At 44.7% G+C, this 139381-nt stretch overlaps 2 protein-coding genes across 7 annotated transcripts; one reads left to right on the forward strand and one right to left on the reverse strand.

Moving 5' to 3' along the window:
* Positions 1 to 14826: 14826 nt before the first annotated feature.
* On the reverse strand, positions 14827 to 93469 carry EVA1A (eva-1 homolog A, regulator of programmed cell death). 6 transcript variants are annotated; one of them, XM_081157018.1, is made up of 5 exons: positions 67943 to 68073; positions 67441 to 67692; positions 39534 to 39656; positions 33692 to 33858; positions 14829 to 18293 (listed from the first exon to the last, which is right to left on the reverse strand). In XM_081157018.1, exons 4-5 carry the CDS (start codon positions 33795 to 33797, stop codon positions 17914 to 17916), a joined length of 486 nt encoding a protein of 161 aa, XP_081013144.1. In that variant the 5' UTR covers positions 33798 to 33858; positions 39534 to 39656; positions 67441 to 67692; positions 67943 to 68073; the 3' UTR covers positions 14829 to 17913. The 6 variants fall into 6 exon arrangements, with proteins under 6 accessions (XP_081013149.1, XP_081013144.1, XP_081013145.1 ...); XM_081157019.1 differs by having other exon boundaries at positions 68012 to 68064; XM_081157020.1 differs by lacking the exons at positions 67441 to 67692; positions 67943 to 68073 and adding an exon at positions 93296 to 93469.
* A 30053-nt stretch (positions 93470 to 123522) lies between these two features.
* On the forward strand, positions 123523 to 132071 carry MRPL19 (mitochondrial ribosomal protein L19). Its single transcript, XM_081155844.1, has 7 exons — positions 123523 to 123691; positions 124152 to 124335; positions 124522 to 124639; positions 127408 to 127526; positions 127739 to 127873; positions 130248 to 130429; positions 130551 to 132071. The coding sequence occupies exons 2-7, from the start codon at positions 124233 to 124235 to the stop codon at positions 130770 to 130772; spliced, it is 879 nt and encodes a 292-aa protein (XP_081011970.1). The 5' UTR covers positions 123523 to 123691; positions 124152 to 124232; the 3' UTR covers positions 130773 to 132071.
* The last annotated feature ends 7310 nt before the right edge of the window (positions 132072 to 139381 follow it).

Here is a 139381-nt window from a genome sequence, read left to right on the forward strand (position 1 = left end):
GCCCAATAACAGTCTTGCCAATCACCCTAGACTAAGAGTTGGCAAACTGTTTTGGCAAATGGGCCAGTCAGAAAATATTTTAGGGCCATACAGGTTCTGTTGCAAGTACAGTAGTCATGCCTTATCTGCGGGGGAGCATTCTAAGACCCCTAGTGAATGCCTGAAACCACAGATAGTACTGAACCCCATATATACTAGGTTTTTTCCTTTACATACATACCTATGATAAGTTTTATTTATAAATCAGGCAATTTTATAGAGAGAAGATTCATTTTCCCTGTAGATCTTAGCAACCTCAGCATATACTTTTTTTGTTTCTTTACTAAGTTGGGAATTTTCATTTAAAGAAAGTAGTTATGGTTTCTCTTTGTCATATCTGAATTGCCAGTATCGGACTCTTGCACTCTGGGGCCATTATTAAGTAAAGTATGGGTTACTTGAACACAAGCACTGTGAGTAACAGGTGGATAGCATATACAGCGTGGAGACACTGGGCGATAAGATCATACACGTCCCAGGGGGACGGCAGCATGAGATTTCATCAGAACAGTATGCAATTTTAAATTATTCATAGTTCATGTCTGGAATCTTCCATTTAATATTTTCGAGTCGTGATTGACCACAAGTAACTGAAAGCGCAGAAAGCCCAGCGTGGGATAAGGGGCACTACTGTACTCAGCTCTGCCATTGTAGTGCAAAAGCTACCGCAGCTAATACATGCTTGAATGGGCTTGGCTGTATTCCAATAAAACCTTCTTTACGGGCGCTGAAATTTGAATTTCATGTAATTTTCATATCTTATAAAATATTTTCTTCTTTTGATTTGTTTCAACCATCTAAAGTTCATTTAAAAACCACTTGCAGTTCATAAGCCATACAAAGACAGGCGGGCAGAATTTGGCCCTGGGGTTATGGAGTGCTTAGCAAGTCCTATGTGAAAAATTGGTGGGGTGAAGTGGTAGATGGGGAAGGGAGAAGCCTGAGCGTCTCCTAGAGGCCAGAAAATCTAATTTTGCTCCTAGAATAATGACCCATTTTACTAAGTGAATGAGTACTGTGGTTCTCAAACCTGGAAGTTCAACAGAATTATGCAGGGCACTGTTTAAAGGACAACCTTTCAGGCTTCACCTCCAGAAATTCTGATTTAGTCCTATGAGGGGACCAGGAATCTATTATTTTAAAAGAATATAAATGAGCAATTCACAGAAGAGGAACCTTAGGTGGCTAACATATATGTGAAAAGGTGTTCAAAATCACTAGTAATTGGGAAATGCAATTTAAAGTAACAAGGCACCATTGCATATGCAAGAGTGATAAAATTAACATAGCTGATAATACTGTGTGTTGACAAGGATAGGGAGATAGGGGAACTTTTCTTTGCAGATCCTGGGAGTATAACCTGGTCCAGTCATTTTAGAGAGAAATTTAGCAATATCTGCTAAAGTCCAGGAGGGACATTAATCTTGACAAGAGTTTTTCAAATGGGGTTTGCAATCTTTGGGCATATAAGTATCCACTAAGCCATGGGAAGAAAATCGTCTAACTGCTTTCTATATAATCTTTATTCAAAAGAGAAATAATAAGATTAAGCTCTATAAATATTTACCACATGAATTGATGTTGGCTCCCTCGGTCTGTGTGTCGATGGTCATGTATCACCAGCAATGCATGAAGTTTCCTGAGGAAAAAGTGAAAATTCTACAATGTGAAGAAGCTGACAGAGGCAGCCTCACTCCTTGGCTCACTCTCAGGGGTTGCATGAAGAAGAGGTGGGACCGGGAACAGCTGAGACAATTATGAAAATGAAAAAACTAAGGGTAGCCCTGGCCAGTGTGGCTCAGTTGGTTAGGTGTCATCCATACACCAAAAGGTTGCCAGTTCAATTCCTGGTCAGGGCACGTGCCCAGGTTGCAGGCTCGATCCTAGTAGGGGGCGTGCAGGAGGCAGCCGATCGATGACCGTCTCTCATCACTGATGTTTCTGTCTCTCTCTCCCTCTCCCTTCCTCTCTCTGAAATCAATAAAAACATTAAAAGAAAAAAAAAGATTGTGGTAATGGTACAGGAATCAATAAATAGATCTATGGGATGAAATAAGAGTAAAAGGCATTCCCCGGTCTGTGCATCAGTGGGAGAAAGGATGGACTAGTCAATAAATGATAAAGTAGGACAGTTGCTTAACCCTAGGGATAAAATGAAGTTAGAGCGCTCTCTCTCTTCAGCCATGAAATCAATTCTAAGATAAGTAAGGTATGAAGAATAGCATTTTAAAACTTTCAGAAGAAAACATAAGAGAATATCATTTGGGTCTCAAGGTAGGGAAAGAGTTTTTAAACAAGACACAAAAAAGTACAAACTGTAACAAAGACTGAGAAATCTGAGTCCACTAAAATAAAAACTTATATTCAACAGGAACACGCAAACAAAATTAAAATTCAAGCCACGAGCTGGGAGATTTACAAAGCATGCAACCAACAAAGGGTTGTATCCAGAATTTGTAAAGAACTACCACAAACCAGCAAGAGCCAAATAACCCAGAGGGGGGAAAGGGCAGAGTATGAATGGGTTACTCACAGAACAGGAACCCTAAATGGCTAATAAATATGTGAAAAGATGTTCAAAATCACTAGTGATTGGGGAAATGCAATTTAAAAGAACAAGGCACCATTTCATATACCAGAGTGATAAAATCAATAGAGCTGATAACACCCTGTGTTAGCAAGGGTGGGGGGAAAGGAGACCTATTCAATGCAGATACCGGGAGTGTAAGCTCCTCCAGTCATTTTAGAGAGAAATTTAGCATTATCTATGTAGGCACAAACCTACCACCTCAAATTCAACTTCTAAGAATATACCCTAGAGAAACTCTCATACATGTTCCAAAGAAAGATATATAGTAGAATTTTTAGAGAGGCCTTATTTGTAAATGAGCAAAAATTTGGAGAAACATAAATGTACATGAATAGGAGAATGAATAGCTAAATTGTGATCTACCAGAATGGACTTCTTTGCAGTGTTTGAAATGAATGAGACTGACATGTATCAATATAAAGAAATCTCTTAAAAAACATGTTCGTGAGGAAAGACAAATTGCAGAATAACACATACCATTGTAAAACAGGGAGGACAATGCCAGACATTATTTATGGTTGATGCATGGGTGGTAAAACATACAAAGGACAGATAAATCCAGGAATGCTACTTTGGGGCGGGGGGTGGGGGTGGGGGTGTGATTCCCTGGTGAGGGAAGGAGGGATGGCAAGGGGAAGGGACTATGAGGAGTCCTACCTGGATCTGTTAGACGTCTGATAGGGTCAGAAGTGGTCATGTCATTCTATATACTTTTCTATAGGAGGGAAACATGTTGTAATAAAAGGGACTTAACAGAAGAGCAGAGTTAGACATAAGGCCACAAACCTTCAATCAAATGTCAGAATGTTCAAAGCTTGCATAATGGATGGGAGGGGAAGAAGTTTCAGACAGATTTTTGTCACTGACCAGCAGATTTAAGGAATAGGGGACGGCCAAGAGGTGGGGCTTAGTGAGAAATAATAGAATCAATATATATGAGGGTTTGCTCTAGACAGTCTCAGTTTATGCCTGCTGCCCAGCATGATTACTAGTGCCCCAGTTAGGAAGGTCCATGATATGGTCACCCTAATAGTAAAGCACCTTCAGCTCCTATGCCTGATGGAAAAAACATGGGGCACCCATCCAGGGCTTGCCTGGTGAGGCCAGAGGGGCTCATTAGGTGAATGAGAAGGCAGACATGGGAGAAATTTAAAAGAACAGTGATGGTAGCTACTCTTCAACAGATCTTGTGTCTGAAAACTGAAGACCCCAAGGTTCTCACTTTTTCTTTAGAATCGTGTCAGTTTAGAACATAGGTCTGTGGTCTTCTAACCTTCTCAGAGACACAGCTGATGGAGCGAAAAGGCCTACAGAGCACGCTCATAGGCCTGGCGTGTGCAAAAATCACCGGAGGAGTTTTCAAAATAGAGATTCCTGGGTCCCAGCGCCAGATTATTGATTGGAGATCTGTAGAGTTGTGGCCACAGAATCCATATATTTTCCATTCTCCAGGAAACTCTGATGCATGGAGCTGCAGAATTCTGTACTGAATACCAGTGCTCTAACAGTTACCCTATTTTAAATAGAAACTTATAACTAGCCTTATATATGAAATTGAAGTTTTCAGGTGTCTGTCATAACCTGCATTCCTCTCTTCCCTAATCTAATGATTTTCCAGGCTAACTATATACAGCTTGCTACCAGTCCCTTCTCGTAGCTGGGTTCAAAGTGGATGGGTCTCCACTATGAAGACGAAGAGAGGGTTGGGACCCAGGACCTGGGACATGCTTAGCTTGCTCCCCCCTGGCCCTGCTGAGGTATCCAGGAGTGCACAGAGGACAGTGCCCAGTCCAGGAACACTTCGTTACTGACCTGAGTCCAAATCCTCATGGAACATTCTAGCCCTGGTCTTTGGCTAGATCAGAAGCCAGCAGTCTCCTGCTGTCTGGAGAAGCAAACCAGAGTGAGCTCCTTTCCCACGGCCTCATGCTGGTTCCAGCTGGGTTTCTAAGACGTTGAGCTTAAAATCAGAGAAAATCCACCCAAGCTGCAGTAAAACTTATGGAGAAATACTAAAGAATTTTTTTTTTTCATTTTTTGGCTCTTAATTTTTTGTTTGCTTGGTTTTATTTGTTCTTTTGTTTGTTTCTTTTATTTGGTTTGGCATTTCTCTCCTTGGAAAGCATCCTTGGATTTTGCCAAGAGCTGCTGGAATTGTTTTGTATGTATTGAGGGATCTCTGAATACAAGGAGAATATGGGTCAGTGGCTGGGGTGCTGCTCTCAGCAGGGGAAGGTGCATACCCCTGGGGCATCATCAGCTGAGCCTGGTGATGGTCTTTTCACTTTGAATTTTTAATTCATTGGCATTGGATTCTTGAGAGACCAGGTGATACTGTGTAAGACACACGGTCTCCTAAAAATTGTTCACATCTCGTTATCTGTGCAATTATCTAAGTCAGATATATCACTATGTGACTTTAGATATTAGATTTCATTGGATTTTCTCATTTCTTTGTTTAGCTCTTTTTTTATCTTTTGAGGACTGGGAGAGTGTGAAACTGTAAGAACCTGTATTTCCCAAAGGCCTCTGAGAAATTGGGGTCAGGTGAGAAATCCATCAGAGGACACATCAAGTCCTAAGAGAATTCTTTTTTTCTCTGGCCTGGTGCAAGTTGCTTATCTCTTACAGGTGTGATCTTCAGCCTTCACTGAGCATCAGAACCCCCTACGGGGACTTTTAAACAATACTGATGCCCAGCCCCACTGCAGGCCAATTAAAAGGTAATGTCTGGACAGGAGCCCTGGACATCAGTGTTTTTTATAAAGTTCCCAGTTTTTTATAACTGTCCATGTATGCCTGAGACTGAGGGGATTAGGTCATGAAACCAGGAAAATCCTCAGCAAACTTTGGTCACCCCCGATGAAGCTGAAACTCCCATTGGGACCACTGTCCGGGGCTTCTCACCATCTGTCCCACTGCACCCAATGTACACCTTTCCAATCTCCCTTACTAATGTAATTCAGCGCTCCTGAGGATGGTGATACGGACCTGGAACCTTCTGACGCTGTTAACTGTTACCTAGCAAAAGGATGTGAACATGATACTGGAAGAGGCAATAAATTTGGCCTAAGGAGATGGGGGGGAGGAAAAGTGGATCTACACTGTCTGCGACCAGAGGGAGAGCAATGGCAAAATATTTGAGATGACATGGAAAGAAAAGTGGTAAATAGGGATTTTTAAAAATAACACTTTTTTCTTATTCTTATTTTTCCTTACTGCTTTAGATTAGGGTCTCCCTTTGCAGATCAGCTACTTTGGGTCCCGCCGGTGCTCCTCCTCTCGGGAGCGTCGCATTTGTTTCCTTTCGGGGGCTCTGTCCCGGTGTGTCGTGCGTGAGGCAGCCAGTGGGATCAGCCTGTGCGTGTGGTGGAGCCAGCACTGTGCCCGTATCTGGGCTCCATCCTTTGTGCCTCACTGTGGATCACTTTGGTCTTTCTTGAGGCCAAGCTGGACTGTTTGGAATTTATGGCACTGCAATGTACAATAGAAAAACTTTCCTACGGAAACAAAGTGTACCCATGTTAGGAAGATTTATAGAACTTGTCAGTGCACTTGAAGTGAAGGTGAGCTGGCCTAGGTACTCAATCCGAGAGCCAAAGCCCCCGTGGTCCATCTCTCACACCCGCCTGGGAGTGCCTCTCTCTGCCCTTTAGAACACCCTTCGTTTGCCCTGCACCATGATCTCCTCTTGCGACTTGGATACATTTTCCTAAGCATTTCCTGGGTATTGGGAAAGAATCTTCTTGGTACAGAGATGTTAGAATCCCCTGGATCCACCTGATGGGTTTCCCAGAGCTCATGGGCAGGTCCCATATGCCACAAAATGCCACAATTACACCCTGAGATGGGGCAGTTCTGAATCAAAAGACTGGCCCTGGCTGGTGTGGCTCAGTTGGTTGGAGCATTGTTCCATACACTGAAGGGTGGTGGTTTCCATTCCCGGTCAGGGCACAAACCCAGGTTGTGGGTTCAATCCCCAGTCAAGACAAGTTGGGAAGGCAACCGATCCATGTCTCTCTCTCTCTCTCTCTTCCTCCCTCTAACATGAGTTTTTTTAAAAAAAGGCTGCATGTGTAGATTTTTCCTAAAAACTTCTCTTATGCTTATTAAGAGACATGAGTTGTTAGAGTGATGGAAAGGGTTAAATTAGGAGGAGATGATGCAGTGGAGAGGGGTGTTATTAGCTACACAAACTTTTGTGCAAATTTCCTTTGACGTGGATTTGAGAGTCACATGGCCAGTTCATGACAATCACATGATTAGTGCCAGCATAGATCAAGCTTCCCGGTGTTTGGCAAACATGAGCCACCTCTGCCCTCCACCTTGAAGCTCCTGTACCTGGAAGGCCATGCTTTGGGGGGAAGAGGAGCCCCAGAACCTCTAAGAAGGTGACAAACAAGGTTGAGTTTAGGTCGTATTCCAGACTCTATTCTTATTTTCCTATGAATCAACTCATCTGACCCTCGTGATAGCCCTGCAAAATAAATGGTATCATCCCCATTTTATAGAAGGAAACTGAAGCACAGAGAAGCAAAAAAAAAAAAAGAAGAAGAAGAAAAAAAACAAAAAGAGAAAAAATTGCCCAGAGCTAAACAGCCAAGAAGTGGAGGGGCCCAGGCTCAACGCAGGTAGCTCCTACTTCTGGTCTCTACCTGCTCTTGCTAGGCTCCAGCCCCTACCTCATAGTAGAACATAAACTCATCTGCTGAGAGTAAAGTGAGGCAGGTGAGCAGGTTAACCAACCTGGGAAGTGTTTGAAATGAGATTTAAGAGGAGAGGGAGGGGGACTTAACTAGTGCCAGTTGCAAAGATTACGGGACACGCTGGAGAGTGGGAGTTTGCAGAAGCACCAGTCTGCATACTTGGTGATTTCTGTTTTTATCAGTGGTCTATATATTAGAAGAAAAATAATAAACAGTTGGGTTTCTCCAGACCGGTACACAACCAGATGGCACATATTTCAAAGAAGATGGAGCTTTGACACAAGAATGGAGAACGGTTTTAAAGAAGCAACAGGAGCTTGGAGAAGGCAGACCTCTCTGGGCCTGTGCTTCCTGACCACCCAGGGGCTGCAGGGAGAAGGGGGGCCAGAGGGAAGTTAGGTTTCCATTCCAACAAGGTGGCCAGGAAACCTCAGGAAAGAGGTTGATGATACAGGATAAATTGCTCTTACCTTATCATGGGGCCTCCATAGGGCATAGAGGAAAGATTTGGAAAGGAGAGGAGAAAGGAAGCTGGGACTGCATGGGATGAGAGGCCAGGCCAGGCCGGCCCACCGGAGGGCTCGAATCACAGGCATCGGAGGCATTTGGTGGGGCAGGGGGAGGTAGCTGCCCTCAGATGCCCTGGGTGTGTCCTGGCCAGTGCAGGCTGAGGTTCCAGAGTGCTGACCTCTGGTCCTCAGTAGCTGAGGTACAGCTGACTAGGGCCAAGTGGAAGGGGAAGGCGTCGGTGGGGGGCTCCTCTCCTTCATTTCCAATGTGTGTGTGTTCTTACCAAGAATCATGCGAAAGATTGAGGGAGAGACAGGAAAGCTGGGTAGGGTAGAGAAAGCCCCGGGGAAAACGGTGCCTTTGGGCCACCCCCCATGTGCTTCAAGTTCCAAATAACGTGAACAGCACAAAAACAGATCTGCTCTCTACCCACTGTCCTATATGGGGGAATGGAAAGCAAGAGGTCTGAGCCAGAAATTGGCAGGAGCCCCTGCCCTCTCCATAAAGCTTGGTGCAGCTCTGTCCGTGTCTCCCGAGAGCCTGCTGTGCTGCCTGGCTGTCACACCCGCAGAACTGGCCACGTGGCTCCGGGCCTCTGTTAATACCCGGGGCCGGGCCGGGGCGGGGCCGGGGCAGGGGCGGAGTTCCTGACCTGGTTTAGGGCAGAAGGCAGCCAGAGTCTTTCACTCGCGACCAAAGGCAACCTTACCTGATTTCATTATTGTTTTTAAACCATTTACAGCTCAGTGTGCTAACAAGAGTGTCAATTTTCACGTGAATTTGAAGCCTGACCCCATTCCTCCATAGCATCCTCTCCAGCGTCCCCCACCAGGAGGCCAGGCAAGATTCCTCCAAGTGTGGTCTGAGGACCACCCACAGCAGAGAGACCCTGCCCTCACCCTCCCGGCTGGGATGTTTATCAAGCCCCCCATGTGCTCTCCGGCACATTCCAGTTTGAGAGCCACTATTGGAACGTCCTGATTGCTGTCCTTTCTCCTTAATAGATGGTCCCTTATGTGCTCCATGACGTTTAGTCATTCACTTACCGAAAGCCATGAGAATGGAAGAAGATCTACAAGGAAAAGCAGATATGTAGATTTTGTTCACTGATGTATCCCAACTTCTTAGAAGAGTACTCACATAGTAGCTGCTTAATAAATATTTGTTAAATAAAATGGGTTTTGAATGCTCACTTTGTGCCAGGCACTGGCCTAAGTGCTGGGGATGCCCCACAAACCAGGGGGGCCCATCATGTGTGTGGCCTTGGGTGTTTGGGGAGCTTAGTAGGAGGCAGCAGACTTGACAGGCTAAACGAACAACTATAACAGAGTTTCAAGAGTATTACGATAAGAGTGGTGAGAATAATATTAGGGTTTGTGCATGTGAATCTGAAGGCCACTGAAGACACGAAAGGCCTGACACCCCCATATTTACCATTCTGGTGCAGGTGACCCCCACCTTACCCTGGTACAGACATGTGGGTGCTCACCCCTGTCAGGCCCAAGAAGGCTCGGAGGACAGGGAAGGTGGGAGGCAGACTGGGCACCCCGAATGGGAGTTACAGAGGGAAACAGCAGGGTGTGGAGAGCAGTGCACCATCCACAGGATGAGCGGGTCAGGACAGAAGTCTGGGACCATTTATGTTTCACTGTCAGTGGGAGGTGGCCCACATTCCCGGTCTCCATGGCATTCGAAGCCTCTTCCAGAATAACAAGCAGTAGAAGCCAGAAAGTAAAAACAGAGGTGGACTTGCTGGGAGCACAGCAGACAGGGGCTTGTAAGACATTTACATTCCCATGGGGCAGCCAGCGGCTAGAAAGTCTTACGGCCAGAAACAAGCACGTGTGGAGCCAGTGTCAGAGGGGGAAAGACGCCGGTGTGGTGTGGTCCTGTTCACGGCATGCCTCAGTTTCCCCTTGGCTTTTCATCTCGGTGCTCCACCTCTTCCCACTGGCAGGTCCCCTTCTCTGAATTTTGAATAATAATTTAAAAACAACTGGTATTTAATCCTTCTGCTTTCTTTTCTTTGACTGCCAGCTATGAAAATTATCCCCCCATTCGCCCCCCCCACACACACTTGGCTACTAGGAAATTCAGAGCTAAGGTCAATGTCCAGTTAAAATAACCAGATTTTTCTAGGCATTAAATTTGTTTCCTGTTTCTTCTCCTTGTTTTAAAACATATGTATTTTTGTTTCTATTTTAACAGCTGTACTGCAATCGTTTCTACTCTTGAAAGCTGCCTTACGTTTTGGGGGAGTTTTATGCTGATATGAATTATGAATAAATAGAACACATGTGTCCATTTTGCTCCCACCCAGCAATCCCTTAACTCTCCCGTGACTACAGTCACATTGCCATGTAAACATCGCCTCTTCCCTTGGCCTTTCTCCAACCTCCATAATAATCCTTTGTTACACTGCAGGCACCCACATACTCTGGGAACCTCTCATTCCCTTCATTTTCTCCTTGCTTTCCACTCGCTGGCCTTGCTGGGCTCCCAGCCCTGCCCTGGCCCCTACGTTTAGTGTCAGCATCCTTCCTGGCTCCTGTGCCTCACTCTGTCTCCCAGATCTTGGCCACCGTGACACCCGTTCCACTTGAATGGGATCAGAGTCACCTTTTTTTCCACAGAGGATTCCCCCAGGGGAATCAAGCATACGGTCAGGGGGAACCTAAGTGGGACTTCGTTCAGGGATTCATACACCCTGGCTCCCAACCCCAAGCAATGAAATAACTTAACCGAGGTCTCCCTCGGCCTGTTTCTGTCCTGCTGCTTGGGGTATGTGTGCTCGCTCATTTATAACTAAGGCTTTCAGGCCCAGTATCACTCATCCTGCTATTTGACAGTTGTGCCTCCCAAACCCTTTGAATCTTAAATTAGTGTCACTACAATGGTATGATTCATTGCTCTAACTCTCTCAAGAGTCTGGTGGTTGTTTTTTAAGCATCTCTTCCATTAAGGTGGAAGAGCCAGCGTAAAACACACACGTGTCAGCCCAAACCCCTGGCTCTGTGGGTGGCCCAGCCTTGTGCTCCAAAAGCAGCCTCTGAGAAGGGGAGGGAAAGGAAGTTATGCTTGCTTATCCTTTCCTAAAATTTAATTTTCAGTGGATGTCAGTACTTGTACACGTGGATTATAGAGATTCTACTCTCCTTTCACTAAAATACAGTAAAAAATTTTTTGACAAGAAGTGCAACTATCCATATGCTGTCCTGTCCTGTGACTTCTCTTGTCTCAAAGATAAATTTTATCTTAGCCCAGTTTGACTAATGAAAATGATTCATTCATGCAGCAAATGTTTGTTGAGGGGGTTCTGTTTTAGGAACTGGGAATATACCAGTGAACTCCTTGTGGACCTTATATTCCAGTGAAGAGAAGACAGACAATAAAACATGTATGCATAAGATAATATTGGATCAGGCTGGTTGTTATAAAGAAAACTGAGAAGATAATTTTAGATAGAATAATCAAGGAAGACCCCTGGAAGGAGGTGTCATTTGAGCAAAGATCTGAATGAAATGATCGATCCTTCCCCTTTCTCTAGTTCATGGCAGACATCAGTAATCAATCAGAGCCATCAATTCTTTTCCGTAAGCCATACAATCCTCTCAGCACTCCAGGCCATTGCAGCCATTTGGCTGGTGTCAACATGTATAATTCGGCCTATTTTCCATCCTGTCCTAAAAATGCCTTCCGTTCTAAAGCAAGGAGGAAACTGTAAAATAGAGAGTGATTTAGGGACCAACTTTTACTTGTCCTTATTCTAGAGCCTAATGATGCAGGATTGATGGCCTTCTTCCCGTCTTTTGTCACAAATACAATAGGTTTCCATCCCTTTGCAGTGTTTATTTTGTATGTTTGAGTTTATAACTCAACTCTCCGGTGTTTTTCACCTATTCCTATTCCCTGGGCTCTGCAGCTACCCAGGCTGATTAATCCTAACTACCAGCCTTAAATCATGGATGTGGTTATGCCAGAGGCATATTCTCAGATTTCAACCTGAAGCACATTGCAAATAGCATGTTTTCCCTAACAAAATCCATTTTCACAAGTAAAACATTCTGTACATACAACTGTGTTTTATTCATTCACTTATCAAACACCTACTGCATGCCATACACAAAATGTTACAAAGATTGATAGAATAATACTGTCTTACTCAAGTCTTATACAAATGCCAATGAAGGAGAAAGTAAAGTTTATTCTTTATATATAAAAGGGAAATCCGAATCTTATCCTCTTATAGTCATTTTTAAGACCATGACTGTACAAATCACCACCTCAATGATATCCAGTATGTCAAGGTTGATTCTTGGGGCTCTGTTTCATATCCAACCAGAAAAAAACACATTCTTGCAATCCTTCACACTTTCAGAGTTAGGCAAAGGGACAGCTTTGGGCATTCTGCGTGAGAAGGAGGCTTTTAGCAGCACCCCTGCCTTCCTGGTCCCTAGAGAAGTCTTGCCCATGATCCCTGTCACCTAGAAAGAACTGGTGATTGTGGGCTGCAGGCATCTGGGGAAAAGGGACATTGTGGGTCATTGCACCCATATACAAGTTGGTTCAGAAAGTTTAAAAACTACTCCGATACTTGGAGAGAACCTCCACAAGTAGCTTTGTATTTTTGTGCTTTTGTATTTTCATTCTGTTCATAAATAATTTGAATTGTAGGATCTGTTTGGGTATAGACCAACATTTCTGAAAAAGCCTCAGGCTTTCCATGTACCGGTATCTCTTCCAAGGTCTGGAACACAAGCAGAGGCTCACTCCAAATTTCAGTTTCAACCTATGTTTTGCATTCAGTTTTAATGATTTAAGGAGGTGCTTCCCCAATTGTGTTCTGCGAACTCTTGATTCCAAAGAATGGTAATGGGAGATCTGCAGGACATAATTTGAGAAATGTTGTCTTAAGAGATATTGGTCTGTTTCGTGAATAGTTTCTGGAATAAGGACATGATTTTGAACTCTAAGGGTTGTGTCTGCAACAAATGACTGGTTGCCAAGGATACCATTGTGTGCAAATTACAGAAAACACAATGAACAGATGGATTTTTAGTCAGTGGGAAGAAAATTCATCTGAGTTTAAGAGTCAGGCGGAAATAAATATTCTGATCGGAAGAGAGCTCACAGGGTTTATATGGCTGACAAAACCACACCCTTATCATTGTAAGGGCTTTCTTCCTTTCTCTTCTTCTCCAGTGCAGGCATCATTGGAGTTCAGGTAGATACCTGGGTGGAGTCCATTCCAAACTTGAGTCTAGTCCATCTTCACTACCCTACCCACCCCCCCTTGATCTCAGCCACATTCCCGTGGGCAGTTCTTCCTTCCCTAATGGGATGGAGCTCTTCCTTGGGCGCCTCTTCCAAACACTACCTAACGCATGGTTCTGCAGTTAGCTCCCTGTCCTGCACTCTAAACTGCCTCTCACATCTTGACCTCTCCCTCTTCCCTAGCTTACCTACAGGAACTCACTATGTTTTGTGAGACTCTATGGTGAAGCCTACGATTCTTCTACAACCCAAGGAGCACAAGACTGATAAATGTATAAGCTTCCTATGGTTGTTATAACAGATTAGTACAAACTTAGCGGCTTAAAACAACATAGATTTATTATCTTATAGTTCTGGAGTTCAGAAGTCCAAAGTGAGTCTTATACTGCTAAAATCAAGGTGTCCACAGGACTGCTTCCCTCTGGAGACTCCAGGGGACACTCTGTTTCCTTGCTTTTCCAGCTTCTAAAGACTTCTTGAGTTCCTCGCCTCATGGTTGCCTCTGTTTCTGTCATCACGTATGATGCCTGATTCTGACCCCTCTGCTTCCTTCTTCTAAGGACCCTTGTGATTGCACTGGGTTCTCTCAGATGATCCAAAATAATCTCATATCTCAAGATCCTTAATTTAATCACACCTGTAAAGTCCCTTTTGCCATGTAAGGTAAAATATTCACAGGTTTCAAGGATTTGGACGTGGACAGACATCTTTGGGGTCATTACTCAGTCTGCCACAGTTGGGGAAGGGACAGAATTCTGCAATAATCTTTTTCTCAATTGATATTTCCAGGCCATTACTCTGCAACAGGTATTAGCAAACTTTTTCCATAAAGGGCCAGAAAGAAAATATTTTAGGCTTTGTGGGCCCTGAAGCAAAATTGAGGCTATTATGTAGGTATTTGTATAACCATATTAAATGTAATTATTTTAAGATGAAAAACCATTCTTAGCTTGCAAGTGGTACATAAACAGGTGGTAGGATGGATTTAACCCATAGACTGTAGTTTGCCAAATTCTGCTCTCCAGTCTCTTACCAAATACTTTATTAAAAGCTCATACCATTCAAATCTCCTTTACTTTAACTTGCCTTTGTCACTTACAGATATGCTGGTGAGTGTCGTGCATATTGATCAACTACTCACTTGGAGAAGTATCCAAAAAAGCAGGAACTGTCTCTTGAGTCCTGAATATGCAAAACTTTAATTCTGCAAAGTAACAGTAACACCATAAAGGGAAAATATATTTCTGTTCATGTATTTCTCCTTTCTATCAAAAGTTCCCAATTCAGAAATGCATTCTTCCCATTCAAGGAATCCACTCGCAAATATACAGATATTGCACAAAGTGGTAACAGTTTTCCCATTCCGAAGACATATTAAGCCTTGGTGTCATAACTTGGTGATGCCAAGGCGTCAGATACTCTCCGTGAAAAGACCAGAGACTACAAAAACAATGCAAATTGGAAGGAGCACAAAGGAAATATTTTCGTTCATCACCACTTCTTTTTGACTATGTGGGGCTGGTTGTGCAATACTGACTCTGAATGGGCTCCCAGATATGGGGCCTGGCTTTGGGCCCAGAGAAATCTTTCTTCTTAGAGCCTCAGAGTTCCTTGTGTTTTTCAAATGGGAGTTGGAAGTGCAGGTCATTTTGTATTTTATTTGTTGCCACTGTTAGTCTCAGATCTCTCCCTACGGCTGAAAGAAAGGAAACAAAAAGGAACAGATGGCCAAGAAAGGAGGCTTTTGCCTGGTGGTTCCCCTCGCAGTGATTGGATGATAGTTAATGCATCTGAGGGTCAAGTGCCTCAGATCAAGCGAAACTAAGATGATCGTGAACTTCGGAATAATAGACATATGATGTGGCTGTTTTGGAATAGAAGAGGCACACTCCCAGTGAAGCTTTAAAACTTTCTCTTTATTTCTCCAAGCCTGAGGAACTAGAAAATTGATCACCAATGAGGTTAAGAACAGCCACTGTAATTTCAAGAAGGAACATCCATTCCTTAGAAACCTGTAAGAACTTTGTAAGACTCTCAGTGCTGAATTGAATTGAACTTGAAAAGTAGAGTGACAGTCGTACCACATGGTCACATATGAATTGATGTAGAAGAGGGTGGGAGACTCTAAAGTTGAAAGAGACAAGGAAATGATTAACGGTAGAGAAAACAATAAATGAAAGCAGATAAAGCGGACCTTCATAAACTTAAAATCATGTTTGTCACAAACAATTAAGACTTAGAGGCTCTGTAGGACAGCACGCTGCAACAGGCCTTATTTCCTATTCTCCTAGTCTTTATTAGTTTATTAATTCAAAACTTTAGCTCTGGCCTGCGTGGCTCAGTGGTTAGAGCATTGGCCTGTGCGCCTGAGGGTCGCAGGTTTGATTCCCCATCAAGGGCTTGTATCTGGGTTGCAGGTTCAATCCCCGGCCGGTGTGTGTCTCTCCCACATCAGTGTTGCCCTGGGGGTGTTGCTCAATGGTTGAGCATCAGCCCATGAACCAGGAGGTCAAGGTTCGATTCCCGGTCAGGGTACATGCCCTGGGTTTCAGGCTCGATTCCCAGTAAATGCTCTTAAGTTAGGTATCTTTCTGTTGCAAATTAAAGTGTCCTAATACAGAAACTGGAACCAGGAGTAAGTGACAGATCTAAACCGTGAAACTGCTTGAGTCAAGAACAGGAAGAACACAGTGGAGGTTTTTCTGTCTTTGGCTGACAAGCTGGAATTGCTGGTATATAGAAGTAAAGCAGTGAGCTGAACTATTGCCTAGTGCATTTTCCCTCAGACAAAGCCCCCACCACCCTAAAAATGGAAACTTTATGAACTTGGTAGAAAGGCATCTGGATACTGGAGAACTGGGAAAGCCAGATGCCCCAGAGCCTCCTCGAACACCTCCACCACTGCAGCCCCAGTAGCCCCTGCCTTACAAGGGCCATATCCCTCCCCATTGCCAGCTTTGGGTGTCTGCAGCGGAGGGAGGCAGCTCCCGTTGTTTCATTTTTCTAAGAGCCAGAGACCAAGATATGTTCATCTAAAGCCAAGGGGGAAAGGGATGGTTCCTGCATTGCTGTCCAGGAACTTGAAACCACGAAAGTGGGACCCCAGATTCAGAGATGCTGATTTAACAAGATTTTGGACAGTTGTTACTAGCCAATGAGGCCACCCAAAATGACATAATCTGGCCAGCCATTGAGAAGGTTTCAAGCAAACTGTATTGCTCCCTTGGCAAATAGAGGTATGTGATGGTTCACTTTGTAAGACAGCCCTACCAAGTGCCTATCTCAGAGAGTAGGTAACTAAAGCAGTAGACCCCCCAGTAGAAGATGTCTCTGGACCATCCGCTCAGCATGGCTATGAAGCCAACAGACAAAGGACGGCCTCCCAGTAGGAAAGCTCTGAAGCATCCAGACAGGCTATGGAACCCACTGCCTGTCAAGAGAAGGGAGCGGACAGACAGATAGAATTCACTGTCTCTATCAGGCTGGGGGGGGGGCTACTTTCCCCCCTGTAATCCATCTCTAATGTGGCACAGCTCTGCCCCTCTTCCTTCCCTACCAACGTCTCCTCTCCATAGGGGGCCACCGTCTTATTTCTAGCTTTAGGTAAGTCTTCTAGTTCTCTATCTGCTTGACCATTACTCAGCTGGACTGTAACCATAACACGCAACATACAGAAAATGAAAAGCCCCTGGTCACATGGGGGCCGCTGCTCCATTTCTCAGTTTCTCCATTTCTACCCATTCTCCGCTTATTTGAAGGGCCTGGCAAGAGACCAAACCCACCTGTACCAAAGAGCCGCCCTTTAAGATAACCACAGAGACAGACAGGCAACCAAAAAAGATTTTATGTAACATTTATTTTTTTTCCTTCCCATCCCGATCTCGGCGCTACTCCTCACCTCCCATGCCAATTCTTTTCTTGGAAATCCAGACTTGTTTTTGTTTTGTTTTTTTTAACAAAATGTTTAAAATCGTGATTATCTAGAGTCATAACAAAATTTTCTTCTCTCCAAAGGGGGGGGGGGGAGACACACACACAGCTTTTATTCTTATGCAGCATTTTCAAATATCCATGTTAATATATTTTTTTAATAAACTATTTAAAATAAAACCCTTCATCCTTTGAGGTTACTGACATCGTCTCGTTCACTGACACATCGCCCATAATCCATTAATTCTATTCATTTTCATGAAGTGGAAACTGTACTTAAAAAATAGGATTTTAATCCCTGAGGCGCCAGTTAAGACGGACGAGGTTGCCTTTGCAACACGCGATTTAAAAAAAAATCAGCCTTAAATAATGAGCGCGGCTCGCGCTTCGTGGACCAGAGTCCCCCCTCCGCCCCCCAGCGTGGCTCAGTGAGAAAACCGCGTTGGCCGGGTGGGGTCCGCCCGGCTGTCCCCAGCCCCACGCTGCCATCGCCTTTCCCGTGGTAAAGAAACAATGCGCAGCAGCGGGGTCCCCAGAAATCCAGGAGAACCCCATTTCTCTCCTCTCCGTCCGCGCTGTTGGAGAGGGGTTTTCAGCACCATTCCGAGCCCTGGAAAGGTTGATGATGAACCGACTTGGTGTTTCTACTTCTCCGGCCACTCAGTCAAAAGCAGGAAATCAGTCCTCGTGGCTAGAAAACTGGGGGGGCGGGGGGGCGTCCTGCGTCTCTCGGGCGCCCGCAGTGCCCGCGGAAGAACCGCGTTCTGCTCCTTGAGCGCCCCCTGCCTGCAGCCCTTCTCCTTCCCGGGGCGGGCGCGGGCGCGGGCGCGGGCGGGCAGCTTCCAGCGGTGCGGGCCGGCCGCCCTAGTAGTAGCGGTTGAGGCTGCGGGTGCCCGGCACCTCGGGCTGCCCGTTCATCCAGATCTCCCTGAGGATGCGCTCGCGCTCCTCCAGCCGCTGCGCGCGCTCCAGCTCCTCCGCCGACGTGAACACGTTCTTGTTCAAAGTCCGCTCGAAGCGCCGGTGTCTCCGGACCGAGAGGTCAGACGCCGTGTCCGAGCTGCCATCCTCGCTGTCGCTGCTGTCGCTGCTGCTCTCGGGGTCCTGCAGGAACCTCTTTCGGGGCCGCCGCCGCCGCCGGCAGTCCGTGCGGCAGGAGAGCCTGGTCACCAGCGCGGCCAGCGTGAGGACCAGGCCCACGCACACGCCCGACACGAAGTACAGGGCTGCTCGCTCGGGGTTCTCTGCGGGAGCAGAAAGCACGCATTTGAGAGATGACAGCTCCACCACCCACCCCCCTTACACCTCTCACCAGACCCCGAAGCTTTTTATATTGCAAATAGTGCCTTCCCCTGTGACCCACTGCACCATGCATTCAACACAGACTTACCACCCCCACCCCCAATGGTGAATCTGGGTAACGAGTGTCTGAGATTCCTTTACTCTTCTTGCAACTTTAAATAGGAAATTATTTCAAAATGAAAAGCTAAGAGAAAAATATTTAGCACCTACCATAAGGAAGCGACTGTGCTTAGGTGTCATTTGATTAAGAGATGTATCTGTCTGAAGCTCACTGGGGCCTCTACTAGAAAAACCTTTGCTTCTGACTTTCCTCCAGCGACCCCTTGAATAACCTATTAATCATATTTGTAGGCGGCGGCTTCTTCGTCGTCGCGGTCTTCCAATTCCTCCTCTTTTGATAATAAATTTAGAAATAAGGCCAAGGTGAAAGGGTCTCCTTTATTCTAAATACACCACGACAGGCCTGGTCAGCAAATGTAAGCAGCTTCTAAGACGCCCCTCCCCACTCACTTCTTGGTATTCACACTTCTATGCAAGGCCCTCCCTTTGAGGGCCAGACCTAGCCGGCTGGACCCAGTGACTGACTTCTAACAAACAGAACAGGGCAAAGGTGATGGGTGAGTCTAAGATTAGGTGACACAAGACTTTCAACTTGTTCATGCTCTTTCTCTGGCTCTTCGCAGTTGCTCAGCCTGATGAAACCAGCTGCCATGTTGCAAGCTGCCCCACAGAGAGGCCCACGTAACAAGGAACTAAGCATGGCCTCTGGCTAACAGCCTGCAAAGAACTTACATCATGTCAATAGCCAAGTGAGTGAGCTTGGAAGTGAATCCCCCTGGTGGAGCCTTGAGGTGGTGACCACAGCCCTGGCCTTGCAGAAGCCTTGTGGGAGACCTTGAATGAGAGAACCCAGCCAAGCCAAACCCAGATCCCTGACCCGCAGACACTGAGAGATAATAAATGTATGTTGCTTTAAGTCACTTAAGTTTGGAGGCAAGTTGCTATGCAGTCATAATTTATACAATCACGTATTGAAAGCCAGTGTAGGCATTATGGAATGACCTGGTCAGGTTAATTTGCAGAGGAGGAATCTGAGCTCTTCCTTGGTGAGAGAAGAAAATAATCATCTCATAGATAAGTAATATGCTTAGTGTGCCCCGTGATGATCGCTGTATGACGTGCTCAACAGAATGAGAGCCTTTGGGTGAACAGCTTTCCCGTTCTAGGTAAGTGTGAGAACATGGGACATGCCTGGCCTTGAGTCACAGAGCATGGTCAATCTCACAGGACCTACAACTGACACCAGCAATTTGGTCTTCCATAATCTATATTCACTGGTAAGTTTGAATTAGAATAGACATTGTTTTGTGGGGGTTTTGAGACTGTAAGTGAGGTCATATATGATTCACATTTGCTTTCTAAATTTAAGGATATCTCTTAAAGAGATTTCCAGACATGCCAACAGCATTCTTTTTTAAACTCTTTTTATCCTCACTTGAGGACAGATTTATTGATTTTAAAGAGAAAGGAAGGAAGAGAGAAAGAGAGAGAAACATCGATTGGTTGCCTCCCATATGTACCCTGACCAGGGATCGAACCCACAACCTTTTGTTGTATGGGAAGATGCTCCAACCAACTGAGCTACCCAGCCAGGGCAGCATTCTTTTTGCCCGCTGCACAGTATTCTGTAGTATAGACGTATCAAAGTTTATCTAACAATCTTTTTATTGATAGCATATAAATTGTTTCTAATTTTTCACCATTATGATCAATGCTAGAGTCAGTGTTCTTGTATACATCTCTTTATGCACAAGTAGAATTATTTCTACAGGTTAGTTATCTAGAAATGGCTGCATCAAAGGGCATAGGCATTTCAAACTTTTATGCATTCTAAATTGTACCCCAAAATGCTCTATCAGTCCAAACACAGCATATTGAACATACGTGTTTATGATCCCCCCTTCTCTCTAAAACCCCCACCAAAATGACAGGGATGTAAATAAATAAAAATTATAGGTACAAAGAGAAGAGTAGAGAAGAAAACAGAAAACAAGAATAGTCAATACAAGGATAGTCAACAAGCGATGCAAATGCAGGGAAAGGGCAGTGACATCAGCAAGTAAGCCATCTCTCCTTTTTGCTCCCTCCCCCTTTTTAACAACTAATTAGGCATCCATCAACAAACAAAAGTTTCTCTGTGGGAGTTGTGTGTTCAAACAACATGTGCCAAGGGACCCAGGAAGAATCTTGCCCATCTGTCATCTGGTCATAGGCTGAACCACCTCAGTTTCAGCTGCAGAACCAGCAGAGCTAGCAAGCTTGTCCTGAACCCTCCCAAAGAGGTTGAGGAAAACCTAGAGAGTGCTGACTTGGGCAAACATAGACAGAGAGAATGTGTAAATCCATCCTTCCACAGGGGAGATTATAGTACACCATCGGAGCAAACAAACAAAATGAGTTGGCATTCAGCAGAAAGGGGAAGAGAAACTTCCAGCACTGCCCCTCTCCTAAAGTGACAGAGCACAGGACTGACTATCCCATGGAGACCTTTCCATAGTGGGAAGAGATCAGTGTGTGAATGCCCAGCTACCCCAGCTGTGCTGGGTGCTGCAGAAAAAAACTATTTCTCTTCAACACCCAGAGTATTGATGCAGGATCTCCATGACTGGAAGGAGGGACGAGATCAGGAAAGGCAGGTAAAAATATCAAAGGGCATTAAAGTGACAGGTTTACTGTTGGCTACACTCAGGAGTTCAGCAGCAAGTCCACCCAGGAGCCTCTGGGAGACTTCAGCCAAGGATCTCTCCACCAGCTGGCAGGCACCCTCAATACCCCAAGTGCTAAACCCACATCTGCCCCACTCTGCGGTGGCTCCTTGCACACTCTCCAAGATTGGCAGCAAGTGAGTTTGGTAAATGGAGTGCTATCAGAAAAACAGAACAGGATCTGTGGGCAAGAGAGAAACCAGAAACTTGATCTATAGCACCACCTTCTGGAAACAAAAGAGAAGTTTCCAGCAACCAACCAGGTAAGTTGTAAAAACCAGAAAAGACATAAAAGCTTAAGAATTCTGCTAGAAGCAGCAGCAAGAAATGTGGAGCAGGTGTATAAATACAATGTCAAAGAGTACCCCAGATATAACAGGATCAATAAACAATATACCTCATGTGAAAGCAACTAGTGAAGATTTGAGGAGCTGTTCCCTACACAAAAGCAAAATCAGCAATACAAAACTAAGGAACATGAAGAATTAAATAATAAAGCCATCACCAAAAGATAATAACCTTTCAAATAACTGAGCTCAAAGGCACGGAATCTTGCAATCTAGTGGGAAAAAATTCAAAATAGCTCTTTTGAGGAAACAATGAAAGACAAACACCAAAGACAATACAACAAAATCAGGGAGGGAAAAAACAAACAAACGTGAACAAAATGAGAAGTTTAGCAAAGAGACAGAAACTATAAAAAAGAACCAAACACAAATTCTGGAGCTGAAAAATTCAATGAATGAAACAATTTCAGTACAGGGAAACTGCAGCAGGGCAGATCAAATGGAAGACAGAATGAGCAACCTAGATGATAGAAACCTTGAAATAACCCAATTAGAGGTGAACAAAGGAAAAAGAATGAAAAAAAGTAAAGAAAGCCTACATGATGATCTATGGGATTCAATCAAACATACAACTATTAGCATAATAGGTGTCCAGAGGAGAAAACAGGAGGGAGGGATCCGAAAGTTTATTTGAAGAATAGCTGAGAACTTCCCAACCCTGGGGAGAGACATGGGCATCCAAGTTCACAAAGTCAACAGATCACCCTTTAATCTCACGCAAAAAGACCTTCTCCAAGACACATTATAATGAAACTGTCAAAAATCAAAGAAAGAAAGATTCCTAAAAGCAGCTGAGAAAATACTGTAACCTCCACAGGAACCCTCACTAAGCCATCACCAGATTTCTCAGCAGAAATCCTACAGGCCAGGAAAGTAGAATGACACATTCAAAGTGTTGGAGGGGAAATTGCCAGCCAAGAATACTCTATCTGGAAAAGTTATCCAGATATGAAGGAGGGATACGTTTTCCGAAGAAACAAAAGCAGAGGGAGCTCATCACCGTTAGATTTGCCTTGCAAGAAATGCTGAAAGGAGTCCTTCAAGCTGAAATTAAAAGATGCCAATTAGTGACATGAAAACATATGAAAGTATATAACACACTTGTAAAGGTAAATATATAGTCAGACTTAGAAAACTCTAGTTCTGTAATAGGATAGTGTGTTAGCCACTTAATTATAGGATAAAGGTTAAAGGTTAAAGAAGTAAAAATAATGTTAACTACTACAATCTGTTAATAAAGACACAATATAAAAAGAGATAAATTGTGACATCAAGAATATAAAGAGGGAAGTAAAAGGGTGGAGCTTTTGTATGCAATTGAAAGCTTTCAATCTTTCACCAATGTTATGATGTTAGCTGTGGGTTTGTCAGTTAGGATTTTATTATATTGTGGTATGTTCCTTTTAGACCCAATTTGTTGAGGGTTTTATCATCAAAGTATGTTGTTGTAGTTCATCAAGTCCTTTTTATGCATCTAATGAGGTGAGCAAGAACAAAGAAGCACATGAAATCACTATCTCAAAGAGAAACCTGCATTCCCATGTTCATAGCAGCATTATTTACAATGACCAACACATGGAAACAACCTAAGTGTCCATCAGCAGATGGAAGAATACACATACACACACACACATATATATATGTGTATATATACACATATATATATGAAAATTCAGCCCTAAATAAGAAAAATCCTGCCATTTGGTACAACATGGATGGATTTTGGGAGGACTATGCTAAAATTGAGATATATTAACAAATAAAAATACTGTTCATATCACTAATATGTGGAACCTAAAAAAGTTGAACTCATAAAAACAGAGTAGAATGCTGATGACCAGGGACTGCAGAGCAGGGGAATTGGGGAGATGCTGTTTAAAGGTACAAATTTGCAACTAGTCAATAAGTCCTGGAGATCCAAGGCACAGTGATTCTAGACAACAGCATAGTGATTATAGACCACAGTATTGTGTTACAGACTGCAAAGTTGCTAAGAGAGTGGATCTCTAATGTTCTTAGCACAAAACAGTGATAATAATTATGTGACATGATGGAGGTGTTAGCTCATGTGACGATGGTATTCATTTTGCAATACATAAATGTAGCAAATCAACACGCTGTCACCACAGATCTACGCAATAATATATGTTAAGTATATTTCAATAAAAATAAATAAATGAATGAATGAATGCAGTGGAGAAGCCTGAAACTGACTCTGCCCAGCTGATCTTCAGCAAACACAGGGAGAACTGAGAGAGCTCTTGCCTTGAGGAGCTTAACATTCCAGCAGGGAAGCTGACCCGCCGGTCCCAGTACCACGGGAAGTGCTACAAGAGAATCATGGAGAGGGATCTCTGGAAACACAAACGTGAGTAGAAAAGCGAAGTGGGGATACGGAGATCCGAGAGGGCTTTCTAGGAAGATTTGCAAACCGATGCTTTCACTAGAGAGGAAAACCATCAGGCAGACCTGCATCTGGAGCCTCATCTCAGCCCGACCTTTCAAACAAAGATAACAGTCCTGCCTACCCTGCTGAATCGTGCTCAAGGTTAAAGGTATTTCAGGTGACCGGCAAAAAGGGATTGCCCCAGATCCTGGCAAAGAGAGGCATTAAGTAAATGATAGCTCACTTGTGTTCTTTCTTTCCTGCCTCCTTTCCTTCCTTTCTTTTTTTATCTATCATCTATCTATCTATCTATCATCTATCTATCTATCTATCATCTATCTATCTATCTATCTATCTATCTATCTATCTATCTATCTATCTATCTATCTATCATCTATCTATCATCTATCTATCATCTATCTATCTATCTATCTATCTATCTATCTATCTATCTATCATCTGTCTATCTGTCTATCTGTCTATCTATCTATCTATCTATCTATCTATCTATCTATCTATCTATCTATCTATCATCTATCTATCTATCTACCTATCATCATCTATCATCTATCTATCTATCTATCTATCTATCTATCTATCTATCTATCTATCTATCTATCTATCTATCATCTATCTATCTATCATCTATCTATCTATCATCATCTATCTATCATCTATCTATCTATCTAATCTACCAATCTATCATCTATCATCTACCTCCCTCTGTCCGCCCATCTATCTAATCTACCTGTTCCTTCCTCCTTCCCTCTCTACCTTCCTTCCTTTCCTCACCCCACCCTCTCGCCCCGAGTGTCTGTCCCTGTCTTCTCTCTCTCACCCTCTCTTCACCCCACCTATTATAAAGGTTAACTTTGAAGGTGGTTACCAAACTGGATCTTCAAACCACTGTTCTCCCTCTAGCTTAACTAGTCCATCCTGTCCTGCCACCTGATCAGAAAACATCCTCTTTTGCCTACAGCAACCTCAGACACGGTTCCGGGGGAGGCCGGGTAGAAGCAGCCACAGAGGACAAGGGAGTTTACTGGGCCTCACGGATCCTGAGCGGGTGACTCAGGGCTGACTTTCAGAGCTGATATAAACTGTGTTGCTTTTCTTCATTATTCTTCTGCAAACATAAAAACTGGAGCTCTATCGGGATTGTGTTTTCTCTTCTCTGCTCCAGGTCACTTCCTCTTGGCCAGTGACCTACCCTGGTCTTGAGCAGATCCAGACAGCTGTTAATTGCCCAGGAAGCAGAGTGGGGAGGGCTATTGTCGCTGTTTTCCCTCAATAAATAAAAATAAATGTATTGCTGTATCTTGCTTCCTGCAGGATCATTGTTTGCCTGGGCAGGAAGAGGCTCTATGTGGAGGTCCTGGGGCTAATATCGTTTGCACCCCTGGAGGTCAGATCAAGTCCTGCAGATTCTACAGGACACAGAGCAACACCAGTCCAGGCCAGGTCCCCTGGTCACCCTGCAAGTGGAACCTTTCCCCTGCCTGAACTTTCTTATTGGCCCCAAAGCTTGCAATCCCTTCAGTGGAAAAGAAAGAGTGTTACAAATAGGCCTTAAAGATAATCACTGGGGCTTGTGTGGCATCAGGGAGTATCCAGCACAATCCCTTCTCTGAACTTTAAGGCACTGCAGGATGTCTCTTTATGGGGTTCTGCACCCCTCCCCATGAAAAGTGAAGACCACGAGCTCTCCTGCCCTCCCTGAAATGCTGGAGAAGCCTCCTTCCTCCCTCCACCCCTGACTTGCTCTTTCTGAGGAAGGAGCATTGTTGAATCACTGTCCCCACTAGGTGGGCTGTGGGGTATGTTCCTGCGCTTTCGCTTCTTTCATCTTCTCCTCTCTTCCCTTATCCCTCCTTCCCCGCCCCCCCCCCCCAGCAGCAACACGCACCCCAGAAGGGGCTACCCATGACCCTGCCCTCATCCTGACCCGCCCACTCGCTTTTCTCCCCCTGCAGTGGGACAGGCCCTAGTCAGTCCTACAGCCCTAGGACTCAGCGGAGCCAGACAGAAGCCCTGGCCCACTCTCTGATCTGCTTAACCCTGCAGCAGCTCATACTGTGCTCTGACGCTTTTCCAGCTCCTCTGAGTCGGAAACGGAGGAAAAGTGCGATGAATCAGCCCCTCCAAACTAGGCAGCACTTTACGTAGTTGTATTATAATTAGTTATGTAACCATTATTTTTCCCACATTTACAGCGAGAAAGCAAAATCCGTGAGTCACTTTGAATTTCCAGAGCATCCAGCACAGTGCCTTGTTTATGTTACGTGTCTCTTTATTTACTGAATTAAATCGTGAATAATGCACAACTTCTCTCTATATAACAGTACAACATTAAAAGAGTAGAGGGGAACATTTATAAAATCACCATAATCTCACAAGCTGAATATGTAGGAAAGAGAATTTTCTTCTCTCCTATTTTCTCTCATAGAAACATGTAGATATTTGTTTATATTTGCGTGGTTATAGTACAGAGATTTCCCATATACTCCCAGCCCCACACATGCAGAGCCTCTCCCATTATCAACATCCCCCTGCTCGAGTGGTACATTTGCTGCAATTGAGAACCTCCACTGACACATCATAACCACCCAAAGTTTATAGTTTACCCTGAGATTTACTCTTGGTGTAAAGATTTACATCCTATGGGTTTGGACAAATGTTCAGGGCCATGTTTACATGTCACATAGAGTGTTTTCATGGCCCTAAAAATCTTCTGTGCTCCACCTATTCATCCTTCCCCTCAAGGATAAACATTTCCTACAGTATATAACATCTTTCTTTACTAGTGCATCATCTTCCCCTCAACCAGGCCTAACAATTGCTACATAGTAGTCTATCCAGCCAATGCACCATGAGTTCCAAAAAGGGTTTTCTATCTTTAGGTATTTAGGTTGTTGCATTTTTTTAAATTAAAAATAATGATGGAAGAAATATTTTTGTGCTTAACACTACTTCTAATCTTGCTTGTTTGTTTCCTTATAATAGATTCTCAGAAAAGGAATCTCTGTGTCAAACAGGATACCTATTTTTATATCTCTTGATACATATTGCCAAGTGGCTTTTCAAAAGTGGTACATTAATTTATCTTACTATGAGTTGTGTATGAAAATACCACTTTCACCAAACCCTCTCCAGGAGGGGATATTCCAACTGTTAAAAATTTTTTCAAATTTTATAGGTCAGTAAATTGTTATTTATTCCACAAAAGTTTACTGTGAGTCTACAATGCCTTTGGGGCTAGAGACATAAAGGTTCTCAGCCTTCACAGGATTCCCAGCATAAAGGGGAATAACATAAAACAGAAACTACAGTACTTTCTAAAATCCCCATATTTGTGAATATCATTTGAGTGATGTTGGGTTAGGGTCCTTGCTTACGAGAGACTACCTCATTCATGACGAGCTCATAGAAAAAGTGATTCATTTTCTGGCTACTGCTACACAGTACACACTGCTGCACTTGCAAAGAATATTGGTTAAATAAATAAAAATTAATGATCCTCCAAAATTTCTGTATTGAAAAAAGTTACAATAAGCAAAGTCAAAAGACAAACAGGAAAAATATTTGAAATATGTAATACAAAGAGCACATAGGGAGAGCATTAAGAAAAAGACCAACAACCAATAAAGAAAATGGACAAAAGATCTGAATAGTTAGCAGAATAATAAATACAAATGGGCCTTAAACATATGAAAAGATGCTCACCTAAGGCAGGGATTGGCACACTGTGGCTCACAAGCCAAACCTGGCCGGCTACTGTTTCATTATTGGCACAGGGCCATACACATTCATTTATATTTTCTCTGTGTCTGTCCCAAGCTACAGTGCAGAGTTGAATAGTTAGAACAGAGACTGTACAGCCTGCAAAGCTGAAAATCTTCACTATCCGACCATTTAAAGAAAAAGTTTGCTGACCCGTCACCTAGAAAAACAGAAATTAAATGACAATTGAATGTTATTTTTCATCTTTCAGACTGTCAAAAATCCAACAGTTTGAAAATACTATTGCAGGACCTTCTTATACTTATAAAGAGTAAACTGATAAAACTCTTTAAATGGCAATTGGGTAATATTTGTCTTAATTAATCATTTATATACACTTTGGTCCAGAAATTCCACTTTTGGAAATTTACTCTTCAAAAGTACTTGAACATGCGTGTATGCAACAGTTATTTATTGCAACGATTCTGTTGCCCTGTTTGAAAAGATATGAACTATTCCCTCTGACTATCAATAACAAACTGGTTAAACTGTGGTTCATATATACAATGAAACAATATGTAGTTGTCTAAAACAATGTGGAAGCTCTCTAGACACTGATATGACACATCTTCACGGTATGTTGTTCCGTGAACAAAGCAAAGTAGCAAACAGTATGTAGGCTTTGCTACCTGCGCATAAAAGGGGGGAGGCTGAGCGTGCATGTTCATGTTTTCTTATATCTGCACAAATAACTATAGAAAGATGCAAAGAGACCCAGTGATGGGTCAAACTTGGGGACTGGATGGAGGGGACAGCTCTGGGGTAAGACTTCTCACTGTGGGTCTTTTTCCATCGCTTGATCATTGAGCCACGTGCATGCACTGATGTGTCGAGCATCTAATAGGTGCCAGGTACTGTTCTAGATGCTGAGGATATAGCCGTCAACAAAAGACAGAAAAGGTTCTGTGCTCCTGGGAACTTATGCTCTCATAGAAGAGTCAGGTAATAAACAAGATAAATAAATAAAATACGTAATATGTTAGGTGGCGATCAGGAAACAACAGGAAAAATGGGTAGGAGGACATGAAGCGCTGAATGCACGCTGGAGGGAAGGAGGCAGACAGAGCGACAGAGCTAACCTCGCTGAGAAGGTGACTTAGGAAAAGTCTAAAGGAAATGGAAGAGGGAGCCTGCAGAATGTATTATCAATTCAAAACATGAAATTGAAAAGAGCAATCATTCCATTTAAACTTTCTAACAACCCTATTAGAAGTTATTACGGCGGTTATTATTATTAATGAGATTATCACTCTCATTATAAATGATGTTATGATCCCAAGGGGTTGCTTGCAAAAGTTGAAACCAGAAATGCTAACGCTTCCAATCCAAGTGCTAAGATAGAGGGAAACAAACACACAAACAAACAAAAAGCTATTTTTGGAGAACACAAATGGGTGCCTCAGCCAAAGTGGAGAGTAAAGGGAGAGGATGACACTGTCCCAGGTCTAAAGACTGGGAGGGAGTCAGCGAGTCCAGGCCTGGAAGGAAGAATCTTTGGAAAAGAAAATGACTGTGTAAAAGCAAAGAGGTGAGGAAAGGTCAGGCAAGAGGTTTAAAAAGACTAGAGTGTGGCTTTGGTCAGGGAGGGCTATGACTAAATAAGGGCATGGAAATGTCAAGGTCAGACCCTAAAAGCTCTTGGAAGGCACATAACAAACTGCAGGTTGGAGCACCTCAAACCATCCCCAAGACCCTTTTCCTTGCTTGCCTCTACTCTAGAGCATGCTTTTTCAACTTTAGCACTACTGATATCTTGAACCAGTTAATTCTTCGTTGTGGGGGGTTGTCCTGAGCATTACAGAATGTTTCTCCACCTGCTAGATATCAGTAGCAGCCACCCTCCCTGCTCCAGTTGTGACAACCAACAATGTCTCCAGACATTGGCTGCAATACCCTCCACCTCCCATAGGGCAAAATTGCCCCTGGTTATGAACCACTGGTTTGGAGGTTTAAAAAGCTAAAATTCTCATTTTTTTTTCCAGCCTTCCTTGCAGCTAGAGATGGCCAGGTGACATAGTTCTATGAGAGCAGATCTACTAGAAAATCCTTCCTTCTACTGCTTTTTTTTATCTTGAGTGAAGCAACGAAAGCAGCCACTTTGCAACCATGAGATGACAAGCATTAAAAAAAGGCCGTGAGAATCACATGGACATTGCTAACTACATTTAAGGTAAAGTATGTTGCCTAGATTTTTGAGGCCATGGACTAATGCTAGCAAGCACCTACCTCCGGACTTCTTGTTTTGTGGGTAACATAACTCCTGTGTGTTTAGGCCACCAAATTGAAATTTTCTATTATTTGCAGATGAAAACAATTCTAACTGTGAAATCATACAAAGCTTCCTGAATTTCATCCCAGAGATAGTGAGGATCCACTAAAGGATTCTAAAAAATAAAAAGAATTCGATCATCACACCTACATTTTGGAAAGATCATTTTCTACAAAATACAGTCTGTGAAGCAAGATTGGAGGCAGGTGCCGTGGAAAATGCGATTATGGCGAGGCAGACAAAAACATGATGGGGTTGGGAATGAAGCGGAGGGGACACATTTGAGGGACATTCAGAGGCAAAATGGACCAACCCTGAGCAATTGGATACGGGCAGTGAAAATGTTTCAAAGGCTGAAACTTATATTTCTGGTGTATCTGATGCCCTAAATGGTACACGAAAGAAGGAGTATGTTTAAAGAGAAGAACAGTGTTCGATTCTAGCTAGGGTGAATGTGGAATGCTCCTGGCTCATCCAAGGGGTAACGTTAAAGGCACTGAGATACACCGTTTGAAAGTCAGAAAAGAGTAAGAAACTGGTAATTTAAAATATGTATATATGATAAAATTCAAAATTTTAAATGCCAATAAAATAATAATACTTATTACAAAAGTAATATCAATGAAGTATAGAATACTTAAATATAGCTAAGCAAACAAAAATTCCAAATACACAGACAGATACTTAAAGAGCCCCAGCATCCAGGTGTAATTTACAGTAAAATGTGGTTACATGTACATGGAAATACACACACGTAAATGGTATTATACTGCAAATGCTGAATGATAACAGGCCTTGTTCACTAACAGCATATCATAAACATCTTTCTACTTCAATTAATATCCACCCATTTTTTTAATATATTTTTTTTACTATTACAAACAGTTCTGAGATCAACTTTCCTCATAGTAAAATTTTTGCCTCTATCCCTAATTATGTCCTCAGGATAAATTCTGAGATGTGGAGGAATTGCTCACTATATAGTATATGTGTTTTTGAGGTTTTTGACAGACACTCATAAATCATTCTCTAGAGAGGTTGCAGCAATTTACAGTCCCTCAGCACCATGTACAAGTAATTACCTCCCCACATTTCCCCAAAACTGAAGTTATATACTTAATCACTCATATCTTTGAGAATTTTGTAAAATTAAATGTTAACCTCACTGATGCTTTTATTTCGCATTTGTTTAACTGCTAGAATTTGAGCCGTTTGTGTTTTATGAGCAATTTGTATTTTTCCTTTGGCAAACTGCTGATTCTTGTCCGTTGACCACTTTCATTTCAGTATACTTACCTTTTATTGATTTGTAAGAGCTCTTTATACGTTATAAACTTCAACCTTTCATCAACGCTATATATTTTTTTTCTTAGTTTGCATTTGCCATTTATTTTTAGGGTATGTTTTGATCAACAGATATTTAAAACTGTTGGGATGCTCATGGTTTGAACTGGCTACTGTGAAAAATAGGAACAAGATGTATCCAAAAAGCAAAGAGAGATGCTGACGCCCTATTTGAAAGGCTCAGCTGAGGTTGGAGACCATGAATTTCTAAGGAGGTCCATTTGCAAAGCTGGAGCAGCATTTGGTTATTTGAGCACAGAGGGAAAAAGTAAAATTCACTCAGAGTTTATATTTGCTTGATTTGGACAAAGGAATAAGGGAGTTACGTGTGTTAGCAAGTTTGTTGCTGAAATGATGGGTCATGTGGAACAGGATCAGAGGCAACTGATGTGCTGGGAAGGGTGGGAGTTGAAAACTCCCTGTAGTTGGAAACCAGACACAGCAGGATGAGAACATGAGAGAGCTACAAGATTAGGAAATTTTTCTACAATTTTCTTCTATCAAATAACTTTTCTTATTGCTTCTGATCCACTTATTCTATTGTCTTCTTTTAAAACAGCAATTATTTCTCTCTGTTATATTTACCCTCACAGTTTACAGTTTCTTTATTGATTTCCTTTACGGTCAGGCAGTGTTCCCCATCAAAATCAGAATCGATTTTTCACCTGGCAAGTCTGCTGATTGGATTGAACACATAATTTTACTGTAGCCGCTCTACTTTCCATTTCCTTGCATCTTCTTTTAAGCTTAGCTTGTACTTACTTAAAAGAAGCATTGTCTTCCTGCATCCCGAGCAGGATTTAACTCCAGCATGTGGGGTGGGAAGGAGAAAAGTTGGAGAGAGAGGAAAACAGGGCCACGCACCCTTTCAGACTTTACGAGATCATAAGACACCGGTAAACACCAGGCCTTCAATGAGTTACCACACTCGACGGTCACAACTCAGGGTCGTGCCGGCCAGAATAGAAAGCTGCCAGGTACCTCTTGTGCCGAGAAGAGTTCCAAAGTCCAGCACCCTGTTTGCTCTCACCAGAGGTATTTTCTTGCAACAGCTGATTTGCAAGTATCCTTTGAGGCCTTGAAAACTCCAGACCCTCTCTGGCACTCACTTCCTTTCAGGGGTGTCCTCACTATAGAGTGGAGGGACCATCATTCACTTGCTTGTGAACACATGATACCAGGGTTTCAGACATCTCTTTTCCAGCTCCAGTGTCCTTTTTCCCAAGAATAACCTCAAAGAAAGGGCAAAGCTGAGATTCCTCTGATGGTGGGTGCCAGGGGAAGGAGGCCCCAGGCACCAGGCTTCTTTAAGGAGGTGAGGAGCTGACTGAGGGCCTGGCCTTTGCTAATCCAAGAAGGGAGAAGCCTAACCCCCAGGCATGGGCAGACGACCTGTTGCATCTTGCAAAACAGAAGGAGCCAGCCCAGTATGCCCTGAGAAGTCCTCCTTTCTAAAATCAGGTTACACGTCATCCAAGATCATCTCGCAAGAAGAAGCCCTGAGCTTCCCTTAGTCTCAGCCCTGGCTCACATTTTCCCTTGTAAATAGAAATGTCAGGTTTTGCGTCTGAACCCTGAAGTCACCACATATCAACCTTGGCTAGAGAACTAGAAAGCAAAACCAGCCCTTGCCCGGAGGACATCTAATCAGAACTCCAGTCCCTTTCTTTTTATACACCATTCAGAGACATCAGGTGAAACAAAGTAAAAAGAAACTATGAAACAATTAAAAACTCATTCAAACCGTAGAAAATCAGTTTGGTTATTCAAAACAGTAAGCACTGTCATGTACTTTTCATGAATTTCAGTTTGATTCAGGTATGTTTTCGTATATTTTTAAATGGCTTCTATTATATGAAGAGCATCTGTTCTCAAGGAATGATCTTGGGAAACTCAGCCGTCTTCCTAAAAGCACAACTTTGGCCCAAGGATGGGGCAAAGAGCAGACTCTCCCAGACTCACACCTTCTGTCTCTGTGCCTCCCAGAAGGTCATCTAACACCTCACACAGCCCCCCAAACGCAGGACACGTGCGCATGCACACACACACACACACACACACACACACACACACACACACACGGGGTGGGGCTGAGAACTACTGCACAGAAAGAGCCATGCTGGGGACACTCCACCAGGCCTTTCACATCGGAGTTAAATGCGTAATGACAGAAGCAGACAACAGCCCCAGGCTACTTCATTCACTCTTTTCAGCCCAAAAGGAAACCAAACATTTTCAGCAAGATAAGCTCCTATCATCTTATCACCCCCCACTCCCCATCTGCCAAGTTAGAGAATGTCCCGCTTAACTCTCAACCCAGAGGACCCTGCATCTCAAAACTCGGCAGAGCAGAGCCCCTCTGCTATAACTGCACAGCATTTCTTTCCCGAATGCTCCCTGGCCCCAGCCCCAGGCCTCAGCCCCGGCCCAGCCGAGACCGGACAACTACCTGAGACAAAGGAATAGGCGGCCAGGATGTCGCTGAGCAAAGCCATGTCCACGCGCTGGGCAGTCGGAGGCTCCCTGCTGCGGCGAGGGGCAGCCTCCGCGGGCATCCAGAGGCGCCTCCGGGAGATGCTCTGGCTGGATCAGTGCGGCTCCTCCCTCTCTCCTCCTCTGTTTGGGAACACAAAGTGAGTGATGAGAAGGCATTCCGCTTTCCCGAGGCTGTGTTCCAGGTAGCCTGGGCTCAAAACAAAGAGCTAGTCTCCTAAATGCCAGCCGGCCTCCCAGCCAGGGGCCTGGGGCCTGTCCTCTGCTCTAAAGAGCTTCTTGGCTTCCCAGGAGGGAGCACCTCCTGAGTGTCCGTTTTTCCTGGCCTTTCTCTGTTCTCTTCCCCGTATCCTCCCAACTTCCCATCTCAGCACTCCTCCCTCACCTTTTCTGCTGCTTTTTATTGCACTCTCCCTGTTTGCCCTGAGGCACTGTAACCCCAAGCGCAGCTGGCTCTCGGCCTGGCTCTGCTTCTCCTGAGCTGTTGGCACCTGTGTACTTTGATCCGCGTGCCTCATGCCACAGGTCGCCAAATGTGTGTCCTCGGCAATGGGTCTGAGCTGGCTACTCCAGGCCTGCCAGAGTCCTTCCCATTCTCAAATGCCCCCAAGAACTTGGGAGCTCGAGCCCGCTCCCTGCCCACAGTTTCATGACTCCACCTGTGACTGCGATGGGCCAACCAAACGCACACGCACTGCCCCAGACTGCCCACTGGTGAACCTTCCCACCAGGGTTCAGAGCAGGGACTTAGGGTCTGCGTTCAGGGGCTCGGCCTCTGGCTGGGGGAAGCACAATATTTCCCAGCTGCGGCATAATCATTGTTCAGTTCACTCAGAGAAGCCCTCGCAGAGGGCTCCGTGGATAGAAGGGGAAAGAGTCTTGATGACATGTATTCAATGCTGCTCTGAGCTGCGGGTGGGAAACTGAGTCACAGGGTGTAGAAGGATGTCAGGATGGGAAAGCCAGAGGAGCTGAAGGCTCCAGTCCTTTAGAGGAAACAGGTTCTCGGTGGATCACCCACACGTAAGGGGCCTGAGAGCTGCAGTTCCACAGGTAGAGAGAATGGGTCACAACAGAAAAGACGACTCTCACTCTGGTAGATTCCAACATGCTCAGGAGAGACCAAAACCAGGAAGGACAGACCAACCTGTAGGTAAGAGTGAAATGACCACAGGTCCTTAGAGCAGCCAGAGGCCCCAGAGCGGCAGGACAAGGAGTGGGAGCTGGGAGCTCTGAGAGGGGCTGGCTATTACCCCTGCCACCCTGGGCAAGACCACTGAATAAGGAAAGAATAGTCTTTTCGACAAATGATGTTGAGAAAACTGGATATCCACATGTAAAAGAATAAAGTTGAAGCCTGACCTTACTCCATATTAAAAAAATTAAAAATGGATCAAGGAGCTAAAACTATAAAACTCTTAGAAGAAAACACAGGGGAGAAGCTTCATGACATTGGATTTAGGAAACATTTCTTAGATATGCAAGGCAACCAACGTAAAAATAGATAAACTGGACGACATCAAAACTTAAAATGTCTGTACATCGAAGGACACAATCAACAGAGTGAAAAGGCAACCCATGGAATGAGAGAAAATATTTGCAAACCATCTATCTGATAAGGGGTTAATATCCAGATTGTATAAAGAACCCCTACAACTCAACAACAAACACAAACAACCTGGTTAAAAAATGGGCAAAGAACTTGAATAGACATTTCTCCAAAGGAGATATACAAATGGTCAATGAACACATGAAAAGATGCTCGACATCCCTGCTCACTATGGAAATCCAGGTCAAACCCAAAAAGAGATATCACCTCACACCCATCATCAAACAAACAAACAAACAAAAACAACAGGAAACAATAAGTGTTGAGAAGGATGTGAAGAAATGGGACCCCTTATATTGGTGGGGGCACTACAGAAAACAGTATGGAAGTTTCTCAAAAAATTAAAAATAGAATTACCATATGATTCAGCAATTCCACTTCAGGATATTTATCCAAAAGAATTGAAAACAGGAACTCAAACGGATATTTGTGCAGAATTATTATGAAGCATTATTCGCAATAGCCTAAAGGTAGAATCAGTCAAAGTGTCCATGATGAATGGATGAATAAAACGTGGCATACACACACAATGGAATATTACTCAGAGCCTTAAAAGGGAAGGAAATTCTGACACAGGCTACAACACGGATGAGCCCTGAGGACACTATGCTAAGTGAAATAAGCCAGTCACAAAAGAATATGTACTGTGTGGCCCGGCCGGGCGTGGCTCAGCGGTTGAGCGTCGACCTAGGATCCAGGCGATCGGGGTTCGATTCCCAGTCAGGGCACATGCCCAGGCTGTGGGCTCGATCCCCAGCTGGGGGCGTGTAGGAGGCAGCTGATCAATGACTTTCTCATCATTGATGTTTCTGTCTCTCTCTCTCCCTCTCCTCTCTCTGAAATCAATAAAGATATATTTAAAAAATATATATATATGTACTGTGTGGTTCCTCTTGTATGAAGTAGTACCTAGAATAATCAGATTCATAGAGACAGAAAGTAGAATGGTGGTTGTCTGTGGCTGGGGTCAGAGGGGAATGGGAAGTTATTGTTTAATAGGTACAGAGTACAAAGTTTCAGTTTTGCAAGAAGAAAAGTATTCTGGAGATGGGTGGTGGTTGTGCAACAATGTAAATGTGCTCGATGCCGCTGGACTGTACACTTAAAAATGGTTAAGGTGGTAAGTTTTATGTTACATGTATTTTACCACCTTTTTAAAAATTAATAATAGTAAAAATAAAGTGTTGATGAGGCACAGCAGGAAATTTTGAAAGTTACCTCATACAGAGAATCCTGGAACCAACTTTTGGTGTTAACAGGAATAGTAGCAGAATTATCTTGTAGTGATAATACAACTGAAGTCAGTAAAATTCTAATTTGTATCACACTGTGAATATGGCTTAATTTTTAGTAAAAGATGTCATCTCACATATCAAAAGTTGGGTAGCAAATAGTTATAATCTATCACATTTATAGATTAACAGAAAAAACATATTGCGTCAATAAATGCAAAAATGTTTGTGTAAAATTTAATAAAAATTCTTAATTTAAAAAAAGCCTACTGCAGTCAAACTCCAAATCCTCCTCTTTTCTTTGACTATCTAAGAATCCAAATATTCTTCTAATAGTTCACGTACAGTGTTCTAATGAGAATGATCAGCTTTCAGGTCTGTCTCCCAGACTGAAGAGGCATCTTATAAATCCTTGTTACCCAAGCACCTCACTCGGTGCTAATGAAAAGAGGTTCTAAGTAAATTCGGGCTGACGGGCTGGCTGGGAAACAAAAATAGCGATTAGGCATGAGCTTTGTCTGCTTAAGTCTCAGAGGGTATCTCTGAACAGGTCCGAGGGTGAGCCACCTTGAAGTCTAAAAGGACACCAGGGCTGACTGGCTCCGAGTGGGTGCCACGCAGAGCACTTCCCGGGGCTATGAGAAGACCACATGCAAGATGGAAGCTTGACTGGGGCACAGAAACCTGTCCGCTTCTCCTCATACCCCAGGTGTAACTGAGAGGGCTGCAAGAATCAGAGGCCGGAGGAAGAGGACAGAGAAGGCAGGCCAAGGGTGAGGAAGGCACCTCTGAATGGTCCACCCCGAAGAGCAACCAGGAAGACCCTCCATGGCCCACGTGGCACAAGCCAGCCTAGAGCAGGGGTCAGGACATCTGTACTGTAGGACCAGAGAGTAAGTATTTCAAGCTTTGAGGGCCTCGGAGTCTATCTCAGCTACTCGACTTTGCCAGTGTGGTACAAAAGCCACCACAGACAATTCGTAAATGAATGTGTGGCTGTGTTCCGATAAAACTTTATTTTTGAAAATAAGTGGTGGACCCAATTTAGCCCACAGACCACAGTTTCCAGACCTCCGGTCTAGTTCTTACTCCTTAAATATAATTCAGGGACCAGCAACACTGGCATCACTGGGAAGCTTGTTAGATCTGCATAATTTTAGGCACCACCCAAGAGACCTTTGGAATCAAAATCTCATTTTACAAGATGCCCAGTGGAATTTGCCCAGTAGATCTGTGATCCACTTCAGCCTGAGCACTAAGATGCTGTAACAGCACAGGCCCAGGTGGAGTTTTGCTTATATGCCTCCTTTATAAATCTGACCTAGGGTAGGAGAGCAGAAGAGATCCTGTTCAGGACAGCTGCCAATGAAACAAGGTCTGCAGAAGTCAGAGAGGTGAAGAACCCCAAACTCTACACCCCACCTTCCCCTGAGCCCTCCCTCAATAGTGATGGAACAGCTCCAGGTAGCTCTGCACATTTTCCACTGGCGATTTGCCCTCTAATTAAAACATTACTGTACCTCCTACTGTGTTGGTTAATTTTATGAGTTAACTTGACTGGCCATAGGGCATCTAGATTAAACATTATTTCTGGGTGTGCCTCTGAGGGTATTTCCAGATGAGATTAAGATGTGAATCGATGGACTCACAAAAGTAGATGGCCCTCCCCAGGGTGGGTGGGTATCATCCAAGGACACTCAAGGAAGCTCCTTATCACTGGCTGGCTCCTAGAACAGTGGAGTGATTCTCCACTTTGGGCAGTTTGCCCCGTAAGGGTCATTTTACGATGTCTGAAGACATTTTTGGCTGTCACAATTGCAATGGGGGTTAACGTGGCATCTAGTGGGTAGGGAGCAAAGAGACTTCTAAACATCCTTCAATGCACAATAGCCCTCCTCCCGATAAAGAACTATCTGGCCCAAGATATTAATGTCTTGAGGTTAAGAAACCCTGTTCTAAAACAAACATCATTACTTCATTGACCAGTCTAAGTGACTCTCAGTGTTTGTGAACCTCATGCACATCACCAATGTAATCAGAAATGTGTCAGAGAGACAGACTGCTCGGCAGTTCCCAGCAGCCTTGGTCAGAACATCACAAATCCAAGGCCTGGGCCAGCAACTCAATGTTCCCAGTAACCATAAGTGAAGAGGCTCTGGGAGAACAGCTCATATTAACCAAGCTGTCAAGAGAAGGTAACATGAGCCAATACCAGTTTATTCATTCATAACTGGAGAGCCACCTGCCACAAGATCTGGATCAGGTCTAGACTATTTGACCTCCAGACTAGTTGACCCTGCGGATTACCTTGGTGAGGGCAAAATTAGGACTACAGAGCTGTAGGTCTTCAAAGCTGGGGCTTCCTTCCAGTGATGACCCACTGGATTAATCCCACACTATTCTAGAGAAAAATCATGTCTAGAGAACACTCTAAGCCAGTCAACCAGCATCGCAGCAAACACTCTGGACAGAACCTACCAATTCTTATAAATCTTCCCCTCAAACAGCTTTCTTTCATCTATGACCCAAAGCTCCCTCACCTAATTGCTGACAAACTGTAACACGACTGAAAAGAGATAGCTGCTTTCTGTGACTTACATCTCAGAATTTTGCCTTCCTGGACACCTGCTGAGCTCTTGATGAAGATGACAACAGGTCTTATGAGGGCCACCTCCTAGAGTGAATGACCAACCGCATGCATTGTATGCTATTTTCCACTGGCTTTCATGTTAATGGTAACCTCACTTCCAGTGCTGCGAATTCATCTTCTCTGGAACCCATTTATAATGAATGTAATCATTGAACGTATAAAATGAAATGTGCCTGGTGATGATACATTTCATCTTAAATTACATTATCAGCAGTGAGCATCCCTGGTAGGTAAGCCCCCATGCAGGGCACTATCTTATTACATAGTGTTCAGAGGATGGTAAAAATCTCATTACCCCCTTAGCTACCTGGGGAGAGGTGTGCTGTCAGGAACTGAGGAATCTCTGGTAAGAACAGCTCATCCTTGGTGATGTTAGTATCAAGCAGTTCAGGTCCTGAAACTTGGTTGGCTCCGGTTGGCTTCTCAGGCTCTGAAAGAAAAGAGAAATGGTCATCAGAGAGCATCACATGCCCAGGAGATCACATCATGCATTAGGCCTGGTATTGTCGTGAACCACTGAGCAGAGCAGCCTTGGTGATGTTTGTCTGGACCCCTAGAGAGATGGAATACCATCCCAAGAGGGCAAAGCCCACTGCCGGTGTTTAATCTGGAATTTGAACCAGACAGCCAGAGAAACCGACCTCCCAAGGTCATAACAGAAAGGGAAGCGACGGGTAGAAGATCAAAGACACATGTTTCCTCTTCCCTCTTGTGAGCCAAAACCCACAAAACAGCTCGAGTGGGATGTGTCCACATGGCCCCTCATCACTGAAGTTTGCAGGCCTGCCTCCCTCAAACAGGAAGGGAGGGGATTCAGTTCCCAGAAAGCAATGGCCAGATGGGCCATGAAATGAAGTCGCGTGAAGTCTGTGTGGGCAAGAAAAACCTGGAATTGCTGATGTGTGGATTCCCGTAGCCTGGCCCTTTCATCCAGAGGTCTCAAGCCCTCTGCTCACCCAGCGAGGGAGGCCAGCGGGCCTCTGGAAGGCCTGGGTCCCACCCAGCTCCTTTACGTTGCCAGCTTCAACGAGATGTGTGTAGGAAGAATGAAATTAGTCACGCAGCTCACAGAGCCCTGGGCAGCCCCTGCTCCACCCAGATACACTCATTCATTTGTCGTCACTGCTTCCCGCTGACTCCTGCAGGATCCGACGGCTGCGGTTAATTTACGTCTTCATAGGTGCTTACCCCAGCTGCCGGGGCCTCACAAGGATTTGTGGCACCTTCCTAGCTCCATTTCACTGGGGAAGAAATTAAGGACGGAAGCTTGCAGCACAGGACTGGAAGCTCTTTGGAGACTCACGCGGCAAAGCGTGGGGGCAGCCCTGAGCCGCCCTCGCCCTCCGCCCGACTCTGATGGACACCGCGCTCCGCACTCCAGCGGGGCCACGCGGAGCTGGGGTGCAAAGGCTTCCGTGGAAAACAGCGCCACATCACAGCCGGGAAAGAGGGTACCCGCGGCCCCTGGGAATGACTGGGCAGAGAGAAACCCGTTTTCTCTAGGGGGCTGACCAACACCTGTGGACGACACATCCGACACACGCCCACCAGCTGCTCGGCTTCCCTGGTTCAGCCAACTTCCCCTCCAACCCGCTGCAGCAAACCTGGCCAGGGCCATATCCCGGACCTGCGAAGTGCTGACTGTGAAATCGGGGCTGGGAACTCCTTCAGGCCAGAGATGATGTTTCTGCTCTGCTCTTTGTTCCCAGCGTCCCCCACAGTAAGTGCGCGGAGCTGACACTGAGTGACAGGTGATGAATGACTCACACTCAGAAATCTCGCTCTCCAACCAGAACCTTCCATCCTGGTACCTCCCTCACTCCTGGAATCAAAGTAAACATGCTCCCCAACCTGTCAGAGGCCTCTGGCTTCTCAAACTCTCCGGCTCGCCCAGGGTGCAAGTCTCAACCTACACTCACTTTTCTCTACACAGCCTGGCTATGTAACTACGCCACACTCGGCTCTTACCACGACCTTTCTGCTGCCCTCCCACCACCCCCGGGCCTAAGCACAGGGCCACTCCAGCCCTGCCTGCCTGCCTTCCTGCCCACAGGCTGAGTGCTTGTGAAGAAAGGTCATTCTTATTAGCATTATTGCAAATGTTTGGTTTACATCCTTGGCGAGGCCCTTATATTGCTAGAAAAATCCTACGTGTCCCTGGCATCCCACTTTCTCATTTTCAAGAGGAAATGTACCAAACCTCTACCTCTTTCTTCCAGTCCCTTCTCCATCCTCAGCTCTCTGCTGTGCTCCACCCTCCCAGAGAAGGTCGAGGCCAAGCTACATGACCTGCAACTTCCCTCTGTTCCATCTGGTCCTCACCTTCCCCCCTCCCGTCTCGAAGGGAGATTTTACTTGTACTTTTCATGAAAGAACTTCCTCCTTCCTATAAGATTTCATTCCATCCATGATTCACCCTTCTTTCTCCTTCCCTTTATTGACTGAACTCCATCTCTCTCTCTAAGGTGACAGGTAGACAGAAGAAAAGACGAATAGACAGATAAGATGCTTAGAGAGAAAGAAAAGAGAGAAGAGATTATATATATAAATGCCCCTCAAACTTTCAGTCCTTCCCTTCCGTCTCCCCTTCTCTCCCTCTCTCTGGATATATGTGAAATAAATATCAGATAGTACATGTATACACAGAGGTGTGTATTTGCGTGTATGTGTACATATACACATATATGTACATCTATCAATCTTTCTCCCTCAAACGTCTTCTCATTCTCTCCCAAGCACTCTAGAAATCTCTCTCTTTCAGTCTCCTGGTCTTATATGCTCCTGATCTATAATAAAATGGCTTAATTGCTCTTATCCTTAAATGACCTTCCCTTTGCTCAGCCTCCACTCTAGGTCCTTGTCACTTGCTCTCCTTCCCTTCGTAGACAAACCTCTTCACAGAAACTTACATTTCCTCTCTCCATGTCTTTACCATCCTTCAGTCCTTGGCCCACAAATATCTGGCTTCATATCCAGCCCATCTACCAAAGAATCTGTTGCTAAGGTGGCGTGATGGAACCATCAGGTCTGGGCCTCCAACAAGAGTTCAACAAGAGTTCGGAGGCTACGAGCTCTTGGCTGCTGGGGCTCTCATGCCCTCTCCATTCGGGCTGGCTAGCACAGTGCCTGGCACATACATTCTTTAAAATGAAGTCTGTCACAAAGATGGGAGTTAAGGACTTAAGCGACTAGAGCTCAGGTGGCCTGACCCAGGCTTTAGAACAGAGTGAATATCGCAGTACAATGGGGAAAGGGTAGTCTTTTTGCAAATGGTGCCAGGACAACTGGATATTGGTTTTGAATATTTATTCTTTACCTGGACTATTGAGTTAGCCCCCTAGTGGGTCTGAAAAAACTGGCAACCTAACCCCAACCCAACAGGTACAGAAAAAAAATGCTTAGGACCAGGAAAGGAATAGCTTAGAAAGACAGAAAACACATAGACGATAACCGCTCTACTTCAGCCAAACATCACTGAAAAAAAGTGGCCCCACCTACACCCACTTGAGCAAAGGCTGAGTGGGGAACCTAGGCTTCTGCCCTTGAGAGACTATAACAAGACATCCAACATCCCCAGAGTAAGCAAAGGCACTGGAGAGAAAAGGAAGAACGTGAGTTAAAGTATATGGCACGTCTGGAGGAAAGAGAAGGCAGCAAAGGGGTAGACACTGGCCTGGTGTCAGCAAAAGCCAAGTAGGAAGATGGGATTTTCATCCCAGACAGCTGGTAACGAGCCACCCCTCCTGGCAGTATCGCTGGAGGCCACATGGGAAGCCTGGACTTCCATCCCCACTCGGCAGTATCCAGGTCCCCCTCGCTCCCTCCTGGGGTAGTGTCAGCAAAGTCAGGATTTTCATCACCTCTAGAAGTTGTAATCCCCACTGTCACCACCACGATGTCAGTGGAGAACAGACAGGACCCAGTACTCCCCTTCTCACCCAGCATAATGAAAGGCCAATCGATACATGTCAACACCGAGATGACGGCAATGTTGGCATCATCTGACAGATTTTAAAGCAGCCATGAGAAAAAACACTTCAATGATCAGTTATGAATGTGCTTGAAACCAATGGGGAAAAGAAACAAAAACCAAAAAACCAAACAACGGAATGTTCAGCAAGGTAATAAAAAATCCCAGCAAAGAAATAGAAGATATAAAGGAAAAAATTAAAATTTTAGGATTAAAAAGAATTGGTAAACAGGAAGATAGAACAATAGAACTTACTCAATGGGGCAACAGAGTGAAAATAGACCCCAAAAAATAATAATAATTAAACAGAGCCATAGGGATCTGTGAGGCTATAATAAAAGATCTAATATTCATGTCATCAGAGCTCCAGAAGAGGAAGAGAAAAGAGGCAGAACTGAAAAAGTGATCAAAGGAATAATGGCTGTAAAATACCCAAGTTTGGCAAGAGACATAAACCTACAGATCCAAGAAGCTGAGCAAACCCCAAACAAATCATTAAACTCCTGAAAATCGAAAACAAAGAAAAAAGTCTTGAAAGCAGCCTGAGAAAAATAACATCTTAGTCTAGGTCAGAGAGACATCAGAGAAAAGAAATAAAACTGCCCCTATCTGCAGATGACAGGGTGGTCTACACAGAACATCCTGAGGAATCTACAAAAACAGTAACAAACCAAAAAACCCTAATAAGTGGACTCAGCAAGGTCACAGAAGAGATAAACATAACATACAAATATCAAGTTTACTTCTATATACTAGCAAAGAACATGTGGGCAGTGAAATTTAAAATATAATACCATTTACAATTGCTCAAAAAATGAAATACTTAGATGTAAATCTAACAAGACATGTACAGGACTTGAATACTGAAAACTATACAACTCTGTGGAGAGAAATGAAAGATCTAAACAAATGGAGGGACATACCATGGCCACTCAACATAATAAAGATACTAATTCTCCCCAAATTGATAAATAAGCATATGCAATTTTTGTTAAAAACACCAGCAAGATTTGTTGTCCATACAGATAAGATTATGCTAAAATTTACATAAAAAGGCAAAGGAACTAGAATGGTTAAAACACGTTTTAAAAAGAATAAAGAGAAAGTAATACTATATCCAATTTCAGGACTTACTACCCAGCTATATTCATCAAGACTGTGTGTTATTGCAGAGATAGACATGTAGGTCAATGGAACAGAACAGAGAACCCAAAAATAGACCCACACAAATATGCCCAACTGATTTTTGACAAATGTGCAAAAGCGATTCAATGCAGGAAAAACCATTTTCAACAAATGGTGCTGAAGCATCCATAGACAGAAAAGTGAGCCTCGATCTCAGCCTCACACCTTATATAGAAATTAACTCAGGCCCTGGCTGGTATGGCTCAGTTGGTTGGGTCAGCCCATGCACTGAAAGGGCTCAGGTTCGATTCCTGGTCAGGGTACATGCCTGGGTCGGCTTGATCACCAGTCAGGGCGCATGCAGGAGGCAGCCAATCGATGTATCTCCCTCTCCCTCTCTTCCTCCCCCTCCCACTTCTCCCTCTCTAAAAAATCAATAAAAACATATTTTTTAAAAAATATAGAAACTAAATCCTATTAGATTAAAAAATTATCTCAGAATGGACCACAGACAAAAATGTAAAATTATGAAACTTTTAGAAAAAAAAATAGGAGAAAATCTTTGGGACCTAAGTCTAGGCAAAGAATTCTTAGACTTGACACCAAAATCACAATCCAAAACAGGAAAAATTGATCATTTGGACTTCATCAAAATTTAAAACCTTTCATCTGTATTAAGACAATGAAAAAGACAAGCTATAGAGTTGGGGAAAAATACAGGGATGGGCAACGTAGGTTTACAGTCGTGAGTACTCGAAACACAGAGTTAATAAAGCTATTGTAATGATTATAAAACCTTCATGTCTTTTTCCATACGAACAACTGTAAACCTACTTTTGCCTTCGCCTGTATTTGCAAATCCTATACCTACTAGAGGGACCAGTATCTAGAATATATAAAGAGCCTTCAAAACTCAATAGTAAAAAAGTGAACACTCCATTTAGAACAGGAACAAAATAATGAGAAAACAGTTTACAGAAGATGTACAGATAGTAAATAAGCACATGACAAGATATTCAATTTCAGTAGTCACTAGGAAAATGCAAATTAAAACCACAATGAGATACCACTACACACCTATCAAAATGGCTAAACTAAAACCTAACAACACCAAATGTTGACAAGGATGTGGGGAAACCGTATCATCCATATATTGCTGGTGGAAAAGTAAAAGAAAACAGCTACTGTGGAAAAGTTTGGCATTTTCTCAAAAAAACTAGACATGTGATTATCATGCAACCCAGCAATTACACTTCCTGGCATTTGTCCCAGAGAAATGAAGATTTATGTTCTTATAAAAAAAACCACACAGATATTTATAGCAGCTTTATTTGTAATAGCCCCAAACTGGAAAAACCCAAATTTCCTTCAATGGGTGAATGTTCAAACAAACTGTGGTACATCCATACCATGGTACATTACTCGGCAAGTAAAAAAGGAACATGCATTTAACACATGCAACAACGTGAGTGAATCTCTAGAAAATTATGCTGAGTGAAAAAACTCAATCCCAGAAGGTTGCATATGGGATGATTTCATTTAAATAATATTCTTGAAATGTCAAAATCATAGAAATGGGAACAAATGAGTTGTTTCTAATTTGGTAACAAATTAGGGGTTAAGGAAAGAGTGGGGTCAGAAGGGAAGGAAGTGTGGCTATAAAAAGGGAACAGAAGGATCCCTGTGATGACAGAAGTGTTCTGTATCTTGACTCCATCAAGGTCAAATTCCGGTTGTGATACTGTGTTATAGTTTTGCAAGATGTTACCATTAGAGAAACTGGTTAAATGGAACATAGGATCTCTGTATTATTTCTTGTAAATGCATGTAAATCTGAAATTATCTCCCTCAAAAGAGTCTAATTGAAAACAATTATGCATAATCTCCTGGTCATCCTGAATCACATTCAAGTTTAAGAAGCATTCACCTAGAAAACTCAACCAGGATATTAGGAGAAACTCAAAATTCTTTTTTACAAGGAACAACTGAGGGGAAGAGAACATTTCATCTTCGGAAATCTTGGAGAAGGAGATTATGAGAGTTTTCTTTTTCCAGAATATGAAGGCATTAAACAGGAGGAATTACACTTGGTTTGTGTGGCACCAGGAAACAGACAGGCTGGTGCAGGGGAAAGGGTACAAGCTTCAGGACTGATCAGGCCTGAGCTAGAACCCAAGTGCCCCTATGTCCTATTTTAAGACTGGGCAAGTCAGTTAACACTCTGACCCTCTGTTTCCTGGTCATTAAGACAAGGCTTATGATTCTATCTCAGTCCATCAATCAGCAGCTAAGCATAGAAATTGAAACCGCTTCAAGTATTTGCAACAGGAGGAATGTAATGCAGGGAGCTGATTGCAGTGATAAAGCTAGAAGTACATGCTAAAGGTGACAGAGGAGCTGAGAGTTGCAGATTGCTGCGATGCTGACAAAATCAAGAGTTTAAAGATCTCAAATTGGTAGGACTTTAAAAAGACGAAATTATTTGGAGTGAGGTCGTACGGGGTGGGACTATGAGGTAATCCACAGATGAGCAACAACCAGCAGCAGGCAGTTGAAGGAACAACAGGAGGAGGTGGTGCTACCAGAGAGCCAAGGTCACCAGGACAAAGGAGGGAGGCGGTGTTACCCAGGAGCCAGGCAGGGCTCAAACAGTGGGAGCTGGAGCCATGGAGATGAAGTCACTACTGGAAGAGATGCTTGTTAAAGAGAAATAGAGAGGATGTGTTCTGGCTTCCTCTTTTCCTCTACCCTCAACCAGCCATTGGTGCCCCCACTGGCCAAACCTAGCAGGAAGCCAGAGCACCCCTGAGCCCGAGGGGGGCTAACCTCCAGGACAGAGCAGGGGTCAGTGGCAAACAGACCCAGGGCTGGCACACTCGCAGGGGGTTTGTGAGGATGCAGAATATGTAAGACACCTAGCACATAGTAGGTGCTCAATAAATAGTCATTCTAACTTTTATGGGCCAAAGTTATAGGGTGAGCATTTTGAACCACATTTTCTCATTACTTTATATCTGAATATATAGAAACACAAGCTGGGATATTTGGCTCATGCCACAGGGACTCTGCCAAGAATGCTTATTTTTTTCCAAATGAGCAGCATATCTGAGAAATGTGAAAAGCAGCCCTGTCCTAAAGTTTCATTGTATAAAGCAAATGTTGAGTTTCCACAGCTGTTGGCTTCAGTCTACCCAGAGGAATCGTTTCAGTGAAATATTAATCTCTGAGAAAGCCACACTGGGGTAAGACTGCACAGTAATTCAAGCAGCATGTGCAAAATTTATTTAGTGTTGGCCAGGAATGGCTTTAATTATGTGAAGTCTTCAGAATGAGAAGGAAGTGTTGAAGATGTTTGACTCAATCACAAAGGCTCTGGATGCTCCCAGCTTTCCTCCCAGTTTCAGTTTATTTCTGCAGTCCCCAAACCACAAACATTTAAAGGAAGCTCCCACGGAGCTGGCTGATGGCACTGTCAGAGCCACGGCGAAACCAGCAGAAAAACCACCAAGACGGGAAACATCAGCACCAGCCGTCTACAGACCTCCAGTGTAGTGTGAAGGTCAGGTGTCCAATGTGGGAAAACAACCAAGGTAGGGAGAGAAGGAGGGGTGAGAATCCGAAGGAATGTTCAAAACCTGGAAGGCAGGATGCAAGATGGTTTCATCAGAGGTCACAGGAGAGTGCAAGGTGCAGTTTGCTGGGCACCTGAGGGACACCTCACATTTCCTGGGAGTTTCTGGTGAGGTGTTGGTGTTGGACTTGAAGTAGCACCTGGGAGTAAGGAAAAGGCCAGAGCCCATCCCGAGGATGATACAGGCACTGGAGACTGGGCCTTGAGAACAAGAGTTGAGCCAACCTTATAGGTTTTAAAAGTGATCAATGAGTAGAAGCCATATGGTGTCCCCTAGGTTGGTGGAACAGACGGGAAACCCAGGGAGTTATAGATTAACTTTCAGCCTCTGGGTTCTGTCCATGGGTGTCAGAGCCCTGGCACCAGCCTGGAGACAGGGGTTTCTGTCTCAGGAAGGTCACTGTGAGTGAGAACATCAGAAAGGGGACATGAATGCGAGGCAAAGCACATGGTTGGAGATGGGCAGCCAGGTTCTCATGAGTAGCCTTAGAGCCTTGGGTTAGCCCATCAGGACCGATGGCCTGGTATCTATGCCCAGAGGGTAAGGCCTCAAGGATTTACTGCTTCAAGTCAGATAAACCTGGGCAATAAGGTGGGGCTGGTCCTAGCTGGGAAGAGTAGGGAAGGGAGCCATACCATCCTGACCTGAAAGGGGAGTCCAGAACACTGAGGTTGGACGAGGGGGAGACAGAGACTCTACCTGGACTTCCCAGAGATCTCTCCAACCCAAAGTGTCCTAAATTCATCTCCCCCACCAATCCACTTCCTCTTTTCTCTACAGTGTCCATACTACACTGAGCTTCCCAATCACTCAGGCTCGAACTTGGGGGAGGAAGGCATCACAAACTCTTCCTCTCTCTTGCCCTGAAAATTCTATCTCATGTCCATTCCAACTCTCCATCCCCACTACCACTCGCCTAACTCAGGAGTTCTTTCCTTTCATTCCCCCGCTCCCCCAGTATCATGTAATGGTGCCAGACAAAGCATTTAGGAACAGTGTTCTAATAATGCCACTACTCTGTTCTAAAATTGTGACCTACACAGTAAAATTAAAATGTGAGCCTGCAGATCAAGGCTCTGCATGGGTTGCTCCCACCCTTTCCAACACAGCCCAATGTCCAGGCAAATGGAGTCACTCTCTTCTCCACACACTTCCCACCTGGTTTTACCTCTGGGTTTTGCTCCACCAAATGTACTTCTCTACATGACTGCATTTCTGGGTCCTACCCATTCTTCAAGATCCATGTCACGTCCCCTCCTACAAGAGCATTCTCTGATCCTCCCTGCATGTATAAGTGCTCCCTCCTTTGGACTCTCTTAATCCTGTGTGCCAATCTTTTGCAGACAGTAAAAGCACATGCTTTTTATGTATTTGCATTAGACTATAAGCTCTTTGAGAACAGGAGCCTTACATCGGATTCTCCTTCGTGGGGGAGGCGCAAGCAGACCCAAGAACACTGAATTTGGCCAGCTTGTAAGAAATGTAAAGAAGTTTGGGGGGGGAATCTTTGGAAAGGAAGACTGATGTTATATTGAGATCCTGGAGTGCTCATGAAAGGCAGTTCAGAGTCATCTTCTGGAGCATGAAAATAGATGAGGTAACCCTGACAAAGAACACCAACTATACAGGAAAAGGCCAGGGCTGGAGGCTGGAGAAAGAAGAAAGTGTCATGGGACTGGCAGGAAGTGGTCAGACAGAATCACAGCCTTTGCACCACACTGGGCATGAAAAGAATTTCAGCCCCGTTGGTCAGCCGCACCAAATGTACTTGAATAATTCTGACTAATCCTGTGTGGCTCCCTCTAGAATTGCAAGTAGGGCAGGACATGCTGGCAGACTTGTGGATCCTTACCCGAGGCCATTAAAAAGGCGATTCACTTGCCATTTTTTCCTAACCTGTGTTTAAGCAAAGGCTTCAGTCTACCACCAGTAAGGCCTCCCAAGTCCAGCATATCTGAGGCATCTGCAAATGTGGACTCGCAGAAATAATGCCTGACCAGGAACATGCAGAGGGGAACAAGAGGCATTCCGGGTCACCCGATGCTTTTCTGTTTGGGCCTACAAGACCCAAGAGGACTCCTAAGTCTATTACAATTATAAAAACCACAGCATAAGTACAGGAGCCTGAGGAAGTCAAAAGATAGATCAAAAACCCTGACTATAGGGAGTCTAGAAGCCCAGGGCAATTCCTCGTGGAGCTGGATGAAAGAGAAATCCTAGGTAGCAGGTACCAGCCTTCCTTGGTGGGAACTGTGTGGATCCTCAGGGAGGCAGGAAGCTTCCACCTGAGACCTTCCTGATGGCTCCTCAGCAGGGGGAGCTAGTCCCACAGCCACACAGGACCTGCTCTGGGCCATTTCAATTTAATTCAGTTCAGACAAGCTGCTGAGCACCTGGGATGTGAAAGCCCTGAGCTGGGCACATATCTTTCTGATTCTAACAGGGAGGCCCCGTCAAGCAGGCTCCCCTGAAACCACAAAGGTCTTACACCTCACTCCAACACAATGGACTTCAACCTGTTTGTTTCAAGGGTTCTACAAACATGTGATTTAAATAACATTTAAAAAAATATTTTTAAAACTACAAACAGACACACTTCAGTGTGTGATATGCCAAATGTGAACAATCAAACACCCCACGAACTGCAGGTTAATATATCCATACCCACTCAAAATAAAGGTTGTCTTGCCAACACTGTGAATATGTTTGAACACATGTAGGTATGACATTAATTAGCAAAGCTGTAGTTCCAAAAATGTCTTTTAACAACTCAGACCCATACAAGTGTTCTCATGCCATGAAACTATACGATCAAGTGCGCTCCCACCACCCCGGCTCACCTGTGCCACGCTCCACTGAATGCCAGGCAAGTCAGGGATTACCCACGCTCACATAAAGATATAGTAATAAACTGCACAGTAATAAGTGACCACATAACATGTGGCGCAATGGTAAGTATTATTGGTGGCGTTCATGCTTGTTTTATCCTTAGAGTGCTTGGCAGGCTTTTTAAAATCCAAACAAGACTGACTCAGGAATGCAGGGCCATGCTGTGACCACCCCTCCTGCAGCCCAGAAGGCGTCATGACGAGTTTCAGCTCAACATGTCCAATTAAGTTGTTCTTTTTACTGTGTTAAAGGTTTTAAGTGATTACTAGAGAGAAACAGGCACTAAATTTTAATAACATAATTAACAACTCATAATGCAAAGATATTTTCTGTCAAACAAAGATATGTCGGTTGAAAAACCTGTTTATCTATTCCTTTCAATTAGATGCTTTATAATTAACTAACACAAACAGTTACATAGCATTAGTGAGTCAACTTCAGAATCAAATTTTGTGCCCTGAATAGGTAGCTCAGTTGTTTAGAGTGTAGCCCTCATAAACCAAGGCTGCAGGTTCGATCCCCAGTCAGGGCACACACAAAAATCAACCAATGAATGCATAAAGCAGTGGAACAAAAATTGATGTTTCTCTCTCTTTTTCTCCCTCAGTCTCTTTCTCCCTTCCTCTCTCCCAAATCAATAAATTAAAAAAAATAAAATAAACAATCTTTCATCCTTTCTTGATTCTTAAAAAAAATACAAAAAAAATTTGCTATATCCCTCTTTCAAGTTTCTGGATCATTTTAGTCAGAATAACTTGAATCTGCAAGGTTTCCTGTTTAAAAGTGCTATCATTTCCAATGTCTGGCTTTCACAATTCTCTCAATGTTTTCTAGCCAGTTTACAAGACACAGGGCTGCATTAAGAGTGAGGCAGCCAGGGCGGGCGTGGCTCAGCAGTTGAATATCGACCTAGGATCCAGGAGATCGGGGTTCAATTCCCGGTCGGGGCACATGCTGGGGTTGGGGGCTGCAGCCGATCAATGACTCTCTCATCATTGATGTTTCTGTCTCTCTCTCTCCCCCTCCTTTCCTCTCTCTGAAATCAATAAAGATACATTTAAAAAAGAAAAAAAAAAGAATGAAGCAGCTATGAGGCTGCAACTGTCACCCCAAACCGTCAGTTTCGAATATTCATGTTCATCATAACAATCTCATTGTTTTCACTAATTAACTGTGTTATAAATTAGAATTATCAAACAAAATGATAATTATACAAAAATATTTTGTTTCTTCTGTTTTACTCATTGATATTCCATATAAAATTTCACTTGAAGAGTTTTAATGCTAAAAAATTGAAAAATCCCTGTTTTTCAATGCACAGGAGAAACCCAATATATTCAGCAAGAAAGAATAAAAGAAACAGGTTTTTTTGTTAGAAAGGAAGAAACCAGATGTGAGTTAGGGTGCTTCCCACATAGCCCCAGGTGTAAACTTGGGGCTCAAAAGAAAAAAAAGCTTGTTGAATTAATCAGTGAAGCGGAAATAGTGTGTCTCTCAGTCTTGGAATCGGGAAGGGGGAAACCTTGGAAATGGGGAAACAGGGAAAGCCACAGGGGAAGCTCTGCTTTTCCTATGGGAACTGTCTTCCACAAGTAAATACCAGGCCTTTCTTTGTGTGAAGTGGGGCAGATCACAGCGATGACGGCCGGTGGGAAACCACATGTGGCCACTGGTCTTTAGAGCCAGCATGGCTGAGGTGTCGGCATAACAGAAAGAATGTCATGAGCAGTGAGGCCCCCGGATTTGCAGAAGCAAAGCACAGACTAGGAATCATTCATTTACTTGTTCATTGATAAAGCACCATTAATACTGGCATGACCCCGGATACTAGAGTTATGAAGATAAACAAGCCTTGGCCAGTGTCTCTTTGGGGGGAGGGGAGCATGGGGGGGCTACGAGAGGATGGGGCTGGGGTATAGTCAGCTTCCTGGAAGAGGCAGCCCCAGGGATGAGTCTCTAAGAAGAAACAGGAGTTAATCATGTAGATAAGAGCTGAGGATAGCGAAGGGGAACGCATTCCAAGAGAGAGATTCATGTAGAAAGACAAGATTTAAGACGGAAAACTGTATTGTTAGGAAATAGCAAGTGGATCAAAAAAGGTACCGTGCAAAGCGAAAGGGAAGGACTGGCAAGAGACGAAGCTGCTGCAGGGGCCTGGTGCGCTCTGCTGGCTTGAACTCTCTCCTGTCAGCACTAGGGAGCCAAGGGAGACCTATGCTGAGAACAGCACATAGAAATCTGCACGCACACTCCCCTTTTCAGTCGTTTCACACTGTTTGCTCGCGTGGCCTCCCACGAGAACCCCCGGAGAGCAGGAACTGCCTTTTTCACCTTTTTCATCTTTATATCCTCAGAGCTTAGTGTACGCCTGGAATGCAACAGTAACTCAACACTTACTGTCATATAAACTAATAAGTGAATGAGCGAAGTGCAAAGTAGAGAAAGGAGAGGCTGGGGGCACAAATGCAGCGAGTGTGGCCCAGAAGGTGCTGGCAAGTGTCAAGGCTGAGCAGTTCGGATGGGAAACTATCTGAAATATGCTAAACTATGACTAAATAGAGACAGAATCCCCATGTTCCAAGCATCATATGGAGGAAGTGGACAGAAAAATGACCACAGATGAAAATACTCTGAAGTAGGGCCTGGACTGAGTTCCACTGAGTCACCCCAGTCGGAGGAAGCAGTCTGAATTCTTCATGGGAAAGCACTGAGTTGTGGGTTGAATTATGTCCGTCAAAAAAGATATGCTGAAATCCTAACCCCCAGGACCTCCGAATGTGACCTTATTTGGAAACAGGGTCTTTTCAGATTTAATGCAGTTAAGATGAGGTCATCAGAGTGGGCCCTCATTCAACATGACTGGGGTCCTAATTAAAAGGGGAAATCTGGGCATGGACACACACAGAGGGAAGGCGATGGGAAGAGCCACCTGGGGAAGACAAGATGCCTAAGGCTACTAGAAGCCAGAGAGAAACACGGAACAGATCCTTCCCTCGTGTCTTCAGAGGGCGCACAGCCCCGCTGATACCTTTTCTGGCCTCCAGAACTGTGCACCAAGACATTTGGTATCCTAAGCCATCCAGTTAGAAGTGTTTTGTTATGGCAGGCCTAGGAAACTAATACAGGCTGGTAGTCAAAACAGACGAACCACTGTGGCAGACACTGACATCCATCTCCTCAACAGGCAACCCCCTCCTCAGTGCTGGATGAGCTCCACTTCTGTTGTGTGTCCATCCTGCCCGGCCCGAGGCGTGGGTCATGCCATTGATTCACATCACTCATGGGGGTCTCTCTGCCATTCCATTTACCTGTGGCCCAATCCTGGCCAACAGGTCTCACTAAAAGGGTCTCCGTATCCATGATATAATTCAGTTGTTCTTGAATATTTCTATGTCTCTAAAGTCCTGCTGAAAATATTCAGCACAGAGGCAGTCTCTATTTGGACCTGGACAGACACTAAAGTAATCATCAGTGGAGTTACTAGACAACCTGATGGAGAATAGTAACTGTACTGATTTCCTTGACACTTGTTAGATTTGTCCTTTCAGATGCTAACCATGACCTCCAGGGTTTAAACCTACAAACTTTCTTGTATCTCATACTATTACCTCAATTTGACAAAGACCTCTTGTGCTTCTGTATTAGTCAGTAAATAAGACAATGCTCTAATCTAGGCACGTAAATTCAGGGATTCCCTAATCCATAGCCTAATACCACACTGTCTTCTCCATATTGTAACATGAACAAAATCATCAGGTTAGAGCTAAAAGTCCAGGTCTAGGTTTTCTTGCATGTCCTTCATCAAACACAGAATAATTCACACCTAACAGTTTTTGCAGCTAAAACACAGGTCCAGTTCTTGCTATGCCAGAGACTTATTGGGAACCCTAAAAGGCTAGATGGGTCTGAACAGGGACAGAGAAGGGAGAGGAGGGAGCTGCACAGGTGAGGAGGGGAGAAAACTACCTTTTAGGGATGGCACAGGCTTTGACACCAGACCCGGGTTCCATTTCAGCTCCACCATTCACCAGCTATGTGACTTTGGGCAAACGACTTACCATTTCTAAACTTCAGTTTGGAAAATAGCAAATACAACTTAATATCCTTAAGAATTCTGCTTAACAATGAGGTAATCGACAGAGCGTCATGTCTTGTGATCAGCAGGTGACCTCCCAGGATGTTCAGGAGGTTCTGAGTTGCATCCAGAATGACCATGATTTTTTTTTCACTGCAGGAATCAGTCACTAAGCATTAAAGAAACAGCTAGACATGTCCCCATCAAATTGGTCATGTAGTCCTGTCATTTTAAAAAATATATGTTTTAATTTATTTTAGAGAGAGGGAGAAAGAGAGAAACATCGATGCAAGAGAAAAGCATCGATCAGTTGGCTACTGTGCCCCAACCAGGGACTGAACTCGCAACCTGCACACGTGCCCTGACCAGGAATCGAACGGCCGACCTTTTGGTGCACAGCACGATGCTCAACTAACTGAGCCACAGTGGCCAGGACACAGTCCTGTCATTTTAATGTTGAAGCATGTCACAAACCATTCCTCCCCACGGTCTCTCCCTCAGTACCCTGAATTAAGGCAACATCTAACTGGCGTCCCTACCTCCATTCTCAACCCAGCTTTCACTGAGCCACCAGAATGATTATTCTGAGAAGGGCTTAGTAAACTACAGCTCACATCGCCTATTTTTTTTTGTATAAAGTTTTATTAGAACAGAGCCATGCTCATTCATTTACATACTGTCCATGGCTGCTTTTGCACTACAGTGGCAGAACTGAACAGCTGAGACACAGGCAGCAAAGCTTAAAATGTTTACCATCTGGTCCTTGACAGAAAAAGCTTGCTGGACCCTTGGTAACCTGTTCTAGAACACTCGCCTTGCTAGCACATCACTCCCTGCAGTGACTTGCCTCTGAGATGAAGTGTCAGCTGTGTTCACAAGCCCTTGCCTAGCTTTCCTGGCTCATGTCTCACCCTCCCCCACATGCAGCCTAAACTCCATCCTCGCTGAATGAGAGCCTCCAAACACACCAAGTTCCCTTCACCTAGAACACCACCACCCCCTTTCCACACAGAAGACTTCTACTTATTCTTCAAGATTCTTCTTAAACATCCCTTCCTTTATGAAGCCTTCCAGAACTGCACCCTCAGCCCTATCCAAGAGTCAGGCACTCCCTCCTTAGAAGCGATACCCACCAATAAATGGCAGGTCATATACAGTAGATACGGGTCTACATATCTGTCTTCCTCACTAGACGCCCTTACTCTAAACCTGTTCTCTCCCGTTCCCTCCCCAAGCACCCTGTTCTTTTCCAGCACAGTACCTACCATAGTTTGTAATCATGTATTTCTTTGCGTATTTATTTCTTTAATGTCCTTCCCTAACAACTGTGAACTCCAGGAAGGCAGGAACTAAGACTGTTAGATTCGTCACCACATTACCATGGGCTGTCTGGAGCCAGCCACATAGTAGTTGCTCAGTTTGTTCAATAAACACGATTGGATGCATGAAAAAAATAGATTTTATGAATGAATTAAGTACAAATGAAAGAAGCTAAGGTATCAAAGCTGTTATTCTCTGAGCATGCCGAATTCTGCCTCTCAGGCCCTCTTGCAGCCCTGTGGTGCAGAAGGCTGGGTGGGCATAAGCACCGCAGATAACTTTGGAGTGTGTCTACAGCCCTAGTCACTCATTCTTGAAATCAGTGTGGAATGTTTGCATAGCCCTTCCCCATGACAGCAAATTCAGACCCCATGGAACTGGGATAAAGCCACATGTAGGATTATATCATTGAATCCTTGTTTGCACTGAACTATGCGATATCCCAGCCATGCCCTCCTGGAGCAGGGCATCCTCCACTCCTTGTCTACTGAGGAAAGGTGGGCAAGTTTCCTGCAGCTTCATTCCTCCCTTCCCAAGGAGAGTATCCTGTCTGTCCATCACGCCCACACCCAGCCAAAGGAACTTCATTCCATGCTCAAATCCAGGTGAGAGACCTTGGCAGGATGGGGTGGGGAGAGGGTTAAGCAGGAATGAGCCTCCCTTGCTTTGCACAGTGTCTAGTACCAAGGGAAACTTCAAGCTTGAAATGTGACCCTTGAGAGATGTACTATTCACTTTTCCTGATACCCAAAGCTCAAAATCAAACAAATAATTCAGCTAAGTTGCTGTTTATATGGAAAATATATATACAGGGTGTCCTCAAAAAATGTATACACACAATGTCTGTAAATTCTATTACATTTTGAAAATGAAATGTATTTTAATAAACACTGCCTTTATAATTACTCGAAGTGTGTATACATTTTTGGACACCCTGTATATATATTCCAAGGCCATTTCCTGTGTGGCCTTTGTGATTCTGGACAATGTCTCCTTGGGAGAGACACATCCATAAGGGCCCTCTGTGGAGGTGTGTGCATTTCATGAGATGTTTCCAAGAAGAGAAAAGATGCCTTTTCAACCAAGGCAAATTTATGAAATTGGCAACCAAAACCTAATTCTAGCCCTGAGCCTCAGAGATGTCAGCACCATGAACCAAGGCAAACCTGAGTTTCTTGTTTAAGTCAAGCATTAACCCTCTGTGGTACCTACCTCTGGTCTGAACAACAAAAGAATCTTATGTATTTAAACGGAGATTGTCTTTGGCTCTAGATAAATACATCTTCTCAGAGCCTGTTGGACCTGTGTCTTTTAAGTCTGGTAACAAAGCATTCATAAGGAAATGTCAGTATTTTCCATTATGAAGAACCTAAATGGCAGCAACCAAATCATCTAGGGTCATTCTAAGCATAGGGTTGTCATCCAGCAAACCTCCTTATAATATGTCTCCCATTTCCTGTAACATCCAAGCAACTATCTCCTTCTACAGACTTGCCTTCTGCCCAATCACCTATCCCCCTGCTCAAAGGATCAGGTGTCTCATGTCCAGTTCAAAGTCCTCTCCCTCCCACCCCCCTAAACCCACTCCCCACTGTGCTGTGTCCCTTTCTCTCCTCTCAAGGCTTTGTGCCACCCATGACCCTAACCACCTTGACATCTACAGAGCAGATACCAATTCCCCAGGCACGAAGTGGAGCCTCAGCACACCTGAAAGACAATTCAGAGGAGAATGTACCACACAGGACTTTGATAGGGTCTGGATTTAACAGCATGTGATGATTCACAATGGGGTATTGTGAAATAAATTTTCTCTACTCCACCTAATAAAAGCTGACAGTCCAAAACACTTATCAGGGACTTCTTAGTGATTTCTAACTATCTATATGGAAGCTGTCCAGAACATGGGGAGAAATATTTCAGATCTGTGTGGAAGAAGAAAGTCAACATAGAGACATCCTCCCAGTATCTCTTGTCTCCACTTTGTGGGGTTTCCTCTGGCTCTGTCCCTCCCCATTTATATATTAACAGAGCTTTTCCATCTCTAAAATATTCCCTCTGCCTAACACCTGTAGTAACCATCTTCTCTCCCTGATACTTTCATAACCAAGCTTCTAGAAAGAATTGCCCATGCTTGGTGTCTCCACTTGCTCACTCTACATGTGCTCCTCAACCCACCTCGTCTTTCAAACTCACTGTTATCAATAGCTTCCTAATTCTCAAATCCAATGATATTTTATTTCTTTCCTAGGTAATTTCCACATCACTTGAGGCTATTGATTCCCCTTTCTGGAAACTTTTCCCACATCCTAGTCTCCCACTTTCTCCTACCTCTGAGCCCAGCCCCTCCCCCATTGCCTCTACCTGGTCCCCTCCTTGCCCTCCCTCGAGGTCAGCATTGTGACCAAGACCCCCACTCTCAGAGGCAATCTGGCACAGGCATTGATAACACAGGCCCTGGATTCTAACTGCCTGGGCTAAAATCCCAGGTCCATTACTTGTATCCATCTGTATGACTTAGGCAGTTACTTACTATCCCTGTGCCTCACTTTATTCATTTGAAAATAGGTATAATTATAGTCTTCCTTGGTAATGGTTATTGAGGGGATTAATACACATAAGGCATTTAGAGCACACAGCACCCGTTCAATTAGCATTAGCCGTTATAATTCCTCTTCCCATGCTCTACACTCTCCTGCAGCAACTGAGCCACACCATGACTTCATTATTCTTGCTAGAAGTTTGCACATGAATCTTCTTTAGGACCTGTGTCTTGAATGCCAAACCTACAGAAGCACATGTCCACTAGACATGTCTCCCTGGCCATCCCTGAGATGCCTGAAGTCCAGTATGTCTGAAACTGAGCTCATCACCTTTTCCTGCCAATGCTGCTCCTTCCTCCGCCTCCTCCTCGGTTACCTTTCCTAATGAACAGCGCTGCTATCCTGCCTCTTGGTCGCCCAGGCCAGAATCCCAGAGTCATCCTAGACTCCTGCCCCTCCCTTACTCCCCCGCTCCATGAGCCACCAAATCGTGTTGACTTTATTGTTAAACTATTTCTTGAGTCTGTTCCCAATTCTCCACCCCTATTACCAGTGCCTTAGATAGAGCCTCATTATTTCCCACCTGGATGGTAATAAGCAGCCATAATATTAAAAACAATATTGGCCACTATTACCACATGCCAATTGTGAATCAATCAGTGTAGTAGACACTTCACATACTTCATCATACATGATCCTGACCACCATTCGTACGACCCATGCAGAAGGAATTAGAGTCCCTGTTTTCAGATGAGAACACAGAGGCCCAGAGACATTTAATGAACAGCCTATGTTACACAAAGGCATTGTGGGGCTGGGATGTAGACTGAAGTCTGTCTGACTTCAACTCAGATTTCCCCACGCTATAAACTGCAATGGGGTCCTAACTGGTCTTCCTGCACCAGTCTTATTCTTCTTCAATGTCTACTCTATTGCCAGGGAGGTCTATTTTTACAATGAAACTCTGACCCGGTCTCTCTTCTGTGTGAAATCCTGCACTAGCTCCCCAGTGCCTGCAGAATAATACAGGTTCTTTAGCAAGGTTCTTCCTGATGTGGTCACTTTGTCCATTTACAGACCTGCCTCCCTTCTCTTCAGCCATGCCTCCCTCCCTTCCTTTGTTGGAGCACACCACGCCTGCTCACCCAGCCATGCTGTACCTCTTGCCGGTCCCTCTGCCTGGGATGCCCTTCTCTCATCAGCCTGGGTACCCCCATCGCAGTCTCCTGGATGCATGTCCTCTTAGACCCACCTGCTGTCCAAGCTGAGTTCATTTATGTGTCCCTCGTCCAGATGCCCACAGCGCTCTGTGACGGCCTGGAGGACAGCAATATAGAGTGGTGCAACGCTCACTGATCAAGCACCTACTATGTGCCAGCAGTCTCCAGTGATTTGGGAATCAACAAGACGTATGTCCTGCTTTCAGAGAACTCGCTTTAATGAGAAAGATGGACAGCAAAACGCTATGGTACTATCTCTGATTCCGTCTCCATGCTGGATTGCTAAGGTTCTTGGGTAGGAAGAGCATCTTATCCATCTGTGTGTCCCCAGGGCCTAGTACAGTGCTGGGCACACAAGGGTGTCAGCAAACACTGGCAGCTTGAGCTGAACAGACACACAAGGCCACCAAGCTATGTCTGTGAGCACACAAGCCTACCCACAGGGACACTCCACTTTCATGGGTGTCTTTTCCAGACTCTAAATGTCCAAGTCATCGTTTTCTGCATTTTCACGAGGTCCTCACAGTGCACCCTGCAGAGGCTCTAACGCTGGAGAATTTCCAGGCCAACCATCCCTGCCCCTGTAACTGACCTGCTGAGAGAGGAAGGCGCCAAGTCCTCACAGCAGGTAAGTGGCATTGCTGACACCCCTTCCCGCGCTCATCCTACCCGCCCTCCTGCAGCAAAGGAGGGAGCTGCTGCCGGAGGTTGCTCAGCCACGCAGCACACAGCAAGGCACCTTCAGGGAGGTAATGCGTGTGTCTTCCAGTGAGCGCCCTTCCCGCCCCCTCCCACAGGCAGCTGTGGCCTGTCTTGTCCTAACAAGATGAGCGAGTGAAAGGACAAGCCAGCCGTGTTTGTGTCCGCGCCCAGGGCAAGACTGCTTCAGGCAGCCCTTTTGATCGGGGTCCCTGTGCAGAAACAAGATCCCCTGAAATCTGTTCCCTGCTAGCGGCTGCCGTCTGAGTGACACAGGCAGGAGGGCACAGGGCAAAGCGGAGAGGCTTGAATTACAGCAGGTGTTCTGTGAAAGCCTTCTTTCCTCCCAGGTTTATGGTGGCTTCTCTGCTGAGCAGCATTTCTTCCCGCCTCCTCTCATGGGACAGGACAAAGTACAAGCTGCCCAGGTGATCAAAGAGGGGCAAGAGGAGGAAGGGAGAGGTGCTGAGCCCCAGAGCAGACAGCTTCTAACTGCCCAGCGAGAGGCCTCAGTCATCAGGCAGGGACGAGGGGGGGGGACTGGGAGGAAATGGCTATTTCCTCCCTGGCCACAGCTGCCCACACACCTGGACGTCCCTCTATGAAAACTAGATTTTCTAAAAGCATCTTGGATGATAACATGACCATCCAGAAACTGTCTGGGGCAATGGTGAAGGGCTCGGAGTCCAGTGACCTGAATCTGATCGCAGGTCCACCTTTTGCCTACGGGTGGGACCCTTTTCCCTCCTCTAATACCGACCTCGGAGGGTGGCTGTGGGGATCGATGCAAAACAGGTTTATAAAGCCCTCAAAACAAGGGGCCTGGCACCCACCCCAGGTGTCACACCTGTAATGGACCACTAGGAACCACCCATGGGACCACATTCCCGGAGGGAGGAGGGTGTTCAGAAGAGGCCACCCTTCCCGTCCCTCTGCGTCTGTTCTTGACTCCTGGCTGGACTGGGTCTTCCTCTGTACCCGCAGCTTCTCTGGCATGGCCCTGGCCACTGTGCTGCGTTGGTCTATTTTCTTGTCTATCTCCCCGTCTGGCCCATGAGCACCTTGAGGGTCGGAATGTGACTTTCATGCTAGAACATTCATTCACTCATCTGTCACTCACTAAGTGCCTCCTATGTAACAAAAGGTCGTTACGTGGTGAATAAATGAATGAAATCTGGGGACAACCTGTAGAGACACCTACATAGCTCACCCAGTTGACAAGCATATGTACCCATCACCTGTGGTAAAACCTATGCAAAGGCTTTGGGTTCAAAGAGAAGACCTGCAAAGGTGAACTCGATTTCCAGGAAATGTGTCCAACCTGAGAGTTGATCTGCTGGGTCACGTGCTGAGTTTATTTCAGACAGATCTGGTCAGTATCTGTCTGTCTCTGCTAGTGTGTATGTCTCTGTCTCTGCCTCTCTCTCTCTATCTCATCTGTCTCTTTCTCTCTTCCTTTCCTCCTTCCATTACCCCCTCTCTTCTTCCTTCCCTCTAAATCCTGAAAAACTTATAAATTACTTAGCAATTCATCCAGACTTTTGGATGCTCTAAAGGTAATGTTCAAAACTCCAAACTTGGAAGGGGCCATCACAGTTCATCAGCCAGGGCTTCGGAAAGGTAACAAAACAACAGTCCCCAACCATGGAGCACAGCTTTGTTTGTGACTCTGGTTTCTTTGCTTACTGGAGACAGTGTCCCTCCCTTGGCCCCTGGGCTCTGCTTCCACTGCCCAGGAGGAAATGGGCCACCATTAAAGAGCCCAGCACACCTGAGCTTTAAATGCCACCTCATTGCCTCCCAACAGCAGGAACCGACTCCTGGACTGCTAGAAAGTCAAAGCCACTTCCCCAGGCCCATCTCCAGCACCCACATCCCACCCACCGTCAAATCCATGTCTGCCTGGCCCCTGCTTGGCTCTGTGCTGTGTACATGCAGTGTCCTATCTGTAACAGCCATGATCACCAGTCAGTCCCCCCAAACCCAACAAGCTCCTACATTAGGACCCAGCTCAAACATCCTTTTCTCTCTGGACCCTTTCCTGACTCCTCTAGCAGTGACTGTGGCTGGCTCCTTTGAGCTCCCAGTTCTCTCCTATTCCACTTAACACATCTGATCACCTGTTCGCGTGTCCATCACATGCCATGGACTGTGACCCTAGTGATAAGGACCATGTCTTCTTCATGTTTGTGTCTCTGGCATCCAGCGCAGAGCTACTCATCCCATAGGTATTCCTAGCACACCCTGACACCCCAAGATCCCGTCACCACTCTGGTCTAGTCTGGTCTAGACCAAACACCCCTAACAGCAAGGAACAGGATTTCACATAGAGTCAAACCAAGAAGGTACATGTCACAGGGAACACAGCCCAAGACCTAACAAGGTGAGGCGTCTCTCCTAGAACCAGACACACAGGCAGAAACCAGCTTCATTAAGAATCTGGTCAGTTAGGTGCTTCCTGCCCGGCCAGACATGGCTCAGCGGTTGAGCATCGACCTAGGATCCAGGCGATCAGGGTTCGATTTCCGGTCAGGGCACATGCCCGGGTTGCGGGCTCGATCCCCAATGACTCTCTCATCATTGATGCTTCTGTCTCTCTCCCCTTCCCCTTTCCTCTCTCTGAAATCAATAAAGATATATTTTTTAAAAATAAAAAATAAAAAAAAGAGGTGCTTCCCAAGATGGCAGCCAACAAAATGTCTGGAACCCAGCATCAGGCCTGACATGTCCCACTGGGCTAGTTTATCTTCGGGATCAGGCTACACAAGCCTCAGTGAAAATGCAAGTGATGCCCAAAGATCTTGGGTCTGACTTTTGCTGCAGGCATTAGCACCCAGACAATCTGTTTCTCAAACCAGGCAGCTGGTAACTCAGGAGACCAGGATAGTGCCAGCGCAGTAAGAGTCCGAGTCTGAGGGGAAAAGGTAATGAGGGGGTCTGAAGGGTCTCCAATGTGCTGATGGTCAGGGGAGTCTCATCCTGTTCACCCTCAAAAGCAGTCTTACTAGAGTGTTTCTGTAGAGTATTTCTGCAGCCCCGAACAAAACTCCAAGGCCTTGCATGTACCAGGTAACCTCATCCCACTGAAGTTTGGGGGACAATCTGCCAAAATAAGCAAATTCAGGGGATCACAGCTGTGCAGAGCAGCTGTGGAGGAAGTCAGAGTACACAAAGGTGCAGGTACTTGTGCAAGGCCATCTGGCCTACCGAGCAAGTGGCTGAGGGACCAACAAGGAGGGGGCTCAGCTTTCAAAGCCCAGGGCTGCATTCAGGAAAATAAAAAAATTCCAAATTGGTGAAGTGATCAGCCATGACCTAGTATCCAGTGTCACATACAACTCACACAGGGGGTCAGTGACTGGTTCAAAGCTGGTTCTCCAAAACCCCATACGGGTCATTAAATTCTCTTAACAAGGTTTACCTTTTATATATAAATGTTCCACATAACACTTGGCGAGAAGGCGTGCTCTGCACCTGATTGAGTGTAAGGTAGAAGAACTGGCTGGTGGCATTCATCCATCCACCCCACATTCACTGATTGATTTAACCAGTATTTATGTGCTAAGTGCACACTGCAGGGGGCATGTGCTTGGTAAGGACAAAGCTGGAGGTAGTTCCTGACCCCAAGTTTGCACCTCTCTCCTCTAGGCAGCTGTGTTGACTCTATACCCCAGCCCCAAAGGGTTAATGCTGTTCTGACCCTGACCAGACAAACCTAAGGCTCCATTTAGCATCCAGTTCATTGGTGCTGACCTGGAACTGTGACAGGGGACTGACCCCAATGTCCTGTCCCTCTGTGGCTGAGGGCAGCGTAAGGAGGAAAGGAACAGGGATTGTAAAAATAATAGCATGGTGTTAGATCAAAAGTATGGTGTAGGTGGAAAACCCAGTGGATTTCAGCTTTTATTAATATACATAACTAACTGCAGCTCATGTTTACTGTGCACTTACTATATGCAGAGCATTAGGCTACGCCCTTTACTGGCATAGTGTGAAGAGTGTGTGTTCTGCAGTCCAGACATCTGGGTGAATCCTGGCCCTACCTCATTAACTGTGTGACTTTGGCCAAACTGCTTAGCCTCTCTATGCCTCTGTTTCTTTGTCTGAAAAATAGGGCAATAACAGTACTAACTTTAAAGCGTTGTTATGAGGATTAAATGACTAAAAGCTTAAAATGCTAAACCTGAATCATGTCCTGGCATAGAGTAGGTACCCAGCACTAAAATGAACAATTTTTATCCCTTTAGTTAGTCACATTACTCTGCAGAGAAGGCAGACTATTTCTTCCTATTTTACCAATAAGGCTCTGAGAGACTGAGTCAACTTGCTCAAGGTCACAGAGTTAATAAGTGGCAGAGCTGGGATCTGAACTCAGTCAGCCTGACTCCAAAGCCCACAAGCTTAAGCACCGTCATAAGCATGGCACTGTACTAGGTTCTAGATACATCAAGAGCCGTGGGAGATGAACTAGGGATCCCTATACAGTGCAGTACACACTATAAGAGAGATATATTAAAGAAAAGGGCAGGGGAGGAGGGCTGGGGCTGTGGTAGCAGGGAGCAACAGTCTGCAGGACCTGATAAATGCTCCACCCAGAAGGGGACTTGAGTTCTAGCCCCCGAGAACGATGAAAAATTTGCCAGCCAAGGAGGAAGGGCATTCCAAAAAGTGAGGACCTAGAATACCAAAAGAACAGTAAGTCGGTTGGTGTGGTACAGAAGGCCACACAGCATAAGGTTAGGCTGGGAGGGTAAGTTGAGGCTAGTCATGGACAGCCATTTGTGCCAACATCAGAGGTGAGATTTTATTCTGTAAGACAGTGATTCTCAAACTTTAATATGCACTGGATCTACCTTCGGTGCTTGTAAACAGGTGTAGATTCCCATTCCTGCTGTTAGCTCTGGGGGCCAACAAGGGTCTTAAGGGACTTGGGTAGCACGGCCTGCTGGGTTTAACAACAGAATTCTGGCACTGGAATGAAGGGAGATTTGGGGACAGAAGCTAGTATAATTGTCCAAAGTGGAGCAGATAAGAGGATGAGGGCTGGGGATAATAGCACTCTTCATGAACTGATACGTGATATCAGGGTTTCTCAACCTCAGCACTGCTAACATTTGGAACTGGTAATTCTTTGTTGGAGGGAGGAGAGGCTGTCTTGTGCATCACAGGAAATTTAGCAGCATCCCTGGCCTCTGCCCACCAGATGAATAGTGTCCTCTCCCACTTACATGTAGACAGCCAAAAATGTCTCCAGACAGTGCCAGATGTCACTTGGGATGCAAAAATCAAAACCCTAGTGGAGAACCACTGCTTTAAATCCCCCCATTCCTAAATTACAGATGAGGAAATTCAGCCACATAAAGGCCTCAGCCTGGGTTCAAATGCCGGTGGTCTGGCTCCAGGGCCCCACTCTCAGCCGTCTAGTTTGACTCCCTTTCCGTTCAGCCTTCTGAAGCAGAATTATAGATTTGGTGACAGGCTGGATGACAGGAAGAGTATGGAAGCGTGAGGGTCAAAGGTGAAATCTCAGCGTTTGCCACTGGACTGGGAGAAGAGTAGGTACTAAATAGGTTTTTTGGATTTGAATAGAATCAAGATGTATTGGCTCAAAAAGGAAAAACTTGGCCCCCCAGTGGTATAAGCCATGGGGAGGTGGTGGGTTCCAGCCCAGACTGGACAGAAAAACCCTCTCCTCTGTAGGTCGGGGCATGGACTATGTCCTACAAACCAGCTGGTACCCAGTTCCTGGCTGGGCCCCTTCCCAGCTGTGTGGCCCTGGGCTCCTTAGCTAATGTCTCTGCACCTCCCTTCGCCCGTTTGCAAAATAGGAATAAAAGTTCCTACTCATAGACTTGACGTGAGAACTCAGGGAGCTAAAAGCAAACTGGCAAACTGGCACGATGTGGTTGGCTGCCCTGCCTTAGGAACCATCCTTATTACCCCCACGTCCCGCGTGCTTCCCCTACCCAGGACTCCTCTGCACCCCACCCCGCCCCCACCCCGCCCCCTCAGCCCCCCGCCCCCCTGGCCCCCCCACCCAGTCATAGGGAACCTGGGAGCGGCAGGGAGCCAACCGCACCTCCCCGCACCAGCAGAGCGCGCCCCTGGGGCTTTAGGCGGCGCCAGCAGCCCATTCACTCCCAAATCCGCTCTGATTTCGGGGGTTCGGGAAGTCGCCAAAAGCGCGCGGCGAGCTGGGCGCCTCCGAAAGGAGCCAGGTAAAGGAGTTCAACGTGAGCCACGGAAATTTCAGGCAGGTCCCCACGGGGCAGGCCGGGGGTCAAAGCCAGTCGCGGCCGCGGGCCGCCCAGCTCAGCGGCTCGCGGAGACCGAGGGCAGAGAGGCGCCCAGATCGGGGAAGCACCCGCCCCCAAGGCCAGCCTGCGAAGGCGGGAGCTGAGAGTCGCTGGATCAGAAAGGAAATAAATAAATAAATAAATAAATAAATAAATAAATAAATAAATAAATAAATAAATAAATAAATAAATAAATGTAGCGGAGGGCGGGGGAAGCAACAGGAAAGTACGAGGAAGAGAAGGGGGGGGGGGCAAAAAGACCGCGCTGGGAAGCGGAGTTCTCTGGGGGACCCAGCCTGCAGCACCTGGGCAGGGGTCGGGAACAAAGCTGCGGCTTCAGGTCAGAGGCGCTCCGGGTGTTTCCGCAGGGGGCGCGCTCCGGGGAGCCCGGCGGGCTGGGGATGCCGGGCGCCCCCGCGCCCCGCGCGCACTCTCGGGCGCCGCTTACCTTTGCCGGGGCCGCCCGCACGCACTTCCGGGGGCTGCGCGCGAGGGGCGCGGGGCCGAGCTGGGGGACCCGGAGCGGGTCCCCGACGGTAGGGCGCGACGAATCGGTGCGTGGGGCGTGGGCGGGCGCGGGCGCCTCCGGAAGGAATCCCCGCTGGACGCGCCGCGGGGGCTGCGCGCGGGGAGCGGGGTCCCGGCCTCGGCGCTCAGGGGCGATCGCGCCGCGTCCCGCAGACGCTGGAGGAGCCCGAGTCTGTGGGAGGAAAAGGTTGTCTCATTTCCTTCGGTCTCCCCACTCCTCCGCCCCCTCGGCTCCGGACCTGCCCTCCCTCTCCCCCGCCCCCTTCCCCGAGCCCGCGGCCCGTGTGGGCGCTGGGAAGACGCGAAACCTGAACGGCCCCGGCGCGCGGCGCCTCCCTCCGCGCCGAGCGAGTCCGCGCTCCCACCTCCCGCCCGCCTCCCCGCGCCTCCCGCAGTCCCCGGGGCCCCGGAAGGGTCCCCACCGGCGGTGCGCCCTGTCCCGGTGCTCTGGTCTTTCCCGTGCTGGGGAGAGCTCAGATTTAAACGCAGACCTCCAGGCTCCTGCCAGCATCCATCCTCTCGGTCCTGTCCGGCTGCCTGCTCTGAGCCACTCAACCGGGACAGGAAATAAATACTTAACTTTGTTTAATTTGATCAACTCCCCCCCCCCCCCCAGTGGGGAGTTTAAAGCCTGATGCATAATCTCGGAGGAGTGTACCTTTTGATTGGAAGGAGAGCGGCTGAGGTCTTTGTTTGGCCCTGCTCATTCAGAGTTGGGGTTTTGTTTTTTAATTCAATGACTATTGAAAGCCTAATAGGCGCTGAGCTGGGCAGAAATGAACCAGAAAGAAATATTGTTCCCTAAAATCGTCATAGGGGAGTAGTGCAGGCAGAGAGGAAGGTCCAGGGATGCTGTGGTCTCTTATGAGACAGGTTGAGAACTGGAAAAACTTTCTGCAGAGTAAAAGCAGCTTGGGCAGAGGCGAGAGGGAATGGGAAAGCCCCATCAGAAGGCAGCCTAGCAGAGAACACAGCCAGGGTGGGAAGCGATGGCGGGCAAAGGGAAGAAAATGAACCATCTATCAAGACAGGATAGCAGCAGCAGGGAGCAGTGGCATAGAATTGATAAGACCTTGTGATCAAGAGCCCAGAGGCTCATAGTGACAGTGTATGACCAGAATCCCAGAGCATCTCTGGAGCTGCTACTCCAGGTGTGGTCCTGGGGCTGGACCACACCAACTGGGAGCTTGTTAGATACGGGGACAGTCCATCTCCACTTGTTTTACTGAGTCAAAATCTGCATTTTAACAAATCCCCAGATGATTCAAATGTTCATTAGCATTTTGGAAGCACTGTTCTTTATACCACTGACTATATTAGAGTGACTGTATATTAGAGTGACTGTATATTAGACTGTATATTAGAAACACCTGGAGAGTTTTAAAAACCAATATGAGGGCTCTACTCCACCCCCACAAATGCTTATTTAATTGGTCTGAGGCGGGGCTGCAACATCTGTATTTTTTAAATGCTTTCCAGATGACCTAATATAGTGAGAGTGGAGAACCACTGTTCTAGACTTATTCAAAAGCTACTTCGTTTCACCTTGAAAGGCAGCTCTTCAGAAAGGAAAAGACACCTGAGTGTGGATAAAACTGTAATGACAAGTTGTAGCCCTAAAACAGAGGCAACTGTCAGCTGGAAAGGGCCTCTGTTAACCAGATTCTAGCCTCAGATGGCCACTAAATTACTGTCTGAAGTTGGACCAGTATTTCCCCTGCCAGGCCTCAGTTTCCTTATCTGTAAAATATGCTGACTAACTTTACACTCTACCCCCTGGGATGCAAGGTGCCACTATCAGAGCTTCCCTAACTCCCCAGCAGGCAGAGGAAGAGGTGGTGCTAAGAGGAGGGTTTCCTGGTGCAGTATTGTGTGTGCCAGCCATGTACACAGCCATGCATGAACACCAGAGATCAAAGGATTGTGTGCCGAGCACAGGGCTACACACATAATTGGTGCTCACTAAATGTGTATAAGTGAATGAATAAATAAATAGGGCTCAGATACCAGTAGGTGGCATTGACTTTCTGTGACCTGACCCTTATCCAGAACCTATGCATTTGCCCCCTAAGCCAGAAGAAGGACATTTGGAAGCACTCTGATCCATGAACCTAGCTTTGGATTTAAAACTACTGCTATTAAGAACTGCTAACATGTGTTGAATGCTTAGTACACACCTGGCATTGTGGTAAATGCTGTGCTTAGCATCGCCTCATTTCATTATAATGATGAAGATATTGTTGAACCCCTGCACTCCAGCTGGTTTGAGGAATCACAGATATGGAGGGACATGAGCTGCCATCTAGAGCAGCCTCTGCCTCTTGTGCAGCTGGACACAGGTGGCCCAAGAGGCCCATTTGGGGGTCTTACAGGTTATTCTCTAGAGCATGCATCCTTGCATAGAGATCAAGCTTGAAGGATGGGATGTGGAGTGACTGTCCCAAGGTCCTACAGAAAAAGATGCTCCCAGAAGCTATCTTGGGGAACCCATGCGCTATGGCTAAGCCTTGGAAAGGAATTCCTCAAAGCTACCTGCTTCATGGATGTATGTGTGTGTGCACATACTGCCTTTTAACCAGAGCCTCTTAGGTGCCAAACCCCAGTCTTTTACAGATATACAGGGTGTCCCCCCAAAATGTGTACAATACTTTAACAGCTGATAGCTCAATTTTGAGAATGAAATGTATTTTAATAAACACTGCCTTTATAATTATTCAAAGTGTGTGTATACATTTTTTGGGACGCCCTATATTTCTTTTAATCCTCACAGCATCCTGACAGATTAAGCACTCTTGTTTTCTTATTTTATAAATAAACTGAGACATCATGAAGTGAAGATCTGTTTGTGCCTGCAACCCAAGTTTCATAAGTGTCCTAGACACCATAGGCAACCTGCATGTTACATTTAACCCTCTCCTGGGGAGTGTTTTGAAATAGGTTGGGCTCCAGACCAGACCCATTGGATCAGAATCTCTAAGGGTGGGGCTTTAAAAAAAAATTTTTTTTAACTTCAGCAGGTAATTAAAACACTCAGTGAGGAATGAGAACCGCTTCTATAGGAAATGCAGAGACAAATCCTAGGTCCTAAGTTTATAAAACAGTGAGGAGCTCAGTCTAGTAGTGATCTCCAAAAGTCAACAGTGACAGAAAACTATCGAAATCGCTTCCTCCGCCAAAGCATGTTAAGACAATGCCAGGCTGACAAAAATTCTTGGACTTATCTCAACCTTGAGTGAGTGAGGTCATCCCCACATGGTCAAGGGTAGGAAATCTTGTTCCATCTCCAGAAAGTACAAATGATTGAAACCAGAATCCTTGCCCTTTCTCCTGTGGCACTGCTATTTACAAGAAGCCTTCAAACATCCAGCGCTTATGAATTCCAGAAGCAGTACAGGATCTCAGGGAACTGCGGAGCAAGGCTGTCCTGTAAATCGAATAATAAAACACAAAGGGAACTGCCTCACGGCCCGAGAGGCTGATATCAGGATGTGCAGACAGAGACACCATGTGTCACCATTAACGTTGTCACTTTAGGAAAATCAGGAGGCTGAGACTTTTAAAAACTGATTTGCCCTACGGTCATTTCCTATTCGTTCACCTTAGCACAAGTTAAGCTTGAAAAGAAAATGGGTACTTGTTTAAAATATTAGTTTGGGGAAGCAGGACAATTTCTTTTCTTTCTTATTTTTTCTTCTTTTTTTTTTCTTTAACCCGCTGTCTCACTTTTGCCATTACATTCCCTGGCCAAGTAATGGGATTTCTGCTAAGGCCGAGGGATAGCCATTAACCGGGTGGCATTTAAATTCGTTCATTCCATAACAGCCTGCTGAAATGCAACCAGTCACTGCATAGTATTAGCTACCAACACCTCCTAGACACCAAAGGTCGAAGAATACATGTACAGTCCAACCTTTCACCAACTTTTAACAAGGTCTAATGGATGCCTTTAATCACCAAATAAATCAATGTTGACGGTTATGCCCCCTCTGAAGTTCTAGTTTCCAGATGTAGACAACTAAGTTATAAAAGCCATGTTCACTAGGCCTTCTGTTCCTTTTCAGAGAGTGACGCTTTACCTGTATGGAGGAGTGTGAGGGGATGCTGGGAGCACTGTTCAGTTGTTCCAATGAAATTTTAATAGATGTAAAAAGCCCAGGGACTATAAGTGCACAGCTGAGTCTCCCCAGTGTTCTAATCACCTCCCCCACCTTTCTGAAAATGTTTTGTGCCCAGAAGGGATGAGATAATGAAGAAGAAGCACCAATTAAGCATGTCTTCAATCTATTGAAGTGGAGGTTTATCTTTCATTGAATTATTTCCTTGCAGCCCCAGTCTGTAGACTGAAGATCTAAATACTGCTCTTAGCTAAAACACTTTATCTTGCTCGGGGTAATAGAGTAGAAATCAAAATATTTCTCTAGCCAGTTGCTGCTGCCCAATACAACGTTACCTCTGATTAATGACAAGTTTTAAATCAAAACATATTCCCCAGTTAAACTATAAACATAGCTGAGTGTAAATTTTGTTCCTTTTTCCCCCTTCATTTTCCATAGGGAGATTTTCATGCCCAGGCTGACACCTCTCCTCCTTTTTCATCTTGACCAGCAAGGTTAAATAAGCATGGACAGCACTTTAATAAATTATCCACACAAAATACTCTGTTATATCCAACAGAAGCCACTGTAAAAACCGAGAGGTTTCAATCATAAAAAAGTGACGCAATGGAACTATAAAACATGCCCACTGAAATTGCTAATAGTTGATCTTTAAGAAAATGTAAGTTAGATCCCTACCCCAACATATATGACGTACGTCTAGCTGTCTGTTAGATAAATGTGTCTATTTTTATATTGAAAATACCACTGATTCTCATAAAATTGAGACGCTCATGACCTGTTAAAAATCATATTTCATATGTAGCAAACTATTAAAAGTCACATTTTTTAGAGGAATAAGAAACACTAGAGTTCACCATAAAGTATAAACTTTGAATTAAGGCAGCTCCACCTAACAGCATAACTGAGCCCTGTTTCAAGGCTGCCTGCAACCCTTCCAAATTCCTCAGAGAGTTATTTCCTATAACTTTGAAAGGCATGAGCTTGAGAAATTAATAGAATGATTTGTTCTGAAAGATAAATGGGCAAACACAGAACAAGACAAAACATACCCAACTATTCATTTCCTTGACGGGTGTGCACTCATCAGAACAGGTGGCTGTGGCAGGGGGTGACACTTCTGAAAACCCCAGAGCATTCACTTCTCTGATTCATAAATTTCATGGCAGCAAGTTCTGGAGCACGGTGTCCTTATGCTCCGGTGTGTTAGATGTATGCGCACCAAATGAATGGCAATCTGCTCGCTACCCCAGTGCCCAAATTGGAGTGATTTCCATTCCTGAACTGGTATCTGCTACCAGCAACCAGTCAGCCTCCTGTGTCTGGCCTGGACACAGCTGATAGAGTTTGGGATCTATTTTGTTTTTTTTGTTTTGTTTGTTTGTTTGAATCCTCACCTGAGGATATGTTTTTATTGATTTTTAGAGAGAAAGGAAGGGAGAGAAGAGGGAGAAACATTGATGTGAGAGGGAAATCTCTATCGATCAGTTGCCTCCCACACGCACCTGACCGAGGATCGAACCCACAACCTAAATATGTGCCCTGACCAGGAATCAAACCTGCAAACTTTTGGTTTAAGGGATGACACTCCAACCAACACAGCCACCAGGCCAGGCTACTTTTTTCGGGGGAGAGAGGCTGGAGATCTGCTTTGGATGTGAACAAAAAGTCTAAGATTATGGTCCTAACTGGAGAAGAGGTCATAAATGAAAGTCTGATTTGTTTGTTTCACCAGAAGATCCACACTAGGAATCCTTTAAATTGGCTAGTATGATTAATGTATGTATAATATGATTCTTACAATTTGTTTTTGATGGTTTACTATACTTCTCAGAAGTATAGGGTTTACTTGTACAGCAGTCTTCCCTTATCTGTAATTTCACATAACAGTTTCAGTTACCTGTGGCCAACCATGGTCCAATATATTAAACAGAAAATTCCAGAAATAGCCCGGCAAGGCGTGGCTCAGCAGTTGAGCGTCAACCTAGGATCCAGGCAATCGGGGTTCGATTCCCGGTCAGGGCACATGCCCGGGTTGCTGGGTGGATCTCCAATCAGGGGTGTGCAGGAGGCAGCCGATCAATGACTCTCTCATCACTGATGTTTCTCTCTCTCTCTCCCTCTCTTCTCCTCTGTCTGAAGTCAATAAAGATATATTTTTTAAAAAAAAATTTAAAAAAAGAGAAATTTCCAGAAATAAACAATTTATAAGCTGTAAATTGTCTGCTGTACTGAATAGCATGATGAAATCTCACCCAGTCTCACCGCTTCCCAGCCAGGATGTGACCTGCCCAGCGTATCCAGGCTGTATGTGCTCTCCTGACCATTAACACTTAGCAGCCATCTAAATTTCCAGATTGTCTCAACATCACAGTGCTTGTGTTTAAGTAATCCTTATTTTACTTAATAATAGCCCCAAAGTGCAAGAGTAGTGATGCTGGCAATTCAGATATGCCAAAGAGAATCCGTAGAGGGCTTCCTTTAAGTGAAAAGGTGAGTACAGTGCAGGAAGATCTTTTGAGAGAGAGAGGCCACATTCACATAACTATTTTACAGCATATTGCTGTAATTGTTCCATGTTACTATTAGTTATTGTTGTTAATCTTGTACTGTGCCTAATTTATAAATTAAACTTTATCATAGGTATGCATGTATAGGAAAAAACACACACAGCATATATAGTGTTTCAGATATCCACTGGGGGTCTTGGAGCGTATCCCCCAGAGATAAGGGGGGACGACTATAACGAGATATACAGGGTGACAGGGCTTCCATACAGATGTATGACTTCAAACTTCCCAGCCCCAGGGCACATGGGAAGTTCAGTCAGGTCAGGGGGCCTTCTCTGTGCCTCAGGCCCTTGCTTGCTGGACCTTTCTACCTCCATTAACTTCCTAGTACCTTGTCTTTGATCTTTCCACTGCCTCTTTCCCAACCTTGAACATGCCAAAACCTGTCCCATCATTTAAAACACATTAATAAATTACTACTAAATAGATCTTCCACATTCTGCACCCATTTATAGATATTTCTCCATCTCTCTTTCTCTTCATAACCAAACCTCAAACAAACAAGTGTATCCATGATCATCACTTTCTTAATGTCTGTTCAGTCCTCAACTTACTCTAGTCTGGTTTCTGTTCCCAGCACTCCAGGGAAACTGCCCTTGTTAAAGCCACAAATAGCTTCTAAATTCTGACATCCAGCGCTGCCCCTGAGCTGGTGTTCGTGACCTCTGGCAGTGTTTTTCGTTGCTGGCCTGTGTTGGTGACCTTTGGCAATGTTTTTCATTGCTGGCCTCTTCCCTCTTCCCAGGCTCTCCTCTCTTCTCTGTGCACTTCCCCATTTCCTAGATCCCCTCCCACCCATGTGATCACTCCTCCTCTGTGACCTCCCTTAACTGGCTTTGCTTCATAACAAAGGCATCTGCTCACATCACTAACATTTTTCAGGGGTCAGCCACTCTCTCACAGGATAAAGTCTAGACTCCCTCGCATGGGCCGCACGGCCCTTCCCGTCAGGCCTGCCTGCCTCTCCGCCCACCCAGTAACTACCTGTCTTACGCTTCCGGTATCCATCTCCTTTCAGTCTCCCAAAACTTTGCCCTGCTATTTTGCACTTCTGTTCCTCTGTACAGAATGTTCTCGACTCCACCCCCATTCTCCCCTGAAGAATCCCAGGTCATCCTTTAAGGCTCCGAACGCAGGTGAGCAGCTCTGGGAAGTCTTAAGTTCTGCACTGTGTCACCACCTGGACCTGAGTCCTGTGAGGGTAGTAGGTGCTTGTTCTTCTGTTTCGAGTTTGGTACTGTGCCTAGCACCTAGTAGTTGCTGCTATCTGATTAGGGTGCAGGAAACCTCACATTTATTTCTCTAAATTGAATTTCATTTGCCCTGAGTTCTCTACTCTCTCCCTGGAAATTTAATCTGAGTCATTATCGGGACATGCCTCCTCCCCGGGGTCACGGGGAGGTCCCTGGGTACTTGTACCATACAGAGCATGCAGAGAGGGCCCTCCGGACTGTCTACACTGGCACCTCCTCCAGGCTTATTGTCCAAGCCGGCATGGAACTAGGAGGCAGGTTCTTCTGACGCATGAGCCTTGGGATATTTTTTTCACAGGGTTTTCAAGGACACAGCTCTTAATGTTCTTCATTTCCACTCCCCCTGCCACACACATTCCTGCCCCAGTTGTGGGTGTTGCAGGTCCAGATGTTCATACCTCGTGAACACCCCCACGTTCCTGCTCTTTCTTTCCTTTTCAGGGACTCAGTCTTCAGCCAGGCTGCACACCCTCAGAGACCCAAAGCCCCCTCCCCGCCCCAGCACAGTACAGCACCGTCCCCCTCAATGAATATAGGCAGCTAAACCAAAAACAGGAGTGAGGAGGTCTTCTCCCACTAGAAAGTGTGCTTTCAGCCCTGCAACAACAACAAAAAACCAAAGACAAGGGCACACCAGGGTCTTACTACCTTCTTGAGGCAGAAGGGAGAAGACAGCAAAGAGAGCAGGACACAAAAGAAAATCTCAGGAAACTATTCTGCCCCATAACCTTCAATGAATTTGTTCCATGATTTAATAAAAGCTGAAATGTCCGTGAAAAAAATATGAATGAAATTGCTCTCCCAAAGAGAGACACCTCCTCCTGGCAGCACTCCACTCAGCCTTGGCCTTCTCGCTCCTTCCCGGAGGAGAGAGGCCTAAAAGCTCAGGGATCCTCCTGTCTGGCCGAAGAACAGCACTCACGTGGCCCGGTTTATTTGAGCTGCTGACTTGGGTTGCTGACGTGGGCATTTGCAGCAGCTGCACTAACCCACTTTCTCTCATGAATGATTTTAATCTCTTTAATTTTTGCCCAGCCTGTGAGAAAACTGAAAGCCTGGTTGGCAGGGGGCAGGGGATAGAAGTTGCAGGTCATGAGTTGAGCGGCGGGTAAATCCTATGGGAGGAAGCAAACGCGTGTGTAATCCTTTCAGGAAAACAAGTATTACTGCAGAGGAGAAAGCTGCCAATGTAACTTTGTTCCAAGAATAAATAGCACATTTTTCCTCAGTGTTTGCTTTTCTCTCTTTGATCCCCTTGAAACCCCCTGGAAATGCCTGGCCAGCAGTTTTGCTCCCCTCGGAGGCTGGGAAGAAGGAGCCGCAAGTACTCTCTTGAGATTCCTCGAATGGAGGCATAAGCAGGGCTCCCGGGCAGTGCTGGAGCCACCACGCCTGTTTTAGTAAAGTTTAATCACCACAAATATGCCACAGTGTTTCCAAACATGTCATCGTGATGCCCAGAAGCTGTTTAAAATGGAATAATAATGGAGAGGGTCTGTGACCAAAGCCACTGGGAGCCTTGGGAGTTGGAAAGTTAAGGCAAAGCAGAACTCGAGTGGGTTAATGTTTAGCTCTGGTCCCAGGCGGTGGTAAATGCCTGCAGGCAGCGAGGTTGAGGTGAGCATGCCCTCTCCATGGGGAGTTTATGGTTCAAATGCTCCAGAAACCACAGTCCACAGTGAGACAGGTTTCCCTTCCTTTCCCAGACAGCTTTGTTTCACAGGAGTTTCAGGGGGGCAATACCAATGAAAGCTAAGGGCCTTGGCACCAAACAGACCTGCATATAGGTTTGGTTCCTCCACTTACTAGTTGTGAAGTCAGGCAAGTTAAGTACTCGGTTTCCTTATCTACCAGGTGGGAATGAGAACACTTATAGGATGGTCATGAAAATATGAAATGATGCATGTAAACAGCATTTTGCCTGACTCTGCGTTCAGTTAATGCCAGTTCCCTTCCACCACTGCCTCCCACAGTATGTTATTCAAGGCAGAAAACACTAAGCACTGATTAACGGTAAGGCCTGTACCAGGCTTATGGGGAAAGCCAAGACATATAAAACCCACTCAGTGGGAAACTACATACAAAATAAGGAATCAAGTCTGGAAAGTGTCAAGTATCAGGTACATGTGTTGTCATAAATAAAACTGCACAGGAGGCACTGATCAATGGCCAGTGTTGACAGTCAGTCCCAGGGGTTGGAAGGGAAAGCTTTATGGAGGGAGTTGGGACAACCAGACATGTTTTAAAAAAGCTAATAGACTCACTTTGTTTCATAGGATCCCCTTAGTGATCATTTGGGAAATATTTGGAAAGGAAATTGGGGAATGTGGTAGATTTAAAGACAATGGCAAATTCTTTGTCACTATCCCTATCAAGAGGTAGACTTTACTTCCCCCATCCTTGAATCTGGGCTGGTTCCATGACTCATTAACAAATAGAACATAGCAAAAATAATACTGTGCCAGTTTTAGACCTAGCTTTCAAGAGAATCAGTAACTTTCACTTCTTGCTTCTTGGAAATTTTGCTCTTGAGACTTTGCGTCTTTGAATCCAGCTACCATGCTGTGAGAAGCCCAAGCCATATGTAGAAGCCATGTGTAGGCCCTTTGATCAAGCCCCAGCTGAGCTCCAGCCAACAGGCAGTATTAAGAGCAGCCATGTGAACGAGTCATCTTGCATAGTCCAACCCAGTCAAGCCCCCAGATAACTGCAGTTGATACCATATGGAGCAGAAGTTCAACCAACTGATCCCAGTCAACCCACAGAATCGTAAGAGATAATTAAGTGGTCCTGCTCTTAGATACAAATTTTGGGAGTGATAAGTTATACAACAATAGATAATTGAGGCAGAAAGGAACTTGTGGGCGGCCTTGAATGCCAAACACCAAAGTCTACATTTTGCCATCATTGCCATCATCATGATTGTCGTCATCATCATTATCACCGTGACAGAAACCATTAATAAATGATAACTGTATGCCAAACGCTGTGTTGTAAGTTGTTGTTTTTAATCCTAACCCAAGGGTATGTTTATTGATTAGAGAGAGAGAGAGAAAGAGAGAGAGAGACATCTATGTCTCACTCATATGCACCCCAACCTGTCACCAAACCCACAACCCAGGTATGTACCCTAGCCAGGAATTGAACCTGTGACCTTTCAGCAACACTGGCCAGGGCTGCATTGTAAGTTTTTAACATATTTTAAAATTTTACTCTGCCTGCCAGGATGAATGTGGCTCAGCGGTTAAGCTTTGACCTAGGATCCCGGAGATCTCGGTTCGATTCCCGGTCAGGGCACATGCCCATTTTGGGAAGCTTGATCCCTAGTAGGGGGCATGCAGAAGGCAGCTAATCAATGGCTCTCATCATTGATGTTTCTCTCTCTCTCCTCTTTTCCTCTCTCTCTCTCTCTCCTCCTTTCCTCTCTCTGAAATCAATAAAGATATATATATTTTTTTTTAATTTAACTTGCTTATAAACCTGTGTGGTAGGTACTATTTATTATTCATATTTAATAGTCAAGAAAACTAAAATTTAGAAAGTTTTAGAAATTTGCTCAAGATAATACAGCCGGAAAATAGTAGAGATGGGACTCAACCTATTACTTTCTGGCCACTCTCAAACTTGTCATCTTCTTTCTTCAAAGAGGATAAGCAATGCTTATTATCAGAATAAGCATGCTGATAATCTTGGGAGATAGAAGCAACTCTTCCAGCTGGAAATTGGCAACCAGTTTGAAAAACACAAGCTGCCTGGGCTTGTCAAATAATTCCAGGCAAGAAAATGGCAATGGGTCTAACTCCCTTTGTTCAGTGACTGTGTAGGTACATAACACAATTTGAAAAGTCTAAGAATGAAAATGGTTTTTGTTTTGTTTTGTTTCTTTTGTTAATCCTCACCTGAAGATATTTTTTCCATTACTTTTCAGAGAAGGGAAGGAGGGAGGGGGAAAGAGAGAGAAAGAGAGAGAGAGCCCGGCCGGGCGTGGCTCAGCGGTTGAGCCTCTACCTAGGATCCAGTCTATCGGGGTTCGATTCCCAGTCAGGGCACATGCCTGGGTTGTGGGGTCAATCAATGACTCTCTCATCATTGATGTTTCTGTCTCTCCCTCTCCTTTCCTCTCTCTGAAATCAATAAAGATATAAAAAAAAAATTAAAAAAAAGAAGAGAGAGAAAGAGAGAGAGACACATCGACTGGTCACTTCCCTGCACGCACCTCAACTGGGAGCGGGGAACCAACCCGAAACCAAGGTACATGCCCTGGACCGGAATCAAACCCAAGACCCTTCAGTGAGTGGGCCAATGCTCCAACCACTGTGCCACACCAGCTAGGGCAAGACCAAAAAGTTTTTAATGGGGGTTTGGTGGGAGAATAGAAGCTACTGTATTATCTATTTCTGCATAATAACCCGCCCCTTCAAAAAAATGTAGTAGTGTATAGCAATAATCATTTATTATCTGTTATGGTTTCTATGGCCAAGAATTTAGAAGTGGCTCAACTGGGAAATTCTAGCTTGGAGTATCTCAGGGGGTTGACTAGAGTTTAAGTCATCTGAAGAATTTCCTGGAACTGGAGGGTCATCTCTAAGGCAGTTCACCCATGCCACTGGCAAGTTGGTGCTAGTTGTTGGTGGGAGGCCTCAGTTCCTCATTAGGTAGGCCTCTCCAGAGGGCTGTTTAAATGTCCTCATGTCTTGAAAACTGGATTCCCCCAGAGCATTTCTTTCAAAAGGTCAAGACAGAGCATTTCTTTCAAAAGGTCAAGGCAGAAGCCACAATGCCTTTTATGAGCTAGCTTAGGGAGTCACACAGCACCCTTCCACCTTATTCTATGGATTACACAGGGCTGTCCTGACTAAGTCTGGGAAGGGACCCCACAAAGTCATGAATACCAGGAGAAAGTACTCATTGGTGGGGGCAGGGCATGGCAGGGCAGGGCAGGGGGCATAGTGAGGGCTGGCTACCTCATTCCTCAATCAACTCCAAGTTTTAAAGGCTTTAAAAAAAGGATATTTGAGGCATTCGCATCTGTTTGCAGGACTAGGAGCAAAGGTCAAGAAGGCCATTTGGGATGATCTCAGCTTGTACAGCCATCATAAGGGGTTCTGAAGAGCTTACTTGAAAGCTGCTTCAAATATCAGAAAACTTTGAGAAATTTCAACCATCCATCTCAGCCAGCAATGCTGAAGTGAGAGATTCTCTAAAGGCTGCCCCTAGCTACCTCAGCTGCCTACAGTACCAAAGAGGGTCATTCACTAGGGTACCCTGGAGCTGCTGAGAACCTCAAATCTGTTTACAGAGAGTGTGGTTCCTTCTATACATCTGCCTTCTAATCTGATGCAAATACCTCTTACTGACTGACACTACCCTTGGATCATAGAGAGAAGGGGATTCTGGGAAATGTTACTCTTGGCTTCTCTTTTTAATGCTGTAGGGAGTCTGTGGTGGTAACGCTGAGCTGACAATAGATAATCCCTCCCAGGCTTTGGGGAGTTTTCAGTCAATGAAACACGTATAATACTATGTATTTTGGCTAGCAATTCACTCTTATGCTCCAAAGATTGTAATAAACAGCTTAAAAAAATTTTTTTAAGATTTTTTAAATTGATTTTTGGAGAGAGAGGAGGGGAGAGGGAGAGTGAAACATCAATGTGAGAGTGGTACATCCATCAGCTGCCTCCTGTTCACCCCCCCCCAGTGATCAAGCCCCAAACCCTGGGCAGGTGCCCTGACTGGGAATCGAGCCAGCAACCCCTAGGTGCATGGTACAATGCTCAACCAACTGAGCCACACTGACTAGGGCTAAAAAGTTTTTAAGTAAGGTAAAACATGCTCACAAACAAGATAAACATTTCTGTGATGAGATAGTAATGAACAGGGGCTGAAGCCATGAACATATAGATCAAGAAATGGGCAGACAGGGTTAGAATTCTGCTTCTTTAGGGATGTTATGGACTGAATGCTTGTGTCCCCACAAAATTCATGTGTCGGATCCCTAATCCCTATATGATATTATTAGGAGGTAGAACCATTAGGAGGTAACTAGATTTAGATGAGACCATGAGGGTGAAGTCCCCATAATGGGATTAATGTTCTTATAAGAGAGGAAAATAGACAATATAAAGTAATATAATAAGTAAGATAGTAAGATAATAACAGCCCAGATATGGATAAATAGATCATTGGTATAGGGTAAAAAGCCCAGAAATAGACCCAAATATGAGTCCTTGGTACAAAGTAGATGAAACATTGTAAATCACTGGGGGAAAGACAGACTATTCAATAAGTAGAACTGAGGCAATGTAATTTCCATATGGAAATGTCCATAGCTGAAAAATACCATAAATGTCATTGGATCTCCATCTCACACCACTCAAAAAATAAATTCCAAATTGATTGGGGGAAAAAAACAGTATCTATATGACCTTGAAAAGGGAAAAGGAACTCCTAAACAAGATACAAAGAGTAGAAATCATAAAGGCTTGATTAATATGACTAAATTTAAAGTAAAGCTTCAGTACAATAAAGGCATTTTATTGAGAGGACAAGTGTTCCTTTTTTATATTCACAGAAGAAGAACATAAATGGATAATTAGTATATGAAAATGCTAGTAACAGGAAAATAAAACAAAGCAACACTGGACTTCCATTTAACATTTCTCAATAGGACAAAAACTGAAAGTCTGACATATTCCTGTTGACTAGGATAAAGGAAAATAGGAACTGTCAAACACTGCAAATATAAGCATAATTTAGTTCAACTACTTTGGAGACCTGTTTCATAACAATTGGGGGGGGGAAAGCAATTCCAACTCTAGGTTCATACCTCAGATGAAATTCTGAACCTATGCTCTAGAAGGAAGCTCTGTCTGTAATCACAAAATATTGGAAATATCCCAAATGTCCACTATAAGGAAAACTAGTATTGGCATATACATATGATATACTATAGCACAATATAAATGACGGAACTGTATATTTTATATATCAACACAAATAAATTTTAACAACATAATATTGAGTGGAAAAAGTCCCATAACATTATGTACCATATGATACCATTTATGTAGATTCTACAATATCAACTATGTATTCTTTGTGAATATATATGTATTTATGCTTTTATATGACAGATTCGTGATAGTTCTTGCTTCTGAGAAGGGAAGGAGTGTAAATGGAATTGGAGAAGTGAGCAAAGTAGAGTCAAACTTTTTGTGATGTTTTATTATTTTTTTTAAAGAAACTAAAGCAAATATGAAAAAATGTTGGCATTTATTTATTTTTGAAGTTGGGTACATTGGTGTTTCTTTTCTATACTTCTTTTGTATTTTTTCACCAATTAAAAAAAAATCAAAGAGAGGCTGACCTTTCTATCAGAGCATGTGAATCCAGAAAAATGTTTTAATGATTTTCTGTTTTAAGATTCACTGAGAGTAAAACAGAATAGCACTAAACACTGAGGCTGGGCTCACCTAGAAACCCCAGTTTTAAGAGAAAACAGCCATGATGGAGTTGGTGGCCCAGATTGCTCAGCGGGGGGCCATATCCTGAAAAGCCATGTTGAATGCCACCAAGCTGTCAGCTTGAGCTGCCTTAAAGGAGTCTTCTTGTTCCCAGAGCCTACCTACCTCACATGCTGATAACGACCAGGTCAACCCATGGGCAAAACTTAGGAAAACCTGACCAGGGTTGCATGTAGGAGAGAGCCAAATTTGTAGCAATACTAACTCTGAAACTAGAGCACGCGTTCACCTGGCAGAATTCTCTGAGTCGAGATCAGTAAGGAGAGGAGGGAGGTTTTCTGTTTGTTTGTTTGTTTGTAAGTTCATTTGTTCTGTTCAGTAAATGCTGAGCCCCAAAGGGAATTCATTACCTAGTATGCATGGTTCCAAACTCTCTACTAAATTCTAACCCTAATTGTACTGTCAGTGGTAAGCTGGCTCCAGTTAAGTGAAGTTAATTGTCCGGGCCCAAATCCATACCCTGCCGGTTTGCTGAAGGAACATGCAGAGTATGACCAAGGAAGTAGTCACTAGTTCTCAAGAAATCAGAGTAGAGGCTAATAAAACAATATACAAATTTTCAAACAGGGAATAAAGTGGATCTTAGGGATTATACCAATCATATAGAGTCTAGAGCATATTAGTGACTTAAAAAAAAAGAAAAAGTATGGATGAGAGGCAATGTTCACACGAGTTTTGGAATAAGGCAAGTCTTGAAGGCCAGCTCCACCTTTTAAGAGAAATACGACCTTGAAAATTTACTTAACATTCCTGAGCCTCATTTTTCTAGTCTGTAAAATGAGGATATTAATACATACCTCACAAGATTTTTTGTGACGATTAAAAGTGGTGATGAATGTAAGGTATTTACAATGAAACTGTACATACCAGTTACTCAATAAAACGTTGTGACGATGGCCCTGGACATGTGGCTCAGTTGGTTGGAGCATGGTCCTGTACACCAAAAGGTTGCAGATTCAGTTCCCGGTCAGGGCGCAGACCTAGGCTGCGGGTTATATCCAGGGTCAGATATTGGGGGAGGCAACCAAGAGATGTTCCTCTCTCACATCCATATATCTCTCTCTCTTTTTCTCTCTCTCTAAATCAATAAACCTATCCTCAGGTGAGAATAAAAAAAAAAGTGATGATGATGATGGTGATGATAATAATGATGACGGTTTATAAGCTTTAGAGATAATGCAATGAGAATTAGGGACTGGGCAAGATTTGTTAACTGTTGTTTCAGATTGATTTCACTTAATTTTGGTTATTAAATTGATTGACCAAGGAAATACTATTAACTCTAATCTGTCTTTATTTTATTAAAACATTTAGCAGAGTCTTTCATTATATCATGTTTTTAAACTCAAAACAATATCATGTATGAAGAAGAATCTTTGATCTGTGAATAATTGTTCTAAGCCACTAAGTCCGTCAATCTTGAGGATAGCCAAGGTGTTTATAACCGAGGTGCTGCCTTGTTTAATATATTTATTGTTTACTGATGGTTTGGATCAATTCATAGTAAAATATTTACACATTTAAGCTTCCAAAGAATTAAAATTATCTTTTTAAGATTTGGACAACCTGTGTTTTGTTGATGATAACTGTGTATCTTTTATTATCACCTCCCCTTAGGAAAACACTTTAATCCGATTTAATTTCTCCTTGAGAGAAGTTAAAGACTAAGAAATAAGATTTTGTTCAGTAAGGCCAAGCTTTGCAGAGCCACGGACCATTGTAAGGTAGAGATTTTTTTCACTAACCACCCCCTTGAGAATGCATGGGTTCAGATGGGATAAACAACCCACACACTTTGCTTCTTTGAATAAAGAATATTCAGAGTCACAGTCCACCCTAAGCAGCTCCTCATGTTACTATCGACTTTCATTTGGCGTTCACGTGTTACTTGAACAGACATGCAGCGGGCGCCAACGAAGAGACGCAGCCCTGAAGGAGGCAGGGCAGCGGCGGGCAGTGCGGGAGGGCCACGTGCCGGAGGTGGCCGTGGAAATCCCGGCGCCCTTGGGGGCGGTGAGACTCCCGAGCGGTGACCCAGGTCCAGGCGGCCGACCCCCAGCGACGCTCCCGGGCAGCCTGGCCAGGTGTCATCATGCCAGAGGTTGGATCACACAAGGAGCAGGATCGTAGAAGGAGAACCCAGGGCACTCAGAACGATTAGGCCGAAGAAAAGAAATGTCTAAGGAACATGATCCTTAGAGTCAAACATGTCAAGGAGGGAAACAGGAGGGAAGCTGTGACTCAAGAGTCCCACCCACAGAGCCAGGCTGTCAGGTATGAGTCAGGGTAAGGGGAAGGCGCCCTTCGCTACGCAACCACCCAGAAAACACACCGCTCAGCTTCCTTTCTGAGCACACGACTGTCACCGTGTTCTAAAAGTCTACCCTCAAAGGCAATAGAGCATCCCTCATTGCATCCTGGAACAGAAGGGAGGCATCGGAAAACCCTGGGGGCCCTGGGGAAAAAGTCTCTACTTGAGTCAGTCAGGGCACCTGCATCCATTATCTTTGTTTTGTTAAATATACCAGGGCTATGTAAATGTTTATTCAGATTTCCTTGTTTTTCTCCTTTCCTTGTTTAACTCCTTGGCGTTTGTGTTGGTAAGACTTCCTCTGAAGTTTTGGGTCATTCTAGGCAGTAAACTAGCAGCCTAGGAAAATAATTTTTAAAGGCCATATGCACAAAGAAAATCATTACATCATTGGGCACACTCATGAAATTTTAGAAACAAAGTGTTCCACAATATAGGAGTTGTTAAATTATGCCACAGCTCTATGATTTAATGTCTTGAAGCAATTACAAATGTTTATGAAGTTGATATTAACATGAGGAAGTGTTTATGATGGAATATGAAATTTAAAAGCTGGATACAAATCTGAGTTGTAACCCTAGCTGCTATTAAGCGATTATGCAATTTAAGCAAATAGAAAAAAAGATTAAGGAAAAAAAGACACTCAAGACTAATACATGTTTTCTCTGGCTGTTGGGTTCTTTGTCTTTGTCTCTATTTTCTTGCTTTATCTGGTGGGTATGTGTATATTACTTTCATAATCAAAGAAACCCATAAAAAGATGTGAGCTAGTTTCATTATGTAAACATTTTAGAGGTCTATCTCTCTCTTCTCTCCCCCAGGCTTTGCCTAACTATAGAATGTTAAAGGGCTGAGAATAAAAGTCTGAAGATTGCACAGCATAAAGTAACTCATAAGGATTTTTTTTCAAAGAACATGAACTATGGCTTAATCCATTAGAGCTGGCAGGGAAAAAACTGTCTCCATGCTTCTAAGCAGTTGCGAAGGGCTTAGAGGCAAGAAAGGCATCAAGATTGAAGAGTGTGCCAAAGATATTTCAACTGCTGGGGAGTGTCCCATACATAAAGACAAAAAACAAAGCCAGAGGGGGAGGGATTAGAATCTGTCACAGACCTTGGACAAAAAACCCAAATTACATCTTAGTGCAGACAAATGTTCATAAAATAAGTGTGGCAATAATCCAAGCTGCAAAACGTATACTTAAGGATGGCATTTATCCAGAACAAAGGTTTCAGTCTCATTACCAGAAATGCTTCATGCAACCGTCACAGACAGAGCAGAGAAAATCCAGCTCAGGGAGCTGAGATTCCGCAGGCGAAACACCAAACACAAAGTATACAGGGATTGCATGTATCACAGAGAGACGTGGCTGGATGAGCCAGTCATCTTTCCATGAGGGTCCCCTACTGATGAAAACAGAATCTCCCGCGCAAAGATGAAAAAGAGCATCGTCTCATCGACACGAGGAAAAGTAGTCTGACAAACGATGCCAGCACCTGTGCCCATCTTGGTCATCCTCAGGTATTTACGAAGACTCACTGTGGCGGACACCAGCCAGGAGTCAGTAACCCTCCAAAGGCACCCCATCCAGCGAGGCATTTCATTTTTCCTGTGCTGAACCGTGTGTGTGTGTGTGTGTGTGTGTGTGTGTGTGTGTGTGTGTGTGTGTGGACTCTGTGTAAGTTCTACTGATAGTCTGTTTGCAAGTCAGAAATATGGGCTTTTTAGCTCTAATAACAAATAAAATTTTAAAAACACATTTTAATAAATGTTGCTTCTCTAAAACATTTCTATGCCTGTTACTGGTCTCAGTTCAGTTCTTTTCCCTGTTAATTGTAGAACCGGTATCAACAGGCTTAGTTGTTATCAAATTTATGGGATATAGTCATAGTTTAGTCTACTAGGCATATCCCTGTCTCCAAAACTTCAGAATTATGACTTCTTCCCGGTGGATACAAAACACTTTTAACCCCAAAAGTCACACTGTAAGAGCTGATATTTTGTAGTTCTGAATATCCTAAACTTTCCATTCCTAGAGCAGCTACAGAAACTTAAGGAATGATTCTAATGCACTAAAAAACCTGGGACTCTTTTATAATATTTTGAATTCATTTCCATGAATATTTACAATTTCCACAAATTTGTATTCCCTCTGAACTCAGGGTAGTTTGATAAAGGAAAATATGTCCAGTTTTCATCTGAGTACCTTCACTTCCTTCCATAAATTGGAGGTTCAGACTTTTTCCTCCTGCAGTTTCAAAGTTAATGTATTCAAACTTCCTGTCATTTCACCAAGGATGTAAAATTCTCTGAGCCACTGAAGGCCTGATAAATGGATCTCTCGGGGTATATTTATATCCCAAAAGTCTTGATCTGAGAACAAAATTCAGTGAAGCTCTTCTGATGACGTTAAATAAAATAAATTTTAATCTCTGCTTCAACTAATTCAAGTATCTCTCAAGGGATAGTCCTGAAGAAAATTCAACCTCACTCTTTCTCATTAGGTAAGAAAATCTTCATAGAGAAAATTTCCTGATAGAAGATTAAAAGAAGCTGGCTGGGGTCACTCACCTTCTCTGTTGACATAAATGTAGATGCCAGTTCCGCTTTTAACTCTAGGGGCCCATCTGTGACATGTGAACTAAATTTATCCAAGGTATTGTGTGTATTAGTGGGGAGGGGCCAAACCCAGGAGGAGTCATCCCAGGATCAAATAAAACAGAAATTCACTGAGATTCAGAGTCTGTCTTCTCTATCTTTTCTCATTCTCATGGGGGGGGGGGCAGTCATAGAAAGAAATTTAGGACTGCTTGCCAAGGCCCACCAGCAGGCTTTTCCCTACCCACCTGCGGCAAGGCCTATTCAAGGACAAGTTTCAAGGGCACACATTTGTCATGGGCATGAGCAACTCACAAAAATATTGCCCCTGAACCACAAGCCACAAGCCACAAGCCAAGGCTGTTCTGTGAGATTTATAGCCAGTTTGTTTTCACCTCATGCAGCCAGGTTTGTTAGAGGACAGTTTTGTTCCCAGGGGACCTATTAGCGAGTAAGGGCTATAGATGTGTTGCAACTTGAAATTTGACTGGGATATGAATATGTAAATTATATTCAAACACAACTGAGACCTGCAGCTCAAAAATCAGGATAGGGCCTTTGGGGAGATTCCCACAGACAAAACTGGCAGAGATCAACTTGAAGATAGATTTTTTTATGCTGTCTGGGTTCCTTCCACCTATTTACCCTCTTTAGCATGTATAAATAGTTAGCACAACTATGGCTAGATGAGCATATTTACATTAGTGAAGCAAACCCTCTAACTTTCCTTCCTTCTCTATTGCTCAAGAGAAGCATTTAATTCTCCAGAAGCACCAGCTGAGTAGTGTCACAGAGACCAGGAGGGATGACTTCCGATCTTTGGGCTCAAGACGGCTGATAGATCTCACAGCAACCTCTCCTTCACTCCGAATTCTTAGAAAAGAGAATCTTCTCTGGAAAACAAGAAGATGTTCCCTCAGTGGACCAGAAATTGGGGGTGGGGGTGGGAAATCACTAAAACATGGAACACAGATAGGAATGGACTAAAGAAGGAAACCACAACCAGATGCACACAGGAGAGAGCAGCTACAAAAGGTGAAACAAAGACAGGGTACAGCCCACAGGGAGGGTAGAGAAAGAGGGGCCCTGGACTCGCTAACAGGGTTATTACCTGAGGTTCCGCAGTGAGAACCACCAGGTGCGTGGAACCCTTCCTGTCCCCCACCTTCTCATCTTTTACCTGGATTGATCCACTTGGATCTGGCAGCAAACAACAAAGCTGTGCTTAGAGATGAGCCATGAGCATGTGTGCTTGGAGAGAGAAGCACACTCGCCTTGGGCAACCTATCGCCCCCTGCAAGTATGAGGGGGCTCCCCTGCCTGAGAGCCTGATTATCACAGTGACACACCTAGTGGCAATCTGCTCCTCCCGAGGCTCACTGTGCACACCAGCACACCAGCACACCAGCACACAGCAGCATGCAATGGCCCTCTCCCATCTCTCACCCTACGCTACGCAGGCCAGCAGGCAGGTAATGCATGCAGAGCAACTAACGTGGGAAAACAAATACAAGAAATTACTCACAATCACAAATCATTAAAGATTTGAGGAAAGTTAGCACTATTAAAAAGAGGCACCAAACTCAGGGAATAGAAGAACTTGACCAATGGAAAACAGAGGTAATGAGGCAATCAGAAAAAACAACCACAAAGCAAGTTAAAAGAGACATGCTTAGAAAGTAACTGCAATGACTATGACAGATAAAGGATGAGTTGCAGAATATATAAAGAGATCAAATAAATCAGTAAGAAAAAAGAAACAATCCAATAGGAAATGAGAAAAGAGCCTAAAGAAGTAATCTGTACAAATAAAAATATAAAAACTGTCTAATCTCACTATTAATTGGAGAAATGCAAGTAAAAATGAAACATTGATTTCACCTTTGAGGTAAAAATTTCTTAATATAAAATGATGGCAAAAATAAGGGGAAGTGGCTGCTCTTATGTCATGATCCAGCCACTTGGAAGGAGATTGAGGTGTATCTATTAAATGAAAGTTCCAGATCTTCTTCTGACAAAGCCATTCCATTTTTCTGTGTCAGCTCAAGAGAAACATTGACATGTGCACAAAGTTACATATATAACAATATTTGTGGCTGTACTGTTTGTAATAATAAATCTTGGAAATAACCTTACTGTTTTCAAATAGGGAAATGATTAAACATGCTATGACACATCCATATTATAGAAAACAGTGAAATTTCTGTATTTACACTTATATGGAAAACTCCATAAGATATGTTATCAAGTGAGGAAAGCGATTTGTGGGCAGTACATACAATTAATTCCATGTATGTAAAAAAGTTAAAACAAAAATATTGTATGATTTTACAGGTACATATACACATGTAAATATGTGCATAAAAATTTGAAGGGATACACATATGATTGATAACAATACTTTCCCCTGGGGAGGAGAATGGGAAATGGGAGGTGGCAAGGAGCGATTTCAACATTATTTGCAATATTTCAATTATTATTAACAGAATATATACACATGTTACTTGAATAAAAGGTTAAAGCTTCTAAATTCAGAAACCAAATTCAATATAGATCAAGTAGAGAGAGACACTTAATGATTTGTTAGATGATAAAGAAAACCCACCACCCAGGATTCCAAAAAGCATTGGTGACTATTTTTGCAAACAAGATAAAAGAAAGCAACCACTCAATTTATGTTCTCGTCTTAAGAAAAAGAATAATAACCAATGATAAGGCACAGCTGCAGAGACAGAGCATCACATGCCGGCTCAGGAGACAACACGGCACTGCCTGTCTTTGAATACCAGGACTCTTAACCTCTCTACTGCAAAATGAAGGGGAAACGGCCTCTGAAAACAACGTTTTCGCATAGAGTTCACCTTTGCTGAGTGCAGACAACCCACACTCATTTCACCACTGGCTTTTCAGAAAAATCAGAAACATGCCTTGTGAGACAGCCTTTAGAAAGATAATATTTCACAAAGTGTTTTGTACATTTCAGTTGAATTTTCTTCAACTTACTTTATGCCCCACTATTCATAATTATCAGAGTCCTATGGGATAGGCAAACAAAAGCCATTGCCTTTCAACCGATAATACCACGTTCTCAACACTTACTGGCTGTTCTGAGAATACTGATAGGTCCCTGACCAGTCTAACGGGGAGCAAAGTGTTCTTTCATGCAAGAACAGGAATAGAACTTTGTGATTAATAAGCCTTCAAAGTGGAAAAACATAAAAATTCAAATTAGTTGGGAGGTTTACTCCTTCCCAGTAGACACAGAAGAGAGAGGAGAGGCTTCATAGTGATAAGCTTGCCCTCGCTGGCTATATCAGTTAGATTCGGCTAGATTATGATACAATAACAAACATTCCCCCAAATTTCAGTGGCTTCAAACAATAAAAATTTCCTTCTTGTTAATATCGCATGTCTGTTGTAGGTCAGCAAGGAGGCCCTATACATCATTGTCATTCAAGAGCCCATGCTCATAGAACAGCCACCATCTGGAACATCTCTACTCGCAAGGCAGATGGAAAGAGAGACGATAAGGTTAGGAGAGTCTTGCATTTGTACTAAAATGCTCTGGCCCAGATGTGACACACATCACTTCTTCTCATTGATCAGAGTTATTTATATGGTCACACTCAATCACAGGGGCCAGGAAATATAATTCAATTATGTGCCAAGAAGAGAAACATAAATATTTAGCAAACAAAAATAATGACTATCACATTAGCTGGTGCAGGGGTATCAAAGACATCTACACTGAGGATGTCAGGCCAACAGCAAGTTAAATGAAGGGCAAGTATGCTAAGAACTTGGAGCTTCAGGTTGGCTTAATCAGGGAGTAGAAATAATTCATCCTGCCTAGGAATCTTAACATAAATAGAAAAATTTTTAGTAATGTCCAGATTAGGATAATTAATTTATTTATGTAGGTGATGCTGGGATATTTCTCCCAATTGCTCACAAACAATTTATGGGCAATGGTTTCCAAGCTGGCTGATTATTAAGACCATCTGGGAAGCTTTAAAAACTAGAAATGTCTGGGTCTCGGTCCTAAGGAATCTAATTCAATATAAGGCTGAAATGAGCTTCAAGAATCTATATACTTCACCCTGGGGCTCCAGGGATTCTCATAATTATTAGGATTGGTGACTTTTACCCAAGACATTCAGTTCAGCAGTCTTCGTGCAAGGCAATGCACCAGCCTTTCCAATTTCACAGACATTGAGACTGGTGAATGACCTGGGTGACAATGGGGGCCACTGAGCACCAGGGCACTAAAGAGAAAGAAACAGTGGCTGAGGGCCGTAACACCTGCTACTTGGGCCTTGTTCTGATTATCTGTTGCTGCATAGCAAACCATGCCAAAAGTTAGTGGCTTAAAATAACAACAAGCATTTCATTCACTCATAAATTTACATTTGGGGCAGGGCCTGTAGATGGCTATTCTTGTCCCAAGTGTCTCCAGCAAGGGACACTTGACTGGACCTGGAGGTACCATATCCAGGATGGCCACAAAATACTGTCAGCAGGGGCATTGACCAGGAACCCCAATTCCTCTCCTGTGTGTCTTTATGGGGCTACTTGGGCTTCCTCATGGCATGGCGTATGGGTTCTAAGAATCCATGTTCACAGAGCAGAAAGTGGAAGCTGCCAGTCTCTTAAGACATGAGTCCAGAAATGGGCACAGTGCCACTCAGGCAGCTCTCTATTAGCTAGGTAGCTATAGAGCCTGCCCATATTCAAGAAAAGAGAGCTCTCACTCTCAATGGGAGGTGTATCAAAGAATTTGCAGCCATTTTTAATCAGCCATAGTCCTTGCTCTGCCCTTTGGGCCTCGGGCTTCTCACCTGTGAAATCAAAGAGTGAAATTGGATTATCTCTGAAGGCCCTGCCAGTCCCCTCAGGCTATGAATGAATCACAGGCTCTGATGCATAATTTGCTAATTGACAAAGAAGCCCAGTCTGTGAGTCCTTGCTCTTTGTAGGCCTGCATGTGGTGACAGCTAAACTCAGCCCGACAGACATGCATAGCTCATGGGCTAGGGATGACCCTGGGCACCCAGGCTCCTCTGCATTTCCCACTAAACTCACTATTTTTCTCTCCAAAGCCAAAGTCATATCCCAATTCCCAGAACCTGACAGCAGCTGTCCTAACCATCCACATCATTCTTACCCGATCTCTTGGGCAATAATTCATAAGCAATACATGCAATGAATGGACAAGAAATTTCAACACAAGATTGGCAAAGCTCAGGAGTACAATGAAGGGCTTCAGTGAATGGGCTCTATTTCCAGACAGTCTGGGTTCAAACACTCTCAACACTACATTCTAGCTGTGAGAACTTGGGTAAAATGACTTCATCATTTTAAATTTCATTTTTCTGTTTTTAAATGGTGATATAAATAGCACCTACCTCACTGAGTGGTTGCAAGAGTCAGTTGTGATACAGCATATAAAGCACTTCGCACAGAACTTGATCCACAGCAGGCACTTGATAAATCTTAGCCAGTATTTTTATTGTCATAATGCAATAGTCACTCTGGGCATTGTTTGTTGTGTATATTCCAGACCCGGTGAAGATGGATCTTGCTGGAGTAAGCAGTGTGAGACCCAGGGCATACTACAGTAGGCGTGGTCACTGACCACTGGCCTCCCCACAGGGGCGGAGGAAACGTGGCTGCTGCAAGCATCTCGCGCCTACTCAGCCAGCACCAGAGTGGGAGTCCCGCATTAGCCGAGCATCACTGGCCAGTCATTGATTGATCCCAGTGTGGATGAAGGCCTCACCTCCTCAGCCACCCAGAGCCTTTGTCGAGTGTCCCCCATGAGCCTGCCAGATGCTGGGGCCACAGCAATGAACAAAGCAGCCCAGGCCCCTGCCCTCATGGAGAGCACTTTCTCTGGTTCTACCATATCTGAAAGGCACTGCTTGCAGAGTCCCATGGCTGAGCCATTCTGGTCTGCCCTGACCTTCAGTCTCACATTCTAGAATCTGCAACTTTTTCTGATGCCTGAAAGCTTGCTTGGCAGCCTCTGTTAGGGGTGAGGGTAGGGGGCTGACTGAAGGGGAAAGACTGTACACAGTCTGGACAACACTTTTATGACCATGCGGGAATATTTTGGTGAAGCAGTAAAGTGTAATTCCTCAATGTTATTGCAGAACTGCCAGCTCATTTCTGAAGAGATGCAAAACACAAACAAGCTGGCCTTGTTCGCCGCGTCAATGCTGTACTGTGCTGCTGGGTTTAGGGAGGCGGCTGCCCCAACAACATCTTGTAATATCCCTGCTGACTCCTTCAGGACATGGCTGCAGGGCTCCAGTGCTTCCTGAGCAGGGAAGAAAAGCCATGTAGCATATGGGGGAGACATTCAGACATGAAAGAGCCAGGCAACAGGAAACACGGTCTGGTGCTCCAGCGGGCACCAGTCGGCTCTTAGCAAAGGATGGATGCTGGCCAGCTCGGTCATGGCCCTGCCCTTGGAGCCCCTCCCAGACACCCCCCCCCCCGGCCCTTCCTTCTCAGCCACCTCCTGCATGGGGTCCTCTACCCTTTGCAGCATCTTAACCAGGACCTTCCCCAAGGTTTCTCTTCTTAGTCTGCTCACCTGCTTGCTGTGATCACTCCATGCTGTTGGAGATTCTAGATATTGCTGGCAGATTCTAGCTAAAGATGCAACTGAGGCCTTACCCTTGAGCCTTCATCACATCTATCCAGAGGCCTCCTGGATGTCTCCACTCAAGGTCTCATGGCTCTTCAAACTCGATGTAATGGGTTAAATTGTGCCCTCCTCAAAAGATGTGTTGAAGTCCTACCCCTAGTACCTGTGAATGTGACCTTATTTGGAAATTTGCAGATATAATCAAGTTAAGATGAAATCTTTGGGGTGGGTCCTAATCCATTATGACTGGTGTTATTATTTTTTTTTAAATTATTTTTATTGTTGAAAGTATTACAGATGTCCTCTTTCTTTCCCAATGACCCCTTCTACCCCGCACTTACCCCTCTTTCCTCCCCACTTTCCCCACCCTAGGCCTTCAGCACACTATTGTCTGTGTTCTTACAAAAAGAGAAAAATGCCATCTGAAGACAGAGACACCCAGGGAGAAGGTCATGTGATGACAGAGGGAATGATTAGAGTGATACAGCTTTAAGCCAAGGAAGGCCAAGGACTGACAGCCACCGCTGAAGGTAGGAAAACGCAAGGAAAGAGGGACTCTCCCCTACAGGTGTCAGAGGGAGCAGGGCCCTCCTGACGCCTTGATTTTGGACTTCCAGCCTCGAGAACTGTGAGAGAATACATTTCTGTTGTTCGAGCCATTCATTTTGTGGAATTTAGCAGCCCCAGGAAATAAAGACACTCAACGTGGCCCAAATCGAGTTTGTCATTTTCTACCTTTCAGCCCAGATAACTTTTTCAGTAGGAGACTGTAGTAACCACCTTGGCCAATCTCTCTCCATCTGATATCATCTCCTACCTCCAGCCTACCCCCAGCCTTCACATTCTGCCCCCGTGAGCTAAAACCCCTCATGTCACACCCCCACTGAAAACCACCTGTAAACTCTAAACACATGGGCATAGCCCGCAGGGAACTTCACGAGTGATTTGGCTCCGTTACAACAGCCTCCGTTTACCATCCTTCCTTTGCTCCTTTCCCTACCCTTGCTCTCGCAAGGTTTGTTGAGGTTTCCAGAATAATGTCATGCTCTTTCATGCCTCAGCGCCCTGGCAGGGGCTGGGCCCTGTGCCAGAAACATCCATCCTCTTGTTTTCCTGGTAAACGGCGATTCATTCTTCAAATCTCTGATTCAATGTTTTCTCAGTTGTGAAAACTTCCAGTGTTTCCCCGGGCAATTTCGGGCAGCTTATGTTTCCTCTGTCCTACAAGGGTACTTATCTTCTTGGGTTATAACTGGACTGTTTACAGGCCTGTCTGTCCACCACACAATGTTGAGGGCACGGGCTGTTTTCTGCTCTGTACCTCCAACACTTGGCATCCATTCATCCCAGCCCTCTTTTCTCTGTTCTTTCAACAAGAACGTCTTGTGTTTAGCATCTACAATGAGCTGGGCAAGGCAGTGGGGCCCCCATGAGGAACACAGCTCCTGCTCTCATAGTATTTACTGTCCAGAGGGGAATAAAACTAAGTAAACAGGCAGTTACAGGGAAGGCCAGCAATGCCACCAGGGGCACAGGCACAAGATGCTATAGGAATTGGTGGGCAGGTATTTTGCGCAGTCTCGGGAATTCCCATGGGAAGAAAGGTCCAGGTATGTGGTGAAGGCAGAGAGTTATCAAGAATGGTCCTGGTCACAGCTGGGGAACAAAGGGGAAAGGATAGAACAAAGGGAAGAGAGTCTGTTGCTGTATTTGAACCCCAGACCCCAGGGACCTTATAAGTCCATTAAAGAGAGTGGACTTTATCCTGGGGGCCCAATGAGTCACAGACATGTTTCAGGCACTTTATCATTTTGATTCCCTTTTAAAATTATCTTTATCCAATTGCTTTTCATTAAAAAAAGCAAAACCATGATTCTTATAATAACCAAAAGAGCCAAAGATATAGCAACAAGAAGTTAAAAATCACCCCCTCTCATTCCTGAGCCCTGAGGTAACCTGTGCTGTTGAGCAGGCCGGATAAATGCACGCAAACGCAGACAGACATATGCTTTGGGGTTTATTTGCTTACTCGACTTTTTTACAAAAATGGGATCGCAGTAAACACATTTTTCTACAACTCGCTTTTGCGCTTAATATATTAGCACCTCTGCACATGACCGTGTTGATAGATCTAACCTATTCTTTCTGCTTTGTGGCAGCTATTTTACACCGCACGGCCTAGGAGGCGCTCTGTTCGTTCTGCCCTGTTGTTATTGATGGACGATCGCAAGGTGCCCAATGTCAGGCCGCAGCAAACAGCACTTCTGTAAACACCCTTTTCCTTGTTTGCATATTCTTAGGCGCTGGTGCTTTTTATTTTAATTCTCAACAGAGGATCTCTTTTCCATTGCTTTTTCAGAGAGAGTGGAAAGGGGGGGGAGAGAAGCATCGATGTGAGAGAGACACATCCACTGTTCTCCTCCTGCATGTGCCCCAGCCGCGGGGGCAGGGAGCCAACCTGCAACCCAGGTACATGCCCTTGACCCTGATGGAACCCACGACCCTTCGGTGTGTGGGCCGGCGCTCCAACCACAGAGCGACACTGGCCACGGCCCGAACTGGTGCTTTTGTGTCAGCTGGAATGACAGCCCAGAACGGGGCTGCTGTGGCCACCGCGCACAGTTTGAACTTGAATCAACATTGCCAGTGTTTTTCCCGGGAGGCTTCAGCGGTTCACACTCCTACTTCAGCGTATAAAAGTGCTTGTTCCCCTGCCTTCTCTCCAGCACAGGATGTTCCTGGCCTTTTTAATTGTTGCCAATCTAATGAATAAATAATTAAATTTGACTTTCTCTGACTAATCCTTCTTTACTCCATTAAACCTTCATTTCCTCTTCTGTGAATTGCCTGTTCATATTTTCCCCTATATTCTCATTGCCTTTTGCCATTTTATTATCAATTTATATGAGCTTTGGGCAAATTAAGGATAAAATCTTTCATATGTGCTGCAAATGTTTATCCGAGTCTATAGTTTGGTGGGTTTTTCCTTCAAGTTTGAAAAAAGAATTTGTCTGAACATGTGTTGTTTCGTTTTCCCTTCATGGGATTTCCACCCTTATTAGAAATACCCCTTCGACTCCACGGTTATACAAATTGGGAAAATGACTTTTTCGCTAAATTTTCGTTAAATACTTTATGTGTATATTTATTTGTTTACTTACAAGTAGATCTTAAACCCAAACCATCTGGGGTTCCTTGTTGAATATGGTATGAAATGGTGTCTATCTCACTTTTTCCCCCCAGATGGAGAGCCAATTAGGTCAGCACCATTTCTTGAGTCGATCATAATTTTCCCACTGTATTGAAATGTCATTTTTATCAAATTTCAAGTATGCAAACATACTGTGTCCATTCCTGAAATCTGGACTATCCCATTGAACTATTTATTCATGTGCTCAAACATATTCTTTTGAATATGCACTTTAAACTTTAATATTTGGTAAGGCAAACGTCCCTTATTTTCTTTTTTCAGAATTATCTGTCCAAGTCTACAAGTGCTCCACTACCATGCCCCACTATAATTATGCTTTTTAATTATATTCACATGTCTTTCAAAGAGGATGTGGTTAAGAGAGTCTTAGAGAATCCTGGATGGCTGCAGGAATGAAAGCCAAGTCCCCCAGGCGCCCCCACACGCAGTCTCACGCTCTGGTTCCCTGCTCAGCACACTATCCGAAAGTCCCCTAGAGCTCTGGAATCTGACCCCTGTTCTCCTCATTCCCTCAAAGTGCCAGGGTCCCCTCACCCAGATCCTAGGGGCCCCCTGCCCTCTGTTCTCCTCAGGCAACTCTGTCCCAGGCTGGAGGGCAGCCACGTGGGCCTTTCCTCCCCTTCAGGCTCCTGCCAGCTCTGAGCACAAAGGCCAAGAGGACCAGAGCCCTGTACCGGCCGACTGCTGCTCCCCCGAGGGAGCACTCCTGACCCTCCCTGGGGTGGATTCACTCTGGCCTCCCCCCACGGGCGCTGCTGCCGCCAGCAGGAGGAGATATAGTCAGAAACGTGGTGGTTCGTGGGCTGCACCATCGCCCCCTAGAACCCACACATGGAAGTCCAACCAGCAGAGCGTGGCCTTATTTGGAAATAGAGTTGTTGCAGATGTAATTAGTTAAGTCACTGGAGTGGGAGCTCATCCAATATGACTGGTGTCCTTATAAAAAGGGAAAATTTAGACATAGAGACACACACAGGGAGAGTGCCACACGAAGATGAAGGCAGAGATTGGGGTGGTGCTCCTACGAGCCAAGAAACACCAAATGTTACCTGAAAACCACCGGAAGCTAGGGAACAGGCCTAGGATAGATGCTCTCTCACAGCCCTCAGAAGGAACCAACTCTACGGTCGCCTTGATCTTGGATTTCTAGCTTCCAGAACTGTGAGATGGTAAATTTCTGTTTAAGTCACTCAGTCTATGGTACTTTGTTACAGCAGCCCAAGCAAACTAATACCCCCGGCCACCCAACACAGCTGAAGGCAGGCTGCCTCCCCGCCTGAGCCCCTCACTCTGATCTTTGCTGGGGTTGGGTAAGGCATCAGACCACACCAGTGTTTTTGGCCGCAAAGGCACTGGCCCCAAGAGCTGTGGCTCTCACCTGGGATGGAAAAACCTCAGGCTCCCAATTGCCACCCGCAGCCTGAAGAAGCAGGCTGAACCAGGGCAGAAGCAGGCTGAGGGCTGTGGCTTCACAGTGGGGAGTGTAGCTCAGAAGGGGGAGCGTTGTGCCCAAACTTCAGGGGTTCAACATGAAACAAGGAGTTAACAATCGCTCTGCAGACTACCTAAGCATGGCACGCTGAGGTATCCTATCTAGGGCCTCCCGACTATCTGTTGGCCTCCACCACACAGGAATCCTCACTCGAGGAATCATACAGAGATGACCTGTGAGCATTTGTTAGGGCTGAGCTCAGGGCACTAAGCTAGGTACTAGGCACCAGTACCTAGTCCAGGGCCTGCCTTATGTAAGTGCTCAGTCTCTGTATATTGGATGGATGGATGGATGGATGGATGGATGGATGGATGGATGGATGGACACATGGACAAATGGATGAATAGATGGATAAACACAAAAGGAGACTCTGGGATAAACTTTCTGTGATACATGATTCAATAAAGCAGCTGTGAAGTAATTACCTCGAGGAGCTCCTAGGAACGGAGTCCATCTCAGTCCCTGTAGATTCCTGCTCTGGTCATGAGGACCCTGCATTCTTCCTCTTTCTCTCTGGGTTGAAAGTTTCCCAAGTGCCAGTCACCACAGCAAGGCTTCCAAGTTCCCTTCCATTAGTGCTCCCTCCTGGCAGCTCTTTACAACAGCCTCACACAAAGGAGGTTTAAATAGCTCCTGGCAAGTCTCCCTGGAATTCACAACCAGCACCCCCGCCCCAAAACCCACCAAAGCTTCAGACAAAACTCTAAGAGAAAACTCTGTATTTAAAAATGGATGATCTCTTGCCCTGGCTGGGTAGCTCAGTTGGTTAGAGCATCATCCCAATACACCAAGGTTATGGGTTTGATCCCAGGTCAGGGCGATACAAGAATCAGCCAGTGAATGCATAAATAAATGGAACAACAAATTGATGTCTCTCTCTCTAAAATCAATCAAGCCACAAAATTTTTTAAAAAAATGAATGATTTCTTCTCCGATGCCTCAACAGCTTCTATTCTCTAGAAAGCACAAGCAACTTGGAACAGCTGTGCCAGGGAAGATGCGTGAAGCAAAACAAAACCCTGAGGCCTACGTGTTATTGTATTCCAGAAACTTCCACAGATGGGAAGGACTCCAAGAGACACTGGGGGCTCCAGAGCTGGAAATGGCAAGAAAAGTGCCCTGAGCTCGGCCCAACTTGGCTCTTAAAGAGAACCCACCACTCATTAACCAGCCCTAAAACCTGTTAAGTGAAAAAGAAAAATAAATGAGCTCATTAAATCCGGAAAGAGGGAAGACCTGGAGGCTTAACCAAGGAAATTCCCAACACCCAGTTAGAAAAACAAGGGGGTGTTGGGCACAATTAGATTCCTGGCCTGGAGTAGGGGCTGGCCCCCAAATGAGGGGGTTGAGTCATTCTGTCCCACCATGCAGGGCTCAGCTATTTCCAGCTCTGCATGCAGCCCCTGGAAGGGAAGGCTCTGCTCAGAGTGCGCTTGGCCAGAGGGGTCGATGTGGTTACCAATTCACAGGGTCCAGGTCTGCGGTCAAGCTGGTGGGGAAGCCAGTTGGGAAACACATGGGGAGTTCCAGAAGCATGACAAATTCTTGGGGGAATTATGACTTCAACCCAGACTGCGGTAACTGCCTGTGACAAATGCAGCCTCAGGTTTGGCTTAATAAAAGCTGTTTATCATATCTCATCCATTCCTCCCCCATTCATCACCTGCTTATGGAGAACCTACCATCTGTGTGCGGCCCTGCCGGAGCTGCGCCTTCGGGCCTGGCCTGCTAGCTCTTGTTCCCATTAGCCTCTCCAGGCTCCTGGCTCCCGGCCCCGGCTTCACCTCTCTGGCCCCCTTTGGTTTGGGGGTTCTGCAGACTCCCTTCATATCTCTGTTCTTCAATGATTTGAGCTCTGATCATTCCTGGCATGCACTTTGTCTTGGATAAAAGAGAACTCGCCTCTCACCCAGGCAGCCCCAGGCCTAAACAAACAATGACTATGCCTCCAATAATGCTCGGCGTCTGGGCAAGAACAATGGAACACAGAGGAGGGAGCACCCAACTCCACTGGGTGCTGGGGGAGCGTCAGGGAAAGAAAGCCTTCTCCTGCAGAGGTGACAGTCAGACTTTCCCCAAATAGAGCAGGATGGAGGTGATGGCAACTCCAGGCAAGGGAGCAGCAGGGCAAAGGCGCAGAGATGTAAAAGAAGACACTAGATTAAGCAGGCTGGACACCATCTCTCTAGAGATAACGTAGGATTAAGGGAAGTGAATGGGTTTAAATCCCAACTTCACTAATAACTAGCTGTGTGACACTGGACTGGTTACTTAACTTCTCTGAGCCACACTTCCTCATCTGTAAAATGAGGATAATAAATATCTACAAATTGAGGTCTTGAGGATTAGAAATAACACATGCAAAGTGCTCCCCAAATGCTTTGCATATAGCCCATGTTCAAAGATGGCAGCTGTTATCCCAAAATGTGGGATGTATTGTTGAGACAATACCCTGGGAGCCCTCTGCTCCCCTCAGTGCCTGGCTCCTCAGTAGGAACTCAGTGAAGGTGAGAGGCGGCTTAGTCACAGACATGACATCCAGCACTCCGTGACTGCCATCAATGAAACAAAAACTGAGTTCCCACTCTGCACCTCTATGGAGCCTATCCTTCGCTCTTGTAAGTGTTAATGTTTCTTTTTATATTCTTGATTTTAGAGAGAGAGGAGGGAGACAGATAGAGAGATAGAAATTTCGATGAGAGAGAGGCATTATCCATCGGCTGCCTCCTGCATACCCCCTACTGGGGATCAAGCCCGAAACCTGGGCATGTGCCCTGATGGGGAATCAAACCGTAACCTCTTGGTTCTTGGGTCCACGCTCAACCACTGAGCCACTCCGGCCAGGCATGCTCTTGGAAGCTTTGAAAAGGAATTGCCATGCATGAACAAGCCTTGGGAATCTGAGGTTGCTTCGTTAAGTCAGAGGGGTCAGACTGCTGTACGGTTTTCATGTCTGCTCCCAGAGGTCTGCCGTGAAGGTCAGGGCCACAGATTGTTCTAGATCTGAAAGCCTGTTAGACACACTTTTACTCTGAGACACGATGACTTACAAGAAGGGTGCCTGTGAGAGATTAAAAGATTGCGTTTGCAGTCCCTTTCTTTAGTGAGAAATGTGCCAACTTCTTTAGTCTGTCGACTCCAACAGAAAACCAACAGGCCTCCCTGGGCTGTTACCCTGAGGCAAGGGGCAGGAAGGGAAGAGGTAGGGCACCTGGAGTCCCCAGGGAGTCACTGAGGGTACACTTCTCAGAGGTCTAGATGGATGGCATTAGCCCTGTTATCTAGGAAGGGGAGGTGATAAGAGGACGCCCTGTGTTTTGAGTCGAAAACAAAGGCTTTCTGGGATTCTGGGAGCCTGGTCTGCCCTGGGGCTCCTGGGACCAGCTGGCACCCGGACGGCGGCTGTGAAAGAAAACTGGCGGCAGAACTCAGCTGAGCTGCAACCTCGTGAGCTCTAGAGGGGTCACCCCTGGCTGAGGTTACGGCGGAGGGAATGGGGTCATCCTCCCACGGAGAACCTGAGAGGCTGCTCAGGGACATGGACAAAAGCCGCTTTGTGGAAAGCGGAGGGACTGTTCAATGGCTCCACCGTGTGGCATCGGCGGACACAGCGATTCTAGCCGGCTCTCCCGCACACACCTGACCTTGGGTCTTACAGGATGGGTGACAGGAGCAACCTCAAGAAGCTGACTTTCTGCTACGTACGTGGAAATTACGTGCCATGAAACTAGAAAACCTGCGTACATTGCACCCCAAGTTTGTGGAGTAATCTTCACCCCTTCCACACTTGTGGCTGAATGGAGTCCCAGCCAGTAGCCTTACCTAAGAATTCATTGATAACTTAAAGACCATCCAAATTGAATGGAGTAAGGACTGCTTAAATGTGAGGGTTGTCAGTCCCTGAAGAATGTCCAGCTTCCTGACGAAGGACAGATGCAATGGAGTGACAGGGGAGCCAGAGTAAATGGAGAATCTCTGACTTGACCCAGCCCACTAGGGTTTCCACCCACCCTGAAACAGGTCTTCTAGGTGGAACTTGTCCTGCCTGGAGCTCACCTGCCACTGAGCAGACTTGAGTGTGAGCCAGCACACCATGTGCAGAATTCAAAAAGATAATATCCTAATCTGTTTGTACGATCCTTGCACACAACCCCGACTTGAGAATGTAGAAGGCTCTAAAGGATCTAGAGAAGATAGAAGGGGGAGGCGTAGGGAAAAGATTTCTTGGGGAGATGCTTGTTGCCAAGTCCCCATTCACCTTTGTGGAGTGTGGAGGGGCGGCCTGCTGCCCTCCAGAGTGATGAGGGGCCTTCCACGGTTGCAGTAGGAGATCTTGCATTGTGTTCCCTCCATTGCGGGTACAGGAAACGCTGTACCACCTTAAAGAGATGGAGAACGTTTCATTCTTTAAATCTCCAGGCCTAACTTTCTCCATCAACTATTGTACTTCTCAGCTGTTGGCATTCCCTCCACTCCAGCCCACAGCACTCTGAGGGGTGTCAGCCCAGTGGACAGGGGGCCTGCGGTGTGCAGCATTACCCCATTTTAGAGATGAGGCCACAGAGGAGATAATGAAGTGTCTTTCCCAGGAGTCCCAGGCCCACAGAGGCTTCCCTGTTCCCTGTTCCATGTCCCAGTGACATGGGGTCCCAACGAGAAACTTGGGAGCCATTGTAGCTGCTGCCTCCATCCCCTTTTCCTTCCACATCAATCCTAGAGAACAGAAGAGCATCTGTAAACTCTCATCAGTGTCTCGGGGCTCTCTCCCTTCCCCCTTATTCCTGCTGCGTCTCCTTCAGCTCAGCCCTCCAGCTTAGACAATTGCAACGGCCTCCAAATGACCTCGTTGCATCAGCCCAGTCCCCTCCCAGCAGCCTGGCTCCCTGCTCACAGGAGAGTGTTCTCCCTGAGCATTGTGCTGTGCGCGTTGATCGAGCACCCCTGGCAGGCACTATGTGCATCAGCATCCGGTCGGAATGCAAGGTCCATGCCAGGGAGCTTACAGAGGGACTTAGTACAGAGAGCCGGTCACAGTGGTATAGGATGAGCTGAAAGCCACTCAGAATTAGCAACAGCAGCAGGAGGTCCCCAAAGTTGGAGGTACCAAAGAAAGAGATGTGTCATCAGAGCCCTGAAGAAGGGGCCCCTTGGCAGGTTGTCCTGCAGGAGCTGGAGGCTGGGAGGAGATATAGCCATTGCCAGTGGTGCTGCTCCAAGCAGAGGGAGGCAGAGAAACACGCTGGCTGTTCCTCTCCCACCTGTGCCTCCCATTGGCCAAACCTAGCAGGAAGCCCATTGACGAGTGATCCTGGGACATGCCGTGTGCAAGACTTGGAGAGTGTGATGCAGAGCAGGGAGCTGCAGGGATCCAAGAGCAAACATGCCTATTTTCAGCACAGGCTATGTGCTAGGAACTGGGGTGTAAAAATCAAATCGGACAATCACAGCCCACCAGTCCTCCGTAGCTGTACAAGTATTTACAGCGAGTGTGGTGAGTGATCAGGGGAGATGCGGTTTCGCAGAGTGCTGGGGACGGCATGCGGTTGGCATCCCGTTAGCCTGCTGAGCGGGGTTGGGGGGGGGGGGTTGTAAAGATTCTTGGAGGAGGTGACATTTGAGCTGAAACTTGAAGGATGAATGCAAGTTAAGCAGGTGAAAAGGAAGGTGGGGTAGGGAAGGCAATTTCAGGGCAGAGTATGGCTTAAAGGCAAGGAACCAAACAAGGTCATGACCACTCATGTAATTTCCCCATGAAGAATCCTTAGATGGCTCCCTCTCCACAAGATACAAAGCCCTGCTCACTCCCCAGCCTCAGCCGCACTTCCAGCAGGTTCCCCAACACTTCAGGTGCCTTCTACTCCTCTCTGCACATATATGGCTCATGATTTCACCCTCAGTGCCTTTGTACAAGCCTTTCCCCCTTGTTTCCTGGTGAGATTCAGCTCGAGCATCAGCTGCTCTGTGAACGTCTCTGACTTCCCTAGTCAAAGTTATGCTCCCTTCAGATCTACGTGCGGTGCATTCACACACACACACACACACACACACACACACACACATACACACACACACTCCTGGATTTGTTTCTGTGGCCCACTGCGTTGAGGAACTGTGAACAAGGTCCTCCGTAGTTAGGTCTGTCTGTTTCCATCATGTATCCCCAGTACCTGCAAAGCACCTAGCACAAAGTTGGCACTCAGAAAAAAAATTGTGAGAGGGTGGAAAAAGAGGAAGGAAAGGAGGAAGCAGCCAATTTCTGGGCAGAGTATGTTGATTTCAAGGTCACATCACTGGGACTCTTCACAGTACTCGTCTACATGAGAAATCAGGGAATATTTAAAGGTTTCATTAGCATATAAACACATCATGTTTTTGTGGATATAAACTTCATTTTCAAAGCAAGATTTGGTGACATGGGAAATGTCCTATGTGGTTTTTGTTTGTTTGTTTGTTTGTTTTGTTTTGTTCTGTTCAAGATTGTATTGCATTTCAGAATCTACCTTCACAATGAACTCATCCTCAGAAAGATGAAGAGCCTGGGGTTCTCCCTTGTTCACCTGCCTCCACCAGGCTCTGAGATTTCACTGCGCACAAACCTTGTCTACTTCTAAGGCTCCAGAGGGCACTGCTGCTTATTTGTTTTTCTTGCAAAACACCCAGATTAGCTTTCAAAATTGCAGCTAAACCTAAGGCAAATAACTTATAAGAAAGGCAAGGGCAGTCACTGAATTATTATTACCTGATTTGTGCCCAGCTCCCTCTGTCTCGGCCACATTTTCCAGCTCTGCTTGGCATAGCTTCAGAGCTGTTCAGCAAGTGGCCCTAATGTCCATCAACAGGGTATCAGCCCAGTGCATTGTGGTGTAAGCACGGGATTTAACAGTCTGCAAACAGTAAAAATTATGCCAAAGGTCCATGCTTATTGATATGGGAGAATGCTCCTGACATCTAGGTTGAAACACACATGGTTCTCTATGCAGAAAAAAGGATCTGAAATATGTAAACGAAAATATTTGATCTTTTTCTTTTTTCTGTAATTTTCAATATTTTTAATAATGCACTCAAATTGCAAAAAAGAAATTTTAAAAAGTTAAACTTGATCAAAACAAAAAGATTAAATATATAGTAGTATAGTTCGTTTTTCTTGGGTCACACATATTTTTTAAAATTTATCTTTATTGTTGAAAGTAGTACAGATGTCTCATTTTTTTCAGGTCACACATATATTACAAGGTATTATAATATAAGACAAGATTTTACACGGTCAGGAGACCTAGATTCTCCAGCTTTTGTCACCTGGCAATGTGCCATGCCTATTTCAAGATTTAGCTCGTCTTGGCTGGGGTGGCTCAGTTGGGTGGGGCATCATCCTGTACTCCAAAAGGTGGCGGGTTCAATTCCCTGTCAGGGCACATAACCAGGTTTTGGGTTCGATCCCCCTTGTCAGGGCAGGTGTGGGAAGCAACCAATCGATGTTTCTCTCTCTTTCTTTCTCTCCCTGCATCCCTCCCGTCCTCTCTAAAATTAAAAAAAAAGAAAAAAAAAAAAAAGACTTAGCTCAATTGCCCTACTTCTGGGGACTTTTTTTTTTTTGCCAAATCTGTATAAAATGCCATTTCTGAGCATTCCCCCAGCCCACTGGAGCTGAGCATGTCCGTGCCCTCCAGTGTCCTCATCATTAAGACGGGGCTCAATGTGCCCATCGAGAGTGGCTCTAAGGGTTAAACGAATGCTCCGCGCACCAAAGAGCGTGATGGAGATCAGCGGTCCACACCACGAGGCACATCTCACAACCAGAACCCAGGGTCTGCGCCACAGCACTTCTTCCTCCAGCCCATTCTCTGGCTGTTCGCTAATGAGACAGAAAGTTTCATTCAAAGATCACTCTGCCCAAGCAGTAAAGAGGAGCTGTGTGTACAGCATGTGGTTTGGTTTTGTTGGGTTAAGTGAGAATGTGGAGGTCCTCCGGCCACCAGCTGTGCTATGAGGTCCTCACCAGGGGGCCGTCTAAACAGATCCAAACCTCGGTCTCCCAAAGCCCAGTGGACATGGTTGGGAGAACTGGGTTCTCTGCATAGGCTACATTTTTGAGCAACACAACTGTTTTATTTTTTTCTCATCAGTAGATATGTTTCTACTTATTTTTAGAGAGAGAGGAAGGACGAGAGAGAGAAACATCGATCGGCTGCCTCCCATACCCACCGAGACCAGGGATTGAACCCGTGGTCTAGGTATGTGCTCTGACTGGGAATCGAACTCGCAACCTTCTGGTGTACAGGACGATGCTCCAACCAGCTGAGCCACCCGGCCAGGGCTATTCTTATTATTTTGAACAGAAATCCTTCTAAACTGTATTATAAATAACCACAATACTGCAAGCAGTTTTATAACCATTTTGTGTCAAATTAGGCTCACTTCTTTTTCTTTCTCTGTCTTAACTTCAGATACAAATAGCAATGATAGCTAGGCTAGCATTTACTTTTGTTACCATGTTGTAGACACCATTCTGAATATTGTACATATATTTGCTTATTAATTCTTCATAACAATTATAGGAGATAGGTGCTCTTATTAGCTCCATTTTTATATGAGGACACTGAGGCCCAGAGAAGTTAGGTGAGGTGCCCAAGGTCACAAAGCACAACATATAAACCTTAGTGCTATTGCTCTGGAGCCCACGTGCTGGACACCACCCTGCAGCTGTCCGGGCAATGGCAACGCTACACAAAGAAGAGTATATGGTGAAAGAAGAGCTGGGTATGAAATATGCATTCACTTCTTACTCCACTATCCAGTGAACACACACATATTATAGAACATGCTGAAAATAAAATGAAAAAAGGAAAGATCCTACATCTACCAACCAGTGTGAACACTCCTGTGTGCTCATAATATCCAGGAGAATAAAGGAGCTAAGATGCATAATAGTAAAGCCATCACTGATGTTGGGTGACAGCGAAGCAACGTGACAAGAGGTCACTGCCGAGGAAAGTGTCTAAAGGGTGTATTACAATTGAAGCCAGACTACACCGAATAAGGATTGTGTGCCTCATACAATCACAGCCTCAGGGAGGGCCCACCCTCATGCAATCACAGCCTCAGGGAGGGTCCACCCCATACAATCACAGCATCAGGGAGAGCCCACCCCCATACAATCACAGCCTCAGGGAGGGCCCACCCCCATACAATCACAGCCTCAGGGAGGGCCCACCCCCATGCAATCATAGCCTCAGGGAGAGCCCACCCCCATGCAATTCCAGCATCAAGGAGGGCCCACCCCTATACAATCACAGCATCAGGGAGGGCCTGCCCCCACACATACACTCACAGTCATCCTTTAAGAGCTCTGGAGTTCTCTCTAATTCCCTCTCTCCCCGAGAATTCTCCCCTGGAGTCCACATGATGCACTTTTCTCCTGAGCCACTGCTGCTTCATAATCTCTCTCAAACGTGAATGAGGGTTTACAGAGCCACCAGGCATAGTCAGGGCACAGTGATCACTCCTACCCTGCGCTCAAGACTTCTCAGTGGTCCTCAGCTGCTGTGCATCTGCTTTTGCTCGGCACTCATTCATTCACGCACTCGCTCATTCACTCAGTGAATGTTTATTGAGCAACTGCCATGTATCAGACGCTTAGGCCTCAGGGACTCGAGGCCGAATGGCAGAGGGAAACATTGAAAGGGTATTACAAGGATGATTGTACAGAAGCAAGGTGTGCAGGGAGAGAAGAGGCAGCTACGGGAAAGACTTGCAGGGGAGATGGGTAAGATTTAGATGAGATGGCTAAGACCTCAGGAATGAGGAATGTGCCTGGTCAGGGGGGCTCAGCGGTTGAGCATGGACTTAGGATCCAGGAGACCGAGGTTCGATTCCCAGTCAGGGCACATGCCCAGGTTGTAGGCTCAGTCCCCTGTGGGGGCCGTGCAGGAGGCAGTGGATCAATGACTCTCTCTCATCATTGATATTTCTATTTTCTCTCTTTCCCTTTCCCTTCCTCTCTCTGAAATCAGTAAAGATTTTATTTTATTTTATTTTTAATGAGGAATGAGATGAGGAAAAGATGGAAATTACTGCAGGCAGAGAAACATCAAATAAAAGAGCCTGACACATGTGTGGATCTAGAGACCATTGTTGCGGCTACTGAGAAGGGGGAACTTGTCAAGAGATGCACCTAGAACAACAGGCAGGGGCAGGCGCCAGCTTGGGGACGGCGTAGGGCCTCAGACAGGACTTGGGGTTTTCTCCCACTGCGAAGAGCAGCCAGTGAAAGGACATGAGCAAGGAAGTAGAATGAGAAGGAAAACTCCATCCTTGCCCTCAAGGCTATGATTAGATTATGAGCTTCACAACTTTAATTTAGCCTTGGTTAAAATGATGAGATGAAAAGATCACACTAATATTTTACTTGAGGGCTTGTGAGGCTATAATCAAGCTGATAACTACTTTAGAATTCCAAGTTCTGCTCTGGCTACCACCCTTCTAAGTAAAGATGAGAACGAGCTGGTGAGGGAACCTTTATGTTCTGGGCATTACAGGAACTGAATGAACAGAATACATCAGCCCAGGAGGGAAAGGTCTTTCTCAGATTTAAATGGATATAGGTTGCTTCTTATTATCATAAATTACTATTTCTTTCCTCTGTGTTTACTCGCAAGGACAGAGAAGCTTCATGATGAATTACGTTCACTACAAAGTCCTTATTTTCCACAACAGTTACATCTTTGATATTTGACATTGCCTTTGTTTTCTTAGCCCATTGGTTAGCAATCCAGCCCAAGCGCCAAATTAGGCCTGCCCCCGTTTTTATACGCCCATGTGTATCAACCATGCTTTTTTTTCTGTATTCTGATGCTTTGACATCTGGGCCCTTGATGACCCCACCCAGGGTTAGCCAATTCCTCGTCTTATCGCACTTCACAGATGTTGCACTTTACAAATTGAAGACAAGACCCTCCACCAGCAAAAATATTATGACTTGCTTTATTGCAATACTCACTTTATTACAGTGCTCTGGAACCAAACCCAAAATATCCCTATAGTTTGTGACCTCTGCTGTAACCTATATAACATAGTGGTTCTTTTATTTGCGCATTTAAGCTATAAACGTGTGTAAATTCACCTACTGTTCTCTGTGTAGGGTTTGGATCTGCTGTGGCCTGAAAGCTTCAGAATCACTGGATTTGACTTTCTTCCTGGGGTCTACCCATCACTGAGTGTCCAGTGTCTGATTTTTTAAAAAAATATCCTCTGTTAGGAACTTTTTACACTGTGACTCAGAACACTCACATTGATAAGGGAAACAAATGTAATGAAACATTACTCATCCTTATAATGTGTGGATCGCTTTAGTGGTTTCCTCTTCTCCATTTTTAGAATATGCTGCTTATAATCTACTGTTTACACTACCCACTCATGACTCAATGTGCCCATTTTAATAGACATCATCATCCAAAGATTTAAGTCCAAACAACACAAAATGTTTCTCTTCTGCACAGTCTACTGATGAAAACAAACAGAAATAGATAGCAGCAGTAAAACACAAACAACAGAATATAGATAGAAAACAATGCTCAGGGGGAAACAGGAAAAAGAGCTGAATTTTTATCTGTTTATTATTATTTTTTTACAGAGACAGAAAGGGAAAGAGAAAGAGAGGGAGAGAGAGAGAGAGACAGACATCGGTTTGTTGTTCTACTTATTTATACATTCATTTGTTGATTCTTGTATGTGCCCTGACCTGGAATGGAACCCAAAACCTTGGTGTGTAAAGACTATGCTCCAAACAACTGAGCTACCTGGCCAGGGCTAATTTTTTTTCACGGACTTGTTGGATAGGGTTTCATAGAACAAGTAAGATTTGAACAGAGTCTTGAAGGATGGTCAGGAAATTGTTGGTAGAGAAGAGAAAGGCGGATTCATTCCATTTCAGAAATGCATGCTCTATAGCAGAACCCCCGTGAGGCCGAGGACTGGTCTTACTCAGTCCTTCATTTCCAGTTCCCAGCATGTTTGACACCAGTAGGCGCCCACTGAGTGTTGGGTATGAGTTCCCAACCCCAGGGCCTACTTGGGCCCAACCTGATCCACTGCTAGATTATGTAAATTTGAGCTTCTATGTTCCTTTTTTTTCTTTTCTTTTCACCACTTTTCACTTCTCTCAGCGTCCTTTTCTTTTTAATTCATGCAATTAACTTTTGTTAAAGGCATACTGTGAGTAATGTTTGAAATCAAAATCTCAAATTGGTTTTTACTGCTCTGTCTGCCAGAGTTAGTTCTTAAGAAATTCATCTGATGGGGCCCACAAGCCAAATCCACACTGTATCACTATTAGTCTTCCAACTTGGATCCCTTTGTCTGGTCTACTATTTCCAGCCTCAACGACCCCAATACCATGATCCTTAGGCCTAGAGGCCAGGCAGGGCTGCCTGCTCCACGCTTCCTTTCCTTAGGCCCATACTGGGTCCACTGCCTCCCCTCTTACTACCCTGAAGCCAAGAGGGAACATATGGGTGTCTACCTCTTTTCACTGATACCTGCAAGGCTCTGCCCCTCATGTGATGCTGTTGTGAAGTCAGATGCCCTCTGCAAGATTCCTGCAGATTCCTCGTGGTCTCTGGCTCTGAGCCCCAAATCTCCAAGGATTCTTGATATCACTATGTTTATGTCCCATAATGGACTGTTTTGTTTTTTTTTTCTCTGCTCCATTTCCATGATTTGCCATCTACCCCAACCTCAAGCCAACCCAGTCTTCCAAAGGTTTGGGGTGATGGGGAAAGTTTACATTGCCATATTTTTAGGTGTTCTCTTCCTAAATACTACCTCATTTTCATTTTTTTAGGTCAGACATGACTCTCTTCAGGCATGCCTTCAGAATCAATAACTTGTTTTATTATGCAGATAAGTTTACAGTTCCCCTTCTTTTAGTTCTGGGGCTCCCTCTGCCTGTCCCAAGCCCATCCATATTGGAAAAATGCAATGTTCATAATAGGTTCTTCCATTTCAGGGGTGACTACGGGAATGATGGAGGGTGGGAGTGGGCACAAGCAATCCGGGAGGGCCTTGTTGGTAACGAATTTAAAAACAATAATAAAACCAACTAAAAGTTGGTCTGGTTTCTATTATCACCATGCACCAGCAACTCTAAACGATGTCAGTAATAAAATACTCCTCCTGAGGGGAGGGGAAGGGGGAACTGGATAAAAGAAGGTGAATTGAGAAGCCAAAGAATATAGACACAGCTCACAGACACAGACAACAGCCTGGCGATGGCCAGAGGGAAGGGGGGGCAGCGGCTGGGTGGAAGTGGGGAAAGGGGCGACATACGTAATAGTGTCAATAATAAAAAAACACTCCTCCCCACTGGGCATGCTCCACTGTTACCCTTGTCCACCCCACCCTGCCCCACCTTGGTAAACACTGCTCCCTTTAGGGACCCAAACCAGGCAGGCACCATGAGGGGTACACTCTCCCATCATCTCTGCCAGGGAGTTCCTTTTCCCAAGCCCAGGGAACTTCCTCCTCCTGACCTCCTTTCTGCCCTTGACTTCGATGCCACCACTGTCTCCTGGTTTTCCCCACTGCCTCTTCTTACACTTCCTTTGTCTTCTGCCAAAACTGTCCCTCGCCTTCCCTGAACCGGGCAGGAAGCAGGCATGGTGAGTTCATTCTAACGATCAGGTTACATGAGCAACCCTTGCCCAAGCTTCGGCAGGCAAATGCCGCTGAAGGAGGAATAGAAGAGCACACGTTCCAGGGGGCTGCTCAGGCCCAGGAAGCGAAGCGTGTCCTAAATGAGGCGAGCAACAGAGACAACGCAGGAAGGGAGGGCAAGGCCGTCTTGTGCGAAGTGAGCAAAGCCGGCTCTCCTGGGGTCTGTTTTGGGAACATCCCACACAAGACTCTTGGGCAGGATTTTAGGAATGAGACAAAAAGATAGAGCCAAATACTCTGTGGCAGAATTATATTCCCCCTAGCACAGTGGAAGATTGGAATCTTTTAGATAGAGAGGGTGGTGGATCTCCAGGCTGTAAAGGCAAGGATCAAGGGGAAGCACCAGGAGTGGGTGACCAGCCACACACAGCAGCCTGTGGGTTCCTCTCCCGTGCTTACCTTGATATGGGTACCTGTGGGTCCTCCAATCAAGCTGCTCATCGGCGGTGCCCATCTCACACATGGCCAGTCAAGGACAAGCAGAGTTTGGCCTGCTCAACCATGGTTTGATCCACAGGCCACCTAATGGCTCAGTGTCTAACAAGGTTTTCATTGAGGGGCAAGGACCTCCAGCACCGTGGACAGGGGCAGAGTGCAGGGCCAAGCCCCACATCTGGGAAAATAGCAGGTGTTGCTGGTATCCAGGCGGGAGCAGGACCAGGGGAAATTCAGCTCTTGTATCACATGCGCTTACAAGTGTAAGAAAAGACTGAGAACCCACACTGTAGGCACCGACAAGGAAAGGTTCATTGTCTTCCAGCTCTGGCGGTGGAAATCTTCAACCCTTCCTTACCCTCCGTGAGGTTTATCATTCCGAGAAACAGAGGCAATGGCCACTCTGACCCACCATAAAGTGGGCATCTGAGGTCTCTTTAAAAGTGGGCCCTCAGCATCCACTTTATTCAGACTCCAGTTCCACTCTAGGGTGTTAAATTCCAAGCTAGCTGGCTTCAGCCACACCTCCCTGCCTCCCTGCTCTGCTTGTCCACCCATATCTCCAATCACCAGAGCCTGGGCATCATAGCAGTGGCTCCTGTTTGGCATATGATGTCACCAAACCACTGCTCCAGCCAAGCAGAGGGCTCCAGTCAATTGCAGAGTCTCTGAGAACTGAAAGGGCTGCTGGGCTGCAGGAGGGAAATAACCCATTTCTCTGGGCACCCTACCAAGGGAGAGAAAAAGAGTATCACAAAAAAAGATGAAAATCACATAGGATGAGTGTATTTTATGTAGATATTAAAGGCTACTTGAAACGTTGGGGGTGAGAAGTTCTTAAGAAGGCTCAAACTCCAGGAACCATGAAGGGAAAGATTGCTGTACTCTAAGTCCTCACTTAACATCTTCATTAAGCTCTGTGACTCTAAGTGAAATGATATAGAACAAAGCCAACTTTACCACAGGACAATTGATGTAAATAAGAATTAAGTTCCTACAGCATCTCATCAACATTACAACCAAACGACATTGAACAAACCAATGTTATTAGAGGACCTGCTGCATTGGACTACTATTTTTTAAACATGTATGATAAAAATTATCATAAAAAAATTAAATCAAAACAAAAACAATATAGTCGACAAAATACTTTTAACACATGTGACAGAGTAGTATATCTACTATACAAAGAGAGCCCACAAATTTATTTAAAAAACAGACTAATAAAAAATGGGGAAAGATGTGAACATGCAATTGACATAGGAAGAAATGCAAATTACCAATAAACCTACAAAAAGAAGCTCAGTCTCACTCATAGGAAAATGTAAATTAATATAAGAATCAAATATCTTACACATGCCCCAGAGATGATCACACTGAATAGCATATTTCATCCCAACTTAAGAGATCCTGGGAAGACAGACCCTAACACCTATTGGAAGACCTTTCCTGACAGTGAGAATGGAAGAGACATATGGGCTTAGTTAACCCTTAATTAGCATATAACCAGTTAGAAATGTTCTAACTTTTCCCCATCTGCAAACTTCTCAGTGATTTTTTTCACTGATGTACTCCTTGTCCAGCAATTTAATAAACTTGTTGTTTTTAAGTGTTCTGATAGTTTTTATTAATTTTTTTTTTGATAGAATAAAGGAAACAGGTGAGTGATAGTTTGGATGTACTGAGTTCTAGTGCCTGTAGGACAGCTCCTGGGGTTAAGCCGGCAGGTGTTACAGGTGTGTATCTGAAGCTGGGTGGAGGTGTCTGCGAAGAGGTAGATCATGAAGCCATCGGCAAAGAGATGCTTAATGGACCCACAGATGAGACTAGGATCCCTGCTGAGTAGAATGTGTTGCCTGAAAAGGTAAGGCTTCCACAGGAGCCTTAGGGGATTCTCTAAAAGGTCCTTTATCTATGTTCTTTCTTTACTTGCAGTAAACCTCCAGTGACCTCTTGTTGCTTATAGTTTTAAACTAGTATGATGCTTCCTTCCACATCTGTAATTCTTTTTCCAGACCTCATTCAGGAAACAAGGGAGCCATATGGCCATCTCCTGATGAATAAGCACAGATGTTCCAGGAGTTTTTCCATTAATTAGCATTACCGTGCTGCATTGATAAGGAAACAAGACCTGCCTGTGTTTCAGGGAGGAATTTCAGTACTCAAATTCATGTAAAAAAAATAAGTTTTATCTAACTTTAGCTCAGTTTCTATTTGGAGCTCCATCACCACTAGTATTGTCGCTGATTCCATAAGAAGTGTGGAAATTTAGTCCCAATATATTATGGCTCATCTCTGCCCCATCTCACAGCTCTCTGCCTCCTCTGTGCCACTGAGAGTTAACCATTGATTGCCCCACAGAGATATCACTGCCTGCTCACTGGTATCCAGTCCCCTAAGGTCTCTCTGGAGCCCCGTCATCCTTTGCCCTCCCCAAGAACTTTGCCTAGATAGCGTCATGCATGGGCCCTCTCTGCAGGACCCACCAATGCTCTGGGCCTCTGGGACTTGGGAACAGCTGGGAAGCCATGACTGTTCTTTTGCAGAAAATTCCTAACTCTTCAGATTCCAACAGCAGACTTCCTCCCAACTTCACCCCACCCAAGGGAACTCTTAATTATTATTTTAGACTCACACGTATTTCCTCCATTGTGAGTGCACCTTCACGTCTTAGCTAAGGGCCTTCGTGAGTTTGGGCCTTAACCAGGGACTGGCAGGCTGTTTCTTGCTCTCCTCCCCTGAGACAGTTAACTTCAACTGGCCCAACTTCTTGGATAGAGGTGGTTGTGGAAAAAATTCAGAAGAAAAAGAAAGAAATACACAAGTGGAGAAAACATTAATTAACATCTCAAAATATCTCTCTAATACTTGTGTGCATTTGTATTTTCTCAGAAGTGGACCTTGTCTCTAGTTCAGACCACTTCATTGTGCTTGAGATTCATACCAACTTGCCAGCTCACCACCTGCACCTGGATGGCTAAGAAACAGAATGATACAACATAATTTTTTCTGTTTTTAGCATTAAAAACTCCATTGGTCTGAACCCCTGACACAAAAGAGGACTGGCAATAAGCTCAAATATGCACTAAGCTATACCTGGTTTACTTCAATGGACATAGTATCAATTTTCTAGTATCTCACCACACAAGAGAAGCTGTTTCTTGTGTGTTGAGGAAGCTACAAGGTTAAGGTCCTATTATCAGTTGAATAATAATAGCATCTCATTGGTAGTTGGGTGATACTACACTAATTAGGAACTTTGTGACTTAAACTTTAAGAAATAATACTTGCCCAGCCAGTGTGGCTCAGTGGATTGAGAGTCATCCCATGCACCAAGAGGTCACGGGTTCGATTCCCGGTCAGGGCACATGCCTGGGTTGTGGGCTCGATCCCCAGTAGGGAGGGTGCAGGAGGCAAGCAATTGCTGTTTCTGTCTTATGGATGTTTCTCTCTCTCTTTCCCTCTCCCTTCCTCTCTCTAAAATCAATAGAAACATATTTAAAAAGATCTAATACTCAATAAAGTCGAAAGTGCTTTGTTAAATTTGCATAGTGTAATTATAATTAAATATATTTTCCCAGTGGGCACTAGGGTTGGGGAATGGGAGAACTGTCCCCGTCAACAAAATAGAAATAGACTTCCCAGTCCCAACAGAGGCAAATGGCAGGTGCCTAAGACTACACTTTCGGGAACTGCTTTTTACAGTCTGTTACCAGAGAAGGGTCTAAACAGTGCTGAGCATCCGGGCAGCGGAAGCCCTGACCGAGAGCTGCCCCCTCTCTTCCGCGTGCAGCTGGCCAGCGCTGCCCCCTGGTGGCCCTACGGCCTGCTGTTGAAAACTGCACTTTGCTTGTTTAAGAGGGAGAGGGCACAAGCTGCGGGGTTCCTTTCTGATGCCATTGCTTGCATTTTGTTCTTCATTCTCATGCTTTGTTTCCTTTCCAGTCAAGGGAAAGGGTAACGTCTGGTTATAGCCTTTTATTTCAATTTCTTATGGCAACATTAAGGGTGTATTTTGTAAAAAAAACTCTCAAAAAGGTCAGTTAAAGGTTTAACTCCTCATTGATATTCTTCACCAAAAATTTCCTTTGTCAGAGAAAGCAGTTATTTTCTCTCTGATTATTCTTGTAAAGTATTTTTAAAAAAATCCTCATCAGAGAAATGCAATTTAAAACCACGATGAGATATCACCTCACACCTGTCAGAATGGCTCCCATCAATAAATCAGCAAACAGTGCTGTCCAGGAAGGCGAGAAAAGGGGCCCCTCGTGCACTGCTGGTGGGAATGCCCATTGGCGCAGCCACTGTGGGAAGCAGCATGGAGCTACCTTAAAACATTAAAAATAGAGCTGCCTTATGACGCAGAGATTCCACTTCTGGGAATTTATCCGAAGAAACTTGCAACACTAATTCAAAAGAAAAGAATATTTGCCCCCTATGTTCACTGCAGCATTATTTATAACAGCCAAGACTTGCAAGCAGCCGAGTGCCCATCAGTCGATGGGTGGATAACAAAGCTGTGGGTCACTCACACCACGGAATACTACTCGGCCCTAAAATGGGAGAAAATCTTACCCTTTGTGGCAACATGGACGAACCTAGAGAACGTTATGCTAAGTGAGATAAGTCAGTGAGAGGAAGACAAGTGCCATGTGATTTCACTCAGATGTGGAATTTAGTGAAGAAGCTGAACTAATGAGCAAAATAGAGACAGACTCATAGCTAGAAAGCAGGCAGACAGCTCTGCTGGGGAGGGGGTGCTCCCAAGTGGAGCAAAAATGATTTAAAAATAACTCATGGACACGTACAATAGTGTGGTGATTGCAAGGCCAGTGGCTGGAGGTGGAAGAGGGTACAGTGGGGAAAAACAGTTATGGAAAAAATAAAATAAAATAAAAATAAAAAATAAAAAAATAAGTAAATAGCCTTCAGGGTGGGGGGAGACAAACTGGCTATGTCTCAGCAAGTTCCTCTCTAACATCTGTACTCATGTTTTCAATTCTTCAACTCCCATATGCTCTCTAAGAAGTATAAAGACATACATACATACGTCCCAGCAATGTGCTTCATACTAAACAGTGCTCACCAAGAGGAGCATTCAGCTCGAATTATGTCAAAGGCCAGTTGTCAGCTTCATCTGACCAAACATCTCCGGACCTTTGGCACCTGCTGACCACCCCTCTCCTGCCCCCTCCCTTTCATCAGCTCACTGACACGCACAGGTTTCCTTCCTCTCTCTCTGGCTGCTGCTCCTCTGGATCCTTCATGGTGCATTTTCACCCACTTGTCCCTTAGAAGTTGCTTTTCTCCAGGGCTCTGTCCTAGGCCCCCTTCCCACCTCACATCTCAGCCCCTCCCCAGGGGCCTCCAAGTCCCTGTGGTTTCAGTCTCTTCTGCCCTCGCCCAGGCCTCTCTCCTGAGCCCCAGACTCCCCTCAGACTTTCTAGTGGATTTTCCTGCTTCCATATGACACATGCACACCAAGCCCCATGGTCCCAGAGCCCACTCAGCCTGTTCCGGCGAATCTGCCCCTCCTCCCGTGTTCCCCATCTCAGAAGACAATGCCACCACCCACCAAATTGCCCAGGAAGAAATCAGAAGCCTCCCCACCCCTGTCCTTTACCAGGGCTTGTTCATCCTTTGCTCTAAATACCCACTGTCACTTCTCATTTGCTCCCAGGTGCCACCTGAATCCAGGGCACTGCCATGTCTTTCTGAGATCACTGCCTTTCCCCCTAGGCCACAGCTCCAGCCCATCTTCCACTCTGCAGCGACAAGAGCCTTTCTAAAGTGCATCCTTGGCCCTATGGTTCTTCTCTTTCCTTTTACTCTCTGAACACTCCTCAGTGTCCTCCTAAAGAAAAAAATCACTGTTGTGACTTCCAATTCCTTCATGCCCTGGACCTAGTCCACCTCCCAGCCTCATCTTCTTCTCAGATTAAATACAAATTAATATTACAGGCCTGCCTGGCTGGTGTGTCTCAGCGGTTGAGCACCGACCCAGGAACCAAGAGGTCACCAGTTTGATTCCCGGTCAGGGCACATGCCCGGGTTTCGGGCTCCATCCCCAGCAGGGGGTGTGCAGGAGGCAGCTGATCAATGACTCATCATTGACGTTTCTCTCTCTCTCCCTCTCCCTTCCTCTCTCTCTAAAAAATCAATAAAAACATATTTTTAAAAAATACTAGAGGCCTGATCCCTGATTTCATCCATCTCAGTCTGATGGATGACACAAACAAAAAAGAAATGAACCACTGAAAGAATATCTATGTTTCTCTAAATACTATGAAAATAGAAGACAGGAATAACTGCAGACTCCTTTGGGAGGGTGGTTGGGGAATTTGGTTTTTTGTTTGGTTTTTTGTTTTGAGAATCAGGAGGAGGAACAATCTAGGGACGATTATAAAGATCTGTTTTGGGTGGTAAAGATATACATAATGCATTTCAAAGTTTTGCTGCTGAATACATACATATATGTGTGTATGTATATGTGTGTATATATGTATATATGTAAATATGTGCATATATATGCATATATATGTATGCATGTATGTATATATGTATATCCCAAAGCAATAATTCTCAACTTTGCAGAAAACTTGTCATTCAACATAATGAAGACCCCAGAACTGCTTGTGGAACACAGCGTTCTACACCCATCTATCTTCGAACTGCAGTCTCAGAATTGTGTGTGTATGTGTGGGTGGGGATATAATTTTCTAATCTCTTCTGACTAATCTGAATCTCTTCTGACTTTCTCAGCTGCATACATTGTATCTTCAGGGCTTAGTTCAATTCCTTCTTTTGGTAAACCTTCCCAACTGCCCCAGTCTGGAGGAAATGCATTTCCACATGCTAGGGCAGCTGAGGGTGCGCACTTCCATCCGAGCAATCGTCGTTCCGTATTGCAATGCTTTCTTCAGAGTAACTTGTGTCTCTAGGCTCATCTCTATGACTGGCTCATAGTAGGTGAGCAATATGTTTTTGCAACTATGTAAAATATCCAACAGAAATATACTTTCGCACATTTGAATATGAAATGGCTTTACTATAGACAGCTTCGAAGATGGCCTCCAAATAATCCTTACCATTTTGGATTTCTTCCTCTTGGGAGTGAACAGGATCTATCTAGTGACTTGCTCCTAGTGAAGAGCAGATGGCAATAATGATGGGATGTCACTTCTGAGATTAGATAACAAAAAAGCTGTGACTTCTGTCTTGGTCTCTCTTGTTCTCTTGCTGACTCTTTCTGAGGGAAGCAGACACCCTGTTATGAGCTGTCCTGTGGAAAGGCCTACGTGGTAAGGAAGTGATGTCCCTAGCCAACAGCCTGTGAGGACCTGCCACCAGCCACATGAATGAGCTTGGGAGCACGTCTTCCCTCACTTGGACCTTGAGTGACTGCAGCCCCAGCCAACATCTTGACTGCAGCCTTAAGAGAGGCTCTGAATCAGAATCACTCAGCTAAGCCACCCTTGGATTCCTCGCCCAAAGAACTATGAGATAAAAAATGTTTAAAAAACATTTAAAGCTGCTAAATTTTGGAATAATTTATTACACAATAATAGATAACTAATACAGCTTATATGCATGTGTATGTGTGTGTGTGTGGTTTATGAGGCAATATCAAGGTATTTTATCCAAGCAGGATACCTACCAAAAGGCCTCACATATAATATTTTTTTACTTTGGAGACTTTACCATGTCCCCTGGGTCTGCCCCTTTGGCTTAGAAGCCCAGAACCTGAATTGTCAGCTCAGCATAAAATAGATTCATCTTTAGGTCAGGCTCACGTTAACCAATAGATTCATCTTTAGGTCAGGCTCACATTAACCAGATTTATGAGACTAATATGACAACACCAAATGCAAATTATAAATTTATAATGAGACAAAAAGTAATTATGCTGGCTAGAACACAAAAACACTAATGTTCCTATGACAACCACTTTCTCTCTCTGAAGGCAAAAAAATTTGAGTCAAATAAGAATGAGTGAGTTGCTTGATGGACACAGACTCAGAACAAGGGGAGTTTAATATGGGTTTCAAATGTTTAGTGGCAGCAGCCTAAGGGTAGCACCTTATACTAGGGATAATTTCATCAGTGGAGCCAGGCACCTCCACCACTGTTGGTTATAACTCCATGAGTCTATCTCTGTCCCAAGGTGCACTCATCAATGGGCCTGGGACTTCCCCAAATCACTTGGTTAGGCCTCTTTTCTTTTATGAGTGGTACCCGGCCAACACTCATACTGGTTTTCTAGATTACCATGATAACCAGCCCCTCTTTGGAATAAGAAATCCTTTCTGTGGGTTAAGGTCTCTTCTTCCTGGTCTAGTAGTCATTTTACATCTTTAGAGTAAGTTTAATCCTAATTATATTTATTAAGAACATATTATGAGCCCTGGCTAGGTGGCTCAGGAGGTTGGAGCCTTGTCCTATATACCAAAATGTTGCCGGTTCAATTCCCCGGCCAGGATGTATATGGGAGGCAACCAATAGATGTTTGTTTCTCTCTCTCTCTTCCTCTCAAAAAAAAAAATTAAAAATCAATAAATATTTGCTAAAGCACCAATTGCTGGGCTCCATCCCCAGAGTTTCTGATTCAGTAGGTTTGGGGGGGTGGGGCTGAGAATTTTCATTTCTAGCATGTTCCCAGCTGTTGCTGCTGATCCAGGCATCATGCTTTGGGAGATTTTATATATATATATATATATATATATATATATATATATATATATATATGTATATACACACACATACACACACACATACATAGACATATATCTGTATATATATATATAATTTATTTATTTATGTTTAGGTTAGCATTATCTCTCTTTTGGAATATTTCAGTAGTTTTCTGCCTCCTATCCATTTTCTAAGTGCAACCGGAATGCTCTTTCTAATTTTCCTTGGAAAGATTATTGAGTGTTAGGTGCTGTATTAGGCATAAAGAATGCAATAATGAACAAACCAGGCAGGAATCCTAATGTCACGACAACCCGGAGCAGAGCGCTTGCCTGGAACCCGTTCTTGCCTTGGCTGAACACCAGGCAACGTTGATTATGTTCTTCCCACGGGTGTAACGTGCCGAAGCCTGACAGCCGAGCTCTGTCCCTGCGGTCGGCTCCCGCAGGGGCTGCGCTGGCCCCGCTCTCTGGGTCTGCTCTGTGAAGCTGTTTGGTGAAATGCCTCTAGGCCCTGCTTTTCCTTCACTCTAATCACTCTGAGGCAAGTTCAGAGCGACTGGGCAGCTGCCGGGTGAGCAGGAATTCAGGAGAAAATGAGACAAGATTCTTCAGGCTTATTCTTCCAGTCTTGTCAAACTTTACAAAACCCATCCTCCTTAGAAAGGTGGGGCGGCAAGGGCGGCTTGGGATTGTGCACCAGTCCTGCCCTCCTCCTGTGAAGGCCTGTGCCCTATTTCTCTGTCCCTGGCCCCTAGGACCAGTCCGGGAAAGAGCGGTGACCAAGCTGTTCTGGGCACAGTTAGTCCAGAGACCCCCTCACCGCTGCCAGGCACAAAGATCTTTGTCTCTCCTCTATTTTTTCTCTTAAGGGCTTGACATCTACTTTTTCGATGGGGCAGAAAAAGCCTAAAATTTTGCTAACCTAAAATTTTGGTTGTGTGACTCCTTGTTATTCTAAGATGCATTCTTATCTAATCAAGGAAGTTGGAGTTAAACTAGAAGACCCTGCCTCTCCGCAAACTACCTTGAATTCTGTCCTTAAAACGTGGCCCTGTTTCTCAGGCTGATGCAACAGTTCATGTGCCCACAGGAAGGCAAAGGGGAGAGTGGGGGGTGGGGGGGTGAGGGGGGCAGCCTGCAGAGGTTGGTTGCTTTTTGAGAACTTGATTTTTATCCCACAATCAACAGAAGACTATGGGACGCTTTAAACTGGGAGAAGACAAGGGCAAGGCGTGTGTGCCACGCCGTCCCGGCTGCTGTGAGGCCCGGCGGGGCTGCGGGGGGCTGGGGGCAGGGCCCAGCGCGACGGCAGCTGCTGAGGACAGGTGACCGTGACCTACAGCTGAGGACGGGCGACCAGGGAGTACAGGGGTTTTGGAGAGTTCGGCGGCACCGGCTGCAGTTTTCAGAACTTCCTCTAGGCGGGGCAGGGAGCCGGCAGGGACGGCGCGGAGGTCTCGCGAGAAGCGGCAGGTGGGGCGCTGCAGCCGCGCCTGCAGACGGCGGTCCTGCGGCGGCGAAGGTCTGGAGGGGAACGCGATGCATTCTGCACGCACCGGCAGGGGTTCGGGTGTTCGGGGAAGTCGCTGCAACTGAAATGACCGAAAGGTGATAAAGTAAATCACGCCGCTCTGAGTGTGAAACCCTCGCAGGGGCTCTCTCACCCTTGCTGAGCGTACAAAGTCCAAATTTCTTAACAAGACTTACAATTCATTTACCTTTTCTGGATTCATCGATGCCACCTATCCCCACCCAAACTCAATTTCAGCTCCTCACAGGGGCGATGCTCTCTGCCGCCTCAGGGACTTTGCGCCCCCTGTCCTGTCAGGGCGTTTTATTCCCCTTGCGTTCCGCAGAGTGAAAGCCAGAGAAGGTAATGGGACCACGTGGGGGGCACAAGTGTGGTGGTGGAGGTAGGCACTCATCGAATAATTACCCAGGTTAAATTAAACAGGAAAGTTGCAAATGCTGTAAGAGCTGCTGACAGAAGGTACCTAGGAAGGACGCGAGCCCATAACGGGGTTTTGACATAGTGGAAAAAAAAAGACTTGGCTATTTTGTCCCCTAGCAGGTGCCATAGGGCCGTAGTAGGTCGTGACCTCGCCGCACTGATTACTGGGAGTTGTAGTCTCTACGGGAGCGAGCAGGCATGGCGGCCTCCGTTGCAGGGAGCCGTGGAGCCGCCGTGGGCCTGACCCGGAGCGTGGGAGCCGCCAGGGCGCTGCTCCCTGCGCCGGCCTCTGTCGCCTGCTGTAAGTGGACGAGGCTTAAGGGCCGGGAGCACAAGGGGCGCAGGGCCAGGCTAGGGGTAGGCGAGCCTGGAAGTCTGGGGCGACCTTGGCGGAGGTCCCTCGCGGGACCGCGAGCCGGGGGAGATGGCAGCGTTCCCCGGAGCTCGGGGCCCGAGCAGTCTTGACCCCCGCTTTCTGTCTCCTCAGGGGCCAGCGCGGGGCCGGGCCGGCCGCAGAGCACGGGGCCTTCCCAGCCCGGCGCGTTCCAGCCGCCGCCGAAACCCGTCATCGTGGACAAGCGCCGCCCGCCGCGCCCGGAGACCCGGTGAGGCCCGACGCGGGCGCCGCTCCGCCCGCAGGTCCGCGCGCGCCAACCGCGGCCCTCGCTGTGGATCTCGGCCTCAAAGCGGGGGCGGGGACCCCCTGCGGGAGCTCGGGTGCGGACCGGCGCAGGCCGGTCCCCCTCGCCGCCAGGCCGGGCTGAACTTTCCCTGCAGCCTTGTTAAATCCGAGCTTCGAGCAGGGATTCCCCGATCTGAAGCTCTCTGCGCGGGCATTTGGCCTGCATCAGGAGCTCTTCCCCGAAGCGTGCCTTGTGCTACCCGTCACGGCCAGGAGCCGACCTTTCCTGCTGGGTGGAAATGGATCCGCCAGGACTCGCGCGCTTGGGCCTCTCCGCTCGCTGTGTTTTCGTGTCCTGGCAAATGCAGCACAGTGGTAAAAATTCCTGCCAATGGGGTTTGAAATTGGCTCTTCAAAACACATTCATGTGTAAAGTATAAAAAAATGTTTAGGCGAAATTCTCCACTTTGACAGATCAATCAAACCTAGCTTTCCCAATAGCTCTACAAGCTGAAGGGCGGTAGGTAACTTGAGAGGTACAGGTAAATTTAGATGACTTAGGAATTTCAGAAAGTGTTTCTTGAGACCTAATTAAAAAGCCAGTTTGGGGGTCAGTCGGGTGGAAACTTGGTGTGATTTCTAGGCTTTCTGAAGGGGCTTTAGGTTGTTGACTGGATTATCTGCATGCATGTATGCGTGTTTAATGTTTCCAATATTCCGTGGTTCTGAGTTGACATAAAGTTGAACTTATGAGACTTGGAAATTGAGAAAAGACTTCCTTATACAACTTTTTTTTTAAGATATAAAAGGAATATCTCCTATAAATCTCAGCGCTTAATGTAATTCAGCTAAATGGAATGTAAATCGTGTAACTACCTCGGAAGACAATTTAACACAATTTAGTAAGTTTGAGGTTGTGTATACTTTTCCAAGGGTATAAAACTTAAAGAAAGTAACAAGTACAAGAAATGTCAAGAACGCACACAAAAGTATTGTTTGTCACAAACAAAAATTAAGAAGCAGCCTAGATATCCATCAGTGGGTGGACTATTATACAGCAGTGAAAAATGAATGAACTAGAGCAGAATGGATGAACTTGACAACTATGTGTGAAAAAAGCAACCTGTAGAAGAATTGATAATGATAGCTTTTTTTTTTTTTTTACATTACCCAGACATGCATGCATATCTAAAGTATAAAAAAATGTATAGGCGAAATTCTCCACTTTCACAGATCAATCAAACCTAGCTTTCCCAATAGCTCTACAAGCTGACTCTGTGTGCCTCCTCATAAGGCAAAATAAGATCACATCATCACCCCTGTAATATTTTTACCAAAAATATCTAAGCTTGGTCTAGTCACATGGAGACAATGAAGAAATCCAGATTCCAGGGACAGTCTATCAGACATTGTCTCTTCAAAAAAGTCAGTGTTATAAAAATACAAAGATGGGAAATAGTTCTAGTTTAAGAGACAGGAGATTAACAACCAGATACAATGTGTAAAGCTTGATAATAGCTTGGATTGGACAACAGTTATAAGAGACCTTTTCCAGGACAGTTAGGTACATTTAAATATGAACTATATATTAGATTAATTATTGAATTTTGAAATTGTTAGGTGTCATAAAAATTGTGATAAGTGTAGGAGAATGTTCTTATTCTTAGCAGAATAAATACTTTACCTTCTAAGGTATTGAGGGATGAAATGCCTTGCTTGTCATTTTCAAGTGGCTCAGGAAAAAAAATTATAGTATATGTAAAGCAAATACGGTAAAATGTTGGCAGTAGGTGAAACTAGGTGAATTATATTTGGGCCTTCATTGTATTACTATTTCAACTTTTGGTAGGTTTTAAAATTTTCAAAGTAGGAAATTCAGAAAAAGGAAGAAATTCATAGGAGTAATCATCACCAAATTTAGTTAATTACATCATAGTAATATAGGGGTAGGGAGGGGTGCACAGGGCCTTCAGCCGTATTAATAATTTCTTTCTTGAGATGGGTGATAGAGACACAAGTTTGCATTGTAATGTCATTTATACTTTTAAAGTCAGTTTGCAATTGATGATTTATATGTTTATATCTTTTCCAAAGTAATTTGTTATAACATGTGCACCTCAACATGAGGCCTGTGGTCATGGTCATGGGCTTTGGAGTCTGACAGACATTGAAATCTTGACTTGATAAGTTTATAGCTAATATAATAACAGGTTATCCTCTCCAAGCTTCATTTCCTTCATCTACGAAAAGGAGATAATGACACCAAATCCACCTGGTGGTTGTAAGGATTAATTTATGCTATAGATTTTTTTTTTAATATATCTTTAGTGATTTCAGAGAGAGGAAGGGAGAGGGAGAGTGAGATAGAAACATCAATAATGAGTCATTGATCGGCTGCCTCCAGCACGCCCCCTTCTGGGGATCGAGCCCGCCACCCGGGCATGTGCCCTGACCAGGAATTGAACCCCAGTCTCCTGGATCCTAGGCCGGTGCTCAGCTGCTGAGCCACGCCAGGATGGGCGCTGTAGATGTTTAATAAAACTTTCAACACAGTGCCAGGTGAGTACTCAGGATTATTAGCTGTTTTCATAAGCACTGACAATAATTTTAGAAAGAAGATTGGTTTTTCTTATTTAGAGAAGAAAGAATAAAACACTTCAAAATCATAATCTTTCTCTCTTTTTTTTAAAGAAAGCAACAGATTTTTTTTTCATGGTCTTTCAAGTTTGCTTCTAATTTTTTTTTCTACAGGTTCTTGAGTCCTGAATTCATTCCTCCAAGAGGAAGAACAAATCCTCTGAAATTTCATATAGAAAGAAAAGATATGTTAGAACGGAGAAAAGTGCTCCACATTCCAGAGTTCTATGTTGGTCAGTAAGAGCTGGATGCTATTATTATTAGTGGCTGGAGGGTTAGTTTTCTTGGCACAGAGAAGATTGTTTTTCGTATATCTGGGTTTTGTCCATATGAGGTACTTATTTCTAATATTATACTAAAACCTTTAGGAAGTTCTGAAGTTAACTAGAAATGCTATCGTATGTTTCTGCGTCCTATGTAAAAAAATTCACTTTTGAATTCGTAGGAAGTATTCTTCGTGTTACTACGGCCGACCCATATGCCAATGGGAAAACCAGCCAGTTTCTGGGGATTTGCATCCAGAGATCAGGATCAGGACTTGGAGCTACTTTTACCCTTAGGAATACTATTGAAGGCCAAGGTAGGCTCCATTGCATTTTTTTAATTTTCTGGAAAATGTCATCTCAGGGTTCTGTTTTGTTTTCTGCACTCTGGGATAAGACATCTATAACTTAAAAGTGCAAGGGGGCTCCAAGGGATGACATGGACCCTGTGGTCTAGGAATGGTATGAAAATTGAGGTACAGCGGATGCTTTGCTTTCTCTGGAAGGCTTCTTGTATTACAGGGGACAACAGCCATTAGAAGCAGACTTTCCAAACTGGCAGCATCACAGGAGGAGCCAGGTGACTGAAGCAGTGTGGGGACGTTCATTTTAGGAGCAAGTAACACTTGAGAAAATTATAAACATAATGATGTTCTTATGCCTTACTTTCTCCTAAAATGAATGGGCCAATTTTTATTACAGGATCAGTTTTAAGAGTCACCACAGCATCAGTTTTAAGAATCACAGATATTTTTAAAAAAGGCAAAATTAGATTTGCTATGCCTAATAAGGCAGAGGAACAGGTGGTAAAATGTTAGAAAGATTATGAACCAGAATGGCAGGAACAATAAAGTTTTCATACTTAATGTTGTGTACTTCATGGTCTCCAGCAGCGAAGTGTTATTCAGAAGAAGTTGAACATAGGTGAGCAGTTCGTTGCCTTTTATCCTGTAATGACCTGGGGTGCTGTGCTTGCAGGAGCTCAGCAGGAATTGATTGATTACAGAAACTTGTGCTTCCAGGCAGGTCCTATGCTTGGAGAAGCCTTGTCATAGAAAGATATGAGCATGAGTGTGAGTCAGACAGTCCTGTGTTTGATTTTCTGCTTTAAAACTGAGATACAGTAATAGTTTCTCCCTCCCAGGGTTGTGGTCAGGTGATTGTGATGTGGTACAGGAAGTGCTGGACACTGTACTGAAAAGTGTTAGCTCCTTCTCGTCATTCCTTACAGTACATTTTGACTGTCACCTGCCTGCGCCTTCCTTATCCATGTCCCCTTTTTTGGTGCTTCTTTCTAGTCTGGTAGCTTTAAATACCACCCATATGATGACCGTTCCCAAACATATATCCGTTTGGATAGCTTATAAGGATAAAGCAAGTTCAAAGCAGAACTCTTTTAAATTTCCCTTCACAATGTGTTCTTTTTATGTTATTTTTCTATTTCCATAAATGGTACCACTCCCCACCCGTTTACTTAAACCAAATATAAGAGTTGTTTTTCATTCTCTTTCACACACCCAGTAATTCATCATGTTTTTATGGCTCAGTCTCCAAAAAGTATATTCCAGTTTTGTCTATTTCTCCATCTCCATTGCTACTACTCCCATCCTTGCCACTACCTTCTCCTGCTCCCAACTCTGAAGTATCGCTGGATTAACTCCTGGCTCACCAAGTTACTATGCTCCAGACAAATGGGCCTTTTCTGGTTTTTGAAACATGGCAAGTTTGTTAAGACCCCAGGGCCTTTGCATTTCCCATTCTTTCTGCCTGGAGCATTCTTGCCCTCTGTAATATCAGTTTAAATGTTATCTTTTCAGAGAGATTTTCCCTGACTGTACTCTTTGACGCTGGCACTTCTCCCATCAAAATATCATCACCCTGTGTTGTTTTCAGTATATGAAGTTACTTTGTTGGTTTGTTTATTTATTATGTGTCATCCACTAGAATGTAAGCTTTATGAGAGAAGAATCTTACCTACTTGGGTTTTGCTGTGGACACAGCTCCTAAATCAGTGCCTGAACCAGAATAGTTGCACAGTAAATATTGGATCAAATCCTGGTATTAAAGGTTATATGTTAACATAGATCATACATTTTACTATTTATCTCTCTCTTGGGATTATTCCAGGAAACCTCAGAATACACTCTTGCCCTTAGCATTTGATGATACAGATGATGTATGTTAAACTATTACTTGTCCTTAGCTTGTTTCCTGTGGAAGGCTCCAGAGTGTTAAAAAACCTAGGGCATCCTTAAGAGGGCTTCTAAACCCAAGGTAGAACTTAAAAATGTCCTCTTTTTTGCATCATTAATCCCGTTGCTCTTCATGTAGAGGATAGAGCTTTATTTAGGTAATTGAGAAATAAACTGCATGATGGTGACGAATTGGCTCCATTTTCTCCAACTAAGTTAATACTATCAGAATTGAAGAGGTACTGACTCAGTTTATTTATAGAAGATATCATTCTTTTGACTTTTTTGCTCTAATTCATGTTTTATTTTTTGATCTATGTGGACTTAAGTTTATTTTTAAAATTTTCAATCATCTTTATTTTAAAGATTCAAATTTATGACACATTTCCTATGTGCAAAACCCTATGCTAGTTCTTTTACAAAATAGCTTTCACTGTAGTGGGAGGCTCGTGCAGGAATCTGGATTTAGATTTAAGGATATGTTTCCTTCTCTTCGTAGGTGTTGAGATTTGCTTTGAACTTTATAATCCCAGAATCCAGGAGATCCAAGTGGTCAAACTAGAGAAGCGGCTGGATGACAGCCTGCTATACTTACGAGATGCCCTTCCTGAGTACAGCACTTTTGATGTGAACATGAAGCCAGTACTACAGGAATCTAGCCAAGAAGTTCCTGTTAATCAGGTATGAGTTGTACAGTTGGAACTAGAAGTTCAAGTATAAAATAAGTCATCTTAATGAAAACTTTTAGAAGTCTGCTTATGACTCTCAGCCTAATTTATTCCTTTTTTAAAATCTTCCATAGCTGAAAGTAAAAATGAAGCCTAAGCCCTGGTCCAAACGCTGGGAGCGTCCAAAATTTAATATTAAAGGAATCAGATTTGATCTTTGTTTAACTGAAGAGCAAATGAAAGAAGCTCAGAAGTGGAGTCAGCCGTGGCTTGAGTTTGACATGATGAGGGAATATGACACCTCAAAAATTGAAGCTGCTATATGGGAAGAAATTGAGGCATCGAAAAAGTCTTGATCTGAAAATGTCTTTAGCTCCTTGCAGAAGATATACTGACGCTCAGTGGATTTTTTAAGAGACCAATTTAATTTCATATATAAGGACATAGTCATTAAATCAACTAAGCATTCATTATTTTTTAGTACTGTTTTAAAAAAAATAAAATTAGTGCATCAGTTTATTACTTTAAAAAGAGAAATATACATTCCAAGTGGTTCCGTGTCTCTTCTGTTACTGGAGGCAAAACTACAATAGAGTCAAACTATTACAGAATCCTCTTATATAAGCCTGAAATCTGAACAGGGATGTAGGTACACAGCCCTGAGCAGCTGGATCAACCCCATCAAGCAGGCACAGCCCACCCTACACCTCCAGTCTAGTGCCAGGGTGACACAGAATGTCTTATCTCAGTTGGGTTGGGTGTCACTGAAGTTTGCCATCCCCAGTCACCTAGTACCCAGCCCTCCTTCCAGTGAAGGATATGGAGCAGGGGCAAAGGCCAGTGGCTGGACAAGACAGGTGGCACTGTGGCAGGACATAGTCACCTCGGGAGGCACTGGGGGCAGAGAACAGGGTGGGAGAGAAGGTATCTGACCCCAACTCACCTGGGCCTTCCAAACCTCTCCTCCCCACTCACAAATCCCCCTGAACCAGTCCCCCGAGGCCAGACCAGGAGACCACAGCTTTAGGGGCTCTGGCTTCACAGTCATTGCCAGGTCTCCGTGTCCATTACCTTTGGAGAAGACCTGTCAGTTTCTAAAACCTAAACCAGACCATGTCTCTTCCCTGCTTAAAATGCTTCCAGAGCTTTCCATGGGGTAGTCTACTGTAAGTAGACCCCAGAGCCCTGAATGAGCTGGCAGCTGAGGGCCACCTCTCAGCAGCCCTGAACCCAACGCTGTGTTAGGTCGGGGCGATGAACACTTTCATCAAAACCATCAATAAACTTATTTTGCGATCCTCATGCCCCATTTTAAAGGCAGGGAATATGTAATGCATTTTGCAAGGATGTGGAGATCTTGGTAGCAGATGTCAAGAGAAGCAGGACAGTGCAGTGGTTCAGACCTGGGTCCTGGAGCCAGACTGAGTTTCAGTCTTCGAGTCCCCATGCTGTGTGGCCTTGGGCAAGTTACTTAACCTCCCTGTGCCTCGGTTCCCTTACATACAAAATAGGGCTAAGCCTCTACCTCACAGGATTGTTGTGAGGATTAATGGGTGCTTTGAAATGCTTAGGAGAATGTTTGGCACCTGGTAAACGAGTGTGAAGTATTAATAAAATTTATGTATTTATTAAATTAATAAATAGATACAAACAGACTTGACTTCCTAAGCTATATTTGATTGCATCCAGCCCTAAGCTTGTCCCCACCCTGTGACACACTGCTTCTCCCCATGTGAATGCATACCTCACCCCCACCACTCTGATTCTGGAAAGGAAGCCTTGAGCACTGCTTCTGTTGGACACACATCTGCAAGCTTGATCTTTCCCCTCCCTAATGTACAACCAGGCTCACACATTGGCCTTTCCATCTCTTGTGTTACTTTCACACATTTGGTCTTTAAACAAAGATCAAGTTCACTGCTCATTAGTCAACAGGAAGAGCGTGGAATCCTGAACGCCCTGCTATCACAATGTGGTTATCACAATGACACCCATGCGCTCTCCTTCACTAACCCATAGATGGCACCATTTCCTCTGGGCACAGAGGGACTTTCAGTGACTTAGAGTAATGTGTTTACTATGTGTGTGTGAATCAACCTCCTTGGAATGCTGTCGGACTGGGCGATTGTTATAGTAGAATCCCGGTCTTCCAGGGACTCCAGACCCCTCAATAAATGGAGCTAGTAATCCCAGCAATCTCATCTCTGTCCCTTACTCCCTAGGCCAGGGCTCATGAGGCCTCAGTAAATGTATAAAGTTGCCAGCTTCTTTCAACAGAGAGAGAGGTGATGGCTTCACGGAAGGGAGACAATGGGGGCCTTGTCCCTAAGGAACTGACACAATCAGTCTTGGTCTTCAGGACCTAAGCAGAGTGGAGGTGACCTCTCTCCCACCAGCTGGTGACTGTTAAATACACCATGCCCTGACTAGTTCCATCCTGAGAGTCTATAACCTCTAGAAATGCCAGGGTTCCCTGTTACGAGGAGACCTCGGAAACAGGAGTCAGGCAGTAGTGGGGCTCCATGTGTCCCCCTCCACCACGGCTGTTCTTGCCAAGGTTGTGGTGAAATGACCCTTTTGTTTCTGTTATGGTCTGAATGTTTATGTGTCCCAAAATTCATTTGTTGAAATGCTGTGGGATGGTATTAGGAATGGGACCTTTGGGTGGTGTTGAGGTCATCAAGGAGGAGTCCTTATGAATGAGATTGTTACTATTAAAAGAAGAAACAGGAGACATGGTTTCCCTCTCCACCATGTGAAAACACACACACACACACACACACACACACACACACACACACAAAGATGGCTTTCCCTCAACCAGGAAGAGGGCCTTAGCCAGAGCCCCACTATGCTGATACCCTGACCCCCGACTTCTCCAGAGCTGTGAGAAATAAATGTTTGTTGGGGTGGGCTGTTATAGTAGCCAAAACTAAGACACCTGAAGGCCTTCACTGGGCAGCTTCTACTGTGAAATGAGTAATAACTCCCTCTCCTTTCTTTAGAAAACTCTCTTAAAGCCAATGAGATGACAGATGACAAAAAGAGCTTTAAAATATCTTGGTGATGTCCTACAGAGCAAGAAACAAATTTTACATTTTTTTAAAAAGGTAACTCCTACCATACTCTGTTGAGTTGTCATATAATTGAGGAAAACTCATTTTAGTGATGTAGGTAAAAATCAGAACCTATCCAGCCCCTCCCTACTTTAAAGTATTCCCCACAAATATGAAGAACATGGGTGGGAACCCCAGAGATCTCAGGAGGAAGAGTGGCCACTGACACCGAGAAGAGGCACAGGAGAGGGATGCCCCATTGAGGTAGGTCTCATTTTTCTTTTTTTATATTGGGCTCTTTGCGTAGGCTCAGGACTGGACTTGTGGCGAGGGAAGAAGCCCGATTTATTTCCGCTTTATTGTAACTAGGCAACCATAGCAAGTACTTTACAAATTGTTTCAATTGGATGAAACCACTTTGGAATTAATCATAAGAAAAATCTTGGAAAAGATACAGAAGGTAAATCTAGTTTTCTGCTTGTTGTTATGAAGCATGGTGCTTACTTTTTAAGAATTAATTTGATAATAGTTTGGTGTGGAGGGTGTCTTCAGATGATACTTAGGAGGGTGGTGAATACATTCAAGAGTAACTTTCTTTTTGCTCACCTCAGCGCACATGAAAAATGACATTTTTTAGAGCATTTCTACCAGTGAAGAATTTAAGGAAGTGAGAATCATGTTTTACAATAGGAGGAGCCTTGAATGTATTTTAAAAGGTGAAAAATTGAAAAACTCAGGATTTACTTCTTAATGGATGAATAATATTCCACCGTGTGTGTGTGTGTGTGTGTGTGTGTGTGTGTGTGTGTGTGTACCACAATTTCTTTACCCATTCATCTGTTGATAGGCACTTAGGCTTGTCTCCATGCCTCGGCTGTTGTAAATAATGCTGCTATAATCTTTTGACATGGGGGCGCAGATAATCCTTTGAAAGTGTTTTGTTTCCTCAGATATATATACCCTGAAGTGGAAATGCTGGCTCCTATGGTAGTTCTATTTTTAATTTTTTGAGTCGCCTCCATACTGTTTTCCATAGTGGCTATAATGATTTACAGTCCCTCCAACAGTGCAGATGGGTTCCCTTTTCTGCCGGCATTTGTTATCTCTCATCTTTTTGATGACTGCCATTCTCACGGGTATGAGGTGATACTGGGGTTTTGATTTGCATTTCCCTGATGATTAGGGATGTTGAGCACATTTTCATGTACCTGTTGGCCATTCCTATATCTTCTTTGGAAAAATATCTATTCATGACCTTTGCCCATTTTTAAATTGGATTGTATGTTGTTTGCTATTGAGTTATACGAGTTCTTTCTCAATTTTGTGGCCTGAAATATGGTCTATTCTAGAGAATGGTCTTATGTGCTTGAGAATACTTATTCTGCTGCTGTTGTATAGAGTGTTTTGTATATGTCTATTAGGTCCATGTGGTCTCTAGTGTTCAAATCCACTCTCATTGATTCTTTGTCTGAATGATCTATCTATTGTTGAGAGTCGGGTATTAAATCCTCAACTTTTATTGTATTGCTGCTTATTTCTCCTTTTAGCTGTTAGTTTTTGCTCTAAATATTTAGGTGCTCTGATGTTGGGTGCATAAATATTTATTATTATATCTTGATGGATGGAGCCCTTTATCATTATATAATGGCCTTCTTTGTCTCTTATCATTTTTAAAGTTCATTTACTCCTATTTTTTTTTGTTACCATCTGCTTGATCCCACAACCTTTTGGCGTACTGGACAATGCTCCAACCAACTGAGCCACCTGGCAAGGTATCTTTTTAAAATTTTTATAAAAATAGATTTGAGCCAGAGGATATGCCTGGAAGCAAATCTCAACAGACTGAGAAAAACACCTCGAGTATGTGTGTCTTGAAGGCTAAAGCGAGTCTCTTGTAGGCAGCATATTGTGGGATTTTTTTTTTAATATCCATTTATTTTACGTCTTTCAATGTATAACTTAACTTACTTATGTTTAAAGTAATTATTGATAGCGAAGGACTTACTAGGGCCCTTTTGTTAATTGTGTTCTGTTTTGTAGATACATTGTTCTTTGCTTTTTATCCTGTTTTTTGTGTGTATTTTGCTGTCTTTTGGTATCAGCGTGCTTTGACTTTTTTAATCATGTTCTTCTGTGTAGTTACTACAGGTTTTCCCCCTGTAGTTATGAGGCTTCCATAAAATTTCTTAAAGTTGTAACAGCCTATTTCAAACTGATAACTTTGATAGCATTCCTCAGATTTAGACTTTACTTCTCCCTCTCTCACATTTTAGGTTATTAATGCTATATTTTACATAATTTTTATATTGTGTGTCCAATAACAGACTATTGTAGTGATGGTTATTTTTACTACATTTGTGTTTTAAGTTTTAAACTAGAGCTGTAAGTGAATTACATACCACCTTTTCCATATTTCAGGATTTGATGATATATTTATCATTTCCAGCGAGGTTTACACTACCTTGCTATGTTTTTATGATGTTAGTGCCCTTTGCAACTTGAACTTCCTTTAGCACTTACCGTAAGGCCTGCGGAGTCCCCACGGGAGTGCCTGGGCTGTGCAGCTTTGCAGGTGCTCCCAGCCGGGGTCTCGGTCAGGTGGGCCTGGAGCTACACTTAGCGGTGGGTTGGACCGTGAACCAGCAGCCCTGCCAGGCCGGGGGGAGAGCCAGCCCCAGGCGCCCTCGCAGGTGCTCCCGGTCGGCTTCCTGGCCACGGGGCAGGAGCGCCCTCAGCTGTGTGTGGGTTAGAAACTAGCCCTGCTCGTGGGGCCCGAGGGAACCGGCTCCAAGCCCGGGGAGGCTGTTTGTTTCTGGTCTTGACTCAAGCCTGCACCCCGAATTCCCTGAACAGTGCCACTGGCTTTGCTCTGCGGGCAGTCCCTCCGCCTGCCGTCCTCTGCCCACCGTTTCCGTGCTCTTCAGCTTCCAGGTATTCCAACAAGGTGCTCCCAGGGCAGTGGGACTGGAGGGGGACTCCCAAGAAGTGACCGACAATGGGGGGGAGCCGGAGGCCCCCATGGCTTCTCTCTGCACTGGAGGAAGTGTGGGCCCAGGGCAGAACTCTTGGTTCGGTGCTGCCCTGGCTGAGGGAGGGACATGAAGGCGGTGTGTAGCTGCTCCTCTCTCCCCGCAACGCAGTCTGTCTTGGTCTCTGTGCGGGGTGTGCTTCAGCTTCACCCCCATGTTCTAGGATTTTCTCCGCAGTGTCTTGTTCACGAATAGTTTAGTTGTTCTTGTGAGCAGAGCAAAGTCTGCAATGTCTCCATTTTGGTGACTTCCTACCATTTTAAAGTTGCCTTTTTCTTGATTGCTTCGTTGCCATGAACTTCTGTTTTCGAGTTCTGAAAAAGTGGGATGTGCCCGTTTCTGCTCGTTTTTCAGTGTTTCTGTGGGAGGGCAAGGTCTTGGATCTGCCTACTCCATCGTTTTGCTCAAGTGTGCGGTGTTTCTAAACTTTCCTTTCGTGTTGTGGTAGGACAAGTATTAGCTGAAATGAAATAACTCTCTGAATCTTTTGTAAAATTCAAAGTCATGTTTTTCCTATTAGAACTAGAAAACGATGTATTTAAATTTTCGGTTTTCAGGGATAGGTTAGTCTGTGCCTCATTAGAAGCTCTCCTAGGTTCGTTCCCGACACTGTTCAAGGCACTTCATGTCTCTTAACATTCACAAAAATCTTGTGAGGTAGATGCTTCTACTCAATTTTACAAAAGAGATGGCCTCAGAGGGTTAGGCAGCTTGTCTAAAGTGGCACAGGAGGTAGGGGTCAAGGCTACTGTTAAGACTCAGAGTGTCTGAGTCAGAACTCTGTTAAAATCAGTTTAAGAAAACATCTCCAAACCATATCAGAATATGATGGGAAGGCCAGTGGGATGTTAGTGTTTTGAAAAGCTCCCTATGGGATTTCAATGTCCAGCGAGTTTTGAGAACCACTTACTTACTTAACATCCTGCCTCCTGCAGAAACAGCAGAATGGAGGTGGAATTCAGGCAGGTCATTTTGCTCTAAATTAGGCGGATAACCAAAACGCCAAGTTACTGTTTTCAATGAAGGCAATAGAGTGACCAGTGTGTCCCAGTTTTCCGGGAACTTCCCCAATTTTGGCACTGGAAGTCCTGCATCTTGGGAAACCCAATTCCTGGCAAGCCAGGATGGCTGGTTACGCTACCAGCGACTTTTGTGAAATTTAGTTACCTTTAACAGCCTTTTACGATTTAAAAATCCTACGTGTTCCTGAAGATTGGAGCACAATAAGTGGTTTTTCTATGTATTCCTTTAGCCTTAAGAAACCCAAATGTGTCTAGGAACTTTCTGCATTTTTCAATGAACTATCAGTGTTTCTAACTTTCTCACTTCACAAATCCTTTAGTTTTGCACGAATTTTTAAAGGGTGCTCCCCACTACCCCCACCCAGGCCAAAAGAAAGAGTGCCATTTATTAATCTTTTAGGTCCAAATATTTAAAATAAGACACATGAATTTTAAAAATGCATCCTTAAAACATAATTACTAATGGCGATGTATCTGTTAAGCCTTTATGCAATTTATCAAAGCTGGGAATCGGGTTGGGCACTACCACTCATTTCTTTGTCTTTGTAGCGTAGACTTGATTACTGTAGCTTTACAGCAAGTCTTGAAATCAGATAGAGCAAGCCTTCCAACTGACCTTAAGATTAGTTTGGCTGTTTTAAGGTCTTTGCATTTCCACATAAAATGTAATTTTAATACATTTGAATCAACCAGTCTTTTTTATAAGGCTGATGGAACTTTGATAGAGATTGAATAGCTATAAACCAGTTTGGAGAGACTACACCAAAATTTGACTTTTCCAATTCATGAACACGCCATTTCTTATTACTTAGGTTGAAAAACAGAAATCTCAGCAAAAATTTCCATGTAGAGGTCTTGCACCTCTTTCTAGATTTGTTCTTTGTATTTGATGTGTTTTGCTGCTACTGAAATGTTATTGTTTTTTAAATTTAAGTTTCCAATCGGATCACTAGCGTGTCCCTGGGCTTGTTAAAACACTTATTTATGGTTGCTTTTTTTTTTTTTTGGTATAGTTTTTTATGTAAACGACCATGTCATTTGTGAATGACGACTGTCTTAACTCTTGTGCACCAATCTTTCGGCCTTTTTCTAACTGGTTGATTTTCTAAAGGATTGCTAGGAACTACAGAACAGTGCTGAACAGAAATGGTCAGAGCAGATAGCCTTGCTTTAATACTTCACCATTAAGCAGGATGTTACGTGTAGATGTTTTTGCAGATGCTCTTTATCAGAGAGAAATTTATATTCCCAGTTTTTGTGTTGGGAGAGGGTGTTGAATTTTGTCCAATGTGTTTTCTGTAATCACGGAGATGATCATACAGTTTTCCTCTTTATTCTGTTCCTGGGTAAATTATGCTGACTTACCCTCCTAGAACATACCCTGTGTGGTCATGATGTACTACCCTTTTTATACACTGCTAGTTCCAACTTGCTAATATTTTAAGGACTTTTATTTCTATGTTCATGAGGGACTGGTCTGTTATTTTCTTATGTTTTTCAAGTTTTGTATCACATATAGTTTTTCTTAGGAGTCATCTATATAAATATTATTTTATCACAAGCCTAAGAATTGCAAAGGTCAACTGATCTGAGGTGATTATCATGGTCATTTTTTGGTTCCGAACAACCATCATGAGAAAAGTTTTTAAAGTCATCTAATTCTGTAAAAAACTCACATTCTTTATGTGAACAGAAAACTGAAAAAATCCAGGAAAAGAATTGAGATATGCGCTGAGTTACTAAGTCAAAGTTCTGTTTTGCTCGTTATGTTCCACTCATTTCATCCATTTCACAGCGACAGGAAAAAAATCTGCACTGAGGATTACGCAGGCGTCGCAAATATTTTTGAATATCCTCA

This window comes from Miniopterus schreibersii (assembly GCF_964146895.1).
Source record: "Miniopterus schreibersii genome assembly, chromosome: 13".
NCBI classification, from domain to species: domain Eukaryota; kingdom Metazoa; phylum Chordata; class Mammalia; order Chiroptera; family Miniopteridae; genus Miniopterus; species Miniopterus schreibersii.

What these genes read in the sequence shown, in the direction of transcription:
- EVA1A (XM_081157020.1), bottom strand. Translation starts at nt 33,797, where the DNA reads ATGCCCGCGGAGGCTGCCCCTCGCCGCAGCAGGGAGCCTCCGACTGCC. An exon ending in CGCCTATTCCTTTGTCTCAG is followed by an intron (nt 18,294 to 33,691) that starts GTAGTTGTCCGG and finishes CTGCTCCCGCAG; the next exon opens with AGAACCCCGAGCGAGCAGCC.
- MRPL19 (XM_081155844.1), top strand. Translation starts at nt 124,233, where the DNA reads ATGGCGGCCTCCGTTGCAGGGAGCCGTGGAGCCGCCGTGGGCCTGACC. An exon ending in CCGCCGCGCCCGGAGACCCG is followed by an intron (nt 124,640 to 127,407) that starts GTGAGGCCCGAC and finishes TTTTTTCTACAG; the next exon opens with GTTCTTGAGTCCTGAATTCA. An exon ending in CATTCCAGAGTTCTATGTTG is followed by an intron (nt 127,527 to 127,738) that starts GTCAGTAAGAGC and finishes TTGAATTCGTAG; the next exon opens with GAAGTATTCTTCGTGTTACT.